A 143,654-nucleotide genomic window follows, 5' to 3' on the forward strand; every position below is an offset into this window, starting at 1 on the left:
GGCTGGGTCACCCTGAAGCTGCAAAGGGGTTCAGCAGCAGGTTTGTCTCCTCATGGATCCCGATGGGAAGAGCTTCATCAAGGATTTGGAATGTGGGATGGGTTTGGTGCTCGGCTGTGCCTCTCCTTCCTCTTCTCCCACCCCTCCTGCCCCACCAGCTCCACCTCATCCAACCTGGCCTGCCAAGGATCCCACCTTTAACAACAGATGGCTTCTTGTCCAAGGCCTTGTGGGGCATAGCTTGGAGAACATGGGATAATTCCATGGAATTGGAATTCGGTGGTTTTAAAGCTCCTTTCCAACCTAAACCCATCCTGGGATTCTCTGATTGCTCCTTTCCTGCAGCTCTCAAGGAAGAACGATTTGTTTAGATAGAGGATGAGGTAAAAGATTGGCCTGGCAAGAAAAGCTCAGCTCTATCTTTAGGCTGGCTCAAGTCTCATAAAGCTCTGTTTTAAATCGATGCTGCTCCTCATGATTTTGTCTCCTCTTCAGGCACCTGAGCCTGCTTGGGCCACCTTTAGTTAAAGCTGGGCTTTAGCTGCTTTTCCAGTGGATTTTGTGTCCCTATTTTAGAGGATCCAACCCTGGGCATTTTGGAAACCAGGCACGTGCTGATCCCTCCATCCCAAACATTTCAATCCCAGGTATTTCCAGCCAAGTGTCTCCCACATCCTGAATCTCCACATGGGCAAGCTGATACCAAGAGAAAATGAAGAACTTTAGGAGAGGAATCTTCCCCTCAGACCTTCTCCTGCCTCTGGATGTCAGGCATCCTTCTGGATTCTGGATCTAAAGGATAAAGACACCCTGAAAGCTCAGTGCCAATCAAAGTTTGGGGAACAGGGAATTTATTTGAATAATTCCCCTTTTCAGAATTTATAGGTGAAGGCCACTCCATGGAAATCAACAGACACCTTGGGGCTGATTTTCCTGGGAACAGGATTTTGTCCCAAACTGTGCCAGCACCTCCGGTTTTGCACACCCCATCAATTAACCCTCAGAATCATTAACCCCAGTCTGAGGAAATAATTAAATTCCATTGAATTCCTTTGTTAATGTACCAGGAAAACCATTGCTCCAGTCAAAGGGAGAAGTTTCTCTCTGGGACCCAGGAGAAATGGGTCAAAATTCCATGTTCTCAAGCTGAGTTTGTTCTAATTTACCAATTTTTCCAGTGAAAAAAAAAAAGGAAAAGTGGCAGTGAGGATGAAGATGAAGAGGAAGTTGTACTGACTTTATCACAGCCCACCTTCCCCCTTTTGCTCTCTTATTATTCCTCCAATTAGGAGAAATCCTAATTAGGCACTAATTTACCCCATCAGATCTGTCTGCATGGAAAGAATTCAGATTTATTGGAGTAACTCCTGATTAATTGGGTGAGTTTTCCAGAATTTTTCATTCATTCCTGGCCCTGCCAATCCCTCAGCTGATTTCCAGCCCTGGAAATGCCTCTCTGGGGGCAGATTTTGGGATGTGAGAAGATGAGAAGGTGAAACTCAAATTGAATATTGGATCAGTTCTCATCCCAAATCCCTGGACATGCTGGAAATATTTCTGGGAAATCTGGAACACTGAGATCCTTGAGGAAAACAGTGGGAAAATTTGGAGGATCTGAGTTCACATGAAAGGTTGGGAAGGAGGAAAGGAAAGGAAAGGAAAGGAAAGGAAAGGAAAGGAAAGGAAAGGAAAGGAAAGGAAAGGAAAGGAAAGGAAAGGAAAGGAAAGGAAAGGAAAGGAAAGGAAAGGAAAGGAAAAGGAAAGGAAAGGAAAGGAAAGGAAAGGAAAGGAAAGGAAAGGAAAGGAAAGGAAAGGAAAGGAAAGGAAAGGAAAGGAAAGGAAAGGAAAGGAAAGGAAAGGAAAGGAAAGGAAAGGAAAGGAAAGGAAAGGAAAGGAAAGGAAAGGAAGGAAAGGAAAGGAAAGGAAAGGAAAGGAAAGGAAAGGAAAGGAACAGATAAATGGGATTGTTTTATGTCCAGCTGATCATCGGCTGTCCTTGGATTTAATCCAAACCCTAATCCTTGTCTGTAATTCTCAGCAGAGCATTTCTGGAGCTGCAGTTGGAAACTGGCTTTGAAATCCATTCTGCAAATTGGACACGAGTCCCGAGCTGTGCTTTAGCTCCAGAGCTGTTCTGCCTTTTCCCTGCTCTGAGTTACCCCAATTCCCTTCAGATGAGCAGCTCCTGCCTCATGCCAAGGAATCTCAAATCCACCTTGGAGCTGCTTCCAGCTGTCCTGCCCTGGAGTCCAGCTCAGAACATCTCTGCCCACCCACTGGGGAGGTTTCATCCGGCACAGAGAATTGGGAGAAGCCAGAATTCCAGACACTGTCCAGAGCCCAGCAGAGCTCTCAGCAGGACCCCAGAAAAATAAACAAAAATAACTTAAGATTTCTATTTTTGTTGTTTGAAATCCTCCTGGAGTGGGGCACAAACACAATGAGTGTTTTTCCCTCCTCTCTGTGCCATTTTCCCCATAAATCCACCAAGATTTGGGACTATTTGGGAGTCATCTCCCACCTCAGGATACATGAACTCTGCCCCAGGTGTGATGAGTACAGTGAGTGATCCAAGGTGATCCAAGAAAATCCCATTCCCATCCCAAAGCTCTGGACTGGTTTGGGAACTGCCAGCTGAGATTGGCTTTGAACCATAAACCCTTTCCTCCAGCCAAATCTGCACCCAGTTAAAAGAAGACATTAAATGCTGAATTAAAGATTATTTAAATAAGATTTTGGGGTTGTTTTGGAGGGACAGTTTGGAAATAAAAAGAATTGAAGTGTGGGAAAAAGACTCCCAGAAGAAAATCCCGGCTCCAAACCGTCCCAAACCTCCTACAGAGCAAAAAGCAGCCAGTGAGGAATCCTGTCAGCACTGAGGGAAGGAAAACCAGGATTAGGAGATTCCTCAAGGGCCGTTATAAAGCCTTGACAGCAAATTAGTTTGGAGTTAATCACTAACGGAAGCACAGCTGAAGGATTTGTGTCTCAGCAAAGTTTGTTTGGTGTCTCTGAGCTTTAAATGGCCAAGGAGGAACTGGGAACACCAAGGAAGACCTGGAAACACTGAGGAGGACCTGGAATCACCAAGGAGGACCTGGAAGCAGAGGAGGACCTGGGAACACACAAGGAGTTCATGAAAACACCAAGGAGGACCTGGAATCGCCAAGGAGGAGTTGGGGACACTGAGGAGGATCTGGGAACACCAAGGAGGACCTGGAAAACACCTAGGAGGACATGGACACATTGAGGAGAGCATGGAAACATTGAGGAGGAGATGGAATCACCCGGGAGGAACTGGAAAACAATGAGGAGGACATGGAAGCACTGAGGAGAACCCTGAGAACACCAAGGAGGAGCTGGGAACACTGAGGAGGACATGAAAATACCAAGGAGGACCTGGAATCACCAAGAAGGACATGAAAACTTCAAGAAAGACATGGAAACACTGGGAACACCAAGGAGGAGCTGAAAACATCAAGGAGGACCTGGAGACATCAAGTAGGACATGGAAACATCAAGGAGGGCACAAAAACCTCAAGGAGAACATGGAATCACCAAGAGGACACGTGAGAAAAAAGGAACTCAACTTATAAATGAGGTTTCTTAACTTTTTGAAACATCTGAATCTGAAATTAAAAAATCCTTTCAGCCACCGAGTTCGTCAAGACAACCAAGAGGAATAAAAACTTTGGAGATCTTCCCTCTCTGTGGAATTTTTACGGTTTATAAAGTGGAAAATTCTTCCCAGCGCTGTGGATGTTCCCTGACCTCCAGCTGATTGCCCATAAACAGATAAACAAAGCCAATCCCTGGCTGAAAAAATTCGAATTTGGGAGATCTTTGTGAACTTTTTTGGCTCCAGAAGAAGACAAGGAGCAGAGCTGAGGAATGATGAGGGGTAGGACAAGACATGATCTCATCTGAACCCGGACCAAGGGGAATGGAGGACGCAGAAAAGCAATTGTCTGCCCTTATCCAGGAGAAGCAGGAATGGTGAAACTGCTGCCAAAAGTCATCCCAAAGAAATAAAAGGAAGAATAAACAGCTGTCAAATCCCAGAAAAGAGCGGGATCGTGGAGCAAGGAATCCCAAGGAGAACTCTGCTGCTGTGGATGGGAATAGAAGAGGAACAATAGAGGAACCTGCCAGGGCTGAGATTCCCTGTCCAAGCCCAACATGTGGCTCTGGAGAAGAGGATGATGATCCAAAAGATTCCAGGGAGATTCCAGCTGGGACACTGCAATGCACAGCTTGGCTGGGGGAAGTGAGAGGCTCCATGGAAATACTCCATGGAGTATTGCCAGATGTTTTCTAGGATGAGAGAAACACGGGCACAGATCTGACACAAAGGAGGAGGGAAAACCAAGGAAAACCAGGGAACAGCTCTTTTGAATATTTTCCTCTTCCTTGGGGAAGTTTCTTCCCCTGTTTTCCAGGTTGGACAGAGCTTGGAGCAACAGGGGATAGTGGAAGATCTTCCTGCCCATGGAATGAGATGGGCTTTAAGGTCCTTTCCAACCCAGCTCATTCTGGGATGATTCCATGACAACAGTTCCATGACAATGATTCTGTGACAACGGATCCATGACAAAGGAATCCATGACAACGATTCCATGACAACAATCCCATACCACGTTTGCCACACCCTGTCACATTCATGTTTTTAGGGAAAATCTCTTTGCCCGGGATTTTTCTCCTGGGAAGCTGAGAAGCCTCAGAGAAAAAGGAAAACAATAATTATTTGATTTGCTTCTCCTGTGTTTTGCTGCTTTGGAATGTGTTTGGAGATTGTTTACCCACAGGTGATTGTTTCATTGGATTCTTGTGAATTTTTTTGACTCATTGGCCAATCAGGGCCAAGCTGTGTTGGGACTCTGGAAAGAATCATGAGTTTTCATTATTATTTTTTAGCCTTCTGTCTGTATCCTTTCTCTATTTTTTAGTATAGTTTAGTATAGCATTCTTTAATATAATATAGATCATAAAATAATAAATTAGCCTTCTGAGAACATGGAGTCAGATCCATCATTCCTCCCTGCCACGGGGCACCCCACAAATACAATAACACTCCAGCTCCATCTGCTCCCTCTGCTCCACAATCCCCTGTTGGATCTGGACTGGGATGGGCACAAGCCCTGTCGTTCCTGCAGGATTTGTGGAGGGCAGTGGGTGAATCCTGAACCAATGAATCCTCCCCTCCAAGGTTTCTGTTTCCCGTGGCCTTTGGGGCTGTGTTTCCACAGGAAAATCCCACAGGGGAGGAACTGTCATCCCAGGGGGACTCAGACCTTTGGGTGGGGACAAACTCCTTGGGAAATGTCCTGAACTCCTGGAGCCTGCTCTGGATCCAAAGGCTCTGGCTAAGCTCCAACAGGATCATTCCATTTGTCCTCCCAGAGCAAATCCCAACCCAAAATTAGGGCTTCTTCTCTCTTTCCAGACATCCCAGCTCTGGTTCTTCCTCATTAAAATCCAGGAGGGATGACCCTGGATCTCCAGATAACAGATAGGAGTTTGGGATCAGCCCAGGAATGATGGGAGTGCACTGTGACAAACAGATCCTGCTGGGCCTTAGTGGCAGTTTTCCCTCTGTTTTGGTGTCAGCATTATCCCAATTTTTACATGGATGCTGCTCACGCACAGAAACATCCAGGAAAGAGAAATCTATCTATGATTTGCAATTCAAAGCATTTTGAAAAATATTTCTTCCCCCTGCACAACCCTAGTGCCTGTAATTTTCATCTACATTTAAAAAGAGGTTTGCTTTATGTTAATCCTAAATAATCCAGTGTTGAATTCATTTCAGTGAGATCTGCATTTTAGGAGTGGGGGTTATGTTTGTTTATAAATAAATTTATGGCTTTTGCTGATTCCTTGAATTTCTGAGGGATTGTCAAATGTTCTCAATCTGGAGTAATAAACACAAGCAAAGAGTGAGTCACTGCTTGGGGTTTTTTGGTATTTTTGCTTTGTTCCAGCAGTAAAATTATAACTTAGAAATATCTTTGAGCCAGAAAATCAGGAGGGGTAGAAGAAGACAGCAGGAAAATGATTTGATTTTTGAAAAGTTGTTATTTTGATAACTCTTATTTGGTGGGAAATGGTTATGATGAGGTCTGACTTCTTCTGATGAGGTGAAACAAGAAAAGAACATCATGAATAAATATTGGCTGTCAAAGATTTCTGTTCAGGACAAGAGGGAACGGCCTCAGGCTGGGCCAGGGCAGGCTTGGGGTGGACAGCAGCAGGAATTTCCTCATGGAAAGGGTGCTCAGGCCTTGGAAGGAGCTGCCCAGGGAGGTTTGGAGCCCCCACCCCTGGAGGTGTCCAAGGAATTCCTGGATGTGGCACTTGGTGCTCTGATGGGGATTGGGCACAGCTCAAACTTGAGGGCTTTTCCAACCTCAGGGATTCTGGGATTCTGCGAGGATGGAGAGGAGCTCCAGCTCCTGTCAGGACCTCACAGCCACCACATCTCCCACCAGGTCTGAACCCAAACCTTGGACATGTCAGAGTGAGGAGACTTTTCCCTGGATTCCACTGGGCTTTGGTCAGAGGTAATCTGAGAAACATCTGAATCTGAAATTAAAAACCTTTTAGGCTACCGAGTTTGGGGGACACAAGGTCAGGATCCCACCTGCTCTTCCTGACTTCCTTCAGACTCTGGGGAAATGAAACCTTAATTAGTCCTCAGAAGAGCAGCTGGTTGAGTTGCTCTTATAAGGGTTTGGATTAATTTTTCAGAGAAACTGTGGATCCACATCCACAGATTCCACATCCCTGGAAGAGTCCAAGGCCAGGCTGGACAGGGCTTGGAGCAACCTGGGACAGTGGGAAGTGTCCCTGCCATGGCAGGGGGTGGAACAATGTGACCTTTAAGGTTCCATCCGACCCAAACCATTCCAGAATTCCACAAACAGGACATTCAGAGAGCAGAGTGAGGAACAATCCCGAGTTTTAAGAAAGGATGGAAGCTGCTTTCCAGGAGCACCCACAAAAAGGCAGGGCCGAGGGATCCACCCTGGGAGCTGATTTTAGCCACAATCACCTCTCTGGGACATGCAAATTCCGTGCCCTTGGTGGTTCCCTCTCCACCTGCCCCTCTGGAAGAGCAGGAATGCCACACATGCCCATCACCACATCCAACCCTAAAATTGTACCAGTTCCTGCCTTGCCCCAGGACTCAGGGAAAGGAGAGGACAATCCCTGCCTGCCTCCATGAGCTGTTAACCCTCCCCACCCCGGAGAAGCATTTTGCCAAGGAGTGAGAATTCCCAAGGGAAGAAGAACATGGGGATGGTTGTACCCAACACAACGGATGGTAGGGCCGACAGATGGAGGGGCTTTTCCCAGCCCTGTGTGCGTCACCAGGCAGATCCACAGGCAGAGAACAAACCAAACCCAAGGCACTGCCCCCCGGGGTGGCTTGTCCCCTCCCAGGACGATGGCCCTGCACCCTCCCTGCACGCCTCCTGCTTTCCTGGGGGACGCTCCCGTCCTCCTCGGCCGCCCACGCTCCCCGAGGGATCCAAGGACCACGCAGGGCTTTGCAGCCCTGGTCTCCAGTGTCCAGCAGGTCTGGAGAGCTCTGTTATCAGCAGGAGAACGTGGATCACGGAATTCACGGATGGCATCACCCACTGGCCACGCTGGTGGTTCGCTTTTTGGTTTTTTTTTTTTTTTTTTTTTTTTTGTTTCCCCAAATAACTTAATCTCTCATTCCACAGAGCAGAGGAGCTGCATGGAAACCCTCGGAATCCGCTGCATGGCCTGATGGTCTTTTCCCACTAAATGCTCTCCAGGAACCATTTTTTTTTTCATCCTTTGGCTGCATTTTTCCTTTCCTCCTCCTGTCTTTACATCACTGTCTCTCTCTCCTCTTCCACCAGGACCGTGGGTCTGTCTCCATCGTAGAGCCCGGAGCCGTTCAGGTATTCCTCATCCTTGTTGTACTGCTCCGGGCCGGAGGAAGGCATGGAATTCTCTGAAATGGAGCCATTTTTCACATAACCTGGCAAATTCCTGTGGCCGTTGAGGGTCCCTGGAATAAGTCTCGTGTTGAGGTGGAGGGCAAGCGCCCCTCTGGTGGCTACATTTGTGATGCTGGTGTGGGAAACCATTGGTCCATAACTGTAGGTTGTGCTCCCACTCCGGGCTTTCCTTTTAAAGTCAAGTGCTAAAGTCCACCTGCTCCATGACTTCTTTATTTCTGCTTGGACCTGAGGGGAAAAAAGGAGGAAAAACAAAAACCATGAGTGGGAGAAGAAAAATGCCAGAAAAATGTGATGTCCATAAACAGAATGGGTGGGAAACTCTGTGGGGACTTGGAATTTCATGGTCCTTATGGGTCCCTTCCAAGTCAGGAGATTCTGTGATTCCATAAAATTGGAATAAATGCACATTAAATAAGTAATAAATGCATATGAAATAAATAATAAATTCACATAAAAAAAATAGAAGGGAAAAACCCTCATGAGTGGGAGAAGAAAAATGCCAGAAAAATGTGATGTCCATAAACAGAATGGGTGGGAAACTCTGTGGGGACTTGGAATTTCATGGTCTTTATGGGCCCCTTCCAAATCAGGAGATTCTGTGATTCCATGAAATTGGAATAAATTTGCATTAAATAAATAATAAATTCACATTAAAGAAATAATAAATGCACATGAAATAAATAATAAATTCATATTAAATAAATAATAAATCCACATTAAAAAAAAAAAAAAGGAAAGGGGAAAAACTCCCATGAGTGGGAGAAGAAAATGCCAGAAAAATGTGGTGTCCATAAATAGAATGGGTGGGAAACTTTGTGGGGACTTGGAATTTCATGGTCTTTATGGGTCCCTTCCAAATCAGGAGATTCTGTGATTCCATAAAATTGGAAGAAATGCACATTAAATAAATAATGAATTCACATTAAATAAATAATAAATTCACATGAAGTCTTCCCTTTCCAAATGAAGTATTGGACAGTGGGAAGCCGGAATGGCTGAAAACATCTGGCTGAAAATGTGGGATAGCTCTGCCCAAGGGTTGAGGGATGGAGATCAGCACATCCAGGAGGGAATTGTCTCAATGTCCCATAAAAATCAAGTGTCAGTGGGAAAACCACCTTGAGAGGCACCTGAATCCTGAGAAATTTCCCCAGAATGGGAATTTCAGACTGGGTCTAAAGTAGGTCGCTAAATTCAGGGTGAGATCAATTCCCCTTAGATTTTATCCTTGTTTTGTCTGCAGAACACAAACAGTGACTTTTTAGTTTTATTTCCCCTTAAGGTCCATAAATTCAGGTTATAAATGCCCCCTAAAATACATAAATTTAGGTCATAAATTCTCTTTAAAATCCATACATTCCATTTTATCCCAGTCCATGGAAATTCCTCCCTGGGGTGCAGATGCTGACCATCCACTTTCTTAATTAGCAGCAATAAAGGGAATTAATGGAAATGAGGAAGATAAAGTATATCATTCTGGAAATAGATAAAAAAGACCAAAGACACCAGAAAAATCCAGATTTTTTTTTTTGTTAATCAGTGACTCTATCAATCTGGTTTTCTTCCCAATTTGAAATGAAGCAGCACTAAGCAGCAATTGTGCTAGGAAATTAAAAATTCCACATTTTTTCTCCATTAGCTGCTTCCAGTAGCTCATTTATTGGTGCCATGCTGACCTGGGGGTTTTCCACCAGAAAAAAAAAAAATGAAGATTTGAATTTTTTATGTGGACTGAGAGACTTTGGACTGCAAAATAAAGATGTTTGTTGTAGAAAAATGAGGATGTGCTGATGTGCATCCACCTGGGTGTGGAATTAACCCAAGGAGGGAGGGGATAAAGATGTTCACGACTCACCTCTCCATTGCAAAAACAGTATATGATGGCAACAAAAAATCCCTGGAAGGTGGAAGAAACAACAGATTAATGGGAATTTAGGGAAATTTGGGTCTCTTTTCTGCCCAGCACCCCCAGGCCTCTCTGGGATTGGGGACATTCAAAACCTTCTGTGTGTGAGAAATGTGGGGTTGTTCAGTGGGGCAGGAGAGGGAAACAGAGAAAATTCCCTGTGGATGGAGCTCCTGGTGGACCAGGAGCCAGCAGAGTGTCCTGGGGGACAAGAGGCCAACGGGATCATGGCGTGCATTAGGAAGAATTGGGAAGAACATTTTTTGCTGGACAAATTTCCCATTTTCTTGTTGTCTTTTGCAAGCAGAAAACAGATTTGAGGCTTAAATATTTTCAAATCCTCTCATGAATTCATTCTAGCATACTGTAAACCCAGCCCTGCTTCCAAAGGCAGCCTTGCACCCACATTTCCCTCCTCTCCCCGCTGAAATTCCCATTTTTTTCCCCAGAGTTCCAGTACCTGGAAAGAGTTGAACAGCATTTCATAGTGCATTTGAACTTGCCAAAGAATCCCTGACACGTCTGTGTATGGCATAGCCATGAAAACAATATAGTGAACGCCAAACAGAGGCATAAGGACGAGGGTAGATTTCAGCAGCTTCCTGCAGGGAAAAAAAAAAGGGAAAAAAAAGGGGAGGAAAGGGAAAAAAAGGGGGGAAAAAGGGGGGGAAAAAGGGGAGAAAGAAGGGGAAAAAAGGGGAAAATGAAAGGAAAGAGGGAAAGGAAAGGGGGAAAGGAAAGAGGGAAAGGAAAGAGGGAAAGGAAGGGGGAAATAAAGGGGGAAATAAAGGGAAAGAAAAGGGAAAAAAGAAAAGGGGAAAAAGAAAAGGGGAAAAAGAAAAGGGGAAAAAAGAAAAGGAATTAGTGCATGGATAAACCTCCCCAGCATCACCAGCCCAGCCAGGTTTGTCACTAGGCACAAGTTGCTCATGGTTTTCTCCTCGTCCCCTCGGATATGGGATGTCTACACAGGTGCTGTGGAATTCCACATGGAATTCCAGGCTGTTGGTTCATGCTCCAGCACGGGCCAGTCCAACCCTCAACTTGTCCCTGTGTGATGCTGGAGGTGACAGCACTGAGGTGGCTTTTCCAGCCTCAGACCAACTCCAGGCTTGGGTCAGGATCATGGGGGGAGGTGGAAAGGGAGGAAAGGAATTTGTGCTGCAATTCCAGCCCTCAGGCTCCAACTAAAATCCACCAGATCCAATGAATCCCCTTATCCCTAATGGTTCTCCATCTTCCCATGGTCCTACACGACCCACAGTGGCTGCCACTGTTGGGCAGGAGGTGCAGAATTGACTCCCAGAGCTCTTTTCCAACCTCAACCACTCCATTGAGGCAAGGCAGGAAAATCCACTCTGGCTCAGTGACTCCTGTGCAAAGAGCAGATCTGTGTCACGGACATATTTTATGAAAAATCCTTTTGTTAGGATCTTTTCTCTTGAGAAGCTGAAAAGCTTTGGCTTCCCCATGTTTTGCTGCTTTGGAATGTGATTTGGAGAATTGTTTACTCAGCATTTCAATTGCTTTTACTTGATGACCAATGACAGCCACCTGTGTCAAGGCTGTGAGCAGTCACAAGATTTTATCTTTCCTTTCCTTTCCTTTCCTTTCCTTTCCTTTCCTTTCCTTTCCTTTCCTTTCCTTTCCTTTCCTTTCCTTTCCTTTCCTTTCCTTTCCTTTCCTTTCCTTTCCTTTCCTTTCCTTTCCTTTCCTTTCCTTTCCTCTGTTCTTTTAGTATAGTTTTCATTTTCTTTTAATATAATATATATAATAAAATAATAAATCAGCCTTCTGAAACACAGAGTCAAGATTCTCATCTCTTCCCTTGTCGGGGTTGCCTTCAAATTCAGCAAATCTGGAGCAGAGGGAGGTGAGTTAGGAGTAGAATTACTCCAGAAATCCAGGGGAGGAGGACAGAGCAGCGTGGACACTCCTAGGAGGTGCCTTGGGCTTCAGCATCCCTTGGAAAAGCTCCTTTTTCCAGGCAGCAGCTCCTCCTCAGCACAGGATCGGTGCTGGGGACTCCACGGAGGCACCACAACCCCACAACCTTGAGAATTTGGCTGGGCTGGGTCCAGAGGGAATCAGCTTTGCCTGGAAGTGCCATTAATTGAGGGATTAGAGCTCGTGCCAAGAGTTCCAGCAAGTGCCCGAGTGCAGCCGGGATGGGGAAGGGCAGGAACGGCTCCCAGAAAGGGCCAGCACCGCCTCTGTCCTGCAAACCACCCTTTGGGGAATTTAACACTTTAAAAGGAGCAGGCCCCATCCAAACCATAATTAATGGCAAAGCTTCGGCCGGGGAGAAGTAAATAAATGGATAAATCAGAGCCCTGACAGGGCAGCGAGGAGAACTGGGAGGTGTTTTCCTGCCAAATCCCCCTCCTGCCTCAAATGTGTGTTTGGAGAGGGTGGTGGGAGCGATGAGCTCATGGTTTACATCCCAAACCGTTCCGCTCTCCCCCTTCCCAAGTGTCCTCTTGGGCAGTCCAGGAGATCCTGAGAAGCCCTGGGAGCTCTCAAGCAGCCGTGGTGTCCCAGCAATCTGAATTTTCCGTCCAATGTTTGACCATGCTACAAATAACCCGAATTATCAAGGGAGACGAGCTGGCAGAACAAAGGCAAACCAAACAAAAAACGAAACGAACTTGGAATCTTTTTTTCAGTTCAGCCAAGGCACTGAAAACACCCGCTCAAGGGCAGGTTTAACCAATAGGCCAAGCTTAACAAAGCACAAGAGGGGAATAAAAATAAGCAAATAAACTGATACAAGTTTTACAGTCTTCAACAGCACAAACAATGTTTTATTTTTGCACTTTGGGTTCAGAAACTGGCTGAAGAGCTGGAATTCCTCCCTGACCTCCAGCAGGCTGGATTTGAAAGGTTTAGGAGAGTTTTAAATTGCTCTGGTTCATTCTGTATTGCCACACTTGGAAGACAACAAACTTTTGGACTTATTTTAGGTGACACCAGTGTCACCCTGGGCTTTCTCCACAGCCAAGGACTTTGTCCCATCCCAGAAAGGGGACAGGGCAGGTGACACTCACCTGTACTGTTGTCTCGAGTCGCACCTCCCTGCATTCGTCTCTCGGAGCTTGGTTGCGAGGACTCTGATAATATTGATAAAGAGAATAAAATTTACCTGCAGGGGAAAGAAAACAAACAACAAAGAAATGAGAGCTGTTAAAAAAATTGATGAAAAGGGTGGAGTTGTTTGGTTGGTGTTTCCCCCAGGTGAGGCAGGGGCTGGGATTGGGGAGGAAGCTCCTCCTGTGGAAGGGATGAGTGTTCCAGGAATGATCCCAAGGTTTTTAACCTTCAGGGAGAATATGGAATGGCTCACAAGGTGTGGGCATCTAACATGGAAACATCCCCCAGCAGGCTCCTGGAGGAGGCCAAAATGAGGTTTTATTTGTCTTTACAGCCCAGCTGGGATTGAGATCCCCTCGGGATACCAGGAGCACTCTTAGGATGTCATCCCACATTTCCGTGTGCAAAAGGAAAGAGGAACAAGCCCAAGGCACCATGGTGAAAGACACAGAGTGGAGGTAACTGGAGATGACAGCTCAAGAATGAAGAAGGGCAATGAAACTGTTGGATTTCTCTCATATTCCCACTGCCGAGATTCCTCTGGGAAGTCTTTAGAATGGAACAGGCGAGGACAGTCAAGGAATATCATCTACTGCCTTTCAGGGAGACACATCCGTGAACACAACTCGTGGCCAGATGCTCAAGATAATTCCAGTGGTGCCTTGGAACAGGCTGCCCCAGGAAGAGGTGGAATCCCCATGCCGGGAAGAGGTGGAATCCCCATCCCAGGAAGTGGTGGAATCCCATGTGCATGTGGCACCTGGGGACAAGGGTTAGTGGTGACCATGGTGGTGCTGGGGAATGGTTGGACTTGACCTGGGAGAACATTTCCAACCTTTGTGACTCTGTGATTCCAGTCTTGTCCTAGAGGAATGCACTGAGAAAAATTTATTGGCAACAACTCACGGAGAGGAAAGATGGGTTGGCACTGGGGAGATTCCCATCTTTGTAGGGCTCTTCAGAGCTGGTTTCCCTGGATTCCACCAGCTGCTGGCCCAGCCAAACCCTTCCATGGGATTATGGAGAGGGTACAGGCAGGACCATCCCGTAACCTCAATGAGCAGATCCATGTTGTTGGATAATGCCTACGGATTGCTCTGGAGCCTCCAGCATTGTGAGACACAGAATTACCACATCACACACCAGCTTGGAGTTTTAGGGAGAGACCATCGTGAACCTCAAGCTGGATTACCAAGGAGACCTCCTTGGATTCATTTTGGCTGGAGCCAGAGCAGGTCCATATTCCAGCATTTCCATAACAGAGATCCCACCACAACCATTGGAGAGTCGTTCCCATGGTCAGTTATCCTCCCTGGGAAAACCAGGAATTCCCTGAGCTGCTGAGCAAGCAGGGGCTGGTTTGCCATGGCTTTGTCTGCTGTGGTTGGACTCCTCTTCCTTTGAAGAGGTGTGAGCTCGTTTGGAACTGTTCTCCATAAAAAAAGCAGGGCAGGTCGTGCCACACCCTTTCCGCCACTGGGATATGAATGAAAATTCTCTCCCACAACCATTTCCCTGTTTTCATGAGGTTTGTGGGAATTTTACATGCCTGCAACCCCATTCCCTGAGTTCCATTTGGCTGAAATTTCCTGATTGGCACAGGAATTATAAAGGAGGAACGGACAGACTGACGGGCAGGGAAGGACAGAGCCTGGGGGCATTTAATTCCTTGGAAACCATCTGAAAGGGAAAAAGCAAGCAGAATTTATGCCTTTCTAGGTGTTTTTCCAGCTTTAAAGGCTCCAAAGTGGGATTTTGTTCTGCATTTGTCGGCAAAATTAATTATGTCCAACATTATCAAACCCAAGAGGGAAACTCCTCTGATTTCCCCAAATGTGCTAAATTTGAAAAGAAATCCAGACAAAAGAATTACATGCAAATTAGCAGAAAGTGGAGAGATTTTAAACCCCTCAGCCTCCAAAATCTCATCCAGAAAATGCAGGACTTAGTCCAGCAACGTGGGAATGGCAGAAGCAGCCAAGTGAACAATACGAACCCACAGAAATTAAACAGACACAACCCATGGAATATTTTTGCATAATAAACAGCTGGATTTGCAAATTGCCAGGGCACAGGCACAGCCTCCTGGAGAAACCTTATTTTTCCAAGGATGAGCCTCAATTGGGCTCTTTCTCCTCTGCTAATTGGCCTTTAAATGAAATGTGATGGAGTCGCTGGAATTAATGTAATTGAACTATCTGGACTTTCTTCTCCAGCCTCTTGTTCATTTCCAAAGATGTGGTCTCGTTTCTTCCAAGGAATTGCTGGAGCCAGGTGGAGAATTTCCACCGAAGGGATGAAATCCAGCCCCACCCCAAACCCCAAAAATCTCACCTAATGGCATAGATGAGCACATCCACCTCGGAAAATTTCCTGCTCTTTGTGTGTCTGGTGCTCTTCTCACCCACACTGAGCATCTTCCAAGGCCTCCTGATTTAGGAGGCAGGGGGAAGAGCCTGATTCCAAACCCTCTGGACCATGGAGAGATTCCTGTTGGCTCCACTCGTGGATGAGCGGAAAGGGAGGTGGGATTTGGGGTAGGGCATGAGCTCTTTGACATGGATTTCACCAGGAGACTGAGCAATGGAGAACCCCAATTAAAGAGGGTAGGGGGAAGAGGGTAATTAATGAATTCATTAATTAGGACATAATTGAATTCACCTGGTGCAGATAATTAAATCTTATAACACCCTCTCCAGCTGTGGAGAGCTCCTCTGGGATGATGGGATAATGTCACTTGGATCCTTCCTTTCCCCTCTGGCTCCTGGGTGGGGGTTGGAATAATCCACCCTCAGTGAATAAAGATCCAATCAAAGCTGGGCTGGTTTAATTTCCCTTCTCACCTCAGGCTTCTCAAGTTTTACCAGCTCAGAAATGATGGGATGACCCAGAAATGTGACTGGAAAAAGCTTTGGTCCAGGCACAGACCCCAAATTCCATCTCTTCCCACTGGAGATGCCTGGTAAGAATGTGTTATGATCCCTGAGAGTTTCCAGGATCATCTGGGTTGGAAATATTGCCTTGAATCTTGGTTTAATTTATGATTTTAGGGTCTTAGCCCTGAAAATGTGGGGTTTTTCTCTCCTTGAAGTCACTCACAAACCCTTCTGCCATATTCAGCTTGCAAAATTCCAGGCAGGACAAAAACCCCTCAAAGTGGACATGTAGGGACTATTATAGGGCAGGATTTTTGATAACAGGAGTAGGAAACCCTGGATCAGCTCTTCCCAAGGACCCAAAGGCCTCCCAGCCCCTCACCCATCCCATACTCACCACGATAGCTGCCAGGATGGGCACCTGAATAATCCACTTTAAATTGCCAGCACTCAAGTCCCAACACCTGAGGAGAGATGGACATCCTGTCAGGAAAGCACTGGAAGAGCAAGGGACTCCAGAGTTCCGTTGGAAAAATCCCCTTGGAAGGATGAGTTCCTCCAAAACCTTGCTCTAACCCTGCCTGCACTCAGTGAGGCTTGGGGATATCCCTTTTCCTGCTGTAATGGTACTGAAAAATGAGAATATTCCCATGGTTGGGATGGTTCTGCTCTCCAGAGGGTGAAGTTCTTTCCAGTTCTTTCCACACCCATCCAGATTCATCCCTTCAGGGCAGGAATGGATCTTTTTCCACTTCTTCACTTCCTCACCAGAAAAAAAATTCCTCCATTAAAAGAAATCCAGGTTTTATGAACACAGGAGAGGCTGAACTGATGTGGGATCACAGAATCCTGGAATGGGTTAGGTTGGAAGGGACCTTAAAGATGATTTAATTCTAAATCCCTGCCATGGGAGAGAGGTTGCTCCAAGCCCTGTCCAACCTGGCCTTGGACATGTCCAAAGATGAGGCAGCCACAGCTTCTCTGGGTGACCTGTGCCAGGGCTTCCCCACCCTCACAGGAAAGAATTGTTCCCAATATCCCAATATCCCATTTATCCTTGACCTCTGGCAGTGGGAAGCCATTCCCTGTGTCCTGTCCCTCCAGTTCCTGAAGAATAATCCCTCCTCAGTTTCCCTGTAGGCCTCTTCAGTCCTGGAAGTGTCCCTGCTCATGGCAGGGGGTTGGATTAGGTGACTTTTAAATGTCTTTTCCAACCCAACCATTCCATGATTCCCCCTTGGAATAAACCTGCACAACTTCCCATGGGGACAGGTGGTGATGGGGACAATGCTGGGGTTCCACATTCACTTCCTGAAGGTTTCCGTCAACCAAAATCCCCCAAAATCTTTAATCTCCATCCACCTTCAGTCCTTATTCCCAGTGAGGACTGGGAGGGCCAGTTGGTGATGTGGATGTTGGGATGTTGGGATGTTGGGATGTTGGGATGTTGGGATGTCGGGATATTGGGATGTTGGGATGTTGGGATGCAATCCTCTATCTGCCAAGGAGGGATGGGCTCCATTTGCTCCCAGGAGTTTCCAGCAGCCACTGGAAAAGCTGACTCAGTGTTAATTATTCTGTTGGAATTCTCTCCATCCCTGGAGGCAGGAATGCCACAGCTTTTCCTTATCTGATCCAGGTAACCCCCACATGGCACTGGCAGTTTTCCCAGGCCAGCTCCTCAGGGAAGGCGAGGCTGGAAACCACCAGAGCTCCCTGGAACCCAGAGCATCCCTGGAGGATGAGCTGGTGTCACAGATGTGTCACCCTTCAGCAGCTCTGCTGGTCCACCCGCCCAAGCCTGGAGCTGAAGTCTCCTTTGGAAAGCAGTGCCTTCCCAGGCAGAGCCATTTGGGAATGCCCAGGGACCCTCAGAGGGAGGATCCTGGGATCATGGAAACGCCTGTGTGGTCAAGCCTGTGAGTTCTGGGGGAAAGGCCAGGTTGGACAGGGCTTGGAGCAGCCTGGGACAGTGGAAGGAGTTCCTGCCCATGGCAGGGGTGGAATGGGATGAGCTTTAAGGTCCCTTCCAACCCAAACCATCCTGGGATTGTAAAATCCATGGAGGAGTTACAGTTCTACCACCCCACCATGACCAAACCTCCCTGACTGTGCTGCAGCTGCTGTGTCCCAAATTCATTCCTGCTCATGCAGGATTTTAAGGATCCCTGTCTTGTCCCTGCCCAGCTGTGACACGGCCCCCTTATTCCCAGGGATAACAACTGCAGGCATTCCCATTTATTGGATCCTGCAAAGCGCAAGGAAAAATCATCCTTCCCTTCCGTCCACCAACCTCCTCCAAAAGTTAATGATGTCAGAGTAGAATTCCAGCTTTGCCTGGTTCTTTTTCCTTTTGAATTCACCCATAAATCCACAAAACTCTGAACGTAAGAGGGAAAGAAGGAAACCCAGTGGGACTTACTCTGTGTCGGCCAGAGTGGCTCTGACGCTGGCCCACACTGTGACAAACACAGCAGGGAGTCCTGCAAGAGAACACAGGGGACACGAGGTCAGTGGGCACCGAGGGCTCCGGCACCAAAATTCCAGGTGGAGTGGGTTAGGGGAAGGTGGGAGGAGGAGCTTTTAATTATTCAGGCAGGATTGAGGCTGAGCTTTCACATCTGAGAACTGAACTGGTTCAGTTTGGGGGGCTCACTACAAAGACATTGAGGGGCTGGAGCGCGTCCAGGGAACGAAAAGGAGTTGGGAAGGGTCTGGAGAATTCCTGAGGGAGTTGGAAAGGGGCTCAGCCTGGAGAGAAGGAGGCTCAGGAGGGACCTTGTGGCTCTGCACAGCTCCTGACAGGAGGGCACAGCTGGGGGGTCAGGCTCTGCTCCAGGGAACAGGGACAGGAGGAGAGGGAGCGGCCTCAGGCTGGGCCAGGGGAGGTTTGGGTTGGAAATTTGGAAATTTCCTTCCCCCAAAGGGGCTGTTACACATTGGGACTGCCCAGGGCAGGGGGGAGTCCCCATCCCTGAAGGGATTTAAATCTCTGTGGATGTGGCACTTGTGGACATGGTCAGGGGTGGCATTGGCAGTGCTGGGAATGGTTGGACTCGATACTCTCTGAGGCCTCAGAGTGCTGGAACCTGAAAGGCTGAAACTGGCTTTGGCCAACTCATCCCGTGGGTGATCCCATGGCTCTGCTCTGGAGCCAGGCTGGAGAGCTGGGAATGTTCCCCAGGAGAGGAGAAGCTCCAGGGAGAGCTCAGAGCCCCTGTCAGGGCCTGGAGGGGCTCCAGGAGAGCTGGAGAGGGACTGGGGACAAGGATGGAGGGACAGGACACAGGGAATGGCTCCCACTGCCAGAGGGCAGGGATGGATGGGAGATTGGGAATTGGGAATTCCTGGCTGGGATGGAATTCTCAGAGGAGCTGGGGCTGCCCCTGGATCCCTGGCAGTGCCCAAGGCCAGGCTGGAGCACCCTGGGACAGTGGAGGTGTCCCTGCCATGGTAGAAGGTGGAATGGGATGATCCTCATGACCCCATCCAACCCAAACTATTCCATGATTCCAATGGTTTTATGCAGCACACCTTCTCCAAGATATTTCCTCCCTTCCTTCACATCAAGGAAAGGTACAGCAGGAGTCAGGCTCCGACAGTTTCTCCCAGAAAATCCCTGGATGGATTGGAAGCTCTGTTAAATACGAGAGAGCTGCTGCATGAAGCAGAGAAATGCTAAAATTTAGGATTGTGCTTCCAAAATATCCAGCCAAAGGCTCATTCCCAAAGGAACCATCCTGATTTCAACACAGCTACCCCCAGGCCATCATCTTTTCCCTATGAAACGTGGAAAAAAAAATCCCCAATATCCAAATGCAACCTTGTATTTATTTTTCTTTAGGGTCCAGTTATTTGTACAACCGAGTCCCCTACTGGCTTCCCTTAAAAAGCAGGATCCAATCCACAGTAGCTTCCACAAATTTGGGAAGAATGACTCCTTTCAGGTGGAGAAAAAAATTATTAAAAAATAAATAAAGGTGACATTTATCAGCGGGGACTGTGAAGAGGCTGTTCCCAGTCTAAGCTCGCTGGGGCTCGGGGATAAGCCCAGGCTTAACCTTCAGCATGCACTTAAGTCTCATTAGGGTGCTTAAAGGTTTTCCTGACCACGGGGTGTGGAGCAGGGACGGCTGCGTCCCAAACCCAGGGACAACGGGGCCCTTATCCAGGCTGGGAGCTGGGAATGCCGAGGTAATATAAGAAAGCATAAATAATTAAACACAGAGCCTCACTCAGGCCCAGCGCTCCCACAAAGCCACATTTATAAGGAATTCACCCCGTTCCACAATTCCCTGTGCTGCTGGCACTGGGAAGAAAATCCTTGACCTGTCGCACTGGGAACTTGGAGAGAGGGAAGTGAGGGCTCAGGGAGGGTGACAGGCTCCAGCTCTTTCCTCCTCCCTGTCATCCACCCATTCCAGGCTCTGGAAAATCATCCAAGGTTTACATGGATTGAATGCTTTTGGTGCTCTTTCAGTTTATATCCACTGAGGAGCTGCCATGTTGGAAGGCTGCCCATGGAATATTGGATATTCCCACTACAGTGAAGCTCTAAGTCTGAAGGATGGATTTTTTTGGAGATTTGGATATACTTGATGGGAATCTGTTCCTCTCTTGCCTGTCCTGAGCTTCAGAAGAGACACAATTCCCATTCTTGCTAATCCCGCGCCAACTTGGAGATCCCAAGCAACAATAAAATACCCAGGGGAGAACAGTTATCCCTAAAAATACCAACATGTGCATGGATGGATGGATGGATGGATGGATGGATGATGGATGGATGGATGGATGGATGGATGGATGGATGGATGATGGATGGATGGATGGATGAAGGATGGATGATGGATGGATGGATGGATGGATGGATGGATGGATGGATGGATGATGGATGGATGGATGGATGGATGATGGATGGATGAAGGATGGATGATGGATGGATGGATGGATGGATGGATGGATGGATGATGGATGGATGGATGGATGGATGGATGGATGGATGGATGGATGGATGGATGATGGATGGATGAAGGATGGATGATGGATGGATGGATGGATGGATGGATGGATGGATGGATGGATGGATGAAGGATGGATGATGGATGGATGGATGGATGGATGGATGGATGGATGGATGGATGATGGACAGATGAATGGATAGATGGATGGATGGACAGATGCATAGACAGATGCATGGATGCACAGATACATGAATACATGGATAGATGGAGTGATGGATGGATGGATGGATGGATGGATGGATGGATGGATATATGGATACACGAAAACATGGATGGATGGATGGATGGATGGATGGATGGATGGATGGATGGATGCATGGATACATGGACACATGGATGGATGTGCTCCCTGCCTCCAGCCCAGCCCCCGCCGTGCCGTGAGCGACTTGTACAGAATCCACATTGTATGCGCTGTGCATTTCCAGCCACACACACAGTGTGTACAATGCAGGTGCTATAAAGTCAGGAATCTCCCCAGCAGCCGGAAAATTGGAAAGCTCTGCTGGCCACCCCACCACACCCCCTCGAGGGCTTTTCCTGTGTCTGTGTCTCCCAGCAGCTGGAAAAATGGGTTTCATGCATGTGGAGTGAGGGAGCGACTCTGGAAGGGAGTTTGGGAGTAAAGACCTTGTGTAGGTCTGGGAATTCTGGTCTCAATTCCCTGGGATTTAAAAGCTTCTCTGAGGAACAATGCCTGTGTTTTATGAGTCCGTCTGTGTCCCTTTTTCCTGATGTTTAATGGGAATAACAAGAATACTTTTAAGGCCTCTGGTCCTGCTTGGTACATATTTTTCAGGGCAGGATTATTCCTGCTTGGATAAACACGCAGGGCTCATCATCATAGATTTTTGGGGGACCTCCCACCATCCTTTTTATCTTTTCCAGGTGTCCCTGCAATCCCCAATTTGCCAAAATCCAGGGCAGCCCAGCCATGTGTGTGGGAATTAACGTGGTGTGAAGGGAAAACGCCAATGGAATCAGCTTGGGTTTCCTGGCTATTGGTCATGGTTCCTAAACTTCCTTCAAAAAACAGCTGCAGGGAGCTGGGAGTCTCCCAAGGGATTTATTGTTGCCCATAATGTCATTATTTATTTATTTTGGGTGGGTGCTGGCATGGAACGAGTTCCTTTCCATCAGCAGGGTCTCCCTTGGAAGAAGGGAGTTGAGGACTTTGATGGAGCTTGTGCCAGTGAGGATGTGGATTGAAAATACCGGACAGAAATCCACGGAGATGACATCAAAGAATTGCTCTTTGTCCTGCTTTTCCCAGAAATAAAATGTTTCAGGGTGATTTTTGCTCCCTGTTTCCACCTTGGAGATTTCCAGGCAGGACAAATTCAATGTCGATTATTGCCAGGATATTCCAGTGTTGGGGGCAAATCTGTCTTTTCTGTGGGATAACTATTTATCCCCGATTCCCCGTCACTCATTGCTGCGGTGTGGGCAGGATCCAGTGCCCGCTGCAGGGAACTGGAATTTTTCCACTGTCTCCAGTGGCTCCTGGATTGGTTTGCCCTTTCCAGTGCCCAAAAATTATCCAAACAATCCGCCTGAGCGGGTGCCTGTGTGGACATTATCATCCCAATCCAAACAAAGCAATCCCGACTGCCCCCGGCGGGATCGTGTGTTCTCATTCCAGAGGAATTTCCATGGGGCAGCCTCAGGCTCCTGAGAGCCCAGGGATGCTGGCTGTTGTGACAGGTGTGACTCCAGCCCTGTGGTCGCTCTGATAAAATGATTATTCCCTGGCAGAGCTTGGGAGAGCTAACGAGAGCAATCCCTGCCTGTCCCGACTTTTTCCCCTTTGGTTTTGCTTGTTAAACACATGGCATTATTTTCCAGCTGCTTCCCTCTCCTCCCGAATTCCCTCTGGGGAATTGCTTCTTTAGATCTGCTCTTTGCAGTTTAATGTTATTTTTTTGAGAGGGAATTTTTACAGAGCCTGAAGGTTTGGAGGAAGATGAGTTTATTTCTCTTTTCTAATTTAATTTAGTTGGGGTTTTGTTCATTTGCTTTAGCAAAGAGGTGCCATCCAGAGCCCTCTCTGGCCCTCAGCAGCTGAGATAAGAAATGCCAAATCCCCAAAATAAAATCCCAGAATGATCTGGGTGACAAGGGACCTTAAATCCCATCTCATTCCCCTCCCTGCCAAGGGCAGGGACAACTTCCACTGTCCCAGGTTGCTCCAAACCCCATCAAATATCTCTCAATTTGTTGATTTTCACAGAATTTTTCCAGCTGTCCAGGACCAGGCTTTTCCTGAGAGATGGATTCCCACTTTGGAATATTTCTACATTTACACTTCCCATCTTTATCATCTGTCAACACCAGCAGTTTCTGACCTATGGAGCAGCTGAATAGGAGATTTGGGAGCAGCTTCTTCCTCATTTGGGGAAGGAGAAAGGCTGGAGAGAGCCCTGCCCTGGAGTATTGAATCCCAAAAATCTGCAATCCTTCATGAACTCAGTTCTGGGTTCCCTGCCTTGCTCTGAGTTCCACCATTAGGGACAGCCACCAACTTTTTTCCATAAAAGTCTCATTTTGGAATGGGGGTGTAGGGGTGCACACCTCAACCTTGTCCTAAAAATGCAGTCAGGATGTGGCCAGGTGGATTTGGGATATGGAATTTGGGAAGTGGGGCTGTGCCAGGTAACCACAGCCCCCCTGGAGACCCCTGGACAGGTTTTCCTGCTAATTCCTGTTTAAACCCACACCCCATTATCCTCAAGGATCATCGGAAACATTCCCTGTTCTCCTCCCAACCTCCAGGCTCTGAGACAACTGTGGGCAGTTGTTTTATTGTCCCAGCACCTCGTAACTCCTGGGAAGCCAAAATTAAAGCCAGGAGTGAACAGAAATCCCATTCTCCTCCGAAATGTGCGTGCCCAAAACGTCTTCTCCTAATGAGCCCCTTCCCTGCACCAACATCCCGCCCCTTTCTCGTTACTCAGGGAAAAGATGCCCAAGTTGAAAGAAAAGGAAAATAAAAACCTCTTCCCCACAAATTGCAGGTTTCCAGTGGTGTTCCAAGGCTCAGGAGACCTCAAGGATTTGAACCAGCTGAGGTTTGAGGGAGGAAATCAGAGCTTGAGGCTCTCATTGGGAGCAGATGCTCAAAACCTCCCACAGATTTCTGCACCTCCAGCTCAGCACTGGTTTCTCAGCAGGAGATCCTGGGAAGAGGTGGGGATAAATCCCTGAAATTGGCTGTCTCATCCCAAATTTAGCCTTCACATTTCCTGCCCTGGAAGGGTGGGAAAACGTGGAGGTGGTGAGGCACCACCAGAGATTTGGGGCTGCCCCTGGATCCCTGGAAGTGTCCAAGGCCAGGTTGGACATTGGGGCTTGGAGCAACCCGGGATAACAGGAGGTGTCCCTGCCCATGGCAGGGGTGGCACTGGATGGGATTTGAGGTCCCTTCCAACCCCATCCCATCCTGGGATTCCCTGGCTCTTTGTGCTGCCTCTCCAAGCCTGGGCTGATCCTTCTGGAGAGCCTGGAAGAGCCACAGTAAGAACATCCCAATTCCAGAATGATAACGCCACAATTCCAGAATGGTAACACCACAATTCCAGAATGATAACACTCCAATTCCAGAATGATAACGCCACAATTCCAGAATGGTAACACCACAATTCCAGAATGATAACACTCCAATTCCAGAATGATAACGCCACAATTCCAGAATGGTAACACCACAATTCCAGAATGATAACACTCCAATTCCAGAATGATAACACTCCAATTCCAGAATGGTAACACCACAATTCCAGAATGGTAACACCACAATTCCAGAATGGTAGCACCACAATTCCAGAATGATAACACTCCAATTCCAGAATGATAACACCACAATTCCAGAATGGTAACACCACGATTTCGGAATGGTAACACCACAGTTCCAGAATGATAAAAGCTTCCCAGTGTTGGAATTAGAAATATCAGGAATTCTTAGAATTTTGAATTTGTAAGTCAAAGTTTAGAGTTAAACACGGGATTTGATTTAAGACTCGGGAAAAAGCTTTTAAATTTAGGTATTAAAAATAAAAATGTAGATTTATAGTTTAAAGTAAAGACACATTAAACTAAATAAAATAAAGTTTGGAGTTTTGGAGTTTAAGATATAGAAAAAATAAAAGTAGTTATAGAAGTAAACAAAAATATTAGAATTTAGTCTTATAAGTTTGTGTAATATAATATAATTAACTAAGAAATTTATACTGTAATATAAGTAAAAATATTAAAATATTAGGTTTTAAATATAAATATTTTTATTAATACTGTTTTATTAATCAATAGCTCCTTAAAAAGTCTTATAATTAAAGGCCTTGTGATTTTTTTTAAAGTCCTGTATTTTTAAAACTCAGAAGTCCCATCTCTAACTTATTCAAAACTCCCCACAAAAAAAATTATCACATCCCAGGATGGAAAGCCTGTCCTTACAGGAGTTGCTCATCCTGCCTCTATCCCCTCTCCCATATTTCTGTGCATCCACAGTTTCCTTCAGGAACCACCTCCAAGAGGCTCTTCCAGGAGCAGCCATGACTTACCCCAGCCAAATAATGTGAATCCCCAGAGATATTTCTTCTCTGAGAAAAATGCCATGAAGATGAGGCTGTGGAGATAGAGCCCTTCCACCAGGATCCAGTAGTAATTGGTAGCCAGGAAGTAGAGGAAGAAGGTGACAGCTACTTTACAGCCCACCTGCAGCGACCACAGAAGGACAGAGAAGGAACACAGGGTGAAATTCCTGTGCTGCGCAAACACATTGAGGTGGGGTGGGGAACAAGGTGGAGAAAGGAAATAAATCAGAAAAATCTGTTTCAGGGTTTTTTGTGACATGGAAAACCTGTGGAAGAGCAGGAAAGATGAACTGTTGGGAAAAAAATCCCAAGCCAAAGATATTTTTTCCTACAGCAGGTGAGTAGAGAAAAAGATGATGGCCTGATCCTGCTCTCTCCCAACCTGGTGATGAGGGGCTCACACACTTCCTAGAGCAGTTAGGGTTCATCTTTCCCAGTGTTTCATCTTTTCCCAGTGTTTCATCTTTCCCTGTTTCCCCATGTTCCTTGTCCATGTTGGAGACCAAGGGGCCTTGGCCCACTTGTCCCAGTCTGGGTGTCCTGCTGAAGTCACAGCACTTGGAATTACAACTCTTTCCTCAGCTCATGGAGAGACCAAGGTGGGATGGAGTCACCCCTCCATCCTGTCATGGATGTCCACACCAGGATCCTCCAGGTCTGTTTGTCTGTCCCCAACAACTGGGAACTGTTGAGAAGGCTCCTGCTGCCTTTGGAGCCAGGTGTTCCAAGAGCAAACAGGACCTGGAGGATTTTCCCTGGATACCCCAAGGTGTCCCACCTGAGCTGCAAGGTGGGAGATCTGGGAGAGACTTCCAGGACATTGTGGAGATAAATGGAGTCCTAAGCTGAGCTCTTGCTCCACGCTGAGCTGAAATCCTTTAATTTTTTGGGAGCAAAGCCTTGACTGTGGCCCAACACTTCCTTTGGACAAAGCTACCCATCTTCCCAATTTCTCAGCTCCAGTAGAGACAGGCTGCAAAATATTGGTACCACTTTGGGATTAACCAGTGCAAAGCCAGATCTTGTCAATGTGGATATCCTTGGATTCTGGGAAGTTGGATTTCCCAGGAATTCTGTGGCTGCCACGTCCCTTGTCCATCTTTGTGCTGTCCCTTCCTTTAAGAGGAATGAAAAGGACTGACAGAAAATGCCAATAGTAATATCTTGGAAATAAAAAGAGATTTTTTTTAATCCTGGCACAGCTCTTTTGCTAATTTTTTGTCCATCAATATATACACCTATACATATATTTGCATATTGATAAGACATGCACACATGACACTCATTTTCTTTCATACACAGAGGGAGTTAAAATAGATTAATTAAAAAATTCCCTAAATTAATTAATATTTTAATATTTATAAAAAATCCCCATCTAGGTTTAATGACATTTTCTATTTTGTTTTTATATCTATTGCCTCATGCAGGAACGTGAGGCACTAATTGCAAAGTTCCCAGTTTCCTTGGAAACAAAAGAAATCCATTACTTGTCGCCTTCATTGCTTGTTTGCCTTGCAATTCCAAAGAGTGGGAAATGCCATTAAATGCTAATATCCAAAGAATGCCATAGATTATCCTAATTATTCCTTATAATGAGCCCAGCAAGAGGAGAAACACCAAACAATGCAGTGAAACATTTTGTGTTCTTTACAAAAAAAAATGAGAGTTTTGGAGCGTGTTGAGCGAGACTCTGTAAATTAATGACACAGATGTCCGGGGTGGGAAAGGAACACAATGACAAAGTTCCTGTTGGGACACTCAGATGCACAGTGGGACATTCCCAAACCCTCTGATTTTTCACAGGGTGTTGCTGGTTCCTGGTTGTAGCACAAGCTGGGAAATATTTGAGAAGCCAGGCAAATCCACAGGCAGGAAGTTGATCCCAGAATCCTTGAGGTTGGAAAAGACTCCATGACCATCGAGTCCAAGCTGTGCCTGGTCCCCACCAGAGCGCCAAGTGCCACATCCAGGAATTCCTTGGACACCTCCAGGGGTGGGGACTCCAAACCTCCCTGGGTGGTTTCCAAGGCCTGAGCACCCTTTCCATGGGGAAATTCCTGCTGGTGTCCACCTGAGCCTGCCCTGGCCCAGCCTGAGGCCGTTCCCTCTCCTCCTGTCCCTGTTCCCTGAGAGCAGAGCCCGATCTCCCTGGTTGTCCCCTCCTGGCAGGGAGCTGTGGGAAGTGAGAAGGTGAGAAGGATCTGGGCAACATGCAGAGCCCGGATCCTTTGGGAATCCCATCTTTTTGGCAGCTTGGGAAGCAGGGGTTGTGTTCCCTGAGGTGGGGAGCTGGGATTTGCTCAAGGGATTCATGATGGAGTGTGCTTAATCCCATACCTGGGAGTTTGGTGGCATTTTCATCCCAAAGGAACCCAAAGTGGTTCCAAAAAACCAACAAACTCCTGGCCCAGTTCAGAGATCACTTGGGAATTTTCACCAGGAAAAAATGCCTGCTGAGCTGGGAATTTGGCAAGGGATTAATGATGGAGTGGGGTTAATCCCATGCCTGGGAGTTTCACAGCATCTTCATCCCAAAGGAACCCAAAGCGCTTTACAAACTCCTGGGTTTCCATGGGAAATCCATGATGGGACCAACGACAAGGAGAGCCAAGACCTTCAGGATGTGGGAAACTGAGGATGGGCTTCATCTCTCCAAGGACATGGAGAATGCAGATCTTGCCATCAGAGATTTTTATAGAGTGAAATCCCCATGGAATTTTGGAGAAGAGTCCAACTGACCTCACTTCCATTTTTATTTTGGGATGTTGACTTGTCTGCCTGGGTTGACTGCATTGACTCAACCCACCATAAATGGAGCCTGAGGTTCAGGTTGGACAGCAGCAGGAATTTCCACATGGAAAGGTTGCTCAGGCCTCAGAAAAGGCTGCCAGGGAGGTTTGGAGTTGCCATCACCGGAGTTGTCTAAGGAATTCCTGGATGTGGCACTCAGTGCTCTGGACCGGGGACAATGCTGGGATTGTGGACCCACCAGCAATTCCAAGGTTGGATGACCTTGGAATTCTTTTCCAACTCCAACTCAATAATTCTGTCTGAGGTCCCTCTCATAGGCACCACCTCCTCTTTTTAGATGAGCACCACTCTTTCTGTGACCAGCCTCCCCCATTTTCCCTTCCAAAATGTCTTTTTTTCCACATGGGAGGGAGAAAAGTCGTTCCCCATCTGAGGAAATGTTGTGAGCCAGGCTGGATGTTCCTCATGCTGGGATGGTCAGAAATGCTTCCACAGCCATAAATTCCAGGAAGCATCAGGGGAATGTAGATGGGAATCAAACCATCAACCTTGACTGCCATGGGAACAGCTTTTCCTTAGCTCAGGAATTGGAAATCCCTCTGAACCAATGGACTGAGAATGGGAAAGGACGGGAAGAGGCTGTGAAAGATGAGTAGGGTGGAAAACTCTCCAAAAGGGGGTAAGTGTTGAACAGAGAGGACAAAGACACGAATCCTGGAAAACCACTGCTCTGGGAATACTCACAAACTGCGATTTATCCGCTGGAGGTGCTTCCGTGATGGATTTCAAGTCCTCCTCGGAGATGCGCTCCATCTCCTCCAGGGCTGACCCGGAGTACAGGACCGCGTCCTTCACGAAGATGCTGACGGCCCTCAGCATGAAGGACACAAACAGGTGCATGTGGATGTAGTTCCTAGTGCAGTGCAAACGTCTGGAAGAGGAGAAGAAGGATTGGGAAGTTCAGTCCAGCTGTTGGATGGAGCCATGGACACTTCTGGCCCTGCAGAGCCCCAGCTCCTCCCACTGGCACCTCATGGGGAGCAGAGTGATGGTCACAGCTCCCTGCTCTCCCATAGGGTTGGGAAGTGGATTAGTACCTTCTCCAGGGACTTCAGGGAATCATGGAATGCTTTGGGATGGATGGGACTTCAAGCCCATCCAGTCCCACCCCCTGCCATGGGCAGGGACAGCTCCCACTGTCCCAGGCTGCTCCAAGCCCCATCCAACCTGTCCTTGGACACTTCCAGGGATCCAGGGGCAGCCACAGCTTCTCTGGGCACCATATGCCAGGGTCTCTCCACCCTCTCAGCCAGGAATTCCTTCCTAAAATCTTCTCTAACCCTGCCCTGTGGCAGTGCGAAGCCATTCCCTGCTATCCAATCCACTCCTGCCCTTGGATTCCAGAGGCTCCAGAACTAGGGGCCGCTGGAAACCTCACAGAGCTTCCTGTAAACCATTAATTTTTTTGTTCAGCTCAATTTAGGAGCAACTCCAACAGTAACTCGGGTGTGCTGGGCTGTTGTCCCTGTTTTCCTGGTGTAAATGTCATCCTTTGGAGCAGTCTGTGGGCTCCACAGCAATGGCAGCAGTGACCCCACAAATCCCAGTTGTAAAGCGCTTTAAGGTCCTTTTTGGAGGAAAAGCTTTTTTGGGGATGGTGAGAGGTGAATGGGTCAGAACCAGGAGGAAGAGGTGTATTTTGGAATCAGGAATCAGGATTTTGGGAAGAAGGAACTGACCTCTTGGGGTCCCCTCTGTCCTCTGGAGCTCTGGCGCCATGCCTGAATTTATGAATGGATTTATATTCCTCTTAAATCCCAATAATCGGCACTAATTAAAGGCTGTGGTTTTATCCCTTTTGCAGGATGTTATGATAACAACACCAGCTGTTCTCTGCACTTTTATAATCCAAATTACACCAAGTGGAACTGATGAGGTTTATTGAATGAGGATTGGCTTTGTTCCCTGCATTTGAAAGGAAGTCAATGAATCTCTGGATTATTGAGGATAAAATCTGGCTTGATCCCTGCTGCTGCTCTGATCCTTGGGATAAAGATGCTCCTGCACAGTTGCCCAGGTGATCTGGGCTGGAAATGAAGTGGGATAAAGATATGGATAAAGAAAAAACAGGAATTCTCTTGCACACGTGGACATGGAATATTTTAACAACCTTGCCAGTGTCCAGTGGGAAATGAAGTGGAGGGAAAAGGTTGGGAGAACAGGAGTGTGGTGTTGGGATGGGGTCTGCAGTGCCCTTTGGATTGGGTTTGTCATGGATTTGGGATTTGCTGTCCAAGCAAACCCCCCTGACACGTTTTGCTATCTGCTGAGAGCTCTGAGCACTTTCAGAGCCCAAAGCCACACATTTCATTCCCAGTGTTCCGTGTCCAGGGCTTGGCTCAAGCTCCCCAAATCCCTCTGCAGACACCACGTGGCTGTTTTGGCCCCCACCAGCTCTTGTCCAGGCCCTGCTGTTTTTTTAGGAGAAGACATGAACAGACATCAAAGAGAAGCAAATCTGGGGCTCAGGGTTTGGGGTCACCCTGCTCTATGGGGTCACCAGATAAAACATTCCCAAAGGACAAATCCCTGGATATGGGTGACACCTTTCATCCCTCCCATCCCATGCTGTTTGTGCCCGCAAGAATCCCAGAATCCCAGAATGGTTTGGGCTGGAAGGGACCTTAAATATCCCATTCCTACCCCAGCACCTTCCACTATCCCAGGCTGCTCCAAGCCCTGTCCAGCCTGGCCTTGGACGCTTCCAGGGATGGAAACTGCAACAGTGGAGTGAGGAATGGATAATGAGGGTTCAAAGTGGCATTTTGGGGTCTAAATCCCTTCAAAGGGCTGGTGGGAAGGGAGGGGACGCAATGGAGTCAGGAGGGTCATTTTTGGATCCCTGGGAAGAGCAGCAGTGTGAGGAGATTGGAGGAATCAGCCTTGGAGTTTTCCATCTCTTTCAACTGGTTCATCCTTCACAAACATTCGGACTTAGAGTGGGATTTCCCTCAGAGAACCTTATTTCTCTGCAAATCAGCCATCTAAAGCTAAGCCAGTCAGCTGCAGGGATGACAGGGACAGAAAATCCTGGACAGCATTCCAAGGGATTCCTGGAGATGCTCCTCCTCCCATTTACTACAAAGAGGGCCTGGAAAACTCCACCTGAGGGAAGCAGAAGGAATTCCAAAATCCCACCCACCATCCCCCAGGAAGTTTGCCCTGGGATACCCTAAAACAGCCCAAATCACAGATGCCACCACCACTGGTGGCTTCCTGAACTGCGCCACCCCAATTTTTATCCTTCCGGAAAAACTCGCGGCTTCTCCGGTGTCGCTTAGGTAAAAACAGAGCCGCCTACCTGAAGTATCCCAGGATAAGGACAGCAACTGTGAGGGATCCCAGGGAGATGGAGTATCCAACAGTATAAATCAAATAGAGGCGATCAAAGACCTCCTGCAGCAGAAACGATGGAGAAAACAGCGTCACATGGGGAACGCAGCCCTCCTGCACCACACAACCCTGGCAGCACACAGAGCCCAGATCCTTCGGGAATCCCATCTTTTTTGGCAGTTTGGGAAATGGGGTTTGTGTTCCTTGAGGTGGGGAGGTGGGATTTTCTCAAGGGATTCATGATGGAATGGGGTTAATCCCATACCTGGGCGTTTCGCAGCATTTTCATCCCAAAGGAACCCAAAGTGGTTCCAACAAACCAACAAACTCCTGGCCCAATTCAGGGATCACTTGGGAATTTTCACGTGGACAAAATGCCTGCTCAGCTGGGAATTTGGAAGGAATTAATGATGGAGTGGGATTAATCCCATACCTGGGAATTTTGCGACATTTTCATCCCAAAGAAACCTGAAGTGCTTTACAAATTCCTGGTCCAGTTCAGGGATCACTTGAGAATTTTCACCTGGACAAAATGCCTGCTCAACATGGAATTTTGCAAGGCATTAACGATGGAGTGGGGTTAATCCCTTGCCTGGGAATTTCTCAGAGTTTTCATCCCAAAGGAACCCAAAGCGCTTTACAAACTCCTGGCCCTGTCCAGGGACCACTTGGGAATTTTCACCTGGACAAAATGCCTGCTGAGCTGGGAATTGTGCTGGAATTGCACAATTTAGCCATTGCTGGATGACTGATGTGCAGGCTGGGGGAGCGTAACCCACACCAGAAAACAGAGGAAGGAAATACTTTGGCTATGGGATAGGAGGAAAAAAAATCACCTGCATTTATTTTTCCCTTTTTTAAATCCCAAGCAGCCTCTGCCTGTGGTTATCCAATCCAGACACAACCTGAGCTTGCCAAAATCCCATTGGAAAAGGCTCTGTCACAGAAGAGTTCTTAATAATTAATCGTTTAGGAAGTTTTAGGTTGTTATTTTCCAAAGCTGGCCTTGGAACGCTGAGGTTTCCATTAAATATCGGGATATTTTCCTTGATCCTGCAGCTGAGCTCAGGGATTCCTGGAAAGGGTTAAAATGCCTGCCCCCATTCCAGCCTGCCCTGCCTTTCCCAGACTGATTTTAGCAAAAAATCCCAAAAAACCCAACCAATTCAGCATCTTTCTCCTCATTCCCTTTGACCTGCCCACGGGGCTGCAGTAACGTCAGGAATGCTGGGCTCTGAATGACAGCTCTGATTGGGATTTGAGGCTTGGAACGCTGTCCTGGAATGCCAAACCTCAGCCCTATTACATCAGAATCTGCAGATTTGGGAATGTTTCTCTGCGGTTTGCGCTGGAGGAGCGAAGCCCTTGCCAATATTAATTTACTGAGTGTGTCTGTGCGTATTTATGGGATATTTTTATAGATTTTTATAGATCTGTCTGTGCAGGCAGCAGGCCCTGAAAAGCCAAGAAGAAGAGATTTCAAAGCTTTCAGGGAAAAATATCCTGGTGTGATTTTCCTGCTGCCAAGCTGGGATCCTCCTGGAGCTGGAAAACGTTTGCCTCCATAGTAACAAATGAAATAATAATAATTAATAATAATAGTAATAATAATCTCACTCCAAGGTTGGAATTTTCAGTAAAACAAAAGTTGTGAGGCCTTAACAAAACATCCCTGAGCCCCATTCAGAAATTTCACTGGGAAGATCCACCTTCCTATGGGCGGGAATGTCCTTGGGAAGAGCCTCTGGATTGGCAAGAGGTCTTGGAAAGTTGAGTGCTCTGATTGACCACAGGGCCTCTCTTTGAAAGGAGGTTGAGCACCAAGAGCCAAGGCACAGAAAGTCTCTCCTGGAGCCCTCCTTGGAGGAGGAGGTGCCCCAAATCCCACCTGGAGTCACTCTGGAAAGCCCTTCGGAAATGAGATTTCTTGGAGGGGGTGCTCAGATCCTTGGAGCATTCAAAGGGAAACCCTTTAGAGCAAAAAATTCAGGTTCTCCAATTCCACTTCCCCCTCACTTGGAGTTCTCAGGAGCTTTTCCTCCCTGGGTTTACCCACGAGCGGACAATATCTCCAAAGGAGTTCCATGTATCCCAAAGGAGGTCCCAGCTCCATGAAAACCACAATGAACAACCAGGAAAGATCCTCCAGGTAGGAAAATATTGAATGATCTGCCAGCTGCAATGACGATCTCCATGGTCTGAGGAGCGTCCTTAGGGACCTGAGATGGATGGGAAGTTAAATAATTCCCAGAAAACTGCAAAGGCCACGATGGCCAAGCCATGGACACAACCTGGAGATCCATCACTCCAGCAAGTTCCCTGGAAGTCTCCTGGAAGTCCACCCTGAGGAGAGACTGACCATCCCTGGTCATCCCTTGTTGGAAGAGGCCAAACCTGGCCTTGCCACAATATCCTGGTCTATAACTTGTGGCAACTAAACCAATGTGATTCAATTTAATTATAATTTAATCAGAATATTCAGGGCTTTGAGCAGCATGGGCTGGTGGAGGTGTCCCTGCCCATGACACAGAGTTGGAATTGGCTGGAATTCAAGGTCTCTTCCAACCCCAATCAATTCAGGATTCCAGGATTCTATGAATTAGATTCCTGCAGGAACCCTCCACTCTTTTAACTCTTGCCATGTGTGCAAAAGGAAAAGGAAAACCAGACAGAGGAGGAATTTTCTGGTGGCAAATGCTGTCCTGAGTTTCATGGAGCTGTGCCCTCTATCCAAACTTTTCCTTTCATCCTTTTTATTCCCCTTTAGGACTCAAGCTGTGAAGCTGGGAGGGATCCAGTGTTTTTTGAGGAATGGGAAGGCTGTGAAGGGCGAGATCAGCAGCACAGGGAAGCATAAATAAGGATTTCCCAGATGGAATTTCTGCAAAATTTCTCTCAGCTGCTGATTCAGGTGTCGTTAAGGACACGTTTGGAATGGGGGGTTTGCTGCTTTGAGCGATAAACAAAGCCAGAAAATCTCTGTCCTTGTTTTTCTTGTATTTTGTAAACAGGAAAATGGGACTGAATAAAAAGATAAATGGGATATTCACAAAATGGGATAGTCACAAAATGGGATATTCACAAAAGGCACTGATTTCCAAAGCCTCAGGGAAAACTTTGAGTGTTTTTGACCCTGTTCCCACAGGACTCTGTTCCAGAGATTCCAGGCCCTTAAATCCTCCCAGTCTGGGATCAGCTCCCACAAAAGACCCCCAATTTAGCTTCAGACACTCCCATTTACTCTCAGACACCCCAATTTAGACATGCATGTCCATAAAAATAATCTTTAAGCTCCTTTTCAACCCAAACCATTCCAGGATTCTCGGATTCTGTTTCCAGGAATGCACCAGACCAAATCCATAGGCATGGAATGAGAATGGCACCTTGGGGTTAATTGAAATTATGAACAAAACATCTCCCAGATAATTTTTTTGATTCCTCCACAGACTTTAAAACCTCTGCCTGTGTCCTGCTGTAAACGCCTGACACTTTGCTGACATTCCTTTGTGGAAACCGGGGACAAAACAATCCGAACCCGTTCCTGTGCCGTCACTTTGAGGCTCCACAAAGTTGTTTGCTTTTCCCAGGACCCCAGAGAGCTCCAGGACTGCTGCTAGGAACAATGGGGTTTAGATAAAGCAGCCCTGCAACACGCTGGGCCCTTCCCATTGTGTTTGGAAGGGGATGGATTCTCCAGGCCCCTCCGAGTTCCCGGGAAGCCGTCAAACCCTCACGCTACAGATGAGCAGGAGCAAATGAAGACAGGATTGGGGTTGGATCTGAGCATGGCCCATCCTGCTGGTGGTGGTTCCCAAGCTGAGCCAACCTCCCAAGTTGCTGGCTCCGACTCCCCTTTCCCGGGATTTCGGGAGGTGGAGATCCCATTCACCCTTCAGCTCACCCTTGGAAAGAGGATGGGTTGGACCTGCTTTAAAACCAGCTGTGTTTGGCATCCCTGTTCTTTTGGGGGGAGATGGGAATTAGGGGAAATTCCTGGGTTTTGACCCAAACATGCCATTGCTGCTGCCACTGTTGGAAAAAGTGCCCTGAAAAATGATCCTGCTGCTATTGGCTGGATGTGTGGAAGGTAAGGGAGCCACATTCTGTGGTTGTATGGAATTTGGGGAGAAATGGCTAAAAACCTGCCTGAGGTTCATCACTCATCATTTGTGCTGCATTTTATCCAGAGATTGAGGAGCTCCAGGAATACAGGTCACGCTCCCTCCTGGTTATAGGGGAATTCAGGGAACAAAGGAGAAGGGCCAGGCCAAAGATCCTTTTAACTCTGCTCCTTGTCTCCTTCATGGCCAGGAAAGGGATGCTTAGGGAAGAGTGTGGAAACAGAACAAATCCACAATAAATATGAGCTGCTGAAGCAAATCCAGAGGAGGTCACAGAGTTGCTCCAGGGCTGGAGCCCCTCTGCTCTGGAGCCAGGCTGGGAGAGCTGGAAATGTTCACCTGGAGAGGAGAAGCTCCAGGGAGAGCTCAGAGCCCCTGGCAGGGCCTGGAGGGGCTCCAGGAGAGCTGGAGAGGGACTGGGGACAAGGCATGGAGGGACAGGATGAGGGGATTGGGTTCAAATTGAAAGAGAATCGATTCAGATGGGATATTGGGAAGGAATTCCTGGCTGGGAGGGTGGGGAGGCATGAGAATGGAATTCCCAGAGCAGCTGTGACTGCCCCTGGATCACTGGCAGCGTCCAAGGCCAGGTTGGACGGGGCTTGGAGCAGCCTGGGACAGTGGGAATTGTCCCTGCCATAAGGGACAAGACCACCCAGTGGCACCCTTGCCATGGCAGGGACAACCCCCACTATCCCAGGCTCCTAACCTGGCCTTGGACACTTCCAGCTGATTGTTCCCTCCCTCTTTAATATTATCTGGAAGGAATTTGAGGAAACACTTCCCTGGATTGCTTCATCCCACCTGGCTAAAGGAGGATTCAGCCTCCAGGGCTGTCAGTTCCCATCCTGCAGTGGTGATTTTCCCCGAAGATGCAGTCCAGGAGCTGTTGCTCCCCGGGCAGTTATGAGCTGTTAATTCTGCAGGCTCTGATGGCTTTAACACACTTTGCTCTTTGCAGAGAGCGGTTTCCGAGCTGCTCTGTGTGAAATAATCCCCATTTATTCGGGGCAGGACACCAGCTTGCTCTGGAGCCCTCTGTTTGCTGCTTTGGCCAATCTTAAAATTATCCCAGCATGGCTAAAATGGGAAAACTCCCCACCTAAACAAACATCCCTGGCTGGAGATGTGTGCATGCACGTGGTGTTTATTTAGGTGTGGATATCTCCAGCTATCTATAGGTTCAGGCCTATTTCCAGAGATAGCCAGCAAATCCATATATTTATAGCCACAGACAGTTGGTTTTCTTTTTTTTTTTTCTAAAAGCCCAGTTTCTTAAAATTCCCTCTGGTTGCATCTGCTCGGAGTCAGACACGATCTCCTGGCAAAACCTTGGGTAAATGCAGCTGTTGGTGGTGACGCAAAGATGCTGCTCCCCAGGGAGGGAAATAATAATAGAAAACCATCTCTCGCTCAAGACAACGGCTCAATGTGGCCAAATTCCCCTGTTCTGACATCTCTGGACATATTTGCTCCATGAAAAAGAGATATCAAAGGAAGATTTATTAATCCCAGGGCTGCAGAGAAACATTTAAGTGTGACAAGAGGCCTTGTGTGCTCTCTGTGAGTAAAGGCATCAGAACACTGAGGGAAAAAGTACATTTTTCCCCCTCTCTTTTATTTCCAGAGTGGTTTTCATAGCCCAAGGCCCAAGCGACCTGCAGAGGATGCACAGATAGTGCTTCATTTGTCACCAGAATTCAGCCATTTCTGTGATTAAACCAGGGAATTCCATGACAAGGTACAGAATCACTGAGGGCAGGCCTGAGGAAAAGTTGTCTTGCAAATATAAGGATAATAGTAATAATAATATTAAAATTAATAAAGAGATGCTGTTGAAAATCTACTCCATGAAAGAAATAAGTTAAAGGAAGTTTTATTAATCCCAGAACTGCATTGTCACATTTAATGTGACAAGAGGCCTTGTGTGCTCTCTGTGACTAAAGGCACCAGCACACTGAGGGGAAAAGTGCAATTTTTTCCTCCTCTTTTATTTCCAGAGTGGTTTTTCATAGCCTAAGGCTCAAGAGACCTGCAGAGGATGCACAGATAGTGCTTCATTTGTCACCAGAATTCAGCCACCTCTGTGATAAAATCATGGAATTTCATGACAAGGCACAGAATCACTGAGGGCAGGGCTGAGGAAAAGACCTCTTGCAAATACAAGACTAATAATAATAATAAAATTAATAAAGAGATGTTGTTGAAAATCTACTCCATGAAAAAAAAAGATATCAAAGGAAGATTTATTAATCCCAGGGGTGCAGAGCCACGTTTAAGTGTGACAAGAGGCCTTGTGTGCTCTCTGTGAGTAAAGGAATCAGAACACTGAGGGAAAAAGCACATTTTTTTCCCTCTCTTTTATTTCCAGAGTGGTTTTCATAGCCCAAGGCCCAAGAGACCTGCAATGTATGCACAGATAGTGCTTCATTTGTCGCCAGAATTCAGCCACCTCTGTGGTAAAATCAGGGAATTTCATGACAAGGCACAGAATCGCTATGAGGGCAGGGCAGGACTGAGGAAAAGACCTCTTGCAAATACAAGGCTAATTAAAAAAAAAAAAAAGACAACAAACCAATAATAATAATATTAAAATTAATAAAGAGATGTTGTTGGAAATCTACTCCATGAAAAAGAGATATCAAAGGAAGGTTTAATAATGCCAGGGCTGCAGTGCCACATTTAAGTGTGTCAAGAGGCCTTGTGTGCTCACTGTGAGTAAAGGCATCAGCACACTGATGGGAAAACCTCATTTTTTCCCCTCTCTTTTATTTCCGGGGTGGTTTTCATAGCCCAAGGCCCAAGAGACCCGCAGAGGATGCACAGATAGTGCTTCATTTGTCACCAGAATTCAGCCACCTCTGTGATAAAATCAGGGAATTCCATGACAAGGTACAGAATCACTGAGGGCAGGCCTGAGGAAAAGACCTCTTGCAAATACAAGTTTAATAATAATAATGTTAAAATTAATAAAGAGATGTTGTTGAAAATCTACTCCATGAAAAAGAGATATCAAAAGAAGGTTTATTAATCCCAGGGCTGCGCTCTCTGTGAGTAAAGGCATCAGCACACTGAGGGGAAAAGAACATTTTTTTCCTCCTCTTTTATTTCCAGAGTGGTTTTCATAGCCCAAGGCCCAAGAGACCTGCAGTGGAATGTCACAATCATTCACAGTAATTGGACTGTCACAATAATTCAGCCACCTCTGCGATAAAATCAGGGAACTCTGTGACAAGCCACAGAATCAATGAGGTGAGGAAGAGAGCTCTTGCAAATATAAAGTTAATGATAATAAGAATAAAAAAAGATAAATAGATATAATTAAAAAGCATTTGTTGATCAAGAGACGATTTAAAAGCTGGCAGAAACATAAATTTTTTCTGTGTTCTTTGCCCTGGGTAAGCATCACTTCAAGTAAGACCAGCCTGGTCATTTAATCTGAACAGTGATGATGGTTTAATTTGTCTTAATAATAAATATTATTCTATTCACCTTTGCATCTATAACAGAAAATTCCTGGCAGAAGATGCCTCAGCTTTGGCTACAGGATAATGAGGATTGAGATTTTGGGATGGGTTAGTAAAACAGCTCCTTAAGGGAAAGCTGATGAGGAGCAGTAATTTTCCAGGAGGTTGAGAATAAAAACGAGGTGACACCTCCTGTAAATGTCTCTGCTGGGAAGCACAGCCTGAGTCCCCTGTGCTGTGACATCTCTGTTGTTGGAACCCTGGATATTGAGAATTTCAGATTTCTGTGCTGCCAGGCACTGACCCCCAAGAGAACACTGCACTGACCTGAGGCCGTGGAGAAGCTTCCAGAATGGAATGACAGAACTGGAATTGTGGGTGTGGAGTTTGGATAGAAGTGTGTGATACCACAGGGTGGGAAACTCAGAGTTTAAGGGTTTAGAATACAGTAATGGATATAAAGCAAGATGGAGGTTTTAGAGTGGAGGTTCCTCTCCTTCTACACCTTCTTCTTCACCTTCTTTTTCTTCTTCTCCTTCTCTTCTTCTTCACCTTCTTTTTCTTCTTCTTCTTCTTCTTCTTCTTCTTCTTCTTCTTCTTCTTCTTCTTCTTCTTCTTCTTCTTCTTCTTCACCTTTTTCACCTTCTTTTTCACCTTCTTCTTCACTTTCTTCTCCTTCTCCTTCTTTTTCACTTTCTTCTCCTTCTCCTCCATGGGTTTGGGTGGTTTTGTGTCATTGGATAAAAAGTCCCCATTGCAGCCATGGGTGGTTGGTTATTGGGTTAAAAGAGAAAATAATTGAGGTGTCATTTCTTAATTGGACAGTTGATCCTTCAAAGACCTTGCAGAGAGAGATGGGGCTCCATTTTTAGTTTGTTGGAGTGAAGTGCTGCAGAACTCAGGGTTTGTGAGACTGTGACAGAGATAAGAACTGATAAACATCTGAGTCCCAACAAGAAACACCATCTCACACATTTAATCCCAACCTTGGCAGAAAAAGAAGCAAAGACTCCTCGCCCTGTGACCACTCAGGGGACACAGACAAAGTCAGGCACATCAAACCCACCACAGGAGATTTTGCTTTCAGCCTTTTAAATCACCCTGGAGGTGGAAAGTCTCCATTTCTTCCTTGAGGTGAAAATAAAAATAAAAATGTGCAACTCTGTTGTTCTTTGTGCCCTTCCTTTAGCAAGTCACCCTGACAAGTTCTGACAGTGGGAAGTTTAAAAGGAAGGATGTCCTTTCCCTAGGGGAAATCTTGGAAATCATCTGGACCATTCTCACCCCAGGGTGTGGGATGGGGGAGATGATTTCAGAGAATTCAAAAGTTTGTGCACTGATCAAGGTGCTCCATGACCCCAACACCTGCTTCAGGACCTTCCCAGAAAACTCTGGGGCTGAAAGAGTTCTTTCCACTATGAACTGGGAAAATCCCACCAAACTGGTTCTAGAAGGGAACATCATCCAGGCCTTTGCTGGAATGGCTGGAGCAGCACCCAGGGACACAAGCTTCTGCTCCTTGTCCACATGAGAAAAAACACTCAGTAGCTCCAAGAACTCATTTCCTCCTTTCCCTCATTTCCTTATTTTCCTAAATCATTCCATCCATGAGTTGCTTCACTCTTAAGGAGAAAAAAGCAACAACAACAAAAAGCAACAAACCCCCCCCAAAAACAAAACCAAACCAAAACAAAAACCAACCAACCAACGAAAAAAAGCTAAACTAAAAAACCAAACAAAACCTAAACAAAACCAACCCCAACTCCAAAAAGCCCTACTCTGTGGTTAAATTTAAAATTAAGAACATTGTCCCAGAGGGCCCCTGGATGATCCTCAAGGAAGCTGTGGTTAGATCCTTATCTCAGCTGTCTGGGATAATCCTCCCTGCAGCTGATCAGTTCCTGATGCCAGGCCCCGTGTCCAAGGGGACTCTTCCAAGAGCCACTGGAAAACCAGAGGGTTTGGGTAAATTCTTTGGGAATTACAGGTGCGTGTGGGTGGGAACGTCATTCTCTGTGGGACAAGGAGGTCACATCCTCCCAAGGGACACCAGGGACAGCTTTGCTGTCACCTAAGCACGGAATTCCTTCCAGACTTCCAGCATTACAGAGCCCCAGGCTGGCTCACGGGGAAGAAGGAAATTTCTGGCAGCTGCTATTTTATCATTATCTGAATTTTGGTAAATTTATGGTTCACGGATTTATTAATTTTTTTCCAGGAGCACTCCAGACACTCGCCATATTTTAAACCCTTTTATAACTTTGGAGTGTTGTCACTGTTTCCAAATTTTGACTACACCAGAATTAATTCAAGATCATGGAACACCAGTTAGATTTGGGTGGGAAGGGACCTTAAGGATCATCCCATTCCCACTCCCTGCCATGGTCAGGGGCACCTCCCACTGTCCCAGGCTGCTCCAATGTGGCCTTGGACACTTCCAGGGATCCAGGGGCAGCCACAGCTGCTCTGGGCACCCTGTGCCAGGGCCTCCCCCCTCCTCAGCCAGGAATTCCTTCCCAATATCCCATCTAAATCTACTTCTTTCAGCTCAAAGCCATTCCCTGTGTCCTGTCCCTCCATCCTTGTCCCCAGTCCCTCTCCAGCTCTCCTGGAGCCCCTTTAGGCCCTGCCAGGGGCTCTGAGCTCTCCCTGGAGCTTCTCCTCTCCAGGCTGGACACTCCCAGTTCTCCCAACCAGTTGCTCTGGGTTTGATTCCACATGTGTTTGACATTCCCTCCAGGAGACAGCCACAAAAACATTGGAATTTTTGATAACAACCTGGCAGCAAAATGATTTCCTGCTGTGGCAGAGGGAGTCTCAATGCCATGGAACAACCTCCAACCACTTCTGAGCGTCCCCAAGACCGCTCCAATTTTCCCCAAGATCCCTTCAGGAATGGGACCATGGCAGCTGCAGGAAACTTTTCTGCATTTGAGGACAATTTTCCAATCAAATCATTGCCCATCAAAGCACGATGTGGCTTTGGCAAGCTCAGGACGGGTTTCCAAGAGGAGGAAGATGAGCTGGAGCTCATCTGGGGTTTTAAATGAGACAGAGGTCCGCGGGTTAGCCCGGCGTGAGGCCAGGAATTCCTGCTGTGTGCAGGAACGGGAATGCCTACCCTTTCCCTCGTCTCGTTGGTGAGGAACTTGGCGCACTCGCTGTAGTTGGCCCAGGTGCGGTTGTTGCCTGGGACCAGCTCCCAGCTCCCGTTCAGGTCACACCGGCGATAAGCGTGGCCTGCCGAGAGAGAGAGAGGAGACACGGAATGAGTGGGAAAATGGCAGGAAATTCATCCCAAATTCATCCCGAACTCATCCCAAATTCATCCCAAATTCATCCCTGCTGAGAGAGAGGAGACACGGAATGAGCGGAAAAACGGCAGGAAATTCATCCCAAACTCATCCCTGCTGAGAGAGAGGAGACATGGAATGAGCAGGAAAAGAAAAGGAAATTCATCCTAAATTCATCCCTGCCCAGAGAGAGAGGAGACACGGAATGAGTGGGAAAATGGCAGGAAACTCATCCTAAATTCATCCCTGCTCAGAGAGAGGAGACATGGAATGAGTGGGAAAATGGTAGGAAATTAATCACGAATTAGTGGAAAAATGGCAGGAAATTCATCCCAAATTCATCCCTGCCAAGAGAGAGGAGACATGGAATAAGTGGGAAAATGGTAGGAAATTAATCATGAATTAGTGGAAAAATGGCAGGAAATTCATCCCAAATTCATCCCTGCTCAGAGAGAGGAGACATGGAATGAGAAGGAAAATGGCAGGAAATTCATCCCAAATTCATCCCTGCTCAGAGAGAGGAGACATGGAATGAGAAGGAAAATGGCAGGAAATTCATCCCAAACTCATCCCTGCTGAGAGAGAGGAGATATGGAATGAGCAGGAAAAGAAAAGGAAATTCATCCCAAATTCATCCCTGCTGAGAGAGAGGAGAGATGGAATGAGTGGGAAAATGGCAGGAAACTCATCCTAAATTCATCCCTGCTCAGAGAGAGGAGACATGGAATGAGTGGGAAAATGGCAGGAAATTAATCACGAATTAGTGGAAAAATGGCAGGAAATTCATCCCAAACTCATCCCTGCTGACAGAGAGGAGACATGGAATGAGCAGGAAAAGAACAGGAAATTCATCCTAAATTCATCCCTGCCCAGAGAGAGAGGAGACATGGAATGAGCGGGATAATGGCAGGAAATTCATCCAAATTCATCCCAAATTCATCCCAAATTCATCCCTGCCCAGAGAGAGAGGAGACATGGAATGAGTGGGAAAACGGCAGGAAATTCATCCCAAACTCATCCCTGCTGAGAGAGAGAGGAGACATGGAACGAGCAGGAAAAGAACAGGAAATTCATCCCAAATTCATCCCTGCTGAGAGAGAGGAGACATGGAATGAGTGGGAAAATGGCAGGAAATTAATCACGAATTAGTGGAAAAATGGCAGGAAATTCATCCCAAATTCATTCCTGCTCAGAGAGAGGAGACATGGAATGAGCGGGAAAATGGCAGGAAATTCACCCCAAATTCATCCCTGCTGAGAGAGAGGAGACATGGAATGAGTGGGAAAACAGCAGGAAATTCATCCCAAACTCATCCCTGCCTAGAGAGAGAGGAGACATGGAATCAGAGGGAAAATGGCAGGAAATTCATCCCAAATTCACCCCAAATTCATCCCTGCCGAGTGAGAGAGGAGACATGGAATGAGCAGGAAAGCAACAAGAAATTCATCCCAAATTCATCCCTGCTGAGAGAGAGGAGACATGGAATGAGTGGGAAAATGGCAGGAAATTCATCCCCAGGTGGAGCCTGTTATAGGCTGCATATATTATAATATTGGCTTTTCACAAATACTGAAATGGATTTTACGTGTGTGGTGTTAAAGGAACTTTGCTATAAAGACATAATTTATAAAGACATAATTTTTATTTCTCTTGTTAATCATGCTCACCGAAATAGCTGATATCAGTGTGCTGGTGATAAAATGCCTGCTGGGATGGGATAACACCCAACGCACGGTGGGATGGGAATTTGGAATTTCCTGTGCTGTGGGTGGGAACGTCACTCACTCACCTTTGTGGTTGAAGTCGTAGATGTACTCGGGGCAGGGCATGGCCACCACCTTGCCGGGCACGCCCTCGGGCCAGCACACGATGCCGTCCCACTCCGGAAGGCAGAATCCATCTGTGGGAGAGAACGGGGACAAAGAGGAGTCACTACACCTGCGGAGGGGACACCGGGGCCTGTCGGTTTCTCGGCTGTTTCAAAGACCTGGAAAGGCCCGGGGTGGCCTTGGACAGCCCGCGCTTCAAAGGACGAGAAGAGGCTTCAGGGTTTTTCTCGGTCTCGGTGTTTATTAATTGTTTATCTAAAAGATTTTCTCTCGGCCCGACAGAGGTCTGCACAGCAGCCAGCCATGAGCACACTGAGAGCTCTCGGGGTGGTCACTTATCTTTATACTCAAAATTACGTTTACAATATTTATCATTTTTCCCCAATACCTTCTACCCTTATTAACCAGTGCACTTTTAGTAATAACCAATCCCAAAGTGCCACCATCACCACAGAAGATGGAGGCCAAGAAGAAGAAGAAGAAGAAGAAGAAGAGGACACGCCCCAATTCCTCCATCTTACTTCTTTAGACCCCCCTGTACAGAAATCCTAAACCCTGTGTTTTACACTCTAATTAACTTATCCCTTCACCATTCACCCAGTGAAATCCTCCCATCCTCATACAGGTGTCGTCTCCCGTGTAGGATCAAAGTCCAGCCACCAGACACTTCTGGCAGCATTCCAGGACTCCCGAGCCCCCCAAGGGTGGTCTCGGTCACTCTGCACATCAGTCCTGAGGTGCTGAGATCCCACAGGGGCCCCCCTGCTTTGGGGGCTCTCTGTGAAGAACCAGCGCTGGCATTCCATTGGGAAATCTGTCCTAGGAATATTGCCAGTTCCTTCTCAGAGTGTGGCTCTAGAAGGTGTGAATTATCCCAAGTTTTATTCCACAAGTACAAACTGTGTCCAGCTCTGGGATCGCCAGGATCGGAATGATGTGGAATTGCTGGAGAGATCCAGAGGAGGCAACTCCAGAGAAGTTTCTCCCAGGGCTGGAGCCCTTCTGCTCTGGAGCCAAGTTGGGAGATCTGGGAATGTTTATGTGGAGAGGAGAAGCTCCAGGGAGAGCTCAGAGCCCCTGGCAGGGCCTGGAGGGGCTCCAGGAGAGCTGGAGAGGGACTGGGGACAAGGATGGAGGGACAGCACACAGGGAATGGCTTTGAGCTGGAGGAAGTAGATTTAGATGGGATATTGGAAAGGAATTCCTGGCTGGGAGGTTGGGGAGGGGCTGGGATGGAATTCCCAGAGCTGCCTCTGGATCCCTGGAAGTGTCCAAGGCCAGGTTGGAGCAATCCCATGGAGGTGTCCCTGCCATGGCAGGGGTGGAATGGGATGATCTCCCCAGATCCAGGACCTGCTCTTGCCCTTGCTGAATTCCAGAAATTTCCTCCCTGCCCATCTCCCCAACATGTCCAGATCCCTCTGAAGGGCTCCACAGCCCCCCAAGGCATCTCTTACTCCCAGCTCCTGTTCTGAGGGAACTCCTCTGCTTTGGGCTGGGTAACTGCACCCACCCATGGAATTCCAGCTGCAGTGCAATATTGAGAATGAAATGCTCAAAGTGGCAGATCTGGCCCAAATCTGCTCCCAGAGTTGTGTCTGCCCTCAGGCACGAGGTTATCGAGTGCAGGACACAGGAGACACCTGGGAAGCAAAAGGAACAGGAACCACCTGTGGTATTTTCTGAGACCCTGTCGAAGGGAGGAATGGTGAATTTGACTCCATGCTCTTAGAAGGCTAATTTATTGTTTTATGATCTATATTATATTAAAGAATACTAAACTAAAGAATACAGAAAGGATACAGACAGAAGGCTAAAAAGATAATAATGAAAACTTGTGACTCCTTCCAGAGTCCCGACACAGCTTGATGGTGATTGGTCATGAAATAAAAACAATTCACATGAAACCAATGAAACAATCACTTGTGGGTAAACAATGTCCAAACACATTCCAAAGCAACAAAACACAGGAGAAGCAAATCAGAGAATTATTGTTTTTATTTTTCTCTGAGGCTTCTCAGCTTCCCAGGCGCCAAGTCCTGGGCAAAGAGATTTTCCAGAAAATATGATGGTGACAACCACCTGCTCTTATCTGCCAAAAATTCCTAATGGAACTCGCAACTAAAATCCAAATTTGTGGAAATCCAAACAAGGCCAAGCGTGGTCCTCGGATATCAAAGCTTCCCACCTTGGAGGAATTCATCCTTCCTCACCAACGTGATTCCCCAAGATTAAAGGAAAATCAGGATTGCCTCAAAGCCCTTTGGCTGGTCCAGGCTCAGAGCCGACACGGATTAATTCAGTTTGGTGGTTTTTAGGATGTGAAAAACACTGAAAATCTCATTGTTTAGCAGCTGATTTCTTATCTCTGATTTAGTGTGGATGAAAAGGACCAGACAAAACGCAGCCTTTCTTCTAAATCATCAGCTGGGAGTGTGGGTCAGGAGCAAAAACTCCGCAACACCCTCGTGATAAAAAAAGAGGGAAATAATTTATTCCATTTTCTCTGCTTCTTAGGAGGAGAAAAATACATTTCCTATTCATGAAAACTGGGAAAACCCTTCCATCTGGCTCATTATTTGCAGGATAATTTACACTGGGAAAAAAAGAGTTTATTTATTTCTCAGTTCTCTGGAAGGTACAAAAGACAAAGGAAAAAAACCAAAAAACAACACAGGGCCCCACAAAATTTGGCTCAGGACAAAATGTTGATGTCCTTGACGTCTTTTCTGCAGACAAGAAAGTAAATAAAGATTTAATGGAGCCCTCAAAGTGCTCTTGCCTAAAATAAAATCAGTTCTTATGACAAAATAAATCAATTTGAGTAAACATTAAAAGAAACACAGTGGAGAAACAACTCTGAGAGAAAAACAGTCCTCCAAAAGTGCTCTGAGAGGGAAAATCTCCCATTTTTCCAAAATCTTCACAAATTGCAAAGAGCAATGTCACTTTTAAGAGGTTTCATTTCTCATCCCACCAAAATATGTGGCCAGAAAAGAAGAAAGTGCTAAATTTTGTGGTGGGTGCATCCTCCTTGTGCTGGAAACATGGAAAACTGATAACAAACCACACAATCATTGATTTTTGGGTACTTTGAGGCCCCAAAATCCTCCCCAAAAGCTAATGGGAACAGTGGTGGGACATCTCTGGAATGCTGCTTTATGGGGGGATGATTTGGGGAGCCAAGATCTGCCCTAGAAATAGTTAAAAAGATGATTGCTGCATTTAAAATTGTGACCTCTGCATGGAAATGATTTCTTAAATGATTTAATCCTGAGTCATCAAAGAATTATCCTGAGTCATCCTGAGCATTAAATCCTGATAAGAATCCAGTGGGACTCAAAATTCGGGAAGTATCTGAGCTTCCCAACAGAAGGATCCGTCTCTGTTACCGAGACCTGAACCCCTCCAGAGAAATCTCTTCCCCCTCGTCTCCATCATCTCTGGCTTCCTTGCTTGGAAAAGCCATTCCGGGAAAATGTGGAGGAGGGACAAAACATCTCAGTGATGGTTTCCTTCCTGGAATTCCCTGGTGATGGATGATGAGTTCAGGGAAGGGCGGGTGGAAATTTGGGAGCTGCCACCTGGACACTGCCCTAAAATTCAGGATAACAGAGCTGTTCCCTGAAAATCCTAGGAGCCACAGGGGAAGGAGAGAGAGGCTTTGGGTCAGGAACAGGGATTGTAGATAGGGAAACCTGCTGAGGAACATCCACAGGTCAAGCCAGGATCTGCTGGAGCTCCTGGAATGATTGGAGGAGGTCCTACATTGACTGAAACTCTTGGAAAACCTTTTTCAAATGGAAATATGGACTGATATCAGGAGTGGCTGTACTTTGGGATTGTTGGATCCACATTCCTGGGGTTCAACACAGCCAAAAGCTCTTTGTCCCCTCCGTGTCCTGGAGAGGAGCCTCACCATCCTCCTCTCCTATCCCAAATCCCTCCAGTCCCCCCATCTAAGGAGACCTCCTGGGAGCACAAGGGGGAATGGGTTTAAACCACAGGAGGGTTAATTCCCACTAACTACAAGGAAGAGATTTTTAAAATGACAATTATAAAAATGTATAATTTAAATAATTTTTATAATGAATTTTAAAATATCTTTTATATAAAAACTGTAATTTAAAATAATTTTTATATAATGGTGGAACACTGGAACAGCCTTTCCAGAGAATTCGTGGATGCTCCTGGATCTCTGGAAGTGTCCAAGGCCAGGTTGGACAGGGCTTGGATCACCCTGGGATAGTGGGAGCTGTCCCTGCCATGGCAGGGGTGGAATGGGATAATCTTTAGGGGCCCCTCCCAAACCCAAATCATCCAATGAACCTCTGATAAAACAGGAAAGGAAAATCCCATATTTCCCATTGTGTTGGAATCCAAACAAGCCATTCCTTTCTATTTGTTTGCCCAAAGAGCTCCTCCAAACATTTTTTTCCCTGAATTTATAAAAACATTCACAGTATCAACAACTTGGCTTCTCCCTTTGTTTTCCTTTTTGCCTGGTCATTTCTCCAAGGAGATCCAGGCTGAATTCCAAGAAGAAAGCAGAAAATTGGGGAAGCTTGGCCTGTTAATGATAAATCAGTCCCTCCTGAGACGCTGGTAACAATATTCCAAAGCACAGAGAATTCCAGAGGATCCAGTTGGAAAAGCTTATTGAAAACCTCTTGGAATTTTGGTGAAACTGAGTTTGAGGGTTCCATTGTGCTGTTTGAATTTATCCAGTTTGAATTTATGAAGTTCAGGACATGGAGTTGGAAAAGTCACACATTTCTTTCCTCGGAAGAAATAGTAGGATTCAGGGATGATGGAAGTCCAAAGGAATTCATTAGCTGTTAAGAAAACAGGGAAATCTCACACATATCCCACATCCCAGAGTGTTTTGGGTGTGTATCCATCATCCAGGCAATGCTGAAGTGACAATCCTGTTTATCCCTCAGGGATTTGCCTCTTCCAAATCCAGAGCTGTGTTTCTCACGGATGGAGACATGGACGGTGGGAATGGCGCTGGAATTCCTCATGATTTGAGGACATCACTGACCACTTCACTGCTGGAGAAATGAGTCCTGAAGGGAAAAATGAGATCCCTCCAGGATCCCATGGGCTCTTGCCCACCAGGACTTCTCTTGGATCAATTCTTCCCCCTTGAAGCACACGGAAGTTGCAGTCAATACAAGATGGGAACAAACAAAAACTCTCCTTGATGACATTCCTGAAGAAATGAGATCTGAAGGGAAACAAGGGATCCCTCCAGGATCCCACTGGTTCTTGTCCACCACCAGGACATCTCTTGGATCAATCCTTTCCTGCTGAAAGTTGCAATCTCAGGGCTTGGAAGTTGAAGTAATTTCAAGATGAGAACAAGCAAAAACACTCTTGGATGACATTCCTGAAGAAATGAGATCTGAAGGGAAACAAGGGATCCCTCCAGGATCCCATTGTCTCTTGTCCACCAGGATATCTCTTGGATCAGTCCTTTCCTGTTGAAGGTTGGGCGTGGAAGCTGAAGTCATTCCAAGATGGGAACAAGCAAAAACACTCTTGGATGTCATTGCTGCAGGATTTCCCTCTGGAAGGCAGGAAGTCCAATCCCAGAAACACTTTGGGAAGGGGCTGTCCCAAATGCATCCCTTATTTCACTCCCTGACTTTGCTCCCCCACTTGAGCCAAGTCAGAATCCCAGAATCCCAGAAATTGCTTTGGTAGGAGAGAGAAAAGCAGGAGCAGATTTGGGCCATCCCTGCTCAGGGTGCATGGACAGTCATTCCCTCCTTCCTGCTCCTATCCCATCCCCCTTTTCCCTTCCCTTTCCCCCAGCCTCAATCCCTGTTCCAGCAGGAACGGGACACTTTGCATGTGGAGAAGGCATCCAAACCATCTGCGAGGCTCCTTGGCAGCTGCACAAACGCAAACACGGGCTGGAGGTGTTTATCCAGGGGCACGGAATATCAATCAGCCCCCGGGAGACCACAGCTGGAATGGGCCGTGTGATTGTGGTCACTCCAGCACGGGAAGGACATTTGGGGCACTGCAAGCAGGCGGGGAGGAGCCACCGACAAAAATGAGGCAGCGTTTGGGGATGGGAAGGGGGAGAGGTCATTTTGGGATGGGAAGGGGGAGGAATTGTTTTGGGATAGGAAGGGGAAAAATAATTTTGAGATTGGAAGGGGAAGGAACTGTTTTGGGAGAGGAAGGGGGGAAATCATTTGGGGATAGGAAAGGAAAAGGAGTTGTTTTGGGATAGGAAGGGGAAAAAATCATTTGGGATAGGAAGGGGGAGGAATCATTTTGGGATAGGAAGAAGGGAGGAATTGTTTTGGGATAGGAAGAAGGAAAATTGTATTGGGATAGGAAGGGGGAAAAATCATTTGGGGCTAGGAAAGGGGAAGGAATTGTTTTGGGATAGGAAGGGGAAGGAATTGTTTTGGGATAGGAAGGGGAAGGAATTGTTTTAGGATAGGAAGGGGGAAAAATCATTTGGGGATAGGAAGAGGTAGAAATGGGGGCTTGGAGGGGCAGGAATTAAGTTTGGGGGTTTGCAGATGGATTTCAAACCTGGCTGTGAGAGCAGGGGGGATGAGGGGCTGTTTTTGGGGCTGTCTTTGTCTATAGGGGGTGTGGTTGGAGGAGGAGGGGGTGTGACCCAGCTGTGTGACCCAGCTGTGTGTGGATCCCATTGTTTGGACACAACAGAAGGATGTGAGGAGTGGGATCCTCACTGATCCAGCAGAATCAGGCTGGAAGGGACCACAGTGGATCAGCTGCTCCAGCAGGGCCATCCCAGAGCACAGGGCTCAGGATTACATCCCGACAGGTCTGGGATATCCCCGGTGAGGGAGATCCCACAGCCTCTCTGGTCTGTGCTCAGGGCTGGGCACTGCCCAGGGCAGAAGTTCTGCCTCCTGTGCCGGGAGAATTCCTGGGATCAGACCCTGCCTGTGGCTCTGGTGCCATCTCTGGAGCAGAGCCTGGCCCTGCTCTGACCCTCCCTGCACACAGGGACACCCAGGGACAGCCAGGGACACTCAGGGACACCCAGGGCTGAGAGTCTGTCTCACCAGGGCTCCTCTCCAGGCTGAGCAGCCCCAGCTCCCTCAGCCTTTCCTGGGCACCCAGATGCTCCAGGCCCTTGCTCATCTCCATTGGACCCACTCCAGAAGTTCCATGGCCATGGGCAGAGGCAGATTCTGTCTGTCACTGCTCAAAGACATTTGCTGCTCTTCACCCAGCGTCTCATGGACAGAACATCCTGTCCATGCTCAGCCCTGGAGGACACAGACATTGGAGGGGATGGACACGGGCCAGGAGCTGTTCCACGTCACAGCCACCAGACAATTCCATGACCCAGCTCTGGAGACGCCTCCTGGACTCTGCCCATCCACCCCTCAACTTCCCAATCCAGGAGCAGAAACTCAACTTCCAACATCCCATCGGGAACTCCCAACCTGCCACTGCTGGAACATCCCCTTCTTTCCTCATTCCAGCACATCCAGTCCTTCCAAACCTCTCCATCTTCCCTCTGAGAGGGAAAAATACCATCCAAGATACCATCTCAATCATTAAAACAAGGTTGATAATTAGCATTAGAGTTCAGCCACCCTTTGGAATGTTTTCCACCCTTTCTTTGTGTTCCTTTACAAATCTAAACCACAGACAACTGGTGCCTCTTGTAATTCCCGAGATTTGTCCCTCCCATGTCTTCCAAACCCTGTTTAGCCACTCTGTGGACATTCCTCAGTAGGACTGGGAGCTCCAGGCCCATATAACTTTGCAGGAAGAGGCTGCATCCCAGGTTCAGCTCCTTCAAGTCCATCAAGTTCATATCCATGACTCTGAACTCCCTCTGACTCAAGAAGAACAGTCTGGTCTGTGATTCCCTCCTCAAAGGTCTCCTGGTCCATAATTCCATCCTAGAAGTTCTCCTGGTCCATAATTCTATCCTAGAAGTTCTCCTGGCCCACATATCCACCCAAGAAGTTCTCCTGGTCTATAATACCACCCTAGAAGTTCTTCTGGTCCATAATTCCATCCTAGACACTCTCCTGGTCCATAATTCCATCCTAGAAGTTCTCCTGGTCCATAATTCCATCCTAGAAGTTCTTCTGGTCCATAATTCCATCCTAGACACTCTCCTGGTCCATAATTCCATCCTAGACACTCTCCCAGTCCATAATTCATCCTAGAAGTTCTCCCTGTCCATAAATCCTTCCTAGAAGCTCTCCCAGTCTATAATTCCATCCTAGAAGCTCTCCTGGACCATAATCCATCCTAAAAAATCTCATGGTCCATGCTGACTCCCCAGCTGGTGCCCACTGGGGCAGTGACAGCTTTTCCAGGCTAAAACTGTGCTGGGAATATGCTCACAAAGGATGGTTTGGTTTTTTTTTTTTGTGGAATTTGGGCCACATCTGCAAGGACGGAGAACAGGAACTGGGAGAAGATGGAAATAACTGGAGAAATTATGGATTTATAGACGGCTGGGGTGTTTAGGGCTTAGGCTGCCTCTGTCTCCCTTAATTTCTGAGGTACCTGAGGCTTCTCCCAGCCTCTGGGAGCTTCTGGCGTCAGGGAATGGTGCTGGACCCTCTGGAGAAGAAACCAGGAGCAGATTTTGGGGTTCCTCAAGGCCAGCAAGAGCCTGGAATCAGCTCTAGGTCCTTTAGGGACAGTGAAACCAAACTGGGATGCACAACCCAGGTAAACAGACCCAGATCCCCAACTAAAAATAACACCTTTCCTGGGAAAATAGGTTTATTTATTAAAAAAAACAACCCAGTTTGGAGCTGCAACACCTCGAGCCCAGAGAAAGCGTTGGCCATGGCCTTTGCTAATGACAGGGTTGTGCAAAACTCCCTCTTCTTTCCCCACAAAATGTCCCATCTCCTTTTCCAAACCAGGGAAAGACAAGCTTTTAATTCATGGATTAAAAAAAAAGTCAGGTCTGATGGCTCAGGGCTGGGAGTTTCACTTCATCCCCTTCCAGGTTTAACTTTGGGGTGGCATCAGCTGCCCACCAGGGCTGGGATGGAATATTTGTGTCGGGAGAAGAGAAATTTTCGGGTTTCCTGTTCTTTCCCAAAGGCTTTCATCTGGAGACTAAATTTAAGGGAAAAAGGGGGAGGGTGAGGGGAAAAAAAAAAGAGAAAAGGAGGAAACCAAATGCTTGTGGGGGAAGGGTTTTGGGGTTTTTTGGTTTCGTATTTTGGGTCTCCAGCCCTCAGTGCCTCAGCCAAAGGTGGAGATGACGCACGAATCCTGCCAGGGCTCTTTGGAAGCTCCTGGAGCAGCTCAGCCTTGGCTCCCCATGGCACAGATCCATGTGGGAGCCACAGGGATCAGGAGCCAGGGCTCAGAGACACCTGGGAGGTGGCCAGGGGCCAGAGGATCCCTGTGAGCCCTCCAGGAGAAGAGGAGGGACCTCATCCTCCCATAAAATGGAATTTTAACCTTTTTAGGGGGTGAAAAAAAGGGGATTTGGAGTTTTTACACACAAACAGTGGCTGAAGAAAGTCTGAAAGTTTAGAGGGTTTAAATATTTTTGTTCTCCAGGATTTTTCTTTGGAATATCAACCCTGCCAGCCAGGATATGTTCCTGCTTTCTGGAGTGGGGTCAAAGAGTCTTTTCCTGTGACCCTTGTGGTGAGGATCTTCCCAGGAGAGATCCCCCTCAAGTTGGGTCAGGAATTTTAAGTGGAAACTTTCTCCTTTCCCAAACATCCGACACCGCTGGGCTGTCGGCAGGACTGGCCCTCAATTGGAGCTGCTCCAGGATGATCCCAGAGGGATTCTGGCTCTCCAGGCAGATCCCTTCCAGTGGAGCTGAATGTAGATCTTATCCCTGACCACAAACAACTCCCTAAGAAAGGCTGGAGAAATCCCATCCTTGGATAACTGTGGGATGTGTTTTCCTGAGGATCTTCCCAAAACTGCTGCCTCTTGGTGGGCCTGTCCTTTTCCCTTCTTTGGAATGACAAACCCAGCATGGATTTGACCATGGGTTCAAATGGAAACCACATCCAGGAGTTATTTTGCTCCAAATCAACCCTACTTTTCCTCAGAGATTTTTCCTTTTAAATCCTATCTGTGGATAGGAGCTGGAGCATCATAACTGTGAAGATTGTTGCCTTTCCCAGATTTTTCTTTGGGATCTGCAGTGAGGGAAGAGGTAATGGGATGAGGTCCTCCCTCTGGATGAGGATCTGGATGTCCCAAAACAGACACCACATCCCAAATTCTGGATCATCCAAGGAGGAAAGCACTGGGCCCAACTGCTTTCCCTGTGTCCAAAGGCATCTGAAATCCCAAAATCTGTGGATGGCAGCTCCTCTGAAAAGTGGGAAGAACTTTTCCAAATTGGAAAACTCTTTGTTGGGACCACAAACTCCTTAAACCATCTCAAGGGCAGTCTGGCAAACCGCTGCCTTGTTTGGGAACTCCCAGAGGGAATTTCTGGGGTGCTAAATCCTAAAAAAAACCATTCCTTGTGAAAGGTTGAGTGGGAATTCTTTCTGCCTTTGGATTAGTGCAGATTAATTGAATCTAATTCTCCTCTGCTAATGGGTGAAGCGTCCAAAGCCTTGAAATCCAGGTGATTCCTCCTCTTGGACTATTTGGGATTGGATTTGCTGTAGAGGATGGAGCAGGAGGTCTGAGGAGCTCAGGACAGCTTTTTCCAGGGGCAGGATTTGTGTCCATGGGATTAAACCACTGGATATTGGAAGTTTTCTGTCCCAGTCCCAGACCCAGGTCTCCAACCAGCACCAAAATAATGGGATCTCCAAATCCATGGGTGTGGAATTTTGCAGGGAACCTCCAACGAGGGAAGAGAATGATGAGGAGAACTCAACTGATATCAGAAGGCTAATTAATTATTATACTATATTATTCTATATTATATTACACTATGTTACATTACATTACATCTAAACTGAATCTGCCAAGCACTGAACTCTGCACACATTGCCCAGAATCTCGTGACTGTCACCCTCAGTCCTGACACACACACACCCACACACACACATACACACACACACACCTGGCCCTGACAGGCCAAGGAACCAAACCACCATCACTGTGGGTGAACAATCTCCGTATTGCATTCTACTTTGGCACAAACACAGGCACAGCAAATGAGAGAAGAATATTCTTGGGAAGAGTTGTGCCTTGCTTTTCTCTGTGAAGAGAAATGTGGGGCTACACACCTGTGAAGAAAAATGTGGGGCTACACACCTAGCCCTGACAGGCCAAGGAACCAAACTACCATCATTGTGGGTGAACAATCTCCACATTCTGCTTTTGCACCAACATAGGCACAGAAAATGAGATAAATATTGCTTTTCCTTTCTCTGAGGTTCAGAGAATGTGAAACCCAGAAATATTTTTGAGAAGAATTGTGCCTTGCTTTCCTATGTGAAGAGAAATGTGGGGCTACACACCTGGCCCTGACAGGCCAAGGAACCAAAATGCCATCACTGTGTAAACAATCTCCATATTGCATCCTGCTTTGGCAAAAACACAGGCACAGCAAATGAGAGAAGAATATTCTTGGGGAGAATTGTGCCTTGCTTTTCTCTGTGCAGAGAAACGTGGGGTTACACACCTGGCCCTGACAGGCCATGGAACCAAACCACCATCACTGTGTGTAAACAATCTCCATATTGCATCCTGCTTTGGCACAACGCAGACACAGCAAATGAGATAAGAATATTCTTGGGGAGAATTGTGACTTGCTTTTCTCTGTGAAGAGAAACATGGGGCTATACACCAGGCCCTGACAGGCCCAGGAACCAAACCACCATCACTGTGGGTAAACAATCTCAATATTGCATCTTACTTTGGCACAACACAGGCACAGAAAATGAGATAAATATTGCTTTTCCTTTCTCTGAGGTTCAGAGAATGTGAAACCCAGAAATATTCTTGAGAAGAATTGTGCCTTGCTTTCCTATGTGAAGAGAAATGTGGGGCTACACACCTGGCCCTGACAGGCCAAGGAACCAAAATGCCATCACTGTGTAAACAATCTCCATATTGCATCCTGCTTTGGCACAAACACAGGCACAGCAAATGAGAGAAGAATATTCTTGGGGAGAATTGTGCCTTGCTTTTCTCTGTGAAGAGAAACATGGGGCTATACACCAGGCCCTGACAGGCCCAGGAACCAAAACACCGTCACTGTGGGTGAACAATCCCCACATTGCATTCTGCTTTGGCACAAACACAGGCACAGAAAATGAGATAAACATTGTTTTTCCTTTCTCTGAGGTTCAGAGAACGTGAAACACAGAAATATTATTGGGAAGAATTGTGCCTTGCTTTTCTCTGTGAAGAGAAATGTGGGGCTACACACACTTGGCCCTGATAGGCCAAGGCACCAAACCACCATCACTCTGGGTGAACAATCTCAATATTGCATCCTACTTTGGCACAACATAGGCACAGAAAATGAGATAAATATTATTTTTCCTTTCTCTGAAGTTCAGAGAATGTGAAACACAGAAATATTCTTGGAGAGAGTTGTGCCTTGCTTTCCTCTGTGAAGAGAAATGTGGGGTTACACACCTGGCCCTGATAGGCCAAGGAACCAAAACACCAACAATTTCCACATTGCATTCTACTTTGGCACAAACACAGGCACAGCAAATAATAAGAATTATTTTTCCTTTCTCTGAGTTTCGGAGAATGTGAAACCCAGAAAAATATTCTTGGGAAGAATTGTGCCTTGCTTTTCTCTGTGAAGAGAAATGTGAGGCTACACACCAGGCCCTGACAGGCCAAGGAACCAAAACACCAACAATTTCCATATTGCATTCTACTCTGGCACAAACACAGGCACAGCAAATAATAAGAATTGTTTTTCCTTTCTCTGAGTTTCAGAGAATGTGAATCCCAGAAATATTATTGGGAAGGATCGTGCCTTGCTTTTCTCTACACCTGGGATCTGCTCCCTTTGCTCTGCCATTGGGAAAGAGCCCAAAATCCAGCTGTCAATCCCATCCCCATCCCTGCCCACAGGGAAGGGGGATGGATCCCAAATGCTGCCTCAGAAAAGCTGGAAAAGGGGCGCGGGAGCAAGACCAGGTGGGCAGAGACACCAGCAGGAAATGCCTTTGCACATGTGCTCATTAACGAGGTGTTAATTGGGCACGGGGTGAGGGGACAAAGGAGCAGCAGAGGATGTGGCTTGAGGTTTCCTGATGGAAAACAGGAGTCTGGGAATCAAAGGAAAGTTGGGATTTTATGGCCCTTGCTGGCGTTTCTAAAGGCACTGGGAGGGCAGGTGGTGAAGCTGGATTTGGGGACCTTTCCCACAGCATTCCCTGAGGGGAGAACGGAGGTGCAGGGACATCGTGGCTTGTCCCATTTTCTTGGGAAATGGAGGGAAGTGGGACAGGACATCCACCCCGGGGACTGAAGGGTCTCTCAGGAATTAACACTTGGGAATGTGAGGGAAGGAGCCAGCGGGGAGTGAGGGCTTTGCTCCCCACATCAGAGAGTGCCCTCCTTCCTCCTCCCCCTCAATCCCACAGCTGGGAGTGATTTTCCAGCCCAAAATAGAAAGGAAGGGGAAGGAAGAGGCTCAGCTGAGCTCGGGCTCTTCCGAGAGAGAGAGAGTGGGGAAGTAGAAAGGTCTTGGAGCGATGTTTTGTTTTCCCTGTCACTGGTTGCAAAGGATTTTTGGGATTTGGAATAGTGGTTTTCCTCTGGAACAAGTCCAGAGGAGACCCCAGAGCTGCTGCAGGGCTGGAGCCAGGCTGGGAGAGCTGGGAATGTTCCCCTGGAGAGGAGAAGCTCCAGGGAGAGCTCAGAGCCCCTGGCAGGGCCTGGAGGGGCTCCAGGAGAGCTGGAGAGGGAGTGGGGACAAGGATGGAGGGACAGGACCCAGGGAATGGCTCCCACTGCCCGAGGGCAGGGATGGATGGGAGATTGGGAATTGGGATTTCCTGGCTGGGATGGAATTCCCAGAGCAGCTGTGGCTGCCCCTGGATCCCTGGCAGTGTCCCAGGCCAGGTTGGATCACCCTGGGACAGTGGGAGGTGGCCCTGCCCATTCCAGAGGGGTGGAACGGGATCTTTAAGGTTCCTCCCAACCCAACTCATTCTGGAATTCTGTGATCCCAGGAGCATTGATGGTTGGTGCTCTCTCCTGTGCACTGGATATAACAACCAGGGCTAGAATTCCACAATGTCTGCATCCTCCTGGACCCTCGGTGTTTGGAGTTCTAGAGCAGAACAAGTCTGGGACAGCTTTGCTTTCCAAACCTCCTCCCCATGGACTATCCTGAAAAACTGATTTGCTGGGATGGTGCAAGCGCCTCCTTCCCTCCCTGCTCCCAGCATGTGGGGCTGAGGGGAATGGCTGGGAGGAGCAGGGGTGGCTCCAGCCCTGGAATTTGGGAGCACTCACCGTGCACCTTGGGCACCTTGGCTTTCAGGTGGCGCTCGCACTTGGCCTTGGCCTTCAGCAGGAGGAAGATCTGCTCCTCCTTGGTGATGACATCGTCGGCATCCACCTGCAGGGAGGGGACAGAGAGGTCAAACTCCAGTTCCAAACCCTCCTCTGCACCCATCATTTCCTCAGCCTGGCCCTGAGAATCCCGATTTGCTCTGCAGCCATGTCCCAAGGAGCAGCTCCCCCATGGAATTACCATCCATGGAGGTGGCAGAGGAAGCTCAGGCTGGGGCTGATCCCATCATGCTCATTCACACGTGGAAGCAGCAATTTTGGGATGGAGCATCCCAGACAGCAGGGATGAGGCTGCTCTCCAAGAGGAAAACATTCCTCATAAATAATTTCGTGCCAAGGACCCCTCTTCTCTTAGGAACTACAACCTCCCATGCTGCTTCCTCCTCATCCACAGGTGTCAGGCTCCATAAAATCCTGCCTGAATCCCAGAATGTGTGGAGGGATCTGTCCCAGGGAGAGCTGGGAGCTGACAGCATCTCCCCACCCTGTGCTCCAGGGAGAGCTCAGAGCCCCTGGCAGGGCCTGGAGGGGCTCCAGGAGAGCTGGAGAGGGACTGGGGACAAGGATGGAGGGACAGGACACAGGGAATGGCTCCCAGTGCCAGAGGGCAGGGATGGATGGGAGATTGGGAATTGGGAATTCCTGGCTGGGATGGGATTCCCAGAGCAGCTGTGGCATGGAAGTGTCCAAGGCCAGTTTGGAGCACCCTGGACAGCAGGAGGTGTCCCTACCCATGGAATGGGATGGGATTGGGATAATCCTTAAGATCCCTCCCACTCAACCCATTCCATGATTCCCTGCACTCCCCAAGCCATCCCTATCCCAAATCCAGGTTCTTTCCCCCTTTCCAGTCCATTCCCTTTGCCAAGCCAGTAACAGGAACCAGCTGAGGGCCAATTAACTCCCGACACAAACTCCCTCCAAATGACATAACGAGGGTTAATGAATCCCAGCTCCCAAATAAACCAGGATTCCATTTCCCAGCAGGCTCCCAGGCCAGGGAGAGCAACGGGGGCAGCGGACACGCAGCTGTGGAGTTAAATCTGATAAGGGGCCGGGAGTAAAACAGGAGTTGGGTTTTGGTGTCCTTGGAACAAATCCAGGCTGAAAACCCTTCCCAAGCGGGAGCCGCTTCCAAACCGCGTCCACGTTAATGGGAACGGTTCCAGCCCTTCCCAGATGTTTGGCCTGTCCACATTTGAGGCACCATCCCTCATTTCTGCTTGGATTGGGAACAGAAAAGCTCGGGGTCAGCTCCCGCTGGCGCTCGGGGCTGTACAAAGCCGGAGCGATTCCGCCAGAGCTGGAGGAGTTAGGATGGGTTTAGAGGGATGGGACCTCAGGAATTCCAAGGGATTCATCCCAAGCACGCTCAGCCCTCGGCTGCTCTGGCTGTGCTTGGAGGGATGCACAGAAAACACATTTTTATTCCCAGAAATAAAGGGGAAAGTCTCCCGGAGCTGGGCAGAGACAGAGTTCTGAGCTCAGCTCAGGTTTAATTTCCTAAACCTGACCTATCCTTAAAAAAAATCCACCAAAACTGACCCCACATTCCCTCCTCTCCTCCCTAAAAATGGTTTAAATGATAAAAAACAAATCTTATGATGATAAATGATAAAAAAAATTTACAACCTGACTTTGTGAGTTTCTCCTTGGTCGAAGGGGTGGAAATGTGAATGCAAATAAATTTATGGATTAAACCAGAGATTTTCACTGAATCCTGGTGTTTGAACACATCAGTTCTCAAAGATTTTGGGAAAACTGTGAAATGGTGCTGGTTAAATCCCATTAAACATCCAGGGAAGACCAGGCTGGGAGCTAGGAGTTCAGGGCTTGGCATTCCCTCTGTCCCAGCCCCTTGTGGGGACATTTCAGTGCCTCCATGGGGCTGAAAGATCCCCAGGGATTGGGGATTATCCAACCCTGGAATCCTCAGATTCGGGATCAAGGGACAGCACAAACACCCAGAGCTCAAAAACCTGGAGAACCTTTGGATTTTCCAGCTGCTGGAGGAATTTTACCTCCTGAACATCACATTTTCCTGATTTTCCTTGGATTTTTCTGCCCTGGATCTCCTGATTTTAAGGCAAAATTAAATCCCAGCTATCCAAAGTGAAAGGAATCCATGGGAATATTTTCCTTGTGATAAATTCCTGATCCAAGGCACGTTTGGCTCAGGCTGGGCAAAGCTTTCTCTTGGAAAACAATCCCAACACCTGATCCAAAAAAATGCTGGGGAACAGCCTTGCTTAAACCATTTGTGCCAATTTTTGGGAATCTGGAGATTCCTGGGCAGAAAAAGAAGTGGCTTCACTTCCAGGAGTGCCCAGGATTTGGGAATGGGTGAGAAGTGCTGGGAATGAAGCAGCCACTGATTTGGAGAGGGTTTGGATCCCTGTGGATGGGAGAAAAACAGAGATGGAGGTCCCAGGATGAGATATCTGTAGGATATGGAGAGAGCAAAGCCCAAATCCAGCAGGAGCTGGGAAAATCTGGAGCCTGGGTGGAAATTCTGGGGGCAGGAATGTCCTAAACTGCCCCAAAACTGGGAGGTGACAGCCCTCAAGTGTCACCTCTTTTCCTTAACTGGCACCTCCTGGAATTGGGCTAGGGTGGAAAATTGGCCAAAAAAGGGATATTTTCATAAATATTCATGAATTTCCTCTCTTTTTAAGACCACCTGTGCAATGCTGAGAATCCCAAAATCCACATTAAAATCTAGAATTTGCTCTGTTTGTTCCATGAACTCCCTGCACATTCTGCTCAGGACAATGAAAAAGGAGATAAAAAGTACTGGGAATTTTTCATCCCAGTGAATTCCAGAGCCAAAACCTCCTCAAGATTCCCATATTCAACAATTCCCTCCTCTTTTATCAAATTCCCATGTGCCTTCACCTTTTTATCCCCAAAAAAACCTCTCATCCTGGTAAAACCCTTTATCCAACAGAAAGGAATAAATACAGGATAATTATTTTCCCTAATAATCCCTGCCCTGATGAAAAACTGGGAATATCCAGGATGGGATTTACCAACCTGAGTTATTCCCTCAGAACTCCTCCTATAGTATTTTCCTGCCCAGAGCAGCTGGCATTTATTCCATCCTCAAACCAGCACCTGAAATAAATTGGATCAGCCTTTTTTGGGATTTCTTTTCCCCCCACCCCATTTTTTTCCCATTTACTGGCCACTCAGGAGCACTGAGAAGATTTCCGAGGAGGAATTTTTGCTGATGGGAACTCTGGGAGCATCCAAGGGAAGGCAGAAATTGTCCCAGATGGGTCCAGCTCCCAAATCCAGCTGTTGTGGAGGAAGAGGTCGAGGTTATCCTGTCCCTGCAGACTTAATCCCTTTAAAAGCTGCCAGCAAATCCCTTTAAATCAGCTTTCCCTAAATTTCCCCAGCAGAAATTCCTGCACTGAGTTCCTTGGCACTCAGTTTACTCAAGGAATAGTTTTATCCTGAGGGTTGTTTTTCCCTTTGCTCCCAAAATCCCAGGAGCACCTGGAAGGGATGGAGGCTCCTCCCTGGGCTTCCCGGTTTTCCAACCAAATCCCACCTGCTCCTCTTGCTCAACCATCCCCTTCTCTCTTCCCAGTGCTCGGTTTTGCTGGGAAATAAAAGTTCCTTGTGGAGGAAAGATCTGGGAATGTCGATTTTCCCTCCTTGTCCGGAGAAAACAGAAATGCCAAAGGGAAGAGGGACACAACAACTTTATCCCGAAGTTGTAAAATCCATTTGGATCCTCTTTCCACCCTCTCCTCGCCCCTCTGGAGCCCGTGGGGTAGGATGAGGGTGTTCTCTGGAATTTCCATTCCCTGGCTGGTTTCCGAGCCATGAAAGCAAACCCCAAATGTCCCTGGGGAGATCCTGGTCATCCTCATTTATGGGGCTCATTTTGGGGAAGAATGGGGTCTTTTCTGTGCCACCTCCCTGGCAGCAGGCAAAGAGATTTGTTGGGATTGAGGGCAGGCAATGCTGGGATCTGCTGGGAGAGCAGCAGGGAATTGCTGGGAAGGGGAAAGGGAGGGCAGGAAAAAGAAGGGAAAAGGGAAAACATTGCAGTTCTGGAATGGTCTGGTTGGAAGGTGTCGGAATTCAGGGCATCCCTCTGGCTGTCCTGGATTGCCTGAACCCCTGCCAGGGGGCTCAGAGACCCTGGCACGGAGCCCAAAACACCTGTGGGTTTGATTATGACCTGTGGAGTGAATTACCAACCTTGTATGAAGATCTGCAAGCCACGACAGTCTAAGTAGAATAATAATCAGTTTGTCACGGGGTGGAAAAATACATTTTTTTGAGTTTTTAGAATGGAGATTCAGGGGGCAAGATGGAGGGATCTGGGCATATCCAGCCTTTCCCCTTTTTTTTCTTGGCCTCCATCTTCTGCTGTGATGGTGGCACTTTGGGATTGGTTTAGAGTAGAAGCTCACTGTCCAACACAGGTGATAGGGATTGGGAAGTTATTGTAAATATTGTACATATAGATTTAGTATAAAAATATAACACTGCCCAGGGCAGGCAGAGTGCCTGGACTGTCCTGCTGAATGGACCTTGGCTGGACAGGAGAAAGAATTTTACAGATAAGGAACAAAAAACAACCTCGAGACTGAGAAATGAAGAGTTCTGACTCCTTCTTTGAGCGCCAGGCTGGGAAAAGAGACTTTCTAACACATCTTGGGGTCACTGTGAGCAGATAGAGACCCCAAGAGGAAGGGACCTTAAGTATCATCCCATTCCCTGGGCAAGGACATTTTCCACTATCCCAGGGTGCTCCAAGCCCTGTCCAACCTGGCATTGGGCATTTCCAGGGATTGGGAATCCACGATTTGCAGTCAGCTCATGCCACTTATCCAAGAGAACTGAGATTTGTGGTGCCTTTCCAGGAACAGGAATTTGGGGACAACATTTGTCAATTTTCCTGCTTTCCACCCCTGGAGCAAATGAGGTGGGACCTGAGAGGCTGAGCTATGGAAAAATCATCTTCCAAGCAAGGAGAAAATTCCCATAATTTCCTCTCAGGCTGCCTGAGCAGAGATGTCCTTCCCAGAGATCAGAGCATGGAGCTGGTGCAGAGGGATCAGCAGAGGTTGGAATTTTATTCCTGGATCATCAACAATACCCATGGCATTCCACCCTTCAGGAATGATTGATCCCAACCAAAATGTCTCAGACATTCCCAGGAATCTCATCCTGGTCATCCTGGAGAAGTCCTCGTCCTCCTCAAGCCCAAATTTTCAAACCACAAGGGACCTATGGAGGTGACTCCAAGTCCCCTGAAGAAGCAGAGCCAGGATTTGGGATCACCTGTGGTCCTGCACCTCCGTGCTCCAGGTAAAAACCTGGAATATCCCTCAAGAGACAAAACATCCTCAGGATTCACCTGGGACTTCTGAGTGGTCTTGTCTCACTGAACTCCAGACATTCCGATCCTGCACACCTCTGTGATCCCAAGCTCCCTAAGGAATTCTGTCTGGGAATGTGAAAAGCAGATCCTGCCTCAGTTTCCCAAAGGCCCAGCAAAGTTTCTCCCCTTTCCCTGCCTTATCCCTTTGGACTATACCAAACTTTTTGGCCCTGTGCCTCATGAGGAGGGGAGAAGAAGATGGATTTGGGAGCAATGAGCTGGAGACGCAGGAATTTCTCTTCCCCTGGGATTGGAGAGAGCTCTGCTTGCACCAGGAATGGGAAAAGAGCTCCTGCTCCCAAATTCCAGCCTTCCCATGGGTGAATTATCCCAAGGTTTGACTGAAATCCCAATGCAGTTGCACCAGCCCATGCTGGGATTGATTCTTTTTATTCCCTTTTTTAAAATTTTTTTCCCATTTCCCTGCTTTTTCCTCCTTCCAAAACACCAACCCCTCGCCTTCCAGCAGCCCTGACAGGGAATCCACACAGGATCCCTCCGTGGCCTCAGGCAGCCCAGGGATTTTGGGAGAGAGAGGCAAAACCTTGGCACGACTTCCCTGCTGCAGCTTGGAAACCTGGGATAGCACAAATCCTTCAGGTCAGGATAACCTGCTCCGTTCCCTGGAGCATTTGTTCAGACATCCAGCTGCACCCTAATCCCAGCAACTCCCTTTTCCAGAGGCACAGACCTGCAGCAGCCCTTCCTTCTTCCCTCCCATTGGGAGAAATCGAGCTGGAAGCAAAACTCTCCCTTTGCCATCCTTGATGTCGCTCAGGGGGCTTGGGGGATGATCCCGACATATTCCTGCCGGAATGGTCAATCCCACATCCCTCCCCGCTGCCCCAGCAGGGGTTTGGGATTGACTCCTGCCAGCTCACGTCCGCGGGAGAGGCGGGATCCGTGCCCTGGGAATGCCGTGCCAAGGCCACGGGGCAGCTCCGGGCCACGTTCCCGCTGCTCCGCTCGTGCCAGGAGCCACAGGCGGGAGCAGGGAAACCTCAGAGAGATCCCGGTGCCAACAGCTGCTCCCTCGGGATCATCATCCGTGTGGGCAGCACCACCAGGAATGAGGGCACGTCCCAGGAGACGCCAGGGACACGTTCCAGTGCGGAAATGTCCCTCAGGATGGGAGCTGCTGCGGTGGGGTGGGGCTGTGCCGGTCCATTTCCACCACTGAGCTCCATATCCTGGAGATCTGGAGGTCAGGGCAGGAAAAGGAGGATTTCCAGAGTGGGAGGGGGTCTCTCCTGGCCTGGATGTCACCCCAGCAAGGCGGGTGTCACAGAGGCTGCTCTTGGCTGAGGTCAGAGCATCGCTGCAGCCACGGGAAGGATCTCGGGTCTGGATCTTATCCAGGACAGGAATCCTGGGAATCACATTTGGGAGAGGGGCTGTGGGTTTGCATTGGAGAATCCAAACATCCGGCACCAGCATGGGATGGTTTGGGTTGGAAGGGACCTCAGGGATCATCCAGTGCCACCCCTACCACGGGCAGGGACAATTCCCACTGTCCCAATGTCCCCAATGTCCAACCTGACCTCGGACACTTCCTGTCTCTTCAGATTCCCCCTCTGACTCCAGCTCCTGGTTTCCATCCCTCTCTTGGAATAACAAATTCCCCAGTCTGGTCAATCCCTGAAGGTTTCTTATTTTTGCCTCCCTGTTGGATTTGCATGGAAAATCCCCCCTGGATGAGTCCCTGTGAGACACGAGGCTGCAGGCGGTGATGCCTTTGCTCTGTGACTCAGCACCCCCCTGATCCATCAGTGGCCCAAATTCCAGGGGACACTGCTGGCCCAGACTGTCCATAAACACAGGGGAAACCAGGCTCAGACAGACCTCCATGAAAAACATGGAATAAACGAGTGGGGTGAGGGAGATTATCAGAGGAAATAACACATCGTACTGCTTAATCATGGAATCAGGGAATGGTTTGGGTTGGAAAGGACCTTAAGGATGATCCCATTCCACCCCTTCCATGGGCACCTTCCACTATCCCAGGTTGCACCAAGCCCCAGTGTCCAACCTTGGGCACTTAAAGGGATCCAGGGGCAGCCACAACTTCTCTGGGAATTCCAATCCAGCTTCTCCCCACCCTCCTAGCCAGGAATTCCTTCCCAATATCCCACCTAACCCTTCCTCTATCCCCTCCACATTTGCCTTCCCAGTTGCAACTCTGTTTGTAACCATATAAAATAGACCAGACAAGTCCACAGGGCCAAAAGCCTTTTAAAAATCCCATTTTCGGGGGATCTGGCTGATCTGTGCAGATCCCACTGGAAATGGGCACCTGGGGCCGCGTACTTGCCAGCCCCGATCTGCTCAAAATATCTGGGATTTATATTTCTGACTTAAGGCTGGGAACCTCTCTGGTTGTGGAGCAGCACCCAGACCCGTGGGCTGCCCCATTCCTTCATCTTCTCCACTTGCCTTCCCATTTGCAACTTTGTTTGGAACCATATAAAATAGACAAGTCCACATGGCCCAAAGCCTTTTTGAAATCCCATTTTGGGGACATCTGGCTGATCTGTGCAGATCCCACTGGAATCGGGCCTGTGTCCATGCCAGCCCTGATCTCGGGGGCTAGTCTCATGAATATAATATCTGGGATTTATATTCCTGAGTTATGGCTGTGGAGCAGCACCCAGCCCCATAAGCTGCCCCATTCCTCTATCCCCTCCACATTAGCCTTCCCAGCTGCAACTGTATTTGGAACTATATAAAATAGACAAGTTCACATGGCCCAAAGCCTTTTTAAAATCCCATTTTGGGGGGGATCTGGCTGATCCGTGCAGATCCCACTGGAACCGGGCACCTGGGGCTGTGCCAGCCCTGATCTGCTCAAAATATCTGGGATTTATATTCCTGAGTTATGGCTGGGGAACCCCTCTGGCTGTGGGGCAGCATCCAGTCCTGTGGGCTGCCCCATTCCTTCATCCCGGATCATTCCTGGGCACGGCATAAACCCCATCCCTGCTCTCTGCTGGGCCGGGGCCACGCACCGCCGGAGGCCGGAGCAGTTTGATCCCGAGCGAAATCCCGAGCGGATCCAGGCGGTGTTTGGTTTGCTGGAGCCGGCGGTGCCTGCAGTGCCAGGAGTGATTTATCTCCTCCTAACCCAGACACGTAAACAGGGCCATGAATCATTCCTTAAATCATTCCCTAAAAGTGCCTCTTTTCCCTGGGAGGCCGTAAAGGGAGCCTGGGATGAGCTCACAGGGAGCGGCTGCGCCACCCAAAGGGGCTCGAGCCTTCCTCCCGCTCCTCTGCACCCTCCTCTGCCCAGAACTGCTGCTCCCCATGCCAATCCCTGGCTTTGCCCTGTTAACTCGGGCTTTATAAAGTCAACAGCCGGGCTTAGGCAGGGACAGATGTTCCTGATAAGCCACGGCCTCCTTAAAAGCGTTGCAACGGAGTTTTCCTTCCAAGCGCTCCCTGCCGGAGCCAGAGCTTTGTGGTGGGGAATCATGGATCACCTGGCTGGGGCTGGGATTTATTTCCTGCTGCTGCTGCTTTCCCTAAAAAAGCCACTTATTAATCACCAGCTTCTCCTGCAAGTGGTGGGGACCCCCAACTTGAGATTCCATCACCTTTTCCAGGATGAAGGGTGTGCTGATCCCTCCAGCACAGCCAAAATTCCCGGCTACCCGTGACCTTTTCAGCACGGACAGAGGCAGATCCCCATGATTTATGTGAAGGAAAAGAAACCCCAACAACCCCACACTAAAAATATCTCCCTGCGTTTCACCGTCCCAGCTGGAAGCTTTTCCAGAAATTCCCCTTGGATTCCAAAACAAGGCCAGTGCCCATCCACAAGCCTGTAAAACAAGTAATGAGTTTTTGTCTGGATGAAAACAGACTTTTTTTGGGATGAGGTTGGTGCAGGGATTCCAACAAACAGTGCTCACATCCTGCTTTGAAGGCTCCACCTGGCTGTTAACAAGAAACAGAGGGGAAAAAATTCCATTGGAATCACGGGGATGTTGGGGAGCTGTGGGAAGGTGAGAGTGGAGCAGGACTCAAGGGATGCCCCATTCATGGAAGTGTTCAAGGATGAGGCTTGGATCAGCTTGGGATGGTGGAAGGTTCCCTGCCCATGGGGTTGGAGATGGTGTTCAAGGTCCCTTCCAACTCAAATCAATCTGGAATTCTGTGACTCTGGGACCAGGATCACGTGGAAATACTGGGAAAGGAAACCTGAGCTGGGCAGGTGCCTCCTGCACTTTTCCACTGCAGGTAAACTGGGATTTTCCATCAGAAAACAAGAGAAGGAAAACTCTGGAACTCAGAGGCAAAAGAAATGAGTTTTTATGGCTCTGGAAATCTCCCAGTTCTGCCCTCAGGGAATATTCTTAATTGTGACTATTCCTGATTGGGATTTTTGGACACAGCTGTAAAGATGCTGCCAGGAGCTCTGGGTGTGTGCTGGAAAAGGCCATTCCCTAATTTTTTTTTCTGGAAAACAAGATGCATTTAAGTTGTCTCCACCAGCCTAAGCCCTTGTTCTCCCTGGGTCAGGCTTAAGTGCTGATTCCCTGAGCTGAACCTTCCCAGCCAGCCCCAGGTGGCCACCCCACAATTCTGGGGTCACCTTGTCCCCCTCCCTGCACTGGCCATCCACAACATCCTGTGATCCCAACTTTCCACCTCTGTCCGTGTTGTTTGGACTTTAGGCCGGACTATCCCAGCTCTGACACCGAAGCTGAGGCCACCTGGTCCTGCTGGCCTTTCCTGGTCACTGCTGAGCCTGGGTCATCCTGCTTTTCTCAGACATCAGGGACACCCTGACAATGGGATTTCTCCCCAGGGTTGTCCCATCACTGGGAGGAGAATCCTTCCGGCCACCTCCCACTGCAGATCTGGAGGTGTCCCTCAATCCGTTGGTCATTCCCAGAACAAGCTGAGCCTGATTTAGGCACCTCAGGCCTGGCTGAACTTGGGCTGGCTGTCCCACATCAGGGAATCAATCAGGGATGGTTTGGGATGGAAGGGAACTTAAGGATCACCCATTCCCATCCCATTCCATGGGCAGGGACACCTTCCACTATCCCAGGGTGATCCAAGCCTTGTCCAACCTTGTCTTGGACACTTCCAGGGATCCAGGGGCAGCCACAGCTTCTCTGGGAATTTCATCCCAGCTCCTCACCACCCTCCCAGCCAGGAATTCCTTCCCAAATCCAATCTCAGTGCACTCTCCTTAAAACCAAGGGAAAAAGGATATTTAACCCTCCCGTTCCCAGGTCTGGTTTGGAGTTATCCAAACCCAAGCGAATCTGGGGCTCGTAAAAACCCAGCATCCATTGGCATCTTCCCTTTGTGCTCCTCATCCCGGAGCTGGGAAATGCAGGCCGGCATTTTTCTTTCCCAGCCCTCAGTGCTATTTTCCAATCCCTACCACAGCGGGAATGGCGCAAATCCTCCCAGCATTCATCCCCAGCCCCTCCGAGACACTGCAGAAAGACCCGGAATTTCGGCCGGTGGAAATCGAGCTGCCCCGCTGACGTCAGCTGGGGAAGGATCCCTTACTGAGACCCCAGCCCTGAATCCCACAGCCACAATCCAGGGTTTGTGTCCAGGAATATCCTGACGGAGCCGCTCTCTGCACGTGCGGATATCGCGTTACCGGTGCCGCGGTTAGAAACGCTCGGAGCACCACCGGGAATTTCGGGGCACGCCCAGGCCCGTGACTTTGGGGTGATGAATTTACTCCTGTCTGGGCCTTAAATTTAGCACAGACTCCTCTCCATCCAAAGAAAAAAAAGATTGGATGCCTCCTGAAAAAGCCGGGGATCTCATCTGTGAGAAATGGGCTTTGTTCTGGAATAACAGCGGGAATTCCGTCTGGAGTTTTGTATCCAGGAATAGTTCACACCAGCAAATCCGTGAGTAAACAATGGATGCAGGGAATCCCAGTTTATCCCAGCCTGGACTCTGGATGCCTCGCTGGGTAATAAAACCCAGGGCAGGTTTGAACTTTAGGCTCTCAAGGTCACCGACGGTTCCATTTCTCTCCCCTCACTCCTGGGGGATTTTCCAGACTCTGACCAGCTTCAACAGCTCAGCTAAAAATCAGATTGGTTCCAAGTTTTCCAACAGATTCCAATCTTTTGGAAAGTTGGAGTTGCAAGGGAAGATCATGACATGGTCAGGGTTGGAAGGGACTCTGCAGATGATCCATGTCCAACCCCAGGTGTGCACTAACAGAAAATGAAATAAATCAAATTTCCCTAGAGAGTTCAATTTAAAAAACTCCAATTTTGGACTGATTAAAGACTCCTCAGGATTCTGATTTTTATTCAGGAGTCAGAGGTTGGAAAATAAACACGGATGGAGGAGAGGGAGGGATGCTACACCACACATTTTTATGACTGAGTTTCTTCCGCACCTCCTAAAATGTGAAGTTTGGCCCCTTTGGAGCCAGGAATGGGGCTGGAAAAGCCCAGCTGGGTTCAGCTGAGCCTGGGCCTGTTTTCCCTGGGAGAATTCCCACTGCTGTCCCCTGTCACCACCATGGGACAGTGGTGGCCTGCAGTGGTGGCCTCCTGACTCCCACAGCAGCTGTTCCCAGTGGGTGACAAATCCCGACTGGAAGCAACGAGCACGGAGAGAGGGATTGGGAAGGTGAAGGGGAAATGTGGCCTCTGGCACCTGGAGCTGGTGACCCCGAAACAAAGAGCTGCAACGGGAAACCACTTCTGTTAACTCAGCCCCAGACAGCATCCAAAGCCGGGCTTTAGTCCTGAGCCGGCCTCTAAGCCAGGCTTAGGGAAGCAGATGGAGGAGGGATGGAAGGACAAGGCGGGAGGGGAGGGAGCTCAGGTTTCCCGGGACACAGGAGCTGGATCAGGGTCTTGGTGGGTTCACAGCAGACCTGAGGGAAGCCCCTCCACCGCTTCACCCACTCCAGGCACAAACTGATCCCTACCAATGGGAATTCAGATGGAAGTTCCAATGGATGAATCCCAATTCAAATGGAATTCCAGTGGGAATTCAGATGGAAAACTGATCAGCAGCATTCCCTCTAGGCAGGGATCCAAGAGCACTTTGCTTCTCCACACTGAATCTGATGGGATTCAATCCGTGCTGATGGATTTGGGTTTCTCTTGGAGGTTCACAGCCAGGAGATCACGGCTCCTCGTGGCTTCAGCCCATCTGGGGGGAATTCTTGTGGCCAAGGAGCAGCTCCCTGTGCTGGGAGAAATCCTGAGGCACTTGGGAAGAGTTTCTGGACATTTGAAAATGGCAGAAAAGCAATTCTGGAGTTCTGGGGATGTGGGGGGAATTTTGGATCATGATGTGCAGCACACCCACAGGAGGTGGAGACGTGTGCTGCAACGCCCCGAGGAACCAGGCAGGATTTCCCAGTTAGGAACACAATATTCTGGAGTAAATTGTGATTTGGGCTTTAATCCCAAGCCACGGAGATCCAGGGGCTTGGTTTCATAGGATCAGCCAACCTGGGGGGGGATTCCTGTGTCTAAGGAGCAGCTCCCTGTGCTGGGAGAAATCCTGAGGCACTTGGGAAGAGTTTCTGGACAATTGGAAATGGCAGAAAAGCGATTCTGGAGTTCTGAGGATGAGGGGGGAATTTTGGATCATGGTGTGCAGCACATCCACGTGGGCTGCAATGCCCTGAGGAAGCAGGCAGGATCTCCTGGTTGGGAACACAATATTCTGGAGTAAATTGGGATTTGGGCTTTAATCCCAAGCCACGGAGATCCAGGGGTTTGGTTTCCTTTCCAAACACCCCGGCCACAGCTCCGGCTGCTCTGATCTCACCTCACCTCCCATGGCACGGAATCGGGAGTGGAGTTTGTGGCAGCCCCTGCTCACCACGAAGGGCAGGGATGGGCTCTGTGGGATGAGTCAGCCCAGGCCAAGCCACGGCTCCTCTTGGAAAAGCCCACACCGGCTGCTGGGAAAAGCTGGATTTGAGCTGGACTTGAGAAGTTGTGGCCGTCTGATCCCTGGGATTGATCAAAGCCAGGCTGGATGGGGTTTGGAGCAGCCTGGGATAGTGGGAGGTGTCTCTGCCCTTGGAATGGGGTGGAAATCCTCAATAAAAACCAGAATCCTGAGGAGTCTTTAATCAGTCCAAAATTGGCATTTTTAAACTTAATTCCCTAAAGAAATTGGATTTATTTCATTAAGGTCCCTTCCAACACAAATCATTCTGGGATTCTACAAATCCTGATGGATTTCTCCCTAAGGGCAGGTGGGAACTTTCCTCTTCATCTTTCTGCTGGAATTTGGGGTCAAAATCCAGTATTTCTAGAAAAACACTGACAAAATCATCCCTGGCCTTTTCAGCCTGGAATTCCTGCCTGGATTAGAGAGGAATCCTCAAGGACACTCCAGAGGCATCCACACATTTTGGGTTTGGCTTTTCTCGTGACAGGAATAAACCAAAACAACTTCCCAGCCTCTTTTGTGTCCCAAATAAATCCAACTGCTCCCTCTACACCCCTGCCAGGCTCAGATCCTACTTTTCCACACCTTTTCCAGAGGTTTCTGAAGGAGAGGATTCCCCAATGCCACCCCCCCCGTGCTGTTTGGAATGCCAGCCCTTCCCTGTCCCCCCACAGCACCTCCTGGGGAGCTCCAAAGGTTTCAGAGAACTTGGAATGTTGGACCTGGCAGGGATTTGGAGCTTGGAACACCAGGATTGAGCTGCCCTGGTGGGATTTTATGCCAAAGGCTCCCTTTGGTTCCCCTGTGCCAGGAGAGAACAGTGAGGGAGGGTCTAGCTGGATCCTGGGAATGTTTCCTGTGGAGCCAGAGGAATTCCAGCCCAAAGCTGATCCCTGAGGTTTGAAGGAACAGCATCATCTGGAGCTGCAGAACCTCGGAGCTTTGTCCAAGGCTTGGGCAGCACAGGGGGCTCAGAGCTACCCTGGAGCAAAAAGTCCCAGGCTGAGACAATCTCTGAGTGGTTTTCTTGGGAAAGAGGGAGAACCCACCTTTGGAAGCCACAATTCCATCTCCAGACAGGGATCCCAGAGGCAATCATCCCAGAATTTCACAGAATTCATAGAATGACCAGGCTGGAAGAGACCATCAAGGCCATCGAGTCCAGCCCAGCCCCAACCCCTCAACTGAGCGCTGCACCCAGTGCCACATCCAGGCTGTGTTAAACACACCCAGGGATGGGGACTCCACCACCTCCCCGGGCAGCCATTCCAGAACTTTATCACTCTTTTATCACTTTTTCCTGCTCTCCAACCTGTATTTCCCTTGGTGCAGCTCGAGGCTGTGTGCTCTGGCTGTGTCAGTGCTGCTGCAGACAGAGCCCAGCCCCAGCTGAGCACAGGCACCTTTCAGGAGCTGCACAGAGTGATGGGGGCAGCCCTGAGTCTCCTTTTCTCCAGGCTGAGCACCCCCAGCTCCCTCAGGGGCTCCTCGCAGGGTTTGTGTTCCCAGCCCCTCTGGATGTGCTCAGTGTCCCCAGGTCCTTCCCAAGCTGAGGGGCCGGAGCTGGGCACAGCACTCGAGGTGTGACCCCAGCAGTGCCCAGGCAGGGGCACAATGAGCTCCCTGATCCCATCCCGTCCCGTCCCATGCCATCCCACCCCATCCCAGAGCAGCCCCAGGCAGTGGGAGGGATTATCCAGTCCCTGAGACACAGGAACATCTCCATGGATGAACACAAGATATAAGGTGGGAACAAAAATTTTGGTGGGAGAGGAAAGCAGGGATGAAGAAAACTGGGAGAGGGAAACAGAGCCATAAAGATGGGAAATTGATGAGTTCAAAGTTTAGCAGATCCTTTGCAGCTCAGGAAAACATTTAGGAACATTTAGGAACTGGAATCTCTCCTCCGACACAGATTCATGGGATGAATGGGAGCATTTTCCAACTGCAAACTCCTGGAATAAAACCAGACCTGTGGCTGGAATGGAGGAGATTTGGGAATCCAAATCAGGACGAGATACGGAATGAGGAAAGAGGTAAATAAAGAAAGGGAGCAGCCAAATAAGCCAGGAAAGTTCAGGACTGGCTTTTACTCCACGCCTGACTCTGGAGTATCCCAATGTCCCAGGAAGGTAAAGGATCCCAACCCTGCACTTTTCCCAATTGGAAACAAATGGACGCTGTCCCTTTTCCATCCCCTGGTTTTACAACAGTTTGGAATTAGGCTGATGAGGAGTTTCCTTGCCAGCTCTGTCTATCTTGGGCTAATTACAGAGAGAAAATTATGGGAAAATTAAATTAATTGTGGGACAAAACCTATGGAACCACAGCATTCCTGCTCTGGGCTAATTACAGAGACCCTGCTAATTGTGGGACAAAACCTATGGAACCACAGCGTTCCTGGTCTGGAATTCCAGAGGGAAGTGTATGGGGGAATCCAGACTCCTGCTCATCCCATCTCTCCCCTCCCCAGGTGGTTCTGCTCCTGAGAGGAAAATGAAAGGAGAAAGGACCAGGCAGGAATCAGCATTCCAGGCTCTGGAGAAGAGCCAGGGGCTGAGCCTGGCTGAGGGAATGCACAACAAAGAGCTGGAGGAGGAGAATCCAGGGATTTGGGAAAGCCAAGGCAAAGTGAGGGGCAGCGGGGCTGGCTCTCCTCGGTGGAGAAGGGATTGGGAATGTGTTGGATTCCCTGCTTGGATGGGGCCTGGAGCAGCCTGGGATGGTGGGAGCTGTCCCTGCCCATGGCACAGGGATGGAATGGGATGGGTTTTAAGGTGCTTCCATCCCAAACCATTCCAGGATTCCATGGAACTTGGAACATGGCTCCACTCTGGAAACAGGCTCCAGGGAGCTCCTGGTAAATGATCCCGGAACAGAAGGATGGCTGGGAAACACTGGGAGCCTTCCTGAAATCCCTGCAGATGGGGGCCTGAAATGACAGCAGGGGCAGGAGAAGGGGAAGGATCACTCTCAACAATTCTATTATTCCTCTTCCCAAACACTTGGGAATATCCTCTATGGAATTAGGACCTTGAGCTGGGCAGACTTTTCATGGAATCACAGAATCTGAGCTGGTTTGGGTTGGAAGAGACCTTAAAGCTCATCTTGTTCCAGCAGCACTCCCACTGTCCCAGGGTGATCCAAGCCCCAGTGTCCAGCCTGGCCTTGGGCACTGCCAGGGATCCAGGGGCAGCCACAGCTGCTCTGGGAATTCCACCATTCCCAGCCAGGAATTCCTCCCCAATATCCCACATAAATCTCCCATTTCCCAGTCTGAAACTGCTGCTCCTCATGCTGTCCCTGCAGGGCAGTCCCTCCCGGATCAGCTCCAGGACCATTCCCAGGGATCTCCCTCCACATCCCCCAGTTCATCCCGGTATCCAGGAGCTGAGGAGCCTGGAGTTGCTGCCCGTGGTACCAGGGATGCTCCGGAGATCCCGGGATAGGAGCAGCCGTAATCCCTCTCCCTCTGGAGAAGAGACAGCAAGGGGATGCAGGAATTTTCCGGGATGCAGGAATTTTCCGGGATGCAGGGATTTTCCGGGATGCAGGAATTTTCCGGGATGCAGGAATTTTCCGGGATGCAGGGATTTTCCGGGATGCAGGGATTTTCCCTGCTGCGGCCAGCTCAGCGGGAAGCTCCGAGACATTTGCTGCCATCTACGGCCAATCCCAAATAGTGCAAAAGCCGGGACAGACCTGGCTCTGGCTCCAAGCTGGATTTTCTGGGCACTGGGATGCTTGGAGGAGGCTGGGAACGGGGAACGGGGGAGCAGGGAGGAGCTGTCTGTAAAGGAATTCCTAGAAATCCTTTTCCATGGAAAACATCCTTCCCAGGATGCACAGAGCCTGCCAGGAATGGCTGTACAGTGCAGGGAATGGAGAGAAACTTCCCGGGATGATCTGGGAATGGGAATGACGCTGCTCCGGAGGGGACACAGTTGAAAGGCTTTGGAAAACATTCCTGCCCTTTTCCTTCCTTCTCGTTCCCTTTTCCCCTGTTTCTCCTGAGCAGATGCCTGGAAAACTTCCAGTCCTGACGGTGTTTCACCAGCATTTCCCTGGGAATTTGCACCCTCCCATTCTGACCAAAATTCTGGGAGCAAGGGCTGCGTGAGCACCGGGATTTGGGATGGGAGCACCGGGATTTGGGATATGAACACCAGGATTTGGGAGGGGGGCAAGGGGGATTTGGGATGGCAGCACCAGGCATTTGGGATGGGAGCACTGGGATTTGGGATATGAGCACCAGGATTTTGGATGTGAGCACCAGGATTTGGGATGGGAGCACCGGGATTTGGGATGGGAGCACCAGGATTTGGGATGGGAAAACTGAGGATTTGGGATGCGAGCACCGGGATTTGGGATTTGAGCATGGGGATTTGGGATGCAAGCGCCGGGATTTGGGATTTGAGCATGGGGATTTGGGATGGGAGCACCGGGATTTGGGATGGGAGCACCAGGATTTTGGATGGGAACACTGAGGATTTGGGATGCAAGCACCGGGATTTGGGATTTGAACATGGGGATTTGGGATGGGAGCACCGGGGATTTGGGATGTGAGCACTGGGAACTTGGGATGTGAGCACTGGGGATTCGGGATATGAACACCGGGGATTTGGGATGTGAGCACCGGGATTTGGGATTTGAACATGGGGATTTGGGATATGAACACCGGGGATCTGGGATGGGAGCACTGGGGGTTTGGGATATGAACACCGGGGATCTGGGATGGGAGCACCGGGGATTTGGGATATGAATACCGGGGATCTGGGATGGGAGCACCGGGGATTTGGGATATGAACACCGGGTATTTGGGATGGGAGCACCGGGATTTAGGATGGAGCACGGGGATTTGGGATCGGCGCAGGGAGCGGGCGGTGCTTCCCTTCCTGCCCCCCTCCCTCTCTCCCTCCCGGCGAGGCAGGAGCGCATTCCCGGTGTGGAATTCCCGGGAATCCCGAGCGCCGCTCTTTGTCCTGGCAGGGTCCCGAGCCCGCGGAGCCGCTTCCCCGCCAGGCTCCGTTCCCGAGCTCGGGATCGGGAATCCCGCTCTGGATGCTCTGGAACAGCCTCCACCGGGAGCGCCTTTCCAAGGAATTCTGAACCTTTCCAGGAGAAGGGCAGGGAAAGGGATTTGGGATCCTGGGATTTGGGATCCTGGGACACCGCTTTGGGGACGGCAAAGGACCCCCGGACGGATCCCTTTCCCTCCCTTTCCCTCCCTTTTCCCTCTCCAAATCCCGGGTTCTGGGACCCTCTGATATCTGGGAGAATCCTGTGGGAAACCCCAGCTATGGCTGGGACACTCTGGGGTGGGATTGCTCTGTTGAATCCCAAAAATCTGGGAAATGGGAATGGGATTGTGTGGCAGGGTGAGCTCAGAGCCCCAGGGAAATGTCCCATCCCTCCAGATTCCATGGAAAAGGCTGAATCAGGGATCAGCTCTAGGGAGAGATTGGCTCCTCCACAGCTGATCCCTGAGCCCTCTTCCCATGGAAAATTCCCACAGAAAATTCCTATAGAAAATTCCCATGGAAAATTCCTGCATATTCCCGCCCCTGCTGTGGTGATCTTGTCGTGTCCAGCCCCAAACCGTCGCTGGGATATTTCCCTTTGTACAAATCCTGAAGAACCAAAGGAAGGTTTGTGGATTCCCTGCTCCTGAGTTATCCTGAGGTATCCAGGTTTTTAGCTCGGCTCAGTTCTTTATTCCAAAGGAAAAAAATTTGGGATGTTGAGTCTGGGAAGTGAAAGGCACAGCAGGGGAAAACCAGAGCTCCAAAGGATCATCCCTGATCCAGCAGGATGTGTCCTGATCCCACACGGAATTCTGAACACAACAACTCCTTTGGGAAAAGGAATTGGGATGCCCAAGGCTCCCCTGGGAAATCCAGGAATCAGCTTCCTCCAGCTCATCCCACCAGCCTGCCTGGGCAATTCCAGCTCTGCAGGAATTCTGGGAAAGCTGGAAAACTTCAGGATGTAAAACCCTGTGGATGCTAAAGTTTTATGGGAACAGATTCAGGAAAAAAAACCACCAAAAAATCCCACTCGGGTCCTGAATTCCGTGGGAAAATAACGCCTTGGTCAGGAAATCCCTGAACTTTGGTTTGGATTTGGAAAGGAAGTTTTCCATTATCCTTGACCCAGGATTTGTTTCCAGAGCTCTTGGCCACCTACAGAGAGGAGCAGAAATATTTGGAATATTTCATGGAGCAGGGCTTTGTGGGAATTGTGGCATTTTCTGGGTGTTTTGGGGCTGCTGCTGTGAAAACTGTGGGATTTCCTTCTTCCCTGACAGAGCAAAGACTTGGAAAAGCTGCCCAGGGAAATGATGGAGTGACTGTCCCTGGAAGTGTTCAATAAAGCTGGATATTCATGGAATCATGGAGTGGTTGGGGTGGGAAGGGAGCTTAAAGATCATTTAATTCAGCATTAATTAAATGATGAAATAATAATTTAATTCCTTCCCCTATCCCAGGTGCTCCAGCCTTTCCTAGGACACTTCCAGGGATTTGGGTGATGGATTTGTGGGATAAGGTTCCTGTGGGAAGATTTCTGTTCAAGGAAAACTTTTTCCCCGGGCTTGGGATGGGGATTTCAGCAGGGAAGTGGAGCATCTTCCTGGAATTGTGGCATTCCCTCCACTTCCCTCTGCTCCCTTGGAATACCCACAAGGCCTATCAATGCTCCTCATAAATATCCCACAAATTCCTTAAAAATGAATATCTCCTACATTCCTTAAAATAAATACCTCATAATCCCCTGAAAAGAAATATCTCCTAAATTCCCTAAAAATAAATACCTCATCATTCCCTAAAAAGACCTTTTACAGGAAAAGAATTCTCCTTTCTCCCCCCCACAATTTAACAGAAATCTACAGTTCAGCCTTCCTTTATTCCCCAGTTTCTGGGAATTAGAATTCCCACCTGCCTCTTTCTAGCCTTTTGCCTCTTTTAGGTGATTTGCACTATGAGAGAAATCTGCTGGAGAAGGGAAGGAAATGGAATTGAAAATGGATCAGCTCTGGCTCCTGGGAATTCCAGGAAAAGCAGCATCCCAACATTTCCTGGATAGAACGGCAGGAAGGAGAAATAATATCCATTAAAAAGAGGGAAAGAGGAGTGGGAGCCTGAATTGGGTTGGAAGAATCCCTTGGTTTCACTTTGGAGCACAGGATCATCCTGATCCATAACTGGGGATATTCCCAAAAAATGCTGGTGACTGAGGGAGCAGAACTGGCACCAGTTTAGGTTCTCCCTCTGGAGATTCCCATTCGGGAGATTCCAGATTTATTCCAGTGGAAATGGCCCAGAGTTGTCAGGAAATCCTGGCCTTTGGGGCTCTGGAATTGCAGCACCTTCACAGGGCCTGCACATCCATGGAGGTGTCTGGAGAATACGGATCAACCACCCGGAAATCAGGTCCAGAGACAGAGGACACAGAATTCCTCTTGAAATTTCCAGAACTCCTAATGAATTTCCAGAATTTCTCTTGGAATTTCCAGAATTCCTCTTGGAATTTCCAGAATTCCTAATGAAATTTCCAGAATTTCTCTTGGAATTTCCACAATTCCTCTTGGAATTTCCAGAATTCCTAATGAAATTTCCAGAATTTCTCTTGGAATTTCCACAATTCCTCTTGAAATTTCCAGAATTGCTAATGGAATTTCCAGAATTCCTCATGGAAAATGAGCAGAACCAGAGGCTGAGCCTGGTCCCAGCTCTGTCCTTGCTCCCAATTCCCGTATTCCTGTGCTCTGCTGGGACATTGTGGAATCCAGTCTGCACATCCGTGTGGCTGCCTGGAACATACGGATCAACCACCTGGAAATCAGCTCTGGACTCAGAGAACACAGATTTCCTCATGGAACTCCTGTATATCCTCATGGAATTGCCAGATTTCCTCATGGAAAATGATCACCAACAGAGGCGGAGCCAGGTCCCTGCTCCCACATTCCCACATTCCCACATTCCCACATTCTTGTTCTCTCTGTGATGCTATGGAATCCCAGGATCATTTCTGTTGGATGATCCCATGGGATCATGGAGTCCAGCACTGCCAAGGCCACCACCCCATGTCCCCAAATCCCACATCCACACTTTTAAATCCTGCTGGGATCAGTATTCCTCCACTTCCATGGACAGCCTGTGCCAGGCCCTGGATATATTTTGGGAAAACTTTTCCCTGTTATCCAATCTCCCTCTGTCCTGGCACAAGTTGAGGATGTTCCCTATTACCCTGCCCCCATTCCTTGGGAGCAGAGCCTGACTGTTCCTACCTGGAAAAACAGAAGTTGAAGCAAATCTAAACATCCTTAAAATCCCAGAAATATGGAAAACCCTGGGAATATTCCAGGGAAAGCTCTGCCTGGCCTGCATTAAGTGCTTTGCAGGGCTCTGGTGATGGAAAGCAGCTGGAGCTCGGTCATTCCCATGAAAAAACCATCTGGGATGAGCCAAGCCTCACACGTGGGGCTGGGAATATGGGGAATGTGCTCCAGGGATTGCACCTTCCTCGGGTCACTGAGGGGTGTCCTCTGCACCCTTGGAATGTCCTGGCAGCTCCGGGCTGGGAATTTGCAATCCCATGCTCTGGAGAGTGCAATTCCATGGTTAAAACTCCGGGAGTTACAAAACAAAGGAAAAGCAGCCGGGCTGCAGGGGAAGCGCTTTTGTTCCGCTCGGGAAAGGGAGGATTTGTTGACAGCCCCGGGGTCTCCTTCCAGCCAGGAACACTCAGATAATCCCACAAAACTTCTCATTCCAGGAGATCCTTTCTCCAGCGCTTCCCTGTGCTTGAGGGTTGTCCTTTTGGGATGGAGACGTCAGCTCATCCCACCCTCATCATCCCCGGCCTCTGGAGAACATCCTGTGGTTTATCCAGGGTTGTGCCCTGCTCTCCTTCCTCAGAGCAGAAGGAATTGTTTGGGAGATGCTGCTTGCTTTTCCTTCAAATCCCAGAATTACTGAGGTGGGAAAAGCCCCTGGATCGAGCCCAGCTCTGCCAAGGCCACCCCTGACCCTGTCCCCAAGTGCCACATCCATGGCTTTTAAATCCCTGCAGGAATGGGGGCTCCAGCACTGCCCTGGGCAGCTGGGCCAGGGCTGGGCAGCCAATTCCAGGAAGGAATTTTCCCACTATCCCACCTGAACCTTCCCCTGAGGCCGTTCCCTCTCCTCCTGTCCCTGTTCCCTGTTCCCAGATCCCAATTTCCCCTGGCTGTCCCCTCCTGGCAGGGAGCTGTGGAGATCCAGAAGGTCCTTCCCAAGCTCCTTTTCCCCAGGAAAATCCTTCATCCTCCTTTTCTGGGAACTTCCCTTGGGGCAGGAGGTAAAACTGGGCTGGGGGGGTTTTGGGTTATCCTTTGGGATAATCCTGGCACTGCTGAGCTGTTGGAAACATGGATCTGTGGGAAGCACTGAGCCCGTTTTCCTAATTAAACCCAGCATCAGCTCTGCTTTAATTACTTTGATGAGGTTCTGGAGCTGAGACCCCCCCCGTGAGAACCAATCCCTCCCTTCCCAATATTCCAACCCCACCATCCTCCCAGGAATCTTCTGACTTTACACCCAGTTTCCTTCCCAGCAATCTGAGGCCATCGCAGCCAATCCCCGAGGGATTGAGGAAGGGTTTTTCCCTCTCCTTTCATGTGTTGGGAATTGGGATCATGTGTCCCCTTGATCTCCTCCAGCCCAGACATCTCCCTGTCTCCTTTCTCCCGGATCATGGATCACGAGATCCTGGTGCTCCAGGGCCACCTCAGGACACAGCCGGGTGACCTTGGCCACAAGGAATTGATAGCAGCCAAAAAAATCCCGGGATTCTCCAAGCCTGCACCAACAGTAAAAATTCCCCCCCCCGATGCTCCGAATGGAAGGAAAGAAGCAAGGTCTTGCCTTGGAATCCAGGTGGAAAACCCAAAGGATCTGGGATTTTTTGGATGCCTCCATGTTCTCTGGGAGGTTTAAAGGTCTGGAGGGTTTTCTCCAACAATTCTTCCCTACCTCTGGTCATGAAGGGGTTTATGGAAAAGAAATACAGGGATGGAATCTTCAGCCATGGCCTGAGGGGGGGGATGTTGGACCCAAAGGGAACCGGGAGCTGCCTCTCCCAAATATTCCCCAAGTTTTCCCAAATATTCACAGGTTTTCCATGGGAAATAAGGAGAACCAGGAGAGAATTTGGGATAAAACAAAACCCAAACCCAGCTTTTCCTGCTCAGCCTGAAACAGTATCCAGGAGCACTCTGGTGCGGGAGGAGAAGGAAAATGGGGATTTTTGGGGAGGGGTATTTGATCCAAAGGCTGCTGGAAGGAAGGGTGTTGGATCCAAAGGGAACTGGGAGCTGCCTTTCCTAAATATTCCCCAAGTTCATAGGCTTTCACTGGGAGCTGCCTTTCCTAAATATTCCCCAAGTTCATAGGCTTTCCATGGGAAATAAGGAGAACCAGGAGAGAATTTGGGATAAAACAAAACCCAAACTCAGCTTTCCCTGCTCAGCTGACCAGGAGTGTGAAACAGTATCCAGGAGAGTGTTTGGGCCAGGTGGAGAGGGAAAATGGGGATATTTGGGAGGGATATTCCATCCAAAGGCTGCTGGAGGGAGGGATGGTGGATCCAAAAGGAATTGGGACTTGGCACTCCTGAATATTCCCCAGATTCACAGGTTTTCCATGGGAAATAAGGAGAACCAGGAGAGAATTTGGGATAAAACAAACCCCAAACCCAGCTTTCCCTGCTCAGCCTGAAGCAATATCCAGGAGCACTGTGGTGCAGGATGAAAGGGAAAATGGGGATTTTGGGGTGGGATATTCCATCCAAAGGCTGCTGGAGGGAGGGATGGTGGATCCAAAAGGAATTGGGACTTGGCACTCCTGAATATTCCCCAGATTCACAGGTTTTCCATGGGAAATAAGGAGAACCAGGAGAGAAAACAACCCCAAACTCGGCTTTTCCTGCTCAGCCTGAAACAATATCCAGGAGCACTCTGGTGCAGGGGGAAAGGGAAAATGGGAATTTTCGAGCGGCTGCGGAACTGCCGGGCCCGGTTCCTGTCCTAATGATCCCTCAAATCCATTAGCTGGGATTCCTTTCTCCCCCTCCTTCCCATCCTGGCTCATTTGCAGGGAGCAGAAAGCTTCCCTGGCCAGGCTCCATCCAGCCCAGGGACATGGAGTTCTCCCCAGGGAATTCCAGCCCAATCCTTGTTTTTCCCTCAGATTCCCGCTGTGTCTCTGCTGCTGTCAAAGCCTCGGACCAGGATTGGCATTCCCAGGTCCACATCCACGTGGATGTTAAATATAATAGTCCATGAATATAATATTCCATGAGGAATATTCCCAATATCCGATCTGGCACAGCTGGAGGCTTTTCCTCTTTTTCCATCACTGATTTTTTGGAGGAAAGGACCAAGCCCCACCTGATCACAGCTGATTTTAGGGAATTGTAGGAAGTGAGGAGGATTTGGCAGCTGGATCTCAGCATTCCCTGAATTCCACACCTCTGGATCCACAGAGGATCCTTCCCCACTGGAAATCATTCCTGCCCTGACCCACTGAATTCCCACAAATCCACAGAAAACATCTCTGTCCTGGGAGGAGCTCCTGGCTTGGGGGCCAGCAATTGGCTGGGAAGTTGTTTTGGGGAGAATTCCCTCAGATTTCAGGGAATCTCTGGATGCTTCCTAAACCAAGCTGAAAGAAGGAAGTGGCGGAAGTGGCGGAAGGAAGGAAGTGGCGGAAGGAAGTGTCGGAAGGAAGGAAGTGTCGGAAGGAAGGAAGGAAGGAAGGAAGGAAGGAAGGAAGGAAGGAAGGAAGGAAGGAAGGAAGGAAGGGGCGAAGGAAGTGGCGGAAGTGGCGGAAGTGGCGGAAGTGGCGGAAGTGGCGGAAGTGGCGGAAGGAAGGAAGGAAGGAAGGAAGGAAGGAAGGAAGGAAGGAAGGAAGGAAGGAAGGAAGGAAGGAAGGAAGGAAGGAAGGAAGGGCCAGAAAAAAGGGAAGGAACTTCTCAAAGTCACCCCAGGGCCTGAAATGAAGAGCTGAGGTGGAGCCATCCAAAGGTGGAACATCCAGCCCAGGGTGTTTCCATGGATCTCAGAGAAAAGCAGGAATGGGCAGCAGGACACACAAAATCCCTTGGGATGAGAACTCTGGAACACCATAGGAAAAACAACTTATAAAAGTTGGATCAAGTGAGATGAAATATTCTTATCCCTGTTCTCCTGTGGGTCACCTCCTGCTGCTCCCATGCCATGATCAACAACTGATCCCAAATTGCCCTCCATAACTGGAGTAACCACTGGGATTTGGAGCTAAAGGTTGGAGGTGTCAGATTCTGGTGGTCTGAAGGGAATATTGGGGATTAACTTGTGGACAGATTGGAGGATTCCGCCTTTATCCATAATTTTTTGGGGAGATGTGGACCTTGTCTCATAACCTGTGTCTATTAGTGATGGATCTAGGAATTTTTACCCATCTTTCTCCAATCTCCCCGTGGCCAATGGAGCTGAGTTCAATCCCAGGGAGGCAGCAGATTTCATTTGTGCTTCCAGATGTTTCTGAGAATATTCCTGAAATTCAGGCTGGGATTGGGCCAACCACTCTCCAGCATTCCATGAAAATGCATGGAGACGACAGGGATGTGCCATGATTTTTCTGCTCAGTTGAGTGTTTTCCTTCTGCTCTTTGAATTTCATTTACAACCAGATAAATCCCTGGATTCTGGATGGGGTTTTTTCCCCACCAAAAGCATTTTGGACATTTGATCTCATGGAATCACCAAGGTTGGAAAAGACCCCGTTAAATCTGGAGTCCAATATTCAGGAGAGAACGGAAGGATAAAATTCCCACCCTTGCTGCAGTCTCGGAGGGATTTCTATTGGGATAAAACTGGAATCACTGCACATTTGGAGCGGGAATTGGAAATCTTGGAGCAAAATTCCACCAAATCCGGAGCTGTCCCAGCTCAGTCAACAGAGAGAGACAGACCCTGCTTGTGAGGGTGCTGCTCCCTTTCCAGGGGCTGCCCTGCTCCCCGACCACAGGCGGGACAATCCCCGCTCCTGCTTTTCCAGAGGCTGCTGGGAGCGAGGTGTCGAGTGCTGCCTGACGCTCCACGGCTTCCTCTGGTGCCCAGCCAGCTCTGCCTTCCCTGGGAAGGTTTTTTTGGACACCCTGGATGACTCTGGGATGGCCAAGGAATGAATGGAGCCTTCAGTGCCTCCATGGAAAGAGCTGGATCCCTCCCCAGGAGCTCCGTGGATAAATTCCCATCACAGAGCCCAGGAGACTCCTGGACATCCCAGGGAATCTATCTCCTTCCCATGGGGTGAACTGGGAGCAGGGCAAAAGGAATCTCTGCCTGGGAAATATTCCAGCCAGGAGGAACCAGGAGCACCCGGAGGAGAAAGCAGCTTCCTAATTATCCTAATTGCCCTAATTATCCTAATTGTCCTGCTGGGAGATGCTCACACAGCTCCTTGGAATGTCTGGGCTCATTTAGGCCAGGATGGTCTCTGCAATCCCTAAAAAGCTCTGAGGGACAACAAGGAGAGGTGGGATTTGGGAATTAGGAATTCCTGGATGGGAGGGTGGGAAGGGGCTGGGATGGAATTCCCAGAGCAGCTGTGGCTGCCCCTGGATCCCTGGCAGTGCCCAAGGCCAGGCTGGAGCACCCTGGGACAGTGGGAGGTGTCCCTGCCATGGCAGGGCTGGCACAGGATGGGCTTTAGGATCTTTCCCAACCCAAACCACTCCATGATTCCTTGGCAATTCCATCCTTTAAAGTGCCTCGCTGGGCCACATCCCCAAACCAGGAAGGAGAAGCTCTGAAATTCCAGAGTTCCATGGAAATGTCTGTAAGACCAAAGGTGAACCAAAGCCTGGGGAGCTGCTGGGGCTTTCTGGGAAGACTCTCCCAATTTGTCATATCCAGACAAGCAATTCCTGGCTGGGATGGAATTCCCAGAGAAGCTGTGGCTGCCCTGGATCCCTGAAGTGCCCAAGACCAGGTTGGACAATGGGGCTTGGAGCAGCCTGGACAGTGGGAGGTGTCCCCGCCCTTGGGAATGGGATGAGCTTCAAGGTCCTTCCAACCCAAACCATTCCAGGATTTTCTGATTCCTTTCAGCTCTGTAGTTCTGACTGGGACTGCCTCCTTTATCCCCTTCAGGACCCATTTTGGAATCTTTTGAAATTTAATTCACACCCAAACTGCAGCTCCTGCTCTTTCCAAAGGTGCATTTCCCAAATCCGAGGGTTTTTAGGAAAAATCCCACAAAAACTCTGACATCCAAATCTTCCCACTCTCATCACCACAAATGCAACAAAAACCCAAACTGTCCCCAAAACACCCAACAAATCCAACTCATTCCAGGAGAATCCCCGCTCCTGCACACAGGAATGAAAATGTGGATTTGTTTGAACTTTATAATTTGCCCTGGCACTTCCCTCTACCCCACAGTGACCAAAGGGATAAGGTGAAAGAAATTAAAACACCAACAGCAAAGAGATTTTATTCTAGGAATTCTCCCTCAAATCTTTGGATATCTGCTTTGTGAACTGCTTCCAGAGGGGGAATTGCTGAAGGATGCACAGGAAGGAGATAATGGGATTTCCTTACTCCTTTCCCTTTAAGGACATGGGAATGTCAGGATTGTGGGCTCTCATTCCTTTCTCTGCCGTGTTTTAGGAGCGGTTTTCCTGCAGCCTTGATTTCCAGAGTTATTTATGGAGAGATACAAAATTCCCAACTAAATTTACCTGTCCTGGCAGCAGAAGAAGCTGGAGATGATTTTCAAAGTGCCAGAATAAGGGAACAAAAAGGAAAGAAATCAAGGAAAAGGCTCAACAAGCAGGTTAAAAACCAGGGAGTCCTCCAGAATCCTGGAGAAGAGCTGGGAAATCCATGGAAAATTTCCTTTTTCCTTTTTCCTTTTTCCTTTTTCCTTTTTCCTTTTTCCTTTTTCCTTTTTCCTTTTCCTTTTTCCTTTCCCTTTCCTTCCTTTCCTTTCCTTTTCCTTTCCTTTCCTTTCCCTTTCCTTTCCTTTCCTTTCCTTTCCTTTCCTTTCCTTTCCTTTCCTTTCCTTTCCTTTCCTTTCCTTTCCATTCCTTTCCTTTCCTTTCCTTTCCTTTCCTTTCCTTTCCTTCCTTTCCTTTCCTTTCCTTTCTTTCCTTTTCCTTTCCTTTCCTTTCCTTTCTTTCCTTTCCTTTCCTTTCCTTTCCTTTCCTTTCCTTTCCTTTCCTTTCCTTTCCTTTCCTTTCCTTTCCTTTCCTTTCCTTTCCTTTCTTTCCTTTCCTTTCCTTTCCTTTCCTTTCCTTTTCCTTTCCTTTCCTTTCCTTTTCCTTTCCTTTCCTTTCCTTTCCTTCTTTCCTTTCTTTCCTTTCTTTCCTTTCCTTTCCTTTCCTTTCCTTTCCTTTCTTTCCTTTCCTTTCCTTTCCTTTCCTTTCCTTTCCTTTCCTTTCCTTTCCTTTCCTTTCCTTTTCTTTCCTTTCCTTTCCTTTCCTTTCCTTTCCTTTCCTTTCCTTTCCTTTCCTTTCCTTTCCTTTCCTTTCCTTTCTTTCCTTTCCTTTCCTTTTCCTTTCCTTTCCTTTCCTTTCCTTTCCTTTCTTTCCTTTCCTTTCCTTTCCTTTCCTTTCCTTTCTCCTTTCCTTTCCTTTCCTTTCCTTTCCTTTCCTTTCCGTCTCCTCTCACTTTGTTTTGTTTTTTCCCCTCTTTAACCCTTTCCTGGCTGGATTCCTCCCGGAATGCCGCAGCTCCCACTCCAGGAGCAGAGTTTGGTGTTCTGGCGCCAGCAATGCCTCAAACCACAGGTATCCAACCCCATCCCGATCCCTGGAATGCTGCTTAATGTCCCGATTCACAACCCCCCGGCAGAGACGGGACACCCCCCTCCCCTTCCTCTGCTCCCTGCAGACCCCTCTGTCTCCCTTTCCTTGGGAAGGGCCCTTCTGTTCCCAAAAAAATCGGGCGGGAGCTGCCAGCAGTGGCCGGGAGCAGAGCAGGAATGGGATTGGGATGTTTAGGACAAGGGCGGCTCTGTGCGGGGCACCGCGGCCCGCAGGGAATGCTCCACGTGCTCCTGCTCCAGAGGCACAGCCGGGACATCCCTCACATTATCCCAGCTCCAGGACATCCCTCATACCCCAGCTTCAGAGGGCACGTTCAGGGTTCCCTCAGATCCCAGCTCCAGGACATTTCTCATATGCCACCTCCAGGACATCCCTCACATCCCAGCTCCAGGGGCACATCCAGGACATCCCTCACATCCCAGCTCCAGGGGCACATCCAGGACATCCCTCACATCCCAGCTCCAGGGGCACATCCAGGACATCCCTCACATCCCAGCTCCAGGGGCACATCCAGGACATCCCTCACATCCCGGCTCCAGAGAGCACATCCAGGACATCCCTCATATCCCAGCTCCAGGGGCACATCCAGGACATCCCTCACATCCCAGCTCCAGGGGCACATCCAGGACATCCCTCACATCCCAGCTCCAGGGGCACATCCAGGACATCCCGCACATCCCGGCTCCAGAGAGCACATCCAGGGTTCCCTCACATCCCAGCTCCAGGGCATCCCTCACATCCCAGCTCCAGAGACACTTCCAGGGTTCCCTCACATCCCAGCTCCAGTGGGACATCCAGGGTTCCCTCACATCCCAGCTCCAGGACATTTCTCGTATCCCAGCTCAAGGACATCCATCACATCCCAGCTCCAGAGAGCACATCCAGGACATCCCTCACATCCCAGCTCCAGGATATCCATCACATCCCAGCTCCACAGGGCACTTCCAAGGTGTCTGCCATATCCCAGCTCAAGGACATTTCTCGTATCCCAGCCCCAGACAATCACCTCCAGGATCTCCCTCTTCTCCTGAATCCAGCCAGGCAGCTCCAGCATCCCCTCATCTCCCAAATCCATCTGACCAGCTCTGGGATCCCCTCATATCCCAAATCCAGCCAATCAGCTCTGGGCTCCCCTCATATCCCAAATCCATCTGACCAGATCTGGGCTCCCCTCATTCCCCAAATCCAGCCAATCAGCTCTGGGCTCCCCTCATTCCCCAAATCCAGCTGATCAGCTCTGGGCTCCCCTCATATCCCAAATCCAGCTGATCAGCTCTGGGCTCCCCTCATATCCCAAATCCAGCTGATCAGCTCTAGGATCCCTGTGTTCCCCAAATCCAGCTGATCAGCTCTAGGATCCCTGTGTTCCCCAAATCCAGCTGATCAGCCCCCACACTCCCTCATCTCCTCACTCCAGCTGCTCAATTCCAGCATTCCCTCATCTCCTCCTCCATCCAGGCAGCTCTGGAATTCCCTCCTCTCCTCTTTTTTTCTGGGGAAGAAGTGGAGATGCTGCTCCTGGAGCTGAGGGAAGCCCTGGGACAAGGCAGGAGAGGAGAAAAGCTGGAATGGTTTTTCCACAGGAGATTATGGGATGGAGAAGGAAAATCCCTGAAGAGAGAAAACCTGGCTGTGACCCATTGGAAGAAACCAAATCCAGAGAAGGGGAAAGGGAAAGGGAAAGGGAAAGGGAAAGGGAAAGGGAAAGGGAAAGGGAAAGGGAAAGGGAAAGGAAAGGAAAGGAAAGGAAAGGAAAGGAAAGGAAAGGAAAGGAAAGGAAAGGAAAGGAAAGGAAAGGAAAGGAAAGGAAAGGAAAGGAAAGGAAAGGAAAGGAAAGGAAAGGAAAGGAAAGGAAAGGAAAGGAAAGGAAAGGAAAGGAGAAAGGAAAAAGGGAAAAGGAAAAAGGGAAACGGGAAAGGAAAGGGGAAAAGGGAAAGGAAAGGAAAAAGGGAAAGGGAAAGGAAAAATCCATGCTCAAATGGAGTTCCCAGATCCACGTTTCCAGGCAGAGTTGAGGAATGTCCCACTCCAGATCTGCTCCCAGCCCCATTCCCAGATTTTCTGCAGGGAATGGGCCCGGGGATCTCTTGGAATGCTGCAATCCTCACAGCCAGGTGGATAAATCCAGGCAATAAAGTGAATAAATAATGGAATTGTGGAATAATCTGGGTTGGAAGGGACATTTAAAGGCCCCCTTATCCATCCCCTCTGGAATGAGCAGGAAAATCACCTAAAAGTGGCAGAGATTTCCCAAAATCCTACAAATGGCAGTTAATGAATTATTTGTCGTCTTCTAGGTGGGAATTCCCAATATCTGCTGGAGTGACAGGGGGATGGGACAATGGGGGATTCCCCTCATGGGAGCAGGGATAGGAAAACTGGGAAGAAGGACATGGGAATGTCCCTGCTATGGCCTCTCCTCAGCCATCCAGGGGGTGACAGACGGGTCACCCTGGGGCTTTGTTGTCCTTATCAGACCCTTATCAGAGCCCTTATTACCCTGAGGGTGCTGAGTCAGGGGAGCTGGCGGAGCCTGCATGATCCCACATGGAGATTCTCCCTGCGATCCCATTCCCTGGCACAGCCCCAGCTCCTCCGTGGATCCCAAACACGGGAACTCTGCTGCTTTTCCAGCAGCCTGAGGCACCTCTGGCTGGCTGGTGGCACAGAAAATTTGGAATACACAGAACAGGGCGCTGATTTCCTGCATCCAAACCTCCAAAATCCATGAAAAGGAGATAAAAATTAAATTTATTGATCACAGGGGCTTTGCTGACACTGAGGCAAAATCAGGAAAAAATAATTTCCCGACCAATCGGCTTTAAATACTGAAACCCACTTTGCCCAAATTTCCAAGAAGAGTTGGCAGCTCCATATCCAGAACAGGATCCAGCCCTGTCCTGTGGTTTGGAAAATCCACAATTCCAGTGTGTCCATCCTCCTTCCCGGGGTCAGGAGGGACATTCCTGCCTTGCTGAGCCCCCACATGGCTCTGCTTGGAATCATTTCAGGGAAGTTTCATTGCCCAGGGCAGGGAGGCACCACAGGAGCTGCTGGAGATCACCAGGGCTTGGAGATGTGGCTGGAAAACTGGGATCTGTCCATTGGGAGAATCCTTTCCCTTCCCATCATCCTCTCATCTGTGGGAGAATCCTCTCTTTTCCCATCCAAATGGGATCTCTCCATTGGGACAATCGTCTCCCTTCCCACCACCCTCTTTCCATTGGAAGAATCCTCTCCTTTTCCATCCAGCTTGGATCTCTCCATCTGGAGAATCCTCTCCCTTCTCATCCAACTGAGGTCTCTCCATTGGGAGAATCCTTTCCCTTCCCATCGCCCTCTCTCTATTTGGAGAACTCCAACTTGGAGAACTCCATTTGGAAAATCCCCTCCCCACCACCCTCTCTCCTTTGGGAGAATGCTCTTCCTTCCCATCCAACTGGGATCTCTTCATTGGGAGAATCCTCTCTCTTCCCATCCAACTGGGATCTCTCCATATGGAGAATCCTTTCCCTTCCCATCACCCTCTCTCTAATTGGAGAACTCCAACTTGGATCTCTTAATTTGGAGAATCCGGTCCTCACCACTCTCTCTCCATTGGAAGAATCCTCTCCTTTTCCATCCAACTGGGATCTCTCCATTGGGAGAATCACTTTCCATCCATCTGGAATCTCTTCATTTGGAGAATCCTCTCTCTTCCCATCACCCTCTCCTTTTCCATCCAGCTTGGATCTCTCCACCAGGAGAATCTTTTCCCTTCCCATCCAACTCGGATCTCTCCATTTGGAGAATCCTCTCCCCGCTACCCTTTCTCCTTTGGGACAATCCTCTCCCTTCCCACCACCCTCTTTCCATTGCGAGAATTCTCTCCCTTCCCATCCATCTGGGATCTCTCAATTTGCAGAATTCCTTTCCTTCCCATCTGACCCTGCTCTCTCCTTCCCATCCCGAGCCCTGCAGGGACACCCTTGCACTCTCTTGGATACACAAACACATCCCAGTTTTGTACCAAATTCCCTGGGTTTGTACAGCCAAGGAAAAAACACCCCAAGGAAAAGCCAGTCCTGGCCTATCCCAATCCAGGGGCTATCCTGGATCAACAGTCCTGGGAAATCAGCACACAGGAAAATCAGCCTGGAATGGTTTGGGCTGGAGGGGACCCTAAAATTGGAATAATTTTATGGGATCATCCCATTCCACCCCATTCCATGAGCAGTGACACCTCCCACTATCCCAGGCTGCTCCAAGCCCTGTCCAACCTGGCCTTGGGCACTTCCAGGGATCCAGGGGCAGCCACAGCTGCTCTGGGAATTCCATTCCATTCCCTCCCCACCCTCCCAGCCAGGAATTCCTTCCCAATATCCCATCCATCCCTCACCTTTCCCAGTTTAAAGCCATTATAGATCCATGTATCGTCCCCTGGAAGCGCCACCTCTATCAGCTCCCTCCCGCTTTTATTTTAGGGATCATTTTCCTGTATTTTTATTGAGCGGAGTCGAGTTGCAACCCACAAAATAAAAGCTGTTTCTAATGGATATTGATCCAAGTCTCGGAATAAACCCGGGACAAGGAGCTCGTGTCCTTGCTCAAAGCCCCAAAGCCATCTGGATTCCTCCCTGCCCAAGAGGAAACATGGACTGGGATCAGAGAAGGAAGTCAGGGTGACTTCAGGCAATTAAAGACCATGGAAATCACTCCAGAGCTTTCAGGGAATTTTGGAATTTGATTTGTGTCTTTGAAAAATAAGAGACACCTGAATAGTGGGGTGAACTTTAAGGTCCCTTCCGAGCCGCTCCATCCTGGAATTCTGGGGTTCTGTGAAAGCAAATTAGTCCTCAGCTCTTTTAAGGTGCTTTAATTCAGAAGACCAATTAATTAATTAATTAATTAACGGCTCCATGATTTCCTACAACTGAGCATTCCTTGGAGATGCAGCTCCTGCTGTATCCCTAAACTGTGCTCCAGACCATTTCCAAGTTTTGGGGTTATGGAAAAAGAAGTAATGGGGCTGGGTGGGGGTGAAGCTGAGGATGAGCCAGGAGCAGCTTTTCCTTTGGGAAATTTTGTGTCCCACATGGATCAGGCAGGATTCAGCTCCGTGGCCCTTCCAGGGCAGAAACGTTGATTCTTTGTCCCCAGAACTGCAACAAAAGGGCCAAAGCCAGGGACAGAAATGCTGGAGCAGGGTCTGATCCTGATGGAAATGGAGCACGGGGATGGTGAAAGGAATGGGAAAAAATCCAGGCTCAAAGGGAGTTCCCAGATCCAGCAATTCCGGCCTTTCCAGGCAGAGGTGAGTGATATCCTGCTCCAGGTCTGCTCCCAGCCCCATTCCCAGGTTTCCTGCAGGAAATGAGCCCAGGGGTCTCCTGGAATGCTGCAATCCTCACAGCCAGGTGGATAAATCCAGGCAATAAAGTGATTAAATCATGGAATTGTGGAATAATCTGGGTTGGAAGGGACATTTAAAGGCCCCCTTATCCATCCCCTCTGGAATGAGCAGGGAAATCACCTAAAAGTGGCAGAGATTCCCCAAATCCCACAAATCACAGTTCATTGATCATTTGTTGTCTTCTAGCTGGGAAATCCCCACAAAGTGCTCATCCCCAAATCCATGAAAAGCTCGAGCTGAATTTTGGGTATTTTGTTAAAACACGTAAAAAATTAAATTTAAAAAGCCCCCAAAACCCCCAAAACCCCAAATCCCATTTCAGTCCCCAGCCAAAATTCAGGGAAGGGAAAAGAAGGTTTCCTAAGGGCACTCAAACATCCAATCCTGCCCTTCCAGATCCAACTGGGGCTGGAGAAACCCCTGGGAATTCTCGGAGAGAGGGGGAGGGAGCCGAGATAACATCGGGAGCCCGGATCGGCACCGAAGCAGCCAAGTGGAAAACCAGATAAGGAGCCTGAGCTGCTGAGTCAGCAGTTCCTGACCCCTTCCCTGCCCCAGACACGGATCTTGGGATCGTTTCCCAGAGGCCAAGATTCCTTTGGATGAGTTTTTCTGGGAGAAGTTTGAACCCTTGCGATTGTTACAGTGGAAAGGATACAAAAACCTTGGGGTTTGGGGGATGGTTTGCACTTGGAAATGGGATGGGATGGGAATGGGGATGGGGATAGGATGGGATTCATGTGATGGGATGGGATTGGATGGGATGGGATGGGATTGGATGGGATCCATGGGATGGGATGGGATCCATGGGATGGGATGGGATGGGATCCATGGGATGGGATGGGATCCATGTGATCCATGGGATCCATGGGGTGGGATGGGATGGGATCCATGGGATGGGATGGAATCCCTCGGATGGGATGGAATTGATAGGATGGGATGAGATGGGATCCATGGGATTCATGGGATGGGATGGGATGGGATGGGATGGGATGGGATGGGATGGGATGGGATGGGATGGGATGGGATGGGGTGTCAGTGCCAGGACAGTTTTCCCCTTTACCCCACAGCCATAAAAGGAGCCAATAAAACCTCATACAATAAACAATACATAGACTCTTACAAAACGCAATAAACCCCCATAAAAACTGGGATTTCAGGGTGACCAAAGCGACCTTTGGGTCCCAAACCCCTCTGCAAGCAGGGCCTGATTCCAGCTGGGTTGGATGGAGGGAATTCTCCAAAGGATGGGAATCCTCCAGAGGGAATCCTTGTCCCGGGCAGAGCTCTGGGAGGGACAGGGGGTGGCCCTGGTGGCTCCAGCTGTCCCCATCTGGGGGATCCCTGCAGGCACAGCCACGCTTCAGCCAGGATAATCCCGCTGATCCCAAAAAACCGCTCCGGGCTATTCTGGGACAGCACAAACCAAACAACAACTGCTGGGACCCAGGGCCACCCTGGGCTCTCAGCTCTGCTCCTGCTTCTCCTCCTCCCAGGGCCAGCAGCTCCCACAAATCCAGCGCGGATTTGTTGGAATTTTCTTGGCTGGTGAGGGCCGAGCTGCCAGGCCGGGCTTTAACCCCCTCAGGGTTTGTTGGTTTTGCCTTTGCTGCTGGAGAGTTCAGACCCAGGGATATCAGAGGTTCAGACCCAGGGATATCAGAGGTTCAGATCCGGGGATATCAGAGGTTCAGAGCCAGGGATATCAGAGGTTCAGATCCGGGGATATCAGAGGTTCAGACCCAGGGATATCAGAGGTTCAGATCTGGGGATATCAGAGGTTCAGATCCGGGGATATCAGAGGCTCAGATCCAGGGATATCAGAGGTTCAGAGCCAGGGATATCAGAGGTTCAGAGCCAGGGATATCAGAGGTTCAGATCCAGGGATATCACAGGTTCAAACCCAGGGATATCAGAGGTTCAGATCCGGGGATATCAGAGGCTCAGATCCAGGGATATCAGAGGTTCAGACCCAGGGATATCAGAGGTTCAGAGCCAGGGATTTTGGCTGATCCTGAGTAATAGTGACTGGGAGAATCCCTTGGAAATCTGGGAGCAGGGATGGGCTCCTTCCCGGGAATGTGCTTGGGAAAGGGCATTTCTCATTGTTTCGGGCCTGTCTTGGTTGGGATTTGTGGGATTTTTATACAGAAATATTTATAATTTTAATTTTTATTATTTAATTAATTATTTTATTATTTATATAGTTTATATAATTTTTATTTATATAATTTTAATTTTTATTTTTATTTTGTTTTTCTTCTTTTTCTTATTTTTATTTTTATTCTTGCTATTTATTTAACCCTAATGTTCTAGTTCTAGTTCTAGTTCTAGTTATATAGTTATATTTTATTATTTTTATTAATTTAAATTTTTTTAAAATTGTTATTATTATTTTAATGGTTATTTTAATTTTATTTTAATTTTTAAAACTTTTGTTATGGGTTTAATTCTGATGATGAGCATTATCATTCCTTCCTTCCACCCAACTTCAAACCATTCCCTTTTCCCTTTTTCCCGATTTCTGGAGATCTGTGGGATTGATCCGAGCAACAAGGAGTGAGCCCAAGAGGAAAACCCCATCCAGCAGCTCCTTAATCCAAACCTTCCTCAACAGCACAGAATTCCAGAGCGCTTTTCCTTGGAAAGGATCCCAAGGATGATCCCATTCCAACCCTGACGTCTTCCCCCATCCCAGGCTGCTCCCAGCCCCATCCAGCCTTTCCCAGGCACTTCCAGGGGTCAGGGTGGATGTGGAATGGGGAATTCTCTCCAGCTGTGCCAGGAAAGATTCCCAATCCCCCAACGATCAGGACTGGAATTTTTGGGATTGTCCCAAAAGCAGAGGGAAGTTCAGCATACCCAAACACCCTGAGCAGGCCGGGGCAGCCAAGGAAAAGTGGGAATGGTCCCTTTTCCCACATAGATTTTCTTCCCTGAGCTCAGCCCACTGCAGCCTGGCAGCTGCTTCCCAAAATTGGGATATTCTGGTCCCAAGCCCTGCAGGAAGCTGCTGTTTTATAGTTATTGATAATTAATTTGTGGATTGATTGATCAGAATATCTCCTCCAGTCATCTTGTGATGGATGTGGAATGGCGAATTCTCTCCAGGTGTGCCAGAAAAGATTCCCAAACCCCAAAGATCAGGATTGGAATTTTTGGGATCATCCCAGAAGCAGAGGGAAGTTTGGCACCACCCAAACACCCTGCACAAGCCAGGGCTGGGATTGCAACCAAGGAAAAGTGGGAATGGTCCCTTTTCCCACACTTCTCCCACATGGATCTGCTTCCCTGAGCTCAGCCCACTGCAGCCTGGCAGCTGCTTCCCCAAACTGGGATGTTCTGGTCCCAAGCCCTGCAGGAAGCTGCTGTTTTATAATTATTAATAATTAATTTGTGGATTGATTGATCAGATTATCTCCTCCAGTGACATCAGGGCTGGGATCTCCCAGGCTGAGCAAAAGGAGAAAACAAAGGGAAAATAAAAAGGGTTGGAAGAGCAAAACGTTGGAGATTTTGGCTCTGTGAATTCCAGGATTAGGTTGGAAAGATCTTTCAGATCCTAAAATCCAACATTTTAGGACATGGGGGGATTTTCCCTCTGCCAGCAAAATAAAAATAAAAATCATTCCCCCATTTTCCCTTCTCCCAAACTCTGCTGGTGTCAGACCCGACTTTCAAAGCTCCTTTGGCCACAAACCCGTCCTTGAAGAGCTCTCTGCCTTAGGCCGGTCCCAACTCCTTAATCCTGGGACTAAAGAGCAGAATTGTCCCAGATTCCCACCCTCACCCTGCTGGATTTCAGGTGCTCCATCCAGGCGCAATTCCACCCGTTGCCAGGCAGGTGTTATTGGGCTATTCCAGGGAAATGTTGGGAATATTTCTCTGGATTGTCACTGAGCCTTGCCCAAGCCTGGCCCCACAGGGATCTGAGCCTCAGGGAACAGGGCCCTGATTTCCAGACTTTTCTCTCCTTCCCAGAGGCTTTTCCTGCTGCTGGATTTCCCTCCCTGCTTGGAATGCAGGGACAGCCAAGGCTGCTGCAGAGGGATCCAGCTCCAGCTCCCAATCCTGGGATATCCCAGAGATATCCCAGATCCCAATCCTGGGATATCCCAGAGATATCCCAGATCCCAATCCTGGGATATTCCAGGGATGAAATCCAGCTCTTAATCCTGGGATATCCCAGGGACCAGACCCAGCTCCCAGTCCTAGGATATCTCAGGATTTGGATCCAGATCCCAGTCCTGGGATATCCCAGAGATCCAGATCTTGGGATATCTTGGGATATCCCAAGATCAACTGGGAGTTGAATCCCAATCCTGGGATATCCCAAGGGTCAGATCCAGCTCCCAAACCTGGGATATCCCAGGATTTGGATTCAACTCCCAGTCCTGGGATATCCCAGAGATCCATATCCAGATCCCAATCCTGGGATATCCCAAAGACAGACCCAGATCCCAATCCTGAGATATCCCACGGATCCTATTCCCAGTCCTGGGATATCCCAGAAATGATTTCCCAACCCTGCTCCAGCACAATTCCCTCAAAAAGCGCCTTGGGCACGATCCTTGCCGGCTCCAAGGGGAATTCCGGGAATGCCAGCGCCGGCTTGGGACACTCCGGGCTCTGCCCCAGCCCGGCACCCGGAGCTGCCGAGATCCCGCAGTCCCGGCCCGCATTCCCAAGGCTCGGTTCCCGGGAATTGTGCCCTGGAGCCGCCTCTGGCTGCGGGAATTCCCGATCCAAGCTGAGCCTGGCTCTGCTGAGCCTGGCTCTGCCCGGGGGAAAAGCTCGGGAGCGATTTAAGCTCGGCCCAGAGCCTGAATTCAATCCCTGCATCCCCATCCATCCTTGGATTTTTCCTTGTTGCTCCCAGGAAAGGGAAAATTTACGGCGGCAGCAGCTCCCTCAGAGCCAAATATCAAATGTATTTATGACCCTTCCGTAAATAACAACAACAACAACAACAATGCATTTTATAATCAATAATAACAACAACATTTATAATAAATATTAATAACACATTTCATAATAAATAATAATAACAACAACAAAATTTAGAATAAATCCATAAAATCTCTCCTTGCTGACCACTCTGGATCCCACTCCCTCTTTCCAAAGTCCCTTTAAAAATCCATTTAGCTGGAAAAAGAAGCAACAACGCCAGTAAAAACCAGTCTTGACGGGATTCTTGGACAGGGGTGACGAGGGGTGACATTGTCCTGCCTGAGGGGGGACACTCGGGATCTCTGCAGCTCCCGGACTGTCAGGATGGATTTAGGAACACTCTGGGAATTCTTTCTGCTGTCAAGAGCAGTTGGAAAGGCAAGGGAAGGGTCTAAAAGGGAAATTTAAGCCTGGCCTAACTAAACCCAGCAGGTTTTGGAGCAGCAGGACCTGAAAGCAGCAAAACTCCGAGTTGGGAAGGATCCATGGGATCGGCAAATCCAGGTCCAGGAGGGGTTTTAGGGAATCTCCTGTGCTTTTCCAGGAAATCGCACGGATTTCTCAGCACTCTGGGATTTGGGAAAAGCTCATTCCCAATTTTTGCCAGGTCCAGTTCGCCCTGAGCTGGGGACAGGGGGCACCTCCCAGCTCATCCCTTGGGATGGAAAGGATCTCTTGGGATGGGGGATCCCAAAGAAATCCCACTGGGAATTCCAGGCAGCTGACACAGGGAGAGGGGAATGAGCCGGGGATGGGAATGGGAATGGGAACAGGAATGGGAATAATGGGAATAATGGGAATAATGGGAATAATGGGAATAATGGGAATGAGAACAGGAATGGGTATGGGAATAATGGGAATAATGGGAATAATGGGAATAATGGGAATAATGGGAATGACAATAATGGGAATAATGGGAATAATGGGAATAATGGGAATAATGGGAATGGGAACAGGAATTGGAACAGGAATAACGGGAATGGGAATAATGGGAATAGGAATAGGAATGGGAACAGGAACAAGAGTAATGGAAATGGGAACAGGAATGGGAATAATGGGAATGAGAATAATGGGAATGGGAGATGCAGCCTCGCTCAGGTTTTTTTTGCATCCTGACATTTCCCCAGCTCCAGCCTGCCTGGTTCCCAATCCTGATTTTCCCAGTCCCAAAGCAGCGAGAATTGCAGGAATTCTGGAGCAGGGGGACAGCAGGTGCTGCAGGACCAGGAGATGCTGGTCCAGCCCTGGATTTTGGGAAAAGCCTCATCCATCCCCGGAATCCCATCAAATCTCCAACAGGTTCTCCCGATTTCCCCAATTTTCTTTGGATTTTGGGAGGTTTCAGCACACAGTGAGCAGGGATGGGCTCAGACAGGGATGGTTTTCCAAGGGGCTGCTCCTTCTCATTTAGAGAGGAGAAATCTCCCTCTGGAAAAGCTGGAAACCCCCCCAGCTCTGCACAAGATTCCAAACTGCCAAATCCAGGGATAAGGCCTGGGCTGGTGGACCCTGAAGGGTCAGGAAGGACCTGATTGGAGCCAGAATGATCCTGATCCCAAATCCCAATCCCAAATCCCATTTCCATCCCTCCTGGGGAGCAGATCCCACTTCCCATGGGTGTCCTGGCTCCTTCCTGGAAAACGCTGGGAAATGGGAGCAGGAGGGAGAATCCCAGGGATGGGGAAAGCCAGGAGAGCTCCTGACACGGGGAATTCCAGCACTGGCTGCACATCCAGGGGCTGATTCCCGAGGAAATGTCCCTTCCCTGCTTCCTGGAGCTTTTGGAGCTGCAAATCTCACACCATTTCCCAGTTTGGATGGATTTATCCCGGTTTTCCAGCCTGGTGTGTGCAGAAAGGGGTGGAAAGGGCCAAGGAGCAAAGGGGTTACGACAGGTTCCCTGTTTTTCCCTGAATTTAATTCCAAAGGAGAGGCTCGGTTTCATTGGGATTTGCAGGGAAAGGAGAATTGGGAATGAAATGGGCTTGGAGGGGGTGGAGAGGAAGGGAAGGGAAAGGGAGGAGGAAGAAGGAGAAGGGGAAGGGAAAGGGAAGAAGGGAAAGGAAGAAGGAAAAGAGGAAGGGAAGCAAAAGGTGGAGGAGAGGGGAAAAGGGAAGGGAAAGAGGAAGGGAAAAGGAAGAGAAAAAGTGAAGGGAAAGGAAAAGGAAGAAATGAAAAGGAAAAAAATGAAAGGAAAATGAATAGGAAAAAAAAGAGAAGAAAATGAGAAAAAATGAAAGAGAAATTAAAAAAAATAAAAGCAGAATAAAAAATTTAAAAAGGGAAAAAATTGAAAAATATGAAAAAGGAAGCAAAGTTGTCCTTTCTCCACAGGCAGATTCAGAATTTCTGCCCCAGCCGCTGTCCCAGATCCCTGTCAAAGCTCGCACGTCCTGCCCGGAGCTTCCCAAGCGATCCCAACTCCCGGGAAGCACAGACATTTTCACTGCAGCGCCAGCGGATCCCAACAACCCCAAACTGCTTTTTAATCCTTCATCCCCTCGTTTATCCCTCCTGGCGGCGGGATCCGCGCGGATCCTCCGGGAAAAAAAAAAAAACAAAAAAAAAAAACAAAACAAAAAAAAAAAAAACAAAAAAAACACGGGGAAAAGAAAAATATAGGAAAAACAAATAACTAAAAAAAAAAAGCGGGACTCACCAGCGCGTAGACGGAGCTGAGCACGGAGCAGCAGAGGATCAAACCCAGGCTGGGATACACCAGATATGATCCCATATCCAAGGGGCTGCTTCCAGCATCCAGCCCCGCGCAGGGCAGCGGCAGGAGGAGGCGAGCTCGGAATTCCAGCGGCGCGGCTTTCTCCTCGTCCTCCCGGATCCGCCGAAGGGATTCTGCTCCTCCGGCTCCCCAGCTTTTCAGCCCGAGAGGCACATGACGGGAGACGCCGGGTTTTTTCCTCGTTTTCTCATGGCTGGAGCGGCGGGCAGCTCCCAGAATCGCGCGGCGGAGCCCATGGGTGGACGGGGAAGGGAGAGGCGGCGGAGGCGCTCAGCGGCTCCCGGTGCCGCCGGATCATCTGGGACGGGGCTGCGAAATCACATCCATATGGGCCCGGGATCCCCGCTCGCTGCGGCTCCGGGAAGTTCAAATCATTTCTTTGTCAAACGCAAACACGGAGAGGGCAGCGGGAGAGGGGAGGGAGGGAGGGAGGGAGGGAGGGAGGGAAGGAGGGAGGGAGCAGGGAGAGGGCTGGAAGGGGTGGGAGATGCCAGAGGGAGGGGGAACCTTTAACCACCGCTTTATTTTTAGCCGCAGTAATTTTATCTTTTCGCTCGCCGAGGGGACAAAAAACCCCAAACTCTCTCCCCTGCTCACGCTCTCTCCGTCTCTTTTATTTTTGGGGTTTTGCGCTTTTTTTTTTTTTTTTTGCCTCTCCTCCTCTCTGCCTCCCAAATTTCCCCAAAAGCCCCAAAAGTTGGGAATGTTTTCCCTCGGCAGCGGCGGCACTGGGGGGGTTCTGCTTGGCTGTCCCACAAAGCTGGTTCTGCCAGACGCGGAATTCTCCGGTTTTAGGGGGAAAATCGGGAATTTTGGGCTTCTCTCTCCCTCTCTGCCTCCAAGGAGCTGCAGTTTGGAAAAGCCGATTGCAAACGTGGGGCTGAAATTCCCGTCCCCTCCTTCCACCCCTCTCCCGTCCTTTATTTTAGGGGTTTTGGAGTTGTTTTTTAATTTATCCCCCCGGAGCATAAAGCGCTTTGCTTTCGCTCCGAAATTCCCTGAAATCCTTCGGATTTGGGGTTATTTTCATTTTGCGAATGAATTTATTTTTTTCCACCCTCATGGGCGCAGAGTTCTCCGGGAGATCCCAGGATCCCTGAAAACCGGGAAAAGGGTTTGGAGTTCCCGGGATTGGCCCAAGCCGAGCCTCCCCCGATCCCATCCCGCTGCTCCCAGTCTGGACTTCTCCAGAATTCCCAACTTCCAGGGCTGGGATATCACTCCCAGCTCAGCCGGGAGCTTTCATTCATAAAACTCCGCCGCGAAAAAAAAAAAAAAAAAAATTAAAAAAATTCCAGCCCACAGAGCGAAGTGTGGACGGGGGGGATTATTTGGGAATTGCGGCGGGATCCGGCATTCCCTGCTCGTTTTTCCATGCTGGGAGGAGAAGCGAGGCTGGGAAAGGGTTACAGACCCTGCCAGGGATGCACCACGCGGGCAAACACAGAGAGGCGCCGGGCTCGGGGCTGACTCACTCAACTTTAAAAATCAAACTCTGAGGGATCTTTTTTGTAGTTTTTTTTGACCCTTTTTCTCCCCTTTATTTCCCGCTTTTCTCGCGGATATTGAGCTGAGGAGCGAAAAAATTCCAATCTCTCCTCTCTCCGGGAGCAGACGGTAAAAACATCAAAATTTTCGCTGCGAGCATTTCTGGGTTATTTTTTGGAGAGCCGAAAAAAAAAAAAAAAAGAAAAAAAAGAAAAGCGACAGAGAGCGAAAGAAAAAAAAAAAAAAAAAAAAAAGAAACCCCAAACTCTCCGCTTGCTGCTCGGGTTGGGTTTTTTTAATTCCCGTTTTTTTTTTTTTCCCAGCTCCATGGCCGTGAATGGGAGCCTTGAGCTGGGTTTATGAAAGGCTCTTTCCAAGCGAAGGTAGAGTTGGGCTTCCTGTGAGAGGGAGCGAGGGGAAGGGATAAAAAAAGGGCCGCTCTTGGTGCGATCTCTGCCTCCTCCTCTTCCTCCGCCTCCTTCCCCGCCTTCCCCTGGCCTGCAATCCCAAAGGATCTCCCGGGCTGGGGGGATCACACGGGGGTGAAGCCCCCAGTTCCCCATGGGGATTGCAGAGGATCCAGGGCGGAGGGGTGGGAATGAAGGGGGGGGTTCTGAATTCATCTCACGGCACCCCATTGCATCCCATAGATCCCATCCCATAGATCCTGTCCCATTGCACCCCATCCCATTGCACCCCATCCCACTGCATCCCATAGATCCCATCCCATAGATCCTGTCCCATTGCACCCCGTCCCATTGCAGTCCATCCCATGGATCCCATCCCACTGCATCCCATTGCATCCTATAGATCCCATCCCATCACACCCCATCCCATTGCATCCCATTGCATCCCATTGCATCCCATTGCATCCCATTGCATCCCATTGCATCCCATTGCATCCCATTGCATCCCACAGATCCCATCCCATGGATCCCATCCCATAGATCCCATCCCATGGATCCTGTCCCATTGCACCCCGTCCCATTGCAGTCCATCCCATGGATCCCATCCCATTGCATCCCATTGCATCCCATTGCATCCCATTGCATCCCATCCCATCCCATCCCATCCCATCCCATCCCATCCCATCCCATTGCATCCCATCCCATCCCATTGCATCCCATCCCATCCCATCCCATCCCATCCCATCCCATCCCATCCCATCCCATCCCATCCCATCCCATCCCATCCCATTGCATCCCATAGGTCCCATGCCATAGATCCCATCCCATAGATCCCATCCCACAGATCCCATCCCATAGATCCCATCCCATGGATCCCACCCCATCCCATCCCATGGATCCCATCCCATCCCACCCCATCCCATCCTATCCCATGAATCCCATCCCATCCCATCCCATCCCATCCCATCCCATGCCATCCCACCCCATCCCATTGCATCCCATAGATCCCATCCCATGGATCCCATGCCATGCCATGCCATCCCATGCCATGCCACTCCACCCCATCCCATCGCATCCCACCCCATTCCCATTCCAGCTGGATCCCAAACCTGCTTTTCCAGCAGCCATTCCAATGTTATTCATTAGGGAGAGTAGGGAGGTTTGAGGGGAATTTGGGAATCTCTGCGCAGCTATTCCCACCTCTGCCGGGGTTTTTGTGGGATCTGGCTGCTTTTCCCACCGAGGGAGGCCTGGGATTGGGGAAATCCTTGCCAGGGATTCCCGGGATCTCTGTGGGTGTAGGGACACAGGGATCCACAGGCCTTGGGAAAAGGAGGGGAAAATTCCCCTGCGGCATTGCAGGGGATCCATGGTGGGTGTTTCCTTGGAGAGAGGGGGAAGGAGGGAAAATCTCATTTCTAGGTTTACAGATATTAAAAATGAGGATTTTATAGGGGCCTTGTCCAGAAATTCCAGTGCCAGGAGGGGATGGGAATAAAGTGGGATCTGGGATGGTTTGGGAATGGCCATATCCAGGTTCTGTCCATGTCCAGTCCCTCGTGTCCAGGGCTTGATCCAGGGATGCCTCTGATACTGTTTGGTTTTCTACATATTTTCTAATTTATTTTATTATTTAGATGCATTTTATTATTTATTTATTTATTTGTTTGTTTGCTTATTTATTTGCTTACTTACCATTTATTTTTTATTTTTTTATTTATGGTTTATCTGTTTCAAATTTATTTCTTTACAAGTTATTTCTTTTGAGTTTATTTATTTAAACTTCCTTTATTATTTCCATATTTACATTTATTTTATTACTACCCCATATTCAAGGGATTAAAGGGAGATAACCCTGAACTGATGGAAATGATTCCCAGTTTAACCCTTGCACAAGAAGGGAAATTTTCCCAGTTAAACCCTTCCACAAGAAGGGAATTTTCCCCAGTTTAACCCTGGCATAAAACTGGGAATTCTTCCTGTTTAACCCTGGCATAAGGAGGGAATTTTCCCCCAGCTTAACCCTTGCACAAGAGGGGAATTTTTTCCCAGTTTAACCCTGGTGAAAATGGAAAATTTTCCCAGTTTAATCCTGGCATGAAACTGGGAATTTTCCCAGTTTAACCCTTCCACAACAAGGGAATTTTTCTCAGTTTAATCCTGGCAAAAAACCTGGGAAATTTTCCCAGCTTGGTATAAAACTGGGAGTTTTCCCAGTTTAACCCTGTCATAAAACTCGGAATTTTCCCAGTTTAATCCTTGTACAAGAAGGGAATTTTCCTCTGTTTAACCCTGGCAAAAAAGGGAATTTTTCCCAGTTTAACCTTTCCACCAGAAGGGAATTTTCCCAGTTTAAGCCTGGCAAAAAAGGGAATTTTCCCCAGTTTAACCCTGGTACCAAAAGCTCTCCTGGGATATCTCCCCCTGACTCCACGACTGAGAAATTCTGGATGCCTTTTATCCACAAAAATCCAAACTCACTCCTCAGGCTCCTTAGACCCAAAGTGCCCCCTGCTCAATCCAACAGCCAGGGAATGATGAATTCCCCCATTTCCTGCTGGAAAAAATGGGAATTGCAGGGCCTGGGCGGGATGAGCTTCAAATCCAGTCCTGCCAAATTGATTTTTCAGGGAATCCTTTTCCCAAACACTCAGAGCGAGGGAGGGCGGATGATCCCCACTGTTCTCCTGGATCCTGGGGAATGAGGGTTTGATTCGCAGATCTGCATCATTCCTGTGGATTTCCGTCACTGCTGGGGATGAGCTCAGATCCTGAGGATGGATCCACCCTGCTCATCCCGTTCCTTGTGTTTGGGAAGAGTGGGAACGCACCCGAGTCTGGGGAAGGGCTGAGAGCTTCCCTGCAATCCCAGGGAATCCCATCCCAGCTCCAGAGGGGCCATGTGAGCGTCTCCCCATCCACATGACCCCAAAGAGCCTCTCCGGCTCTTCCCCACATCAAAGGATCACGAGGAGCAGAAATTCCGGCCCTCCATTCACAAAACTTTTCCTTGGAAACTCAGATTTATTCCAGGAGCAGCCCCAGCCCCCAGTGCTGGAATTTGGGATGCCCCAAGGATTCTGGCTTCTCCCATCATCCCAAAGCTGCTTCCAAGAGGGATTTTCTTTGGAGGGCAAGGGGAATCCTTCAGCGCATCCTGGTTTTGTTTGGGATGATGCAGCGAAATGTGGGAAGTTTTTCCTTGGAATTCTTCCCTCTGGAGAGCTCCATTCCCTGTCCCAGCCTTGCATCCCTCTCAGAGGGAATTCAGACGCTTTTGTTTTGCTTCCCTTTCCGACTGTATCCATGAGCAGGGATTTAAGGAAGCGGGAAGGAATGTGGGACAAAAGGAGCGTTTGTAACGTTGTTGTTTTATGGAGCCCCTTGGGAATGGCAGGGCTTGGAATGTTTCTGCAACAGCTTCCAATGAACCTTTCCAAATGTTTGGATGCTTTCACTGTTGGAAATCAGCATCCTGAGAAAAAAAAAAAGGGGGATGATCCATTTAAACTGCTGCAGTTTGGGCCAGGAATGGTGACTTTTAGGGATCAGCTCCAGATTGGAGGGAATTTTTATACAGTTTAAGGATAAAATTCTCATTTCCCTGGATTTTTAAATTGATTTCCAGCTGGGGGAACATTTCCCTCCTGTGGGAGTTGGAATTTCTATTCTGGATAAAAATAACTTCTGTCCTCCCTCTCCTGGTCACTAAAGTGACAAAGGGCAGGGATGGATGGGATTTTGGGAAGGAATTCCCAAATAATTTATTATTTAGAGACAAACTTCAGCTGGGAGGCTGCAGAAGGACTGGGATGGAATTCCCAGAGAAGCTGTGGCTGCCCCTGGATCCCTGGAAGTGCCCAAGGCCAGGTTGGATGGGGCTTGGAGCAGCCTGGGATAGTGGGAGATGCTCCTGGCAGGGGTGGATTGGGATAATCCTTAAGTTCCCTTCCATTCCAAACTTTCCAGAATTCCATGGCAAACAGAACTTCCTCATCTTGGTGGAGAAGAGATCCAAGGTTGACAAATTCCTTCCCTGCTCTCCCTTCCCTTGGCTCACTGCTCCAACCATTGGGAAGCCACCTGAAATACAAGAAAAATTTTCCCCTTTTTGGTTCAGTTGTAATTTCCTCGCTGGTCCTCGCTCTGGCTTTCTCCAGCGGCATTCCACACTCCAGGAACAGGAATTCCCTGCAAAAGTGGGACAGGATGAGGGAAATTCCCGTGTGTTTCTCATGCAGCCTGGGAGAACTTCCAGAGTTGGAGTGAGAATCCAAACTCCTAAAACCCTTCCCAGAGTTGTGTTTGCTTTCCAGCATTTTTGTTGTCTGGGCTGGAAGAAGAAGGACATGAGGAACATGGGGTTGAGGGAGGTTTGAGGTCATGGATCATCTTCCAGAATCATGGAATAGTTTGGGTGGGAATGGACCTTAAGGATGATCCCATTCCATGGGCAGAGACACCTCCCACTACCCCAGGCTGCTCCCAGCCCTGTCCAACCTGGCCTTGAGCACTTCCAGTGGATCATTCCTTCCTTCCTGCTTCCTTCCTTCTTTGATTTTCCAGCTCCATCTTCCAAAACAGCTGGAATTTATCCATTCATTGGAATAATTTATCCAGTTTCTTGGGAATTTGCAGCACTGTGAGCTGTGAGGTTTTTCCTTTCCCCGTTGTTGCTCATCCCAGTTTCTTCATTCCAGGGATTTCTCCACACCCTAATAAGAAAAGGAGCATCTGGACCCTCCACATTTTTCTCCAGATTGAAAAAGTCTTTTATTCTCTCTTTTTAAAATTATTTTCCCTTTCCCCCTCCCCTGCCTCAATGTCCCTGTCCTCAAATTATCTTTTTCCCCTTTCCCAAACTCTGGCCAGAATCCACAGAAAAACTCCAGAGGTGAGCGGGAAAATCCCTCAGGAACTGTCAGGAACCAAAACAGTTTGGGAAAACTCCTCAGTGGCAGTCAGGGATGAAGGGATGGGAGCATTTTTCCAGTGGGAGAAGCTCTGATTGGGGGATTATCCCCGGAGCGAGGTTGGTCCCAGCCAAGGAGCCCTTTCCTGCCTGCCAGGGAATCATGGAAAAAAGCGGGACAGAGCCTTAGCTGGATCATCCTGGAGCTCAAACAGCTGGAGGAGCCTGGAGAGAGCTGGGAATCTGACTCCAGGCTTCTCTGGGAATCTGGGAATGGGATTTTCTGGGATGGGCTGGTTTTTCCCATTCCAGCACCACCAAATGCAGCCTTGGGAGCTGCCGGGACCTTGCACACTTTGGCTGTGTCCAGTTGCTCCTTTGTGAGAAATCCCCCTTTTTTCACAGGCAATCCCAATTTTTGCTGAACAATCCCAATTTTCTGATGAGTGATCCCAATTTTTTGATGATGAATCCCAATTTTCTGATGATGAGTAATCCAAATTTTCTGATGAGCAATCCCAATTCTCTGATGAGAAATCCCAATTTTTTGACAAGCAATCCCACAAAAGCAATCCCAATTTTTTGATGATGATTCCCAATTTTCTGATGATCAATCCCAATTTTTTGACCATCAATCCCAATTTTTTGATGAGCAGTCCCAATTTTCTGATGAGGCATCCCAATTTTTTTGATGAGGCATCCCAATTTTTTGATGATGAATCCCAAGTTTTTGATGAGGAATCCCAAGGTTTTGATGAGGAATCCCAATTTTTTGATGAGCGATCCCCATTTTTTGATGACAAATCCCAATTTTTCCATGACAAATCCCAATTTTTTGGATGACGAATCCCAATTTTTTTTTAATCCCAGACACAAGGATGAGCTCCCAGCAGCTGGGAATGCTCCAATCCAGGAAGAAAAACAGGACGGAAGCAGCTGGAATCACCCCCACCCCAACCGCTGACTCCGATAAGGGGACGACGAGGGGCGGGATTCATTTTTTACCGTTTGAGCTCAGAACCCGTTCCTTGGGATCATAAACCGGGATTTACTGCCCGGCCCTCATAAAGCCGCGCTTATCCGTCGGGCTGAGCCTGTGGGGAGCACGTGAGGCCCATCCCGAGCTGCTTCCAGGGCCGTTTTCCCGGGAGTTCACAGTCCGCCGGAGCTCCGATAAGCGTTTAAATGTGATGGCCCTGTAGTAGATAGGGTCAGGCACTCAGAAAATCTCGCCATGTCACAGAAAGCAGTAAAATCCCTCTCCCCCTAACGCCTAGTGATAAAAAATCACCCAAGAATGTAGTCCCCCCTAACATTAGTAACTTTCGACTCCTTACTAAGCAATTACAGTAAAGTAAGACCCCCTGACGTAGAGAAAAAACTTTCCCGGTATAAGACCCGATGAAACGAGACAATAAAAGTCTTAAACCGTCCACCATACTGGTGTCCGCGTGTGTTCTTAGCCCGAGTGACCCTGGAGAGTTAAAGTCGCTGTGCCATTTCCTCAAAACCAAGTCACCTCGCCTTCCATCAAAAAGCAACGTGGCCCCAAACCTGCCGGGGCTATTGGGGGCAATGAGGTCCCTTTGTGGGGCTGGGGCGTGGAATGGCACCTTCATCTCATTCCCAAACATTCCAGGAGGATCCACAGCCTTCATCCTGGCAGATTGACTTCTCCAGCCTGGAAAAATCAGCCCTGGAGAAGGAATGAACAGCCCTGGGTGGTTTTGGGTTGTTGGGTTCCGTCCTGGTTTGGGGAAAGCTCCTGGAAAATTATTTTCATGGAAAATGCCGCAGGGAAACGGGAATTTGGGACTTTTCCTAATAAAGGGTTGGAACACAGCACTGAAAATTGCAGGAATCCAAAGCAAAGAAGGAGGTGGCTCCTCCCTGGCGGGTGCTGGAGCTGAGGAACTCCTTGCGCAGGATTTTGTTTGTGTGGATTCTAACTGGGATAAGATAAGGAAAAAAAAACATTCCAGGCTTTTAAAACCTGGTGAAACGTCTGTGCACTGGGAGGTCGCTGAGTTTGGAGTTGTTGGAGGCTGGGGAGTTTCATGGAAAACCATTGGATGTTCCCAGGGCTCTCATGGTCATGAGGAATTCTACTCCCAGGAGTTACCAGCCTGTTGTTCCCTCGTTGTCCATCACCAGTGCCGCTGGTGATTCCAGGATCACCGGGAGATTCCAGAAGGTGGAATTTCCATCTGGGATGGATCAGCAGTTCTGGGGTAAAACAAAAAAAAATTTAGGAACAAAGGGATTTTGCAGGTAGAAAACTCCCCCCTGGCCAAGCTCACTCCTCTCTGAAATTCCAGAATTGTGAGCAGGGAATGCTCCTGATTTTCCAAGCCCATGGAGCATCCACAGTCCTTCTGGGTCCCACTGGTTGCTTTCCTGGGAATTCAGGGCTCCCAGAGGTGGAATATCCTGGAAATATTAAAATATCAAGGCTCATCCCTCTGTTTTCTCTCCCAGTGGTTTGGTGGGATCAGTCCGAACTTGGCTCTGGGAATTGCAGCATTAAATTCTCCCACGATTCATTTTATCAGGGATAAAATCCATGATTCCAGTTTAAATGTCCTCTCCATCCAACTTCCAGCTCCTCCAAACTGTTTTATTTGAACAGAATTCTCCCATTTATTGCTTAAAAATCTATTTTTAGTAAAGAAACTCCACAGATTTTTTAGGAAAGCTCCAAACCAACTCCTATAATGGATTTGTGGAAATTTAGGAGCCTCAAGATGTTCCAAGTATCCATCACTTTCCAAATTTTCCAAGTCAAGAGTTGGGGGAGAAAAGATTTATTGTTTTATTATATCTAATAATATATATTTATATATTATATATTTATTTTACTATTTTTATATGTATTTTATTTTATTTATTTTATTATATTCTATTAAAATGGAATTAAGTTATTCAGCATTCCCTGTTGTGCTTATATTCCTATTTTTACATTTCCCACTCTTTTAAGGATTTGTATGAAAAAGAAGCTGCAATTCCTAATTTTTTTGTATGAAAATAGGGTTTAATAGAAAATAATGACTTTTTCCTTCTTTTTAAATGAATAGAAAGGTTTTAAAAAAATTTAAATTGTTCTGATATTTCCTCTTAATATATTTTTATATTCCCATTTTTTTCACACCTGGCATCTGGGAATTGGGATTTTCCTTAAATTCCAGATGGAATTTAGAGGGATCTCTGTGCTTCCACACTTCCATGAACTGTGGAAAGGCCATCCAGAAAATACTCTGGGATCTGGGATGGTTTCACTCCATAAAATTTTTTGCTGCCTAAGGAAAAGTTGGAAGTTGGCTCCCGCACGTTCCAACAACTCAGCCAAGCAAAAGGACAAAGGAGCAGAATGGGAATTTTAAAAAATAGAGAAAGGAAGAAAAAAACCCACCCCAGCCTTTGGAACATTTGCTTTTTGCCAGGATTTAGGGAATTTTCACTGCAGGAACGTTTTCCAGTTTGTCCAGTAAAATCCTTAATTTTAAATGGTGCTGCTTTAGCAGGAATGGGTGACAAAGGAAATTTGGGATGATAATAAAATTCCCAACTCAGGAATTTTTATTTCAGCATCCAGGGAGTCAGAAACAAGGTCTTATCTAGGGAAAAAATTGGATCTTGGCATCCAAAACATCCTTGCAGGCATGACTTTGCATGACTTTGGGATCCCTCTCCGTGTGTAGGACTGGGAAAAGAACAAATCCATGGATTAAAATGGATGGATCAAGCTCCATGTCAAGGATTAGGAGAGATGCAGGTGGGGCTGGAATTATGGAATTCCAGGATCGCTGAGGCTGGGGAAGATCTCTGGGATCACCGAGTCCAAGCTGTGCCCGATCCCACCAGAGCCCCGAGTGCCACATCCAGGAATTCCTGGGACACCTGCAGGGATGGGCACTCCAAACCTCCCTGGGCAGCCCCTGCCATGGCCTGAGCCCCCTTTCCATGGAGAAATTCCTGCTGGTGTTCAACCTGAACCTCCCTCACATGTGCTGGAACTGGGAGTGAATTGCTTCCCAAAAAAATCCTGAGAGGTTTGGGGTTAAATCCCAGGAAAATCCTCTCCTGGAGTTCCTCAATTCACCTGGAGAGTTTTGGCAGGGCTGGAGGGTGTGGAGGAGGAATGGAGCTGGGAAAAGCAGCTTTTGCATCCAGAGAATCCTAAAATCACTGAAACTGGGAAAGATCTCTGGGATCATCGAGTCTGATGAGTCTGTGCCTGATCCCACCAGAGCCCCGAGTGCCACATCCAGGAATTCCTGGGACACCTCCAGGGATGGGCACTCCAAACCCTCCTGGGCAGTTTCAATGTCTCACCACGTTTTCCATGGAAAATGATCCCAAATATCCAATTTAACCCTTCCCTGGAACAACCTCAGGCCGTTCCCTCTCCTCCTGTCCCTGTTCCCTGGCAGCAGATCCCAATTCCCTCTGGCTGCCCCCTCCCGTCCCAGGAGGTCCCTCTGGAGCTCCTTTTCTCCAGGATGAACATTCCCAGCTCCCTCATCAACACCATCAAATTAATCCCAGTTATTTTTAATAGGAAATTGAATTCTTTTTCTCCATGTGGTTTATCCCTGGTCTTTCCAGGCCTCCCAGTCCCTGCCCCAGGAACTTTTGACCCCGTTGCTCAATTTTAAATAAATTTCCCAGAAGGATGAAAGTCCCGTAAATATTTGGTGTAAATTCCGTCAAAATCGATTGTGAGAGTGGAGGGAAAATTCCAGGAGGAAAAAAAAAAACAACTCCTAAATGAAAATGCGATGGAAAATCAGTCACCAAAATTATGGGATAGAGATGCAAGGGATAAAGAGGGAAAGGGAAAGGGAAAGGGAAAGGGAAAGGGAAAGGGAAAGGGAAAGGGAAAGGGAAAGGGAAAGGGAAAGGGAAAGGGAGAAGAAAAAGAAAAGAGAAAGAAGAAAAGGAGAAGAGGAAGGAGAGAGGGTGAGGATGAGGATGAGAAGGAAAAGGAGGAGAAGGAGAAGGAGAAGGAGAAGGAGAAGGAGAAGAAGAAGGAGAAGGAGAAGGAGAAGGAGAAGGAGAAGGAGAAGAAGAAGGAGAAGGAGAAGGAGAAGGAGAAGGAGAAGGAGAAGGAGAAGGAGAAGGAGAAGGAGAAGGAGAAGGAGAAGGAGAAGGAGAAGGGGAAGGGGAAGGGGAAGGAGAAGGAGAATTCCCAAAGGATAGAGAAAATCCCAGGAAAGCTGAGCAGGAATCCCAGCACTCCTCAGACAGGACAATGTGTTTGACTCAGTGCTGCATTTACGGGAAGATTTATGGCTCCTACTCCAAGAATTTAATGGATGAGCCAAGGAAAAATGTCTCGTTCCCAGATGGTGAACAGAGTCCCCCAAGAAAGGAGTGATGGCATGGGATCATAAAAACTGGAATTATGGAGCTGGGAATTGATCCCAAATCCCATAAATCCTTGCCTGGTGACTTCAAATGAAGCTGCCCATGATTTTTCTCCCGATGGAAGGGGAGTGTCCAGGGGAAATCCATGACCTGGATTCCTTTGCCCCAAATCAAGGAGCAGGTGGAGCTCCAGAGGTTTGGTTTCACATCCATCCTCAGGTGGGAATACCCAGCTTGGAGTGATCCCTCTCCCGTGACTGCAAATAAGGATTTGGACAATGGGAAAAGGAAAAGGAACATGGAAATTTGCCTTGAAGGGATTTCCAGCCCCAGCATGAGCCCTTTTTTATAAATAATTCCATGATGGACATTGAATGGAAAGCCAAATTTCCAATTTAAACCCATCTGAATTATTTATTTCCTAATAGATATCCCAGGATGAGATTCCTCGTAATTAATATAACTATATCCTAATTAAATAAATATAAATTATTTAAATAAATATATTTTAAAAGAAGAAATATATATTAAATAAATATAGATGGGAAATACATATAATAAAGAGATATTAAATATAGAAATACATATTTAAGTGAATAAAATACATAAAGTAATAAATACATATTTAAATAAATAAATGATATCAAATTAAGAAATATATGTTGAATATTCCCTATTAATTCTGAATTCCTGCTCCCTCCAATCCATGTTTGGGCCACCACAATCCTACTGGACCAGCAGGAAAACTCATCCAGAATAAAACAAATTCCATTGATTTGGGGTTGGTTTTAACTCCACGAATTCCTTGACCCAGCCAGTGTGGGGGAAATGTCCATGGGAATTCAGGAATGAGCAGGAAATTCCCACTTCTATAGGCTGTGGAGAAATGCCAATAAAATATCCATGCCCGTGATCCAGCTGGGAGAGGAGCTTCAGCCTCGTGTTGGACCCAAGTGCAAATATTTGGATCGTGTGGAAATGTTTAACCCAAGACCAAACAGAAAAACCTGGAAAAAGGAATTTTCTCTCTTCATCCCACTCTCGTCCCTGTGGATATCCAGGAATCAGGAAGAGCTTCCATTCTTTTCCTGCAGCTGCAGGGCTGGGTCTGTGCCACTTCTTCCCGAGTTATTCCCTAAATCCAATTATTCCTGAGATAATTATTGCAAAGTCAACACTCCTTAACTGGAAAGAAATATTTGGATAATTTTCCCTCTCCTGTAGGATTTTTCTAGGTTTAGGGCCAATCATGGAATCATGAAGGCTGGAGAAGGCCTCCAGGAGCATCAATTCCAACCTTCAACCAAATTCCCACTACACCATAACCCAAAGTGCCGTATCCACTGGTTTTTAAAAAATTCCAGGAATGGTGATTTCACCACTTTGTCCCAAATATCTTCCCAGGGAAAAGATTTCCCTTTGGAATTTTTTGACTTTTGTAAACGGAGACTTTAATTTTATCAACGTAAGGAATTTTTGCCGACTTAGAGGCAGTGGGGATGAATTGTTTGGTGACTTTCCTAGTGGAAAAATCCCAGAAAAACACAAAAACCTCATCCATGATTGCTGAAAAGAGAGGAAAGCAGAGCCTGGAGGGAAAAAAAGGTGGAATATTCCTGGGATATCTTAACACAGGGCTGGTTTAGACCTTCCAGCGTGATTTTCCTTAGGTTTGTTTTGTTCTTTTTCTGGAATGCAGGAGCAGAATTCCCACATGACTTTATGGCAGCAACCCTTGGCCCTTCTCACCCCATTCCTGCCTCCCCTGCAGTTCCGACGGAATTCCAGGACTTAAGCAGGACAAACATGGGGAGGTGATAAGAAGAACCTGCTCCTCCACCACCTCGGTTCGATGAGTTCAAGGGTGGCAGAGGTCCCAGACAAACCTGTCTGGGGCTGGATTTCCAGGAATCTTCACTGGGAAGGTCATTTGAAAACAGATCCCAGAGTCCTGGAATGCCAGAGTGCTGTGGGAACAGCAGCACCAGCAGGAGAATTCCCAGCATTTGTCAGCCTGGGGTAATTTGGGAAACGCTGAGGTCTCAGCAATATAAAGGCCCAAAACATCTCAGGTGGGAAGGAAGCTCACAGGTCCTGGATCTCAAATGAAATCCCAGATTTCCTTGGCATGAGCTGGAAATCTGGGAGGGGAGAGTTTATTTATATGTAATATTTAGGGATGTTGAAAGGCTGGGAGAGTTGGGAATGCTCAGCTTGGAGGAGAGAAGCTATGGGGTGACCTCACTGTGGATCATCCCTTCCTCATTCCATGGCAGGGACACCTCCCACTATCCCAGGGTGCTCCAAGTGGGAACACCTTGGACACTCCAGGGGCAGCCACAGCTGCTCTGGGAATTCCATCCCAGCCTCTCCCCACCCTCCCAGCCAGGAATTCCCAATTCCCAATCTCCCATCCATCCCTGCCCTCTGGCACTGGGAGCCATTCCCTGTGTCCTGTCCCTCCAGCCCTTGGAAATTTTCTCTCTCCACATTTTCTGCAGATCCTTCAGAATGTCACACTGAGCTCACCCCGAAGCTTCTCCTCTCCAGGGGAACATTCCCAGCTCTCCCAGCAGAGCTGCTCCATCCCCGGGACCATCCTGGAGCCTCCTCTGGGCTCTCTGCAGCAGCTCCAGCTCCTTCCTGTGCTGGATCCAGGGCTGGGGCAGCTCTGCAGGTGGGGCCTCACCTGAGCATGGGGGCACAGGGGCAGAATTCCCTCCCTGGACCTTCTCCCCTCATTCCTTTGGATGAGCCCAGGTCAAGATTGGATCTCAGGCATGCCACATGCAGCGGGGTCATTGGGATGGCCCAGGCTGGGATGTGTTTTCCCAGCCAGAGTCACCAACATTCTTCGAGGGTTTTGGTTTTTTTTTAATGTGAAATTCCAGCTGGACTAAAAACAACCTCAGTGTTTGAGACACAAGAAAACCTCTGATCACCTTTGGGATTATCCATCTTTATCCTTGTGATTAACATCCTAAAAAGCAATTGGAATTGGGGTAGCACAACTTTGGGGAATTTCCTGTCAGTTCTGAAGGTACCAAATCCAGGAAGGTGAAGAAGGAAAGGTTCAGCTCCTCGTTTCCCCAGCACTGAAGGGAAACTTCTCATGTTGTCAGCCAAACTTGCAGGGTTTAGTTCCTGCAAACCTCAGCAGCTCCTCCTGCACCGCATGAATTAATTGCATGAATTAATTAGTCACATTAATTACAGCCTAATTGATAAAATCAGCTGCAGAACAAAGGCAAGGAGCAAAGCAGGCCATGGAAACACAAGGATTGTGCCTCTGTTTGGGTGCTGAGAATGTCTGGGCTCAGCTGCTCTCTGGTCACTCAGCCCACACCCTGCAAAGGCTGAGTTTAATTAATCCAGGCTTTATTAGGAGCCGTCCCGCTGCTCCTGGTGTCCTGTTTTACTTTGCCAAGGGCAAGTTTGGGAATTGGCTGCCAAAACAAGGGTGGCTCAAAAGCTGAAGTTATTGTTGATCCCTTCTGAGTTTCTCCAGCTTTATCAAAACATAAACAGAGATTTTGTGCTGTTCCAATGATCCCGGCACAGCCAAAATTCTGATTGCTCTTAATTCCCATTTATAGAGCAAATAAAATCCCTTTATTATATAAAAAGCTCCTACTGTTTATTTCTTTTTCCAGAATTAATTGTGTGGGTTCCTTCCCTCCAAGTCATGGTTCTGCTAAGGGCTACTTTTCTATATTTATATTTTAATGTTACAAAAAATTGTCTATTAATCTATTTATTCTTATTAATTCTGTTATAGATTAATAATATTAATGTTCATTATTTTACATATTAATCATTTTTACATTAATTAGTTTATATATTTATCACTATACATATTATATAGTATATATTATTATACTATATTATTAATATATATTATATTATAAGTATATTATATTATTATATAGCATATATTATTATTTTAGATATTTATTATTTTTATATTAATAATTGATATATTGGTTAGGTTATATATTTATTATTGTACTTATTATTTTATATATTATTATTTCATATATTCTTTTTAGAGTATTATTTTTATATATCATTTTTATATTAATATTTTTATGTATTAATTTCCAGAAATTAATTAATAACACTTTTTGAGGGATTACCCTAAAAAATATTTCCAGATTGGTCACTGGCACGGAATTCCCAGAGCAGCTGTGGCTGCCCCTGGACCCCTGGACGTGTCCAAGGCCAGGTTGGACATTGGGGTTTGGAGCACCCTGGGATGGGATTTAAGGTCCCATCCATCCCAAACCATTCCATAATTCCATGATTTCTCCTTCCCTCCTGTGGAACGGTTTCTTTAAGAATCAACCCCCACTGACCCAAACCTCAGCAAACTTGAGGTTAAAATCCAGCTGGAAATTGATGATTTACCCAAAGCTCCCCCGGGGTGGGTAATGAACACCTGAGAGGGAGAATTTTCCAATTCCTTCGGGATGAGCCAGCCCGGGGTCAGCCGGACCCGGAGCGAGCTGCGAGCTCAGCAAAAGCCGGGAATGGTCTGGGGACACGGGGAGAGAGAGGAAAAATCCTGCTGGGCACAGAGATGGCCAGAGCCCCGGAGATGGCCAGAGCCCCGGAGGTGCCAGAGCCCCGGAGATGCCAGAGCCCCGGAGATGCCAGAGCCCCGGAGATGATGGCCAGACCATTCCCAAGTAGCCCAGACCAGATCTGAGAAGTTCAGGCCAGACTTGAGTAGCCCAGATCAGGCTGAGAAGCCCAGAGCAGACCTAAGAAGCCCAAAACAGGCCTGAGTAGCCCAGACCAGACCTGAGTAGTTCAGACCAAGCCTGAGAAGCCCAAAATAGGCCTGAGAAGCTCAGATCAGGCCTGAGAGGCCCAGACTAGACCTGAGTAGCTCAGATCAGGCCTGAGAGGCCCAGACTAGACCTGAGAAGCCCAAAAGAGGCCTGAGAAGCCCAGACCAGACCTGAGTAGCCCAGACCAGCCCTGAGAAACCCAAAATAGGCCTGAGAAGCTCAGACCAAGCCTGAGTAGCCCAGACCAGACCTAAAAATTCCAGACCAAACTTGAGTAGCCCAAAACAGGCCTGAGTAGCCCAAACTAGGCCTAAGAAGTTCAGACCAGGCCTGAGTAGCCCAGACCAACCCTGAGTAGCCCAAAACAGGCCTGAGAATTCCAGACCAAACTTGAGAAGCCCATACTAGGCCTGAAAAGCCCAAAATAGGCATGAGAAGCTCAGATCAGGCCTGACTAGTCCAGGCTAAAGTGCTCCACTGGTCTTGCCTACAACTGAATTCCAATTATTCCTTGGGGATTAATTCCCCCATTTTTTTGGAAGCAGAACCAGCTGCTCTAAAGCTTTTTCCGAAGGCCCTAGGCTGGGTCTGTTCTTGGCCACACACAAAACTGAATGATCCCGGGATCAGGAATTAAAGCAGGAAAACAAAAACAGTGCCTGGGTTGGGATCCAGGGAATGCTGATGGATGTCAGCATTGGTGATGCCTCAGATTTTAGCTTTCATATTTTAGCTTTTATATTCTTCAAATTCTGTTCTTTTATTTTTTTTAATATATTTTATTCTGTTTTTTTATATTTTCAGATTCTGTGCTGCTTTAGTGTGTGGGTCTGAGCTTCACATCAGGGCATGGTGAGCTCTGTGCACAGAGCAGGGAGACAAAACAATTCCTGCTCCAGCTGGGCACCAAGGACAAATGACCCAAATCTCAGCCCCAGAGCACAAACCCCGTGGGCTGGAGAGAGAAAAACAAGCAGGGTGGGACTGCCTGGGCTAAAGCTGGAATGGGACAATGAACTGCAAGGTGCAAATGGAGCAGAACTGATCCCAGGGAGAGACCCCGGCAGCGCTCGTGCATTTTGGGGCCATTTTGGTTCATCTTGGGTGCAGCCCTGGCTGGGCTCTGGTGCTGCCCAAGGTGCATCCATGGAGGCTTTTAATAAATCCCTGCTTTATTCTTTAGCTCTGTCCAGTCTCTGTTCTAGGGCAGCCTGCACAAGGCATCAGTAGAAGCCCCATTTGAAGGATATTTAAGCTCCATCTCCTTTCCATTTTGCCAGGGAATGCTGAGGGATGTCAGCAGTGGAGGCCCCATTGAAGGATATTTAAGCCTCATCTCCTTTCCCATTTTTCCAGGGAATGCTAATCCAGCTCAGGATCAGATCTTGTGTATCCTAGTTTTTGCTTTTTCCAGGCAGGATGTGCTGATTGATTTATTTCACCCTCATCCCTAGACCTCGATTTCCTTGATTTCCAAGATAATCAAGGATTTGTTTCATCAACAGCTTTTATTCTTCTCGTGGCCAGATGTGGCTCTTCTTTGTCTTCATGGAAGTTTGAATTGGAATCTGAGGGAAGCACTGACAATTGTTGCTGCTTGAACTTCATGGAATTGCTCTGAGCTTGGGAAGCAAGGATGGGATTAATTAAATTAATTTTAACTCTTGTAAATTTGGGATTTTTTTAGGAATTACTCAGAGAATATGGAGAGAGATGGAGAAGGGAGAAAGGAGTTCCTGCAGTTATCTGCAGCTCAGTGCATCCATGGATTCCAAACTTTCCCTGAAAGGCTTCTGGGACCTGCTGGGCAGCAGGAAAAGTGAAGAATTTTGGGAAAAGTGAGATTCCAAATATGTGGAATCATAGACCCATAGAACATCCAGGCTTGGAAGGGACCCACAAGGACAATAAAAGTCCAACTCCTCCTTCAGTATGTTGGAAGTTTGACAAATTCCAGTTTTTCCCTGAGTATTTGGCTCTCTGGGGAACCCAAACTGACTCCAGTAATTATTCCCTAGGGCTGGGAACAGCAGCTTTGAATTTGGGGCTTGGGATGGAGGAGCTCCAAGAAGTGCTGGGACAACCCAAAGCACTTGGAGGAGATTAAATTGGGAATTAAGGATCAAGTTTTCTTTAAACAGCTCTGAAATTGATAATGAGAGATAAAACTGAGCTTAAAAATTGGTGTTTAAAATAAAAGTATCCAGATGTGTTCAGGCTGAAGATGGAATTCCAGCTGTCTGTGATATCTGAGTTTTCCTTCTGGGATGAGCAAATCCACGTGGAATTCAGGGTCCTGCACAATCCCTGGCAGCTCTTGGATGAAAGTTGTGCCCTGAGAAAGTCACTGAAAATGTTAAAACTTAAATTTCCATCAGCTGCAGTGGGGAGGCATCAGTAGATTCTTGAATATTGGATTTGCCTTTTGATTTGCAAAAAATGGGAATAAAGAAAAATTTAAAACATTTAAGTACATCCTGGAACGTTGGGTTTGCCTTTTGATTTGTAGGAAATGGGAACTTTTGATTTGTAGGAAATGGGAATAAAGAAGAATTCCAAACATTTATATTCAGCCTGCAACATTGGATTTGCATTTTGATTTGCAAAAAATGGGAATAAATAAGAATTGAAAACATTTAAGTACATCCTGGAATGTTGGATTTGCCTTTTGATTTGCAAAAAATGGGAATAAAGAAGCACTCCAAGCACTTGGAAGCATTCAAGCTTTTACAGGAATGAGGAAAATGAATGGAAGGGAGCTGAAATGGGGGAATTTCCATTTCAGTGATCCTGGATTGGACTGAAATTCAATTTTGGAAAGGAAAAGCTCCAGGAAAACCTTCTTGGGTGAAGATTTCCACCCAGGAGCTACAAATCTGGGAATTCACAGCTCAGCAAGGGCTGGGAAACAGAGGGAATATCAGGGAATATCGTCCCTGGAGCAGCTCAGACCTGGATATTCCCATTTCAAAACAAAATAAAACCCATGGAAAATCCCAGGTGTGCTTCTGCTGGAACAGAGATTACCAAGTTTTTTAGTCAATGAGGAAATTTCAGTTTCCCAGCACTCGGAAAAGTTTGGTGGGACTGAGATGAGCGCAAAGTTTGCGGATAACGGGACGCGGAACATTCCGTTCGGACAGGAAGGTCCAACAAATCCCACCTCGATCCCCTCTGGACAAGGAGATAAATCAGGATTTTCCAGGTCAACACCAGCAACTTTTACTGCTGCAGCTTTCCCAACACCAGGTGTGGCTGGGCCTGGCTTAAAGGGAATTTGCAATCCTGCAGCCGTGTCCTCATCCTGGCATTCTGGGAAGTGCTTGAGGATCCCTGTACTCGAATCCCTGGAAATATTTGTTGAGATGGGAGTGTTTGCACCGTCAGGAAAGGGCAGGGAGGCTGTGGAGGTGCTGGGGCTCATATCCAGGGGATTCTGGGTGTGATCCATGCCCTCAATCCTTGGACAGAATTCCAGTTCCCGCTGCTGAGTATTCAGAAACCTCAGGAAAAAGCTCTTTTCCAAAATCAGGGAATCCCAACATAAAGCAGAAGAAAAATGGATCAAAACCCTCTAAGCCACCCATGGAGTTCCAAATAAAAGCCCCTCTCTAGGAATTACCTCACCTCAGCTCAAAGTCCAGCTTTAAAAAGGAATTTATTGCCTGAGTTTAATTTTAGGCCTGGCTTTTAACAGCTGAGCTGGGCTCAGCTCTCTTGCCCGGCTCAAGTTTAACTCTTCTTGCAGCTTTCAAAATAAAAATCTTGTTGGAAAGGATTTGGGGGAGTGGGAAGCAGCTGAAATTTCAATTTTTTTAATTGAACTATAAATGGTTTTTTAAGGGATATCCAGGAGAGGGACACCCCAGTCAGGAATTCCTATGGGAGCAGCCACAGGATCCCAATCCAGCCCATTCCCAGCAGGAATATGAAATACACCCCAAATTCCTGTGGGGATTCAAGTTCTGCCCTTTGTCCAATTCCTCATCCTCACACTTCAAAATTCCATAATTTTGGGATGGATTACTGAGGAAAGAATTTTTCCAAGCAGAACATTCCAAATTTCTCAGCTCTTTTCTGGGAATGCCGCCATCCCCACACGAGTCCTGCAAAGGTTTCAAGTGGTTTCTGTATCTTCTATCCCATAAATAAGATAAAAATTGTGGAATTAGGGAATTATTAAGGAAATTATTGAGGAAAAGACCTCTAGAACTGAGTCCAGCCATAAACCAGCACTTCCAGGTTCACCACATTTTGATATTTTTGGGACCATTTTTTAAAATATTTTTGGGACAATTCCCACCCCTGCCAGTGAAATATGGGACAGAGAGCCCTGCAATGGGACATGGTTCTGGAGCTGATCCTCTGGAAGTGAGATGTGAGGAATTGCAGCTGGAAAGGTCGGGAGGGACTGGAAAAATCTGGTCCTGCTGGAACAGGGAGCTCGGATCAGAGTCTGGGTTCTACTGTGCTTCCTTCCAGCTGTTCCCATGGTGGATTCTGTGGTTCTTGGATTGTGGGATTGTGAAATCCTGGGATTCTGGGGCTCTGGAATTCTGTGATTCTGGGATATTGGGATTCTGTGATTCTGGGATTCCGGAATTCTGTGATTCTAGGATTCTGAGATTCCTGGAGTCTGTTGTTCTGTGATTCTGGGATATTTGGATTCTGGGATTTTGGGATTCTGAGATTCCTGGAGTCTGTTGTTCTGTGATTCTGGGATATTTGGATTCTGGGATTTTGGGATTCTGAAATTCCTGGAGTCTGTAGTTCTGTGATTCTGGGATATTGGGATCCTGGGATATCGGGATCCTGGGATATCAGGATTCTGAGATTCTGAGACCCTGGAATTCTGAGACTGGAATTCTGTGATTCTGGGATAGTGGGATTCTGGGATTCTAGGATTCTGAGATTCCCGGGGTCTGTGGTTCTGTGGTTCTGTGATTCTGGGATATTGGGATTCTGGGATTCTGGGATATTGGGATTTTGGAACCCCGTGAATTAGGATTCAGAGATCCCTGGAATCTGTGGGTCTGTGATTCTGGGATATTGGGATTCTGGGATTCTGGGATTCCAGAGTCACCAGGGAGCTGCATGCAGGCTGCTGCTCTCTAGATCTCTGGGAATGCTCCAGGTGTTATCCAAGAGTTCCCAGTGTCCTGTAGAAAATGTAGGAAGTTATTCCTGTGCCTTGGGATCACCTAGCCTGGGATCAGGCTCCAATCCCGGATTCCCCTCTTGTTTTCCAACCTCAGCTCGGGCTGGGTCAATCTTTAACTCCTCTTCCAGTGCCAAAAACGACCTTCAGGATAAATGAGTAACTCCTTTCCCGCTGGGAATTCTTCCATGGATTTCTCTTCCTGCCCCACACTCGTTTTGCTGGATCTGTTGGCAAAACAAAGGTTGTGTCCTTGGCTCCTGCTCGTGCCCATTTTTTGGGATTAACCATTTTTTTGGCTGGGAGCTCAATCCCAAGGTTCAATCCATGCCCCTCGGAATGGAAAGAACAGGACGTTAATTAATGCACTTGGAGATAATTTATTCATGGCGTTAATCACCCCTGACAAACGAGGCCATCCCTGCCCACGGAGCTTTTCCATGGGGTTATTTTTATCTCTTTCCATAGAAATTGAGAAGGCACAGAGGGCAGGAGGTTCACGCCTGGGAGTGTCCGAGTTGTTCATCCACTTCCAAACAGAGAAAAATTCCTTAAAAGTCCCTGTGGGGCCAAGGTGCCTCTCAAGGATATTTTCAGTTGGACTCAATGATCCTAAAAGTCTTTTCCAGCCTTAATTCCCATCCCTGGAATTGTCCAAGGCCAGCTTGGATGGAGCTTTGAGCACTCTGGGATAGTGGAAGGTGTCCCTGCCATGGGAAAGGGTTGAATGTAAAATTTTTAAAAATTCCCCCCAATCCAAACCATTCCATGATCCCATGATAAAGAGAATTCCAGATGTGATTCCCAATGGGATCCTGGAGGCCCTGGCAAGCAGGATGTGCATTGCACAGGGAACAGGGAAAAATCCCATGGGATGCTTCCTTCTTTATTGCTTTCATTTTCTGGTGGACATCAGGATTTCCAGGTGGATATTGGCATAAAGGGAATAAAACATCTCAGTTTCCAGCTGCATATTGGGATCAAGGGAATAAAACACTTGGATTTTCAGATGGATATTGGGATCAAGGGAATAAAATGTCCCAGTTTCCAGCTGGATATTGGGATCAAGGGAATAAACCACCCCAATGTCAAGCTGGATATTGGTTTAAAGGGAGTAAAACATCCCAAATTCCAGCCGGATATTGGTTTAAAGGGAATAAAACATCCCAAATTCCAGCTGGATATTGGGATAAAGAGAATAAAACATTCCGATTTTCAGCTGGATATTGGGATAAGGGGAGTAAACCATCCAAATTTCCTGCCTCATATTGGGATCAAGGGAATAAAACATTCAGATTTTTAGCTGGGTGTTGGGATAAATGGAATAAACCATCCCAGTTTCCAGCCTCATATGGGGATCAAGGGAATAAAACACTTGGATTTTCAGATGGATATTGGGATCAAGGGAATAAAACATGCTAAATTCCAGATGGATACTGGGATAAAGGGAGTAAAATGTCCCAGTTTCCAGATGGATATTGGGATAAAAGGAGTAAGCCATCCCAGTTTCCAGCTGGATATTGGGATAAAAGGAGTAAACCATCCCAATTTCCAGCTGGATCTTGGGATAAAGGGAATAAAACATCCCAATTTCCAGCTGGATCTTGGGATCAAGGGAACAAACCACTTAGCCTTCTAGCTGGATATTCAGATAAAGGGAATAAACCATCCCAGCTTCAAGCTGAATACTGGGATCAAGGGAACAAAACATCTGGATTTTCAGCTGGATATTGGTTTAAAGGGAATATTTGGATAAATATGGATATTTGGATAAAATACTTGATCCAGCTGAAGCAGGATCCTGGAATCCCTGATCCAAGCAACTGATCCCAGGGACTGATTTATTCCTTCATTTCTTTAGCATCGTCACCTGCAAACAGGAGAAGAATTCCATAGGGATATTCTTGGGAAGCTGGAAATGAGGCCCAGCCTCAGATGAGACAGAGATGCCTCAGATGCAGATGTTTTTATCTCCAGAAGGAATTTCACACATCCAGTTAGCAGCTGGAAAGCCAAATTCTAATGGGATACAGAACTGGGGGGCTTTCCCCCTTTTTTCCTTTTTTTTCCCTCTATTCCCTGAATTCTTGTGTCTCCAAGATGCCAAAATCAGGGCAGGTTTCCTATGGAAGCGGGAAAATAAATACAAAATAATATTAAAAAATTCTCCATAAAATCTATCTGAGAGCTGCAGAACCAATCCAAAGGCTGATATTCCAGCAATTTCAATCCATGATCCTGCTGAACTCCATGGATTTTGTCCCTGTGCCCCATTTAAGAAGGGCAGTGGGACAGGAACATTTCACAAAGCATCCCAGCAACATTCCATAGGGAGTTGGGAAAACCTCAATCCTCATTTGAAACATTCCCCAAATTTTTCCTCAATGGCTTGGGTCTGTTTCGATAAGGCCCCCCCCCCCCCCCCCCCAGGAGGAGATAAGAGCTGGCCCCTTATCAGTCCCGTTATCCACTTTATAATGGATGGAAGCGTTTCCTTCCTGGATCTCTTATGGATTTTAACTCAGAAGTAGAATTTTACCCTGAACCTGGCTTTGGGTTTCTTTCCCCAGGACCATCAATTCTGGGAATCCCTGGAGCTCCTGATCAGCTGAAATTTTGGGAATCCTTGGAGCTCCTGTAAGCCACATTAGCTGAAATTCTGGGAATCTCTGGAGCTCCTGTCAGCCCAATTAGCTGAAATTTTGGGAGTCCCTGGAGATTCTGATCATCTGGAATTTTGGGAATCCCTGGAGCCCCTGATCAGCTGAAAATTTTTGGAATCTCTGGAGCTCCTGTCAGCCCAATTAGCTGAGTTTTTGGGAGTCCCTGGAGCTCCTGATCAGCTGAAAATTTTTGGGAATCTCTGGAGCACCTGTCAGCCTAATTAGCTGAAATTTTGGAAATCTCTGGAGCTTCTGATCATCTGGAATTCTGGGGATCTCTGGAGTTCCTGATCAGCTGAAATTTCAGGAATCTCTGGAGCTCCTGTCAGCCTAATTAGGTGAAATTTTGGAAGTCCCTGGAGCTCCTGATCAGCTGAAAATTTTGGGAATCTCTGGAGCTCCTGTCAGCCCAATTAGCTGAGTTTTTGGGAGTCCCTGGAGCTCCTGATCAGCTGAAATTTTTGGGAATCTCTGGAGAACCTGTCAGCCCAATTAGCTGAAATTTTGGAAATCTCTGGAGCTTCTGATCATCTGGAATTTTGGGAATCCCTGGAGCTTCTGATCAGCTGAAATTCTGGGAATCTCTGGAGCACCTGTCAGCCCAATTAGCTGAATTTTTGGGAGTCCCTGGAGCTCCTGATCAGCTGAAAATTTTTGGGAATCTCTGGAGCATCTGTCAGCCTAATTAGCTGAAATTTTGGAAATCTCTGGAGCTTCTGATCATCTGGAATTCTGGGGATCTCTGGAGTTCCTGATCAGCTGAAATTTCAGGAATCTCTGGAGCTCCTGTCAGCCTAATTAGGTGAAATTTTGGAAGTCCCTGGAGCTCCTGATCAGCTGAAAATTTTTGGGAATCTCTGGAGTTCCTGTCAGCCCAATTAGCTGAAATTTTGGGAGTCCCTGGAGATTCTGATCATCTGGAATTTTGGGAATCCCTGGAGCCCCTGATCAGCTGAAAATTTTTGGAATCTCTGGAGCTCCTGTCAGCCCAATTAGCTGAATTTTTGGGAGTCCCTGGAGCTCCTGATCAGCTGAAAATTTTTGGGAATCTCTGGAGAACCTGTCAGCCCAATTAGCTGAAATTTTGGAAATCTCTGGAGCTTCTGATCATCTGGAATTTTGGGAATCCCTGGAGCTTCTGATCAGCTGAAATTCTGGGAATCTCTGGAGCACCTGTCAGCCCAATTAGCTGAATTTTTGGGAGCTCCTGATCAGCTAAAATTTTTGGGAATCTCTGGAGCACCTGTCAGCCTAATTAGCTGAAATTTTGGAAATCTCTGGAGCTTCTGATCATCTGGAATTCTGGGGATCTCTGGAGTTCCTGATCAGCTGAAATTTCAGGAATCTCTGGAGCTCCTGTCAGCCTAATTAAGTGAAATTTTGGAAGTCCCTGGAGCTCCTGATCAGCTGAAATTTTTTGGAATCTCTGGAGCCCCAGATCAGCTGAAAACCCCCATTTATTTCCAGCCTCCACGAGTTTTTAAAGCTCATTTCTTCTCCCGGGAGCATTTTCAGGATGAGTTTTCCTCCTGGCAGCCGGAGCTGAGTTATCACTTCCAGCCAGGAATGCTGACAGTGCTCAGCTCCGTCCCTTGCCAGAATTTTGGGAGAAAATAAAACTTTTGTGTAACTCCTGGAGCAGCTGATTCCAAGTGACTCATCCTGAGGGAAGATGATCTAAAAATAAGGACCAGGAGAAGATCTAGCAGATCCGTCACGGCCGAACCGGAGCCTGAAATCCTGGCTGGAGGTGGAAAACCGATCCTGCCTCATCCCAAATCATTCCTAAGGCCAGGATTCCAATGGAAAAAGTGCCACTGTCCCCTCTCAGATGGTTTTGAGGGCGGTTTGAGCGTTTGGATATTTCTTGGTTCATCTTCTGTCTCTCCACAGCTGGATGGGAGGGAAGGGATCCCCTCTGGAATTCCTGATTCCCTTGGCTGGGAATTTTGGCACATGCTGGATTTTATCCGATCACCTGCTGGGAATCTGGGATTCCTCTCCCTCCATCTCAGGTCCATTTCCCTCATAATTTTTGGGAGATCTCCCTGCTGGGCCAAAATCTCCCTGGTGTATTCCTTGAATCCTTTGGGCTGGGTGGGCACCATTCCATGATCCTGTGGGATTGGAATTCCCTGTGTTCCTGGATCCTGCTGCAGTGGGAAGAACATGGAAGAGGGGACAAGAGGCTCTGTCGTTTTGGGGTCCTATCCCTGTGGTTTTGGTGGACACCATTCCATGATCCCACAGGATCAGAATTCCCTGTTCTCCTGGCTTTTCCTGGATCCTGCTGCAGTGAGAAGAACATGGAAAAGCTTAAAGAAGGCTCTGTCGTTTTGGGGTCCTATCCCTGTGGTTTTGGTGGACACCATTCCATGATCCCACAGGATCAGAATTCCCTGTGTTCCTGGCTTTTCCTGGATCCAGCTACTGTGGGAAGATTGTGGAAGAGGGAAAGGAGGCTCTGCCATTCTGGGGTCTCATCCCTGTGACTTTGGTGGACACCATTCCATGACCCCACAGGATCAGAATTCCCTGTTCTCCTGGCTTTTCCTGGATCCTGCTGCAGTGGGGAGAACATGGAAAAGCGTGGAGGAAGCTCTGCCATTCTGGGATCTCATCTCTGTGATTTTGGTGGACATGATTCCATAATCCCACGGGATCAGAATTCCCAGTTCTTCTGGCTTTTCCTGGATTCTGCTGCAGTGGGAAGAGCGTGGAAGAGGGGAAAGGAGGCTCTGCCATTTGGGAGGTCTCATCCCTGTGGTTTTGTGGGATTAGGACTCAGCAGGTGACGGAATTGATGAAACCACTCCACACCCACACACAGGGAGGGAAAATCCTTTGTGTCCATCCAAAAATGACTTTTAAAAAACACCAGGAGTATCCTGAATTCCCCACCCTCCTATTCCATCATTTCCCTCCAACAGGAGCTCGGAATTGCGTCCCCAAATCCGCCTCCAGCTCCTATGGCCATTGTTTTAATGGATTGCTGAATTTGGGATTTATTATCCCAGACATGGGGCCAATGTAAATGTTTCCTTTCCTTAAAGCCAGCAAGGATTTGTAATATTCCTACGGATAATCCTCCCCTCCAACCACATCAAGGAGAGGGCAGCGAATTCCAGGGAGGAACAGACGATTCCCGCCCTGGGAGAAGCCCTTGTGAGTAATTCAGTGTTGCTCCTCCCAGTCAGATCCCAGCTTTTATCCCAGCCCCGAAGTGTCCGTGACAGCCCAGAACTTTAAATGATAAATGTCAATCCTTATGAACCCTTATCCTGCAATCCCTACAACTCCCAGGAATGATCTCATCTGGGAGCAAAAGGTTTTTGTCGTTGGGAACAGGAAGTTTCCTTTCTGGGAATCACGGATTTGACATCTCCAAAGGTTAACTCTTCGCTGCTCCCTTTTACAGCTGGTTCATATCCTGGGAAATATTTTTTTTAAATGGAATTTTTTGCTCCTTGGTGATTCTTCAATGTTTTCTGGGATGGTGATCCCACAGAGTGCTGATCCTACCCCACAGAAATCCAGTTTAATTTTGGGGAGAAAAAGGTCAAACTCAACAGTGATTTCAGTGAATTTTATTCCAAGGCAGCCAATTGTGGAAATTCCCAAAGATTGAACGGATGATTCCTCTTTTTCTGGGCCCTGGAATTAAGTGAGTCCATCTCCACTTTATCCTTCCCTGTTTGCTTTTGTTAAAAATCAGCCATTTTTAGCTGAAAAGATCTTTCGCCTTGAAGGATTTAAGAAAACACCTGGAACTGACTTGTGGTGGCTTTGGGAAAACACCTGGAAAATCCTAAAATTGCCTAAAATTACCCCACAAATACAAAATAAATCAATTTTTATGTCCAGTTCAAACCAGTTTCATGTCTGGGTGATTTGGGTCACCAGTGGGAGCCTCCACCTTCTCCAGATTCCTCTGGAGCTGGGAATGGATTCTCTCACCCAAAGAGGACAATTTAGTTGGAGTCTCCATAATTCTTCCTCCATGACATCTCGCTGATCCTTATAAAGTTGGAATTCTCCTCCCAGTTTTTCTCAGGAGCAAGGGGTGAGTGCCACAACCTCCTGCAGGGTGCCGGGATTATGGATTTTGTGTCCATAATATCAGAATTCTGTTACAGTCCCAAATTCAAACTAAATTCTGAGTGGTTTAGTGACCTCCAAGTAAAATTATCCATCTTTTCTAGACCTGGATTTATAATCCAGGCTGGAATATCAGTGGAGAGCCCAGTCCTGCTCATCTTCCTCTTTCCAGATGGGCCTTTGCTCCCCATGAAATTCCCTTTGATTTGGCATTTCCCTTTAAATCAGCATTCCCATTAAACCAGCATTCCCTTAAAATCAGGATTCCATTAAAATCAGCATTCCCTGGAAATCAGCATTTCCAGACTCTCAGAGCAGGCAGAATTAAAAATCCTGGAATATCTTCTCCCAACATCTGGAATCCACCCTGTGCTGTGGGAAGAAGTTTAAGGACAGGACTGCTGGTTGAGTTTCCCGGGATTTACCCCACCTTTGGGATGAACCACAGCCCTCATTCCCTTTTTTCTCCTTACTCTGCATTTGCACAGCCCATAATTTCCATAATTTCCATAATTTCCATATAATTAGAAGCTGGAGGGATCTGTGTGGGACATTGGGATTCGGGGTCTGGAGCTGGGAATTTGAGGAATCTCCCCCCCAAATGAGGGTTTTTCTGACATGGAATTAGTTTAAATGAGCAGTTCAGTTTAAATTAGCAGGTTAGTTTAAATTAGAGACCAGTTTAGTTTAAACTAACAGTTCAGTTTAAATTAGGCAGCAGTTTAAATTAGCAGTTTAAATTAGCAGTTTAGTTTGAATTAGCAGTTCAGTTTAAATTAGCAGTTCAGTTTAAACTAGACAGCAGTTTAGTGTTAAACTAACAGTTCAGTGTTAAGCTAACAGTTTAGTTTAAATTAGCAGTTTAGTTTAAATTAGCAGTTTAGTTTAGTCTAAATTAGCAGTTTAGTTTAAACGAGCCAAAAAAAGCCACCTCTATTTTAGGTCTGTGTAATCCCTGTAATGCCAGAGGCACAGTCCCAGCCCAGTTTGGGTGGCAATGTGCTGCAAAATCCAAACTTGTGTCCCAGACTGAAATCCGAGGCTCTCCCAAGGGATATTCAGGAGGTTGGAAGTGAAATCCAATTTCTCTGTATCTCCTCTGAGTTTCTCTGTGTGAGAAACCTTGATCCTTCCCTTCCCTTCCCTTCCCTTCCCTTCCCTTCCCTTCCCTTCCCTTCCCTTCCCTTCCCTTCCCTTCCCTTCCCTTCCCTTCCCTTCCCTTCCCTTCCCTTCCCTTCCCTTCCCTTCCCTTCCCTTCCCTTCCCTTCCCTTCCCTTCCCTTCCCTTCCCTTCCCTTCCCTTCCCTTCCCTTCCCTTCCCTTCCCTTCCCTTCCCTTCCCTTCCCTTCCCTTCCCTTCCCTTCCCTTCCCTTCCCTTCCCTTCCCCGGGTCACAGAAGGGGCTTCAGCAAACATTTGTATTGTTTAGTTTGGGTTTTTTTTCCAAAGAAAGTCTGGGATTTCAGGATCATCCTGCTCCAAGGAAGCCAGGATTGTGTTCCCAGAGGAAATAGAGAACTGTTGGGAAAGAAGAATCAGGGAATCCTGGAATGGTTTGGAAAGGACCTTAAGGATCATCCCATTCCCACCCCTGCCATGGGCAGGGACCTCCCACTGTCCCAGGCTGCTCCAGCCTGGCCTCACACATCCTCATGGATCCAAGGGCAGCCACAGCTTCTCTGGGAATTCCATCCCACCCTCCCAGCCGGGAATTCCTTGTCTGGATATGACAAATTGGGAGAATCTGCCCAGAAAAGCCCCAGCAGCTCCCCAGGCTTTGGTTCACCTTTGGTCTTACAGACATTTCCATGGAACTCTGGAATTTCAGAGCTTCTCCTTCCTGGTTTGGGGATGTGACCCAGCGAGGCACTTTAAAGGATGGAATTGCCAAGGAATCATGGAATGGTTTGGGTTGGGAAAGATCCTAAAGCCCATCCAGTGCCAGCCCTGCCATGGCAGGGACACCTCCCATTGTCCCAAGGTGCTCCAACCTGGCCTTGGGCACTGCCAGGGCTCCAGGGGCAGCCACAGCTGCTCTGGGAATTCCATCCCAGCCAGGAATTCCCAGTTCCCAATCTCCCATCCATCCCTGCCCTCTGGCACTGGGAGCCATTCCCTGTGTCCTGTCCCTCCATCCTTGTCCCCAGTCCCTCTCCAGCTCTCCTGGAGCCCCTCCAGGCCCTGCCAGGGGCTCTGAGCTCTCCCTGGAGCTTCTCCTCCCCAGGGGAACATTCCCAGCTCTCCCATAGGGAAGTTCTCCATCTCTCCCAGGGAAGGACCCAGGCTGGGCTCTGTGGGTGCTTTGGGTGCCATCCCTGCATTTTTGGATGCAGTTGGACAGAGAAGGAAAAGAGGGATCCAGACCTGGCTAAAGCTGGGATTTGGTGCGGTGCCCAGCCCAGGCCAGGCCCAGGTGAGCTGTGCTGTGATCCTGCCTGAGCAGGGAATGATAGGTTTGGCCATTCCCAAACCATTCCCAGCTTCCCTGGATCCCATAGAGATCCCAAGCTGCCATTTCTCTCCTGGCACTTGTCTCCCTGGAGTCTGGGAATGTCCCGTGCCAGCCCTGCCTAAGCCATTCCTGCAGGAACAACACCAGGACAGGCTCCAAACACCAAGATTTCTTTGCAGCTGCACTTCCACAAAATGATAATTAGAGAAACAATCAGAATATTTCTCCCAACATCTGGAATTCCCTCTTTTTTTCAGCGCTGCTCCTGATCCCCTTCCCATTTTAGGTGTTCCCCTCTTCCCTTGGCACCTGAGCTCGCTGCGGGCGCTGCCCACGCCGCGGATTTGGAACCCTGACATCACCCAGACAATGAATTCTTCACTAAACTTGGCCCTGGTCCCCACCAGCTCCCCAAATCCAAGGATAAAGTTGCTGGGGAACGTGGCCAGAAGAGGAGGGAAACCAGAAAAACAAAACAGAATCCGAGCCTGAACCATTCCAGCGAAACTGCAGCCACCCAAAAATGCAGGAGCAGCACAAAAAGGAGCCACGCTGTGCCCTCACCAACTCCCACTCCGTAATTTAAGGAAAATGCTGAAGGTCTGGGATTTTTAAAACCCTTCTCTGGTTTCCTCAGGGCGAGGATAAAAATGGAGGAGAGAAAAAATAATTCCTTGTGCTCTTTCCTTGAGTAAACAGCAGAACTCAGGGATTAATTTGGGCCTGGAGGATCCTTTGCCTCAGCTGGTTTTTCTCCCTGATTTCTAATTTTGTTCTTTGGGAGAGCAGGAGCTCCTCGTGGCACAGGAAAGGGATATTTGAGCTGATCCAGGGGAAAATTCCTGGTGTTTTGGATGAGAAATGGATGAAATTGAAGTGCTGGGGAGGGAAGGGTTGTCCTTCAATCATTCCTTTAATCATTCCAGGGAGACGAGGCCTGTGCTGAGGAATTTTCCTGTTCCCTGGGATGGGAGGGAGAGAAAAGAAAAAGGAAATTTCTGTGCTGAATTCTTAAGGAGGAACAACAACCAATGAGCTTTTCCTCAGGAAAATGGGATTGGGAATCATGTTTGGATCCCATGGAGAATCCCAGCGTGGCTGTGGAGCCTGAGGGACTCCAAAATTCAGATGTTCCCATTTTTCTCCATGGGATTGATGGAATTTCCCATCATTCCCCACAGCTTAATAGGTAAACAAAACCCACAGAATCCTGGGAAATGTAGTTAACTTTGGGAATTTTCCAGTGCTGGAAGTGATTCCATCAATTTTTCTCTATAAAGATATTTTGGTGCTCGTCCTGAACATTTTTTAAAATAAATTTCAATTCTGTGGAGCAAAAATTCACATTTTATTTTTGTTAAAGGCAAGAAAACTCCTAAAAACAGTTAGGAGTATAAATAATGTATTTGGATATTTTTTAAATATTGGTTTTTTCCATATATATATGGATAAATTAAATTTCTTTTCAAAAACTTTGGGAAAGCCTGAGGAGCTGCCCATGTCATTCCTAATTATTTTACGGATGATTTTTTTTCCCTTCTTTTAGAGCTTCCTATTGTGATGATTCTTTTAAAAATGAAATTAAAAATTAGAATGAAATTGAAATTAAAAACAAAGATTCCTTTAAAATTGTAAAGAACGGTCCTGGCTGCTCAAATTATGAATGTGAAGGGAATTTTGGTTGTCTGAAGAAGATGGGAAAAAAGTTTTGGGACAGGAGAAGAGAATCTCCATCCCAAATCCATTGTGAGATTGATGGGCGCTGATGATTTCCTTGGAAAACCATAGGAAGGATTTAACTGAGGAGATGCAAAATATCCAGGAAAAAATAAAACACAGGTAAGCCATGGGCTGATCCCAAGCCTTTTTCCATTTTGGGATTTGATGTCCATCAGTTCCTGCAGGATAAAAGCTGAGCTCCATTTCCAGTCTGGCTTTGGGGTGATTTTCCCTGGATTTCAGGCGCTCCAATTCTACCAGGGATCCACCTGAGGGATGCCTGGAGATGCTCCAGGATTAATCTGGGAGAAATTCCCAGCTGAGGGAGCTGGGAAAGGGGCTCCAGAGGGATCTTCTGGCTCTGCAGAATTCCATGGCAGGAGGAATTCCAGGGCAGCTGAGGGGTCGGAATGTGCTCGCAGGGAACAAGGGATGAGATGAGAGGGAACGGCCCCAGGTTGCTCCAAGGAAGGGTTAAATTGGATATTTGGGATCATTTCTCCATGGAAAAGGTGCTCAGGCCTTGGAATTTCCCAGGAGGGTTTGGAGTGCCCATCCCTGGAGGTGTCCAAGGAATTCCTGGATGTGTTGGGAATCGGGCACAGCTTGGACTCATTGATCCCAGAGATCTTTCCCAGCCTCAGCAATCCTGGGATTCTCTCTGCTATGATTCCATAACCACAAATTTCCATACAAATATTTCCTTGCCCTAATCTCTGCAGGATTTTATCCATCCTTTATCCTTAAATCCATGCTGTGCATGGAAATCTTTATGGCCGTGTTGGCACCGGGATTTTTTGGGATGTGGATAGCCCTGTCTTTGTGGACCTGCAGGACTGCAATGCCCAGCCCCTTTTCCATTTTTTTTTCAGACAGGTGAAGCTCCAAAGTGCAGCTGGGTGAAACTCTGGGATGGGACAGTGAGCCTGGAATTAAAGCTGCATAAGGACACCCAAACAGGGCATCCAAAGGGTGGAAGGAGCATCCTATGGAAGGTGGGAATTGTCCCCTCTCCCGAACAATTCCAGCTCCAGCTGCGCCATCCTGGTGTCACAGACATCTTTTATGAAACATCCATTCCTTAGGATTTTTTCTCCTGAGAAGCTGAGAGGCCTCAGAAATGAAATATAAACATTGATTATCTGCTGCTGTGGAATGCAACAGGTGGGTCTGTGATTGGTCTCACGTGGTTGTTTCTAATTAATGGCCAATCACAGTCAGCTGGCTCGGACTGTCTGAGAGTCACAAGATTTTATTTTCGTTCTTTGCAAGCCTTCTGATGAAATCCTTTCTCTTTCTTTAGTGTAGTTTTAACATATAATTTTCTTTTAATATAATAAATATAATAAAATAATAAATCAGCCTTCTGAAACACGGAGTCAAGATTCTCGTCTCTCCCCTCATCCTGGGACCCCTGCGAGCACCACCACAATCCCGGGATGCAGAAAAGGCTCCCAACACTCAGCTGAGCTCTCCGGCCTTTTTAAGGAGAGGCCACTGCTTTATTCTTTATTTACTGCTCATAAGAGGCTCCTGGCCAAAATCCAGGCGGGAAGAACGACTCCAAAGAGCAACTTGAACTTGGAGGAGCCTCTTCCCTCCCATCCTTCTCCTTTCCTGGAGCTGAGCGCAGCCGGGATCCGTCAGAATCCCTGGCACGGGTCCTTATCTCAGCCATCGGCATCCCGGCCTTTTCTTGCTGACAAAAGAGGAATATTTGCGCCGGGAGGCTGCGGGAACGCGGCGTTCCCCCCCGGCACTGATAAATGGTGGCACAAACATCATCTGGGATCTGCAGGGAACGGACAAACCCATAAAATTCCCTGGGTGGAGAGGGTCAGACCCCACACTGCCAATCTTGGCTGACACAGGGAGCAGGAGGATTTGTTCCAAGAAACTCCTGATGCTCCCAGCCCTGCTCCTGAGTAAATATTTGGATTATTAGCGTTAATTAATAGAGAATTAATTGCTGTCATTATTGTGGATCAGCTGTGATTTCAGCATGGCTAACACAGATTTTATTCCCTTCCCAACTGGAATTTTTAACCCTTAAAAATCACATTACATTATCTAATTCATAATTATTAATTAGACCTTTAGAAATATGATTATTAGACTTATAGAAATTATTAAATTTATAGAAATATGATTAAACATATAGAAATATGATTAAACTTATAGAAATACGATTATTGAACGTATATAAATATTATTAAAATATCACTTAAAGGTGTAGAATGAGATTTTCAGGGGGAAAGATCTGAAAATCTGGCTGTTGAAAATTCCAAGCCTTTCAAGTGTTGCCAATCCCAGAAGTCAAAAAGGGGGAATAAAGGCTGGCTTTGGGAATGTGTGTGAAGCCATTGTTCTCTGGCTGCCAATCAGCAGCCTGTGGTTCCCGACAATGGAGTTGTTTTCCAAAGTTTCCCAAAGTTTACTCTGCAGAGTCATCGCAGCCTCGTGAAATCCGACTCCTGCTGTTGCTGTGGTTGGGAAATAAACCAGGGAGAATTCTCCTTGTTTTCCTCATGGCTGCAGCTTCGGGATTTGCCCTTGGTGAGCGCTTGAGGACGCGGCTTTAAAAATCCCAAATCCTGTTTTTTATAAAAAAAACCCACCTGAATGTTCATTCCAATATCCTTTATTGATCTATGGAATCCATGGATGTTTGTTGGATATTGTTCCTTGAGAATTAAAAAAGAAAATTAAGTTTTTTGTGTCCAGCTTCTCCATCAGAGGTGGTTTAGTTCAGGAGTTTCATTCCACTGCTGGAATGTAAAGGAGAGCTTGGATTGGGAATGAAATGGAATTTGGGATGATCACAGTTCATCATTCCTGTCATAGGATCCCAGAATGGTTTGGGTGGGAAGGGACCTTAAGGATTATCCCAATCCCATCCCATTCGATGGCAGGGACACCTCCCACTGTCCCAGGCTGCTCCAGCCTGGCCTTGGGCACTGCCAGGGATCCAGGGCAGCCACAGCTGCTCTGGGAACTCCATCCCAGCCAGGAATTCCCAATTCCCAATCTCCCACCCATCCCTGCCCTCTGGCAGTGGGAGCCATTCCCTGTGTCCTGTCCCTCCATCCTTGTCCCCAGTCCCTCTCCAGCTCTCCTGGAGCCCCTCCAGGCCCTGCCAGGGGCTCTGAGCTCTCCCTGGAGCTTCTCCTCCCCAGGGGAACATTCCCAGCTCTCCCAGCCTGGCTCCAGCCCTGCAGCAGCTCCGGGGCCTCCCCTGGATTCCAGGGGAGGAACTTCCAGTAGTTCCAGGTCTTTCCTGTGCTGGGAGCCCCAGAGGAGGTTGAGGTTTCCCCCATAATTTTTTTTTATTTTTTAATGACCCTTACTTATGGAAACCAAAGTTTTTTGTGACTCCACAGAACTTTTCCCAAACTTTCCATGAGATGTAGTGGAAATATTCTCAGTTTGGGCTGGAATTCTCTGATGGAAGCACAGTCAGATAGGATGAGCATTTGGAGCCAGCAGCTGATTCCTGAGGAACCCACAGGGAGCTTGGAGCCACTGGATGGACCCTGCCCACCTTTCATATCCTTTGGGATTGTCCAGCCCAAATTCCAAACTCTCCTGAACCTCCCCTGCTGTGGAGCTTCATCCACGGAGAAAATCCAGCATTTCAGAGGGTCACAGAACCAATTCTGTTGGAAAAGACCTCTGAGATCCTCGAATCCAAGCTGGGACTCCGTTTGTTGCACATGGGAGTTGTGGAGATGCAGGGAATTTTCTGGGATCTCTGTGGAAATGCAGGGAATTTTCTGGGTTCTCCCAGTGCTTGGCTGTGATTAACAGAGGAAATGAAGATTTGCCTGAACTCTGCTTCCAGATCAAACATCTCGGGGATAATTCCATTTTCCAAAGGGAATTCAGGATGGGAATGTGCTTGAGAGGAGGTTTTGTTGTCCCAGCAGTGACAGGAATTCCAGGGAAAGCTGGCACTGCGTTCCAACATTTAAATATTTATGGAGAGGTGACGGGAGGTCTCTGAAAACACCTTTGGCTTTTCCTTTGCCTCATTAAACCCTTGGCATTCCCTGGATTCAGCCCAAGGAGCTGCTGGAATGGGGGGACAGTTGAGTGGCTGGGTGGGGTCACAGTGACCTCGTTGCCCTGAGGCTTCATCCTCATCCTCATCCTCATCCTCATCCTCATCCTCATCCTCATCCTCATCCTCATCCTCATCCTCATCCTCATCCTCATCCTCATCCCCAGGAATGACTGGGAAATCTCCATGGATTCCTCTTGGCCAAAGTCTGGGAAAGGGGAGCAGAAGAGGCAGGAAAGGTCTGGCCAGTGCCACTTCCTTGGTTCTGTGTCTCCTCTTGGAACAAGGAATGCCAGGATCCCCTTTCCATCCCTTCCCAGCTGCACCAGAGAATTTGGGATTAAAGAAGCCCTTGAGGGACATTGAAAGGAGAAATCCAGGAGGGTTTTCCTCCAGTCTGACCTGGAATTGTCCAAGATCAGCTTGGATAGAACTCGGAGCACCCTTGGATAGTGGAAGGTGCCCATGCCCATCCAGGGGGTGGAATGGGATGATCCTAAAAGTCCCTTCCAACCCAAATCATCCTGGAATTCTGGGATCCTCATTGCCCTGCATCCATGGGTTTGATGGATCATCACAGACCTGGCTTCCTCCCAGCACAGCAACCCCAAAATGCAAAACCTAAAGTGATCAGGAGGGTTGGAATTAGGGGGCGTTAAACTCTCTTCCATCCCAAGCCAGTCTAGGATTACATGGATATCATGGGAACAACCCAGGACGTGGATTTGGCGTGGCAGGACTTTTCTTATCCATGGAACTTGATTAATGATTCCTTAGGAAAACGCTCCCTAAATATTCCACTGTGAACTCCAGCCCGGTCCTGGAGTTTAACATTGCCAGAGGTCGATGTTCTCCAGCTCCACGGGATCAGAGCTTGGAATAAATGGAAAACCAGGGGGATATTGCAGAGGAAGTCCAGTCCTGAATAAATGATGAGGTTTTTGTTGTTCCATCCATGCAATCCCCCTTTGGGATGGTTAAACAATCCCTTTGTCCCACACTTTTCTGCTTGGGGCAGGAATTTTTAATCAGGCAGAGCTGGCACGGAGTTAATGAGTAAAGCAGGGAAAATGAACTTCCAGAGGCTGGGACACAGCAGGGACACAGCAGGACAGGGTTCCCAGATGTCAGTCCCAGGGTCAGGATTTGATAAAACATGAAGGAATATTGAAGGAGAAAAATCAGGAATAAACCGTGCCTAAAACACCCCTTGGTTGTTCTGCGTCTGGAAGCGGAACTCAGAGTTTGGAGAAGGAATTTTTCCATCTCTTGGTCTCCTCTGCAAGGAAAATGTAGAGATTTCTCAGGAGTCTGATGCAAAGACAAAAACCAGGATGTGAAAGGAGTTGGTGATCCAAGCGGATCCCAGAATCATGGAATGGTTTGGGTTGGATGGGACTCTAAGGATGATCCAGTGCCACCCCTGGATGAGCAGGGACACCTCCCACTATCCAGATTTCCCTAAGCCCTGTCCAGCCTGGCCTTGGGCACTTCCAGGGACCCAGCGACAGCCTCAGCTTCTCCGGGCACCCTTTTAAAAATTGCTTTTAAACCCTTTATAAAAACAGATTTAACTTTTTCATTTTTTAATTTCATTTCCTCCCTCTTTCTTTACAAGAGGGTAAAAAGAGGACAATGAATTTTAAAATACCCCCAACTTCACACCAAAACAACTTTTTTTACTTCCATATATTCAAAAATCTGAAAGAAATAAATGTCTTATTAATATAAATGTGTTCATTTGTCCCAGCAAGACACTTTAAAGGATAGAATTGCAAAAGAATCATAGAATGGTTTGTGCTGGAAAAGATCTTAAAGCCCATCCAGTGCCACCCATGCCATGGGCAGGGACACCTCCCACTGTGCCAGGGTGATCCAGCCTGGCCTTGGGATCCAGGGGCAGCCTCAGCTTCTCTGGGAATTCCATCCCAGCCCCTCCCAGGGAGGAATTCCTTCCCAAAATCCCTCTCTGTCAGCCTGAGCCCGTCCCTGTGTCCTGTTCCTCCAGCTCCTGAGGAAAGTTCCCTCTCCAGCTTCCCTGGAGCCCCTTCAAGCACTGGAAGTTGCTCTGAGCTCTCCCCAGATCCTCGTCTTCTCCAGGATGAGCATTCCCAGCTCTCCCAGCTCCATAGGGAAGATGCTCCAGTCCCTTTATCAGCTCCACGGCCTCCTCTGGGCTGGCTCCAACGTTCCCATGTCCTTCCTAAACTGGGATCCTTCACTGGATCCCAGCAGAAAGGGGATGGGGAGCAACTGGGAATGGCACCAGATCCACCAGTTCCCATTGGACGCAAACACAGCTCTGCCTAAAATCCCACTGGGAAGCACTGACAGTAAGAGGTTTTAAAATCATAAAATTTGAGGAATTAGAAAGAAACTAGACTTAGTAGGGCCCTAGAAAAATGTTAAAAATAGACTCTGAAAATGTTGGGCTTTGTGTTTGCCAGACCATGTGAAATTGCACCAGCTTAAGCAGTATATGATAAATGATATAATTGTTAGATGTGTTGATTGTCTAGTAATGAAATATAATTATTGTTTAATTGTAAGAAGAATCATGAGAAACTGTGTTAGAAGTTTGAGGGGAGCCACGAGGAGCCCATGCCTGGATGAAATCCATGTATACAATAGAACAACATAAGTTTAATAATTAACATGAAAGTTATATAACGATATAATATAAAAACATGTTCATCCCGAACCCATGCCAGGGTCAGGTTTGGGTTTGTACCCCTGACACCCAGAGCTCTTCAATAAAAGCACCTGCATAGAATCACTCTGTGATCATGTGTTTCTGATCACTAACAGCACTGCTGGGATCACCCGAACTCAGTTCTTGTGGTGGGACTTCATTGTGTCCAACTTGAGCACTGTGAGCCAGGTTTAGTTAGTCCGAGCTTAATTACGCCCTGCTTGGGAATAATTTCAATGTACTGTTCCATGAACATCCCAGAATTCCCATCTGGGCCTTGAGCAGCTCCGTGGGGCAGGATGGATAAATTTAAAAATTTAAATTTAAAATCAAAGATCGCAGAGTTCCCAAGGGCAGATGTACAGATTTGGGACACTGAGAGGATTTTTGGGTTCACAGGGGAGGGATTTGGGCTGTAACAAGGAATTTAAAGTTGGATTTAGTGTGGGAAAAGAAGGATAAAATGTGGATAGCAGGGGGACAAGAGGAAAGAGAAAGTCCAAGAGTCTCCTTTTCCTGTCATCTCCAACCTGGATCCAGCTGCTGGATGTGGCAGGAGGTGTGGAAAGGGTCAGAACACTCTGGGGAACGATTGGGATACCTGGGAATAAATTTCCAACCTCACAATTTGCTCCTCAGGACACGCAAAATTCCCTGTTTTTTCTCCTTCCCCCCTTAATCTTCGATACCAAAACCAGTCCCAAATGTCACTAAAGGAAAATGTTAATAAAAGCATAGATTTTTAACTTGGAGGAGGGAGGAGAAACCAGGATTGGGTTTGGGTTTTCCACACCCTCTTATCACCCTAAAGCAGCAGTGATTTGAGGGAAAATCCTACAGGATGGGATTTTTCTGGATGTTTCTGCATCCTGTACGATCTGATCCTGTTCTTTGCACATCGTTCATGGATGAACTCCCTGGCCTGGATTTGGGGATGGAACAGGCACAGCCACAGGCAAATGGGAAATGGAAGCTCAGGGATGAATCCTAAATTCCCAGTCTTTTTCCTGCTGGGTCTGATCCTCCCCAGGTTCCTGAGCAAGAGTTCCTGAGCCAGGGAAAAGAGTGGCAGGAGAGTGATGAGCTGGAACATCAGTCCTGGAAAAATCCATGTTTGGGAATCTGAACCATTCCAAGGGACTGAAAATCTGAGCCATTCCACACACTTCCAAGGGATTTTCCACCAGCAGGAGCAGGGATAAGATCAGACCCTGACTGGAGGCTGAGACAAGCTGGAATAGCAGGAGGGTTTTTAGGGAATAATGAAAATATTTTGGGATCAGGTGAAAAATGAAAATTCTGGGATTGGGAGGGAAGGAGGGAGGGGTATCCAGCAGAAATGGAGAGGGAAGATCCCGAAGGAAGCCGGAGTGAAATCCGGAATCACACAAGGTGGCAGTGCAGATTGTCAGCAGGGGCTTGGGGACATTGGGAAAAGGCTAAAAATATTCCATGGGATCAGATGCAACAGGAGAATCCAGGCATTGGCTGCTGGTGGAATTCCAGACAGGAATTCTGCTTGGGCGACTCCGCTGCCTTCAGAGTCCTTAGAACAACTCCCAGGTTAATTCCTAATTGATCCCATGGATTAATGAACACCATTTCCTGATCCAGTTGGGTTCTGCTTGGAATTTATCCAGCTTTTCCACCGTCACTCTTTGGACACCATCACTCAGATTGGGCCGAGGGCAATTGCGACCTCAAGGAACACAGAAAAATTCCAAAATCTCGGATTCACTGCTTGGATCTGATAGCCAGGGGCACATGGAATGAGCTCCATGCAGAGGGGAACATCCAGGTGTTTCTGGTAAATCTGGACACCATGGAATCCCAGAACCCCACCATGGTTCGGGTTGGAAGGGATCATCTCATTCCAGCTCCTGGATATTCCAATTATGTTAGGTTGTGAGGAGTGTGGAGCTCAGCTGGGAATGTTCATCCTGGAGAAAAGGAGCTCCAGAGGGACCTCCTGGGACATGAGCGGGCAGCCAGAGGGAATTGGGATCTGCTGCCAGGGAACAGGGACAGGAGGAGAGGGAACGGCCTGAGGTTGTTCCAGGGAAGGGTTAAATTGCATATTTGGGATAATTTCCCCACAGAAAGCATGGTGAGGCATTGAAACCACCCAGGAGGGTTTGGAGTGCCCATCCCTGGAGGTGTCCCAGGAATTCCTGGATGTGGCACTCAGGGCTCTGGTGGGATCAGGCACAGCTTGGACTCGGTGATCCCAGAGATCTTTCCCAGCCTCAGCGATTTTAGGATTCTCTGGATGCAAAAGCTGCTTTTCCCAGCTCCATTCCTCCTCCACACCCTCCAGCCCCTCCCTCAGCCCTGCCAAAACTCTCCAGGTGAATTGAGGAACTCCAGGAGAGGATTTTCCTGGGGTTTGATCCCAAACTTCTCAGGATTTTTGGGAAGCAATTCACTCCCAGTTCCAGCACATGTGAGGGAGGTACATGTTGGACACCAGGAGGAATGTCCCCATGGAAAGGGGGCTCAGGCCATGGCAGGGGCATCACAGGGAGGTTTGGAGTGCCCATCCCTGGAGGTGTCCCAGGAATTCCTGGATGTGGCACTCGGGGCTCTGGTGGGATTGGGCACAGCTTGGACTCGGTGATCCCAGAGATCTTTCCCAGTTTCAGTGATTTTAGGATTCTCTGGATGCAAAATCTGCTTTTCCCAGCTCCATTCCTCCTCCACACCCTCCAGCCCCTCCCTCAGTCCTGCCAAAACTCTCCAGGTGAGTTTAGGAACTCCAGGAGAGGATTTTCCTGGGGTTTGATCCCAAACTTCTCAGGAT

General features: G+C 48.0%; 1 protein-coding gene across 1 annotated transcript; it reads right to left on the minus strand.

Moving 5' to 3' along the window:
• Positions 1-5,948: 5,948 nt before the first annotated feature.
• Positions 5,949-101,417, minus strand: PTH1R (parathyroid hormone 1 receptor). The gene is made up of 13 exons (XM_059477021.1): positions 100,970-101,417; positions 58,737-58,842; positions 44,288-44,398; positions 42,327-42,445; positions 31,586-31,680; positions 28,969-29,155; positions 25,441-25,594; positions 18,292-18,352; positions 16,267-16,333; positions 12,951-13,045; positions 10,364-10,505; positions 9,853-9,894; positions 5,949-8,222 (listed from the first exon to the last, which is right to left on the minus strand). Exons 1-13 carry the CDS (start codon positions 101,042-101,044, stop codon positions 7,860-7,862), a joined length of 1,617 nt encoding a protein of 538 aa, XP_059333004.1. The 5' UTR covers positions 101,045-101,417; the 3' UTR covers positions 5,949-7,859.
• Positions 101,418-143,654: the final 42,237 nt, after the last annotated feature.

The sequence above is a fragment of the Ammospiza nelsoni genome, chromosome 1, assembly GCF_027579445.1.
Source record: "Ammospiza nelsoni isolate bAmmNel1 chromosome 1, bAmmNel1.pri, whole genome shotgun sequence".
Lineage (NCBI taxonomy): Eukaryota > Metazoa > Chordata > Aves > Passeriformes > Passerellidae > Ammospiza > Ammospiza nelsoni.

Bases quoted from the DNA above. Each gene is read 5' to 3' on its own strand.
- PTH1R (XM_059477021.1), bottom strand. From the start codon at position 101,044: ATGGGATCATATCTGGTGTATCCCAGCCTGGGTTTGATCCTCTGCTGC. The intron at 25,595-28,968 runs GTGAGTATTCCC...TGGTCGCTGCAG, and splicing joins CAGCGGATAAATCGCAGTTT to GTGGGCTGTAAAGTAGCTGT. The intron at 8,223-9,852 runs GTGAGTCGTGAA...TTTTCCCCTCAG, and splicing joins ACTGTTTTTGCAATGGAGAG to GTCCAAGCAGAAATAAAGAA.